A 144179-nucleotide genomic window follows, 5' to 3' on the forward strand; every position below is an offset into this window, starting at 1 on the left:
TTATTTTTTCTCTCCAGTGTCACCTCGGTGTGTTTTGCTGTTCAGTTTCTCCCTGTAACAACGTACCATAAATACAGACGCGTGTGATCACGTGCGGTGTGTGATGATAGCCAAAGTTGAGTCTAATGTAAGAATACCGTACGATCGACAAGTAGCTGAAAGGCTGCCGCTGAGCGGTGCGGGCAAATGTGCACTGCTATGATTTAAAAAGGACCATTGGGTCGGCTAGCTCAAACGTGCTAGGACGAGTTTGTTCGAATGCGTAGATTAGCCATTCTTGCTTTTCCAAAATGGCTGAATTGTGGAGGGGTGGATTTGCAATCATGAGAGCAACACGTTTGAAAAATCTGAAATTTAGCATTTAAGACAATTTTGGCCAATTTTCCTTAAAAAAATTCCCCCCAAAATCCTCAAGAAACTTTGGAGTAAGCTTGGTGAGTGTGTCGAGCTTACTCTGTCGAGGATTTATGTCTGACCATGACCTGCCTTCTGGGGGGCGCTATAGAGCCCTGGGGCTATAAACGGTTTCCTGTCCTATATGCCACTATCGCATTTTCTGCCTATCGGACCTCCGTGCAAAATTTCCAGAGTTTTCATGCACGTTAACCCCCGTCAAAAATGAGCGCAACGTCGGAGAAATGCTAAGGAGTCATTGGCGGAGATGACCTCAGGTCACGTGAAGTGGGTGGGGCTTAAAGACATGGAAACTCCGCCTTAAAACGTTAGTATTTCAATGACCTGGAAATGAGTGTTGTGATTGTGCTGCAGTGTTTTCTCAAACTCATTATTTATCCTTTTCCTGCTTGACCTGCTCACGATAACACATCACATGACCGAGTGAAAGTGCTGTGTGTGTTCATATTCACAATTTTCCCAGATACTATCATCATCATCATTAGCCTGCCGCTGTGTTTATGAGGGAGGAAAAAACAAGCTTTAGTGAGAGCAAGAAAGAGAAAGAGAGAGAGAGAGCGATAGATAGATGACCCAAATGAGACTCTATATTTCTGTGGTTATGAAGAGCGAAATGAATCATACATCAAACAGATATCAGCCTTCACCAGCTTGTCAGACAGAGAGAGTCGGCCTAATCGTGCCTTGTTCGACTGTGGCGCAGCGCTCTTGCCACGAAATATCAGGATCACACACACGCACATACACACACACACACACACACACACACACACACAGTGCAGCGCTCCTTTATTCTTGGCAGAAAGTGTATTCCCTGAACAGGATATCATTACTTAACTCATCTCTCTCTCACACAAACACAGACTTCCACATTGGCTGCAGCTCTTGTTTTGATGTTTTGGAATCCACAGAAAACTGTGGCATGGAGCCAGCGCTGGATTCACAGCACAAACACAAAGTCATGTTTCATTACAGGGACGTGCGCCCGTTCCCTGACGACTCACTCGAACACAACTTCAACCTTTCAGTATTATCATTTCACCCCTTAAATGCAGTGTTTTCATGTCGTTCTGCCCCCCCCCCCCGCCCCCCGTGTTATATATATAGGAATATTAACGCTGAGCTATTTCACTGCAGAGTCAGAGGCGCACAGAGCTGTTTCAGGTAAGCTAAGGTGAGCTAACGTCTGCGACTTGTCTGCCTCTGTTATTAATAGCCATTGCAGTACAAGTGCATTGTTGAACCTCTGTAATGGTTAAAGTCAAGGCAATAAAGAACAGATTATAAAGCCACCATGAGACAAAGAAACCCGCCATTAGACTCCGACAGACCTGTGTCAATGATATAGGTCAGGTTGATTTGGAAATGACTCATTTATCTCCAGCTCCACGGCTCCATTACAGCCTCTCATATGAACTCAACCCGATTGCATTTCAGCTTCACAGTTGTCCCAAAATCAAGGCTAAAGCCTACGTAGAGTTGGCCGAGCCTAAATCAGGCAGACCTCACACTTCATCTTGTGGAGCTGTTTCTCGTGTGTTTTAGCTGATTTTCTTAGTTAGGGTTCGTAACTAGCGTTAGTAACTAGGGTTTCTTAAGGTTAGCAACTAGGGTTAGTTAGGTTTTGTAACTAGGATTAGTAACTGTGGATTGTAACTTGAGTTAGTAACTAGGGTTTGTAAATAGTGTTAGCAAGGGTTAGTAACTAGGGTTAGTCAGGGTTACTAACTCGGGTTGGCTAGGGTTAGTAACGGGTTCGTAACTAGGGTTAGTTATAGCAACTAGAGTTCATAACTCGGGTTAGTAACGGGTTTATAACTGGGGTTACTCACTAGGGTTAGTTTTCTTATGTATTATTGTTTTAAAATGCTTCTTTTATTTGTGTATTTTAGCCCTCATTAGCCACACGTTGATCCACCCTGTGGTTTTATATCAATATGCTTCATAACCCTAACCCTAAAATGGATGGAAAACCACCGACTAAAAAAACGAAATCTGAAACTGCGGCAGCCAAAAGAGACGGTCAATCTTTATTACTATTATACTAAAAAAATATGGTTTATCAACTTCCTTGTGAGACGTGTTCACAAAGGTAAGAGGGCCGATCTGTTCCCATCCAAAACAACAAGCACTTGTGAGCGCCCATGTCGGTGTTAAAATAAGGATGTGTCCAGGTGCACTGTGAGCACACTGATATTTCAACAGAGCAGAAAAAAAAAACTGTCCAAGTAAGCAACAAAAACCCGGGGAGGCAGTGGTAAATAAATAGTTTGCTTTGCTGTTATTGCAACATTACATACATGGGTACACATTACTCTCACAGGGACACTCAGCAATAATGATAGATTTAAAAAGAAAAAAAATGGCAAACGATATGAACAGTTGTGGGGATACACACACACACACACACACACACACACAAAATAAACATAATCCCTTCCCTCTGCAGAGATTTGGCCTCCTCTCAAAACTCCTGCCTTTTGATACCAATCCTCCAAAGTGCAAGATTGGTTTAAGACTGTAATTGGTCTTTTACATGTTGTGCTTTGAATGGTTAAGGTAACAAAATAAAACGGACTACTTTCTAATATCACACACACACACACACACACCAAAGGGTATACTGATCTCCCATCATCATCATCATCACCATCCTCATGCTTGTACTGTACTTATTCTTTATCATCCATATTATTCCAATCATACCCTCTTGGACCAGATTATCTGGAGTCTTTAAAGTAGGGAATAATTGCTCAGGAATGGTCAGTTTTGTGATGAAATGACTTGCAGCATAAACAAAGATGACCATATATGACAATTTTGCTTGTTAAATGGTGTCAATTGAAAACCAAAAATCCAAATCAATCCAAAAAAAAGTGTCAGTATTGGATCCATGGAGATGTTATGTCGTCCTTGCGAACTTGCGATCTCTCACTCATCGCGTTTTGTTTTGGAATTATTTCACTAAAACACCGGCGAATATTAATTTATAGAGCAATTCTCATGTCTTCTCCCCAACGACTTGTTAAATGTAATCAATTGGTGGAGCTTGTCTGCCTGAAACTGGCAGATTTTTAATCACAGGTATGTATCTCTTAAGTTGAAATCATGTAAATGCTAACGTGACATACTTTACATTAAAGCAGAGAACTTGCCCTGAGGCTGAGGAATAAATAGCAATTCTGTAAAATTCTGGAGTGACGTTTGTACGTAATCTACATCCCCCCAACCCCCCTACAGTAGCTTCCCTTCGCTTCAGGCTCGGGAAGCTACTGTATTTCCTTCTTTTGTGCACTTTGATAGCATTTTTAATGATTCACCTGTGGGAAGCAAGAAAAAAATAAATACATCTCGAAGGAAATATATGCCCGACCTCATATCAGAAATACATGTTTTCATACTTCATATTCATCAAATAGGGTATTTTTTGTTGTGTAAGCAGTGCCCACATGTCATAACATTGGCTTCCTGCCTTGCTGTATTTTATGGCAGGTAAGCATTTTTTTTTTTTTTTTTTTTTACTGCAGCCGATCATCTGTTCACTGGCAGGAAGAGGCCGGGTTTAAAGGAATAATGACAATAAAGTCAAGGGTCAGGAAAAACACATAAACATACCTATATGGAAAGTAAACTGTGGGCTATATAAATAAAGATTGATTGATTGATTGATTGAAAGTAGCTCTATACTGAACAGAGTTTTTTACTTTTGTGATAATAATAATAATAAAAAATAAAAAAATACAACCAGGAGTACATTTTAATGCATTACATTCACTTTATTTTGAAAAGTGCTTGTTAGGCATTTCTCGCTTCATTCTAATTGGCTGTTGTACTTACAGAGCGGTGGATATAATAAGTCTCTTTGCTTTGCTCACTGTACATTTGGGAGTGGATTTCAAAGTTGTACAGATGTAGTCTGTGTACATCTGCACATAGATTTTTCCGACTGTGATTTGTGAATTTTGCCTTTTTTTGGTATGAGCAAAGCCTCAAAAAAATCGAAATATTGAAATATTATCTGCTGTACTCTGATGCAGACAGATGATATGAATTATTTCCTACATTATTTGGCAGTCTCGGTTTCGCCGCAGCATCAAACAGCACAACAGACTCCGAAAAAGCAGGATTGTGACACATTAATGTTTGACATTACAAATCCACGCTGACATTCACAAAGTGAGTCAGAGTGCTGCGGAGAAAGGAAGCGAGAGGGAGGAGGAGGACGGCGAGCATTCAGCGCTGAATATGGAGTCTTTTAATTCTTTGACAGCCTAATGGCTGAGGATAGCTCCTGACTGATGTTTGCCACGGGCCGACACGCACTCACTCACAACACCACGGTTACGCCACTGAAAAGCAGCGGAGACAACAATGAGGAGGAGAGTGGTGTTTTTGCTCAAGATAAAGACGCAGCCATGTGAGGGATCGAAGGAGGTAGTCTCTGAAAGGCAAGGGGCGAAAGCTTATTTAGACATGGGGATGAATAACCAACACAGAACACGCTCACTGTTCTGACCCCCTCTCACTCACTCCATCACTGTTATTTAATGACAAAACAACCTTTTTTTTTCTGTTAAAAATGACTTCAAAAGTCAACTTTTGCTGGACGTGCCGCATCAAGCGACTCCTGCATTAAATCTACAAGGACTCTTAGGTCCAGTTTGTAACCCTAACACTAAAATGGATGGAAAACCACCGACTGAAGAAGGGAAATCTGAAACAGTGGCAGCACAAAGAGACAGTAAATCCACTTCACTTTATTACTATTATACTATACTTACTACAAAATATGGTTTGTCAACTTCTTTATGAGGCGTGTTCACAAAGGTACGAGGGCTGATCTGTTCCCATCCAAAACAACAAACACTTGCATATGCGCCCATGTAGGCACAGCATCTTTGGTGTTAGAATACACTCACTATTCTGACCCCCTCACTCACTCACTGTCATTTAATGACAAAACAACCTATTTTTTGTCTGGACGTGCCAAAGCTGCACCAAACAACTTGTGCATTAAAGCAGACCTAGACCGGAAGTTCCAATTAACGCTGTTTTTTAGTGTCTATCTGCGTCATTACCTTGAATCCATGAAGGTTCAAAACAAACAGTTCAGCCACTGCTGAGAACGCTGTGTTTTTAATTGTAATCTCGGGCTCAACCTGGTAAGGTTACGTAAACAGTTGTTCTCCGGAACAGCAGATCGTCCTGCTTCGGGCACTAGTCCGGGCACATCGGGTTGCGTACAACCCGATGTGCAGAAGAAGAATAACGTCCGTTGTGGAGGTGTTTCATGAGCGACAGTGTCTTCTGACTCTGGGTCTGAATCCGGGTCAAAGTCATAAAAGGGACTGTGGCGGGTAGTCGTGATGAAGCTATTTTTAAACATTGTTAAAACAATGTTTTGATAATGAGTAGCAGTGCATCCACCGTTCCAGAGGGGGGAGCTGCACTTCTGAGAGCGGGTGTGCTGAATATGTCACTTCCGGGTACTGGCCAATCACAAGACTGTCTTCTGGGTGTGAGAGTTGAGTCTGAAATATCGCGGCTGAGCAACAGAGTCAGAAAAGAGGATTTCTATCGGCTTGTTTACAGCAACTAGGAGGTTTTTGAGCATAAAAACAACTTAATGTATGTAAGTAGACCTCCATAACTAACATATATGTGCAACAGGAGCACTCTATGTGAGCTTTAAAAACTTTTCAAAGAGCTCCGACAGGCTTGCCAAACTTCTAAAAGGACAGTTTCAGATCAGACAGTTTCACAACTACTGTTGGAGTTTTCTTCAAGGGCCGCTCTATTTGTACATTTACTTCATTCCTAAACCCGTCGCTCCCTGACCTGGAGGATCACACGCAATTTAATCGATCGACCGCGAAGGCCTGATTTAACAAAGCGCAACCGCGACCCTGACCTTCTTGCCCAATTCTGCTGGATGAATCTGAACCGATGGCCTCGCCCTCATCAGTCTTTTACTGTTCGATCACCGAGGTGAACGGACAACAAAGATTGGGCCAGAAATCATCTGTACATCTCACTTACACACACATGGTGAGCAGCTTCAAACTGCAGCAGGAGTTTAAGCAGAACTCATGGAGACAGTTCAGTATGAAAACATCAATATTTAGATGATACCCACCATGACTTACACACATCCAATGATGCTATATCCGACGTGAATGCGCTCCTTTGAGCTGCACCACCTGCCACGATTTAATTGGAGGCAGTAAGGATTCTTTTTTTTTTTTTTTACTTTTAAATGAACACAGTGACAGTTTCTGTCTACATCAATGGGAACATTGCAAACGTCAATCGGTGAGCGGCGAATACAGCAAAACGTTTACTGGTGCCACTTTGTCAAAGCAGCACAAAGGACAGACTGTGTTCTTTTCTAAAGTGGTTCAATTATAATGCATTCCTGTATATATATATATATATATATATATATACACACAGTATATACAAATGGTGGTATACTGTACACTTACACCACTGCCATTATTTTATTTTAGATATAGTTAGTTGTACCTGTGGTTACACCATGATTGATGCTGGATTGATTTTTATTTTTATTCTGTTATCCTGGTATAGCGCTAATAAAACTCCATTTGAAGGGCCAGTTAAACCATACACTTCACACTTATCTTAAAATTTGTTATTTTCATCTAGACATACACTATCGTTCAAAAGTTTGGGGTAACTTAGAAATATCCTTATGTTTGAAGGAAAATCACATTTTTTCCCCAATGAATACATTAAATGAATCATAAATACACTCTATACATTGTTAATGTGGTAAACGACTATTCTAGCTGCAAACGTCTTGTTTTTAATGGAATATGTACATAGGTGTATAGAGGCCCATTTCCAGTGTTCTAATGGTACATTGTGTTTGCTAATGGTGTAAGAAGGCTATTGGATGATTAGAAAACCCTTGTGCAATGACGTTAGCACAGCTGAAAACAGTTTTATTTAATCTTGTCAATGTCTTGAATATATTTTCTATTTATTTTGCAACTCTTTTGATGAATAAAAGTGTGACTTTTAATGGAAAACACAAACAAAAATTGTACAGGTGAGCCCAAACTTTTGAATGGTAGGGTATACAGAGTCAGCGAGTTCCTCAAACCAGGGTTTTCTTTAAGCCTTAGTTTGAATCTGCTACTGACTTTTTTTGGCCTCATCCTTCCCATTTTTGTTTTGCTGTTGTTGTATGTGGAATGAGCAAAAATAAATGCTTTCAAAGAAAGGCCATTTCCCAATATCACCCCCTCCCCCTCCATAACACTTCTCTATGCAGGAGTGTTACTCCATGTGTAGTCACGCTCTCGACTCACAAGGGCTCTCAGTATACAGACAGTGAGGGGAGGGGAAGTAACATGTCCAATGGACACGCTCGACCAGAAGCTGCCATCACCATGGATACTAAACAGACCTGCTTGGCTCTTGATACATGATAGAAAAATAAATGATCGCCACCACCGCGTAGATCCTTACTTTCTTAGACCTTTCTTTATCAACTCTACAGTTGTATCTAGAACACCTCCGTGTCATCACTGTGGTAAAGCAGAGCAGCTCGACAAGTATGGACAGTCAACAATCAGCTCAGTATTAATCCCTGAAAATCAACGACAAAAAAATTTGTAAAATGCGAATTGATGCAACAACAACAACAGAGTTTGGGGTAATCAGAAAGAAACTGTTGATGTCGGTGCTAATTGGATGGCTTTATATCGGTGAAAAAAGAAGTGGGATGATGTTATTAAAACCATGCCAGTGAAACATCAAATGGCGGTCGACCTTTTTCACATGTGCACAATCTAGACTATAGAGTTGGTCATTAATTGGTATGGGTATTAGCTAAATGGCTGAATGACACCAGAGCTTTGAGGACAAGTCTGTGTCCTTTTACTTTCCCTGTACTCTGTTGTTGTAAAAAAAGGCCTAAGATGTCTTAAAGCTGCATTATGTAATAAATCTAAAGCAAATATTTTGTAAATAATCCTCCTATGTCACAGAGACTCAGGAATAATGTTCATATAACAAACTGAACTCACCAACAACAACAGTACAGACAAAATATTCACGTTAAAAAAAATATTTTGCAGACTGCAAATCATGTTTATGTTTTGAAATCATGTTTTGGCGTTATGTGGCGCCACCTACCGCCATCTACCAATCATTGCAGTCAGTAGAGTCTCAGCTGCTGTGCAACCACAGGTTGCCAGTTACAGTACGTCTGAGCCACAATGGCAGAGAAAACGAAACCGAAAAGACCTCGCTATTTTGAATTTGAGTGTAGTAACCGTTTTTGGCCACATTCTTACATATGGTGCCTTTAAACCTTTTCTAGCAAAGCACATATAACTCAAAACAAATCTGCATTAGTCCCTTTTCAACCAACATTTCCAGCAACTTTGATGACCAAGAACTTATTTACTTATAAACCTGCTCCTCCTCCTCCTCCTTTTATTGTGTTCTTCAGGACACAGCCCCGCCCCTCGAGAGTTTCCCTGTAATCCCTCATCATGAGTACGTACTTCTTCGGGTGAAAGTTTTGGGTCGAGGGAATTGCAGTGAAAAGGTCGACATCTTGGGTAAATGAGAAAAGTTCCTGTGGTGGATTTGGGGCATTAGATCTAAAAGTGAGTGCAACACTAGACCTGTAAAATACCAATACACTCATGCAGGATTCATTTCCAGAAAATTCCAGTATATCAACGTTTCTTAATCCCACACACACAATTAATCAGTATGTGTCGTCTGACAAGTGCATTTTTCTTTGTTCCGTCTCCGACTATCGTTCTACTGAGGGCAACGATGTCAGACCAAATTTGTGAAATACAAAAGTGTGGCCTAATTAAAAAGAGCCCGGTGACTCTGCTCAACTTAACAGCTCAAGTTCATTAACTGAGCTTTGTTCACCACTCTTCCGAAAAGAAAAGACGAGAGAGAAAGCAAGGCTTTGACACAGTTACTGAGTATGACTGAAGACTTTTCTTTATTGGAAATTAGAAAAATGCCAACCCGGAACCAATGATATGTAATTATGTTGGTCCTGCACACAAGAAAGTGAGAAGTTTCTCTATGCTACAGGTCTCCATTGGAAGCAGTGATGGCGAGATTCCAACTGACAGCTGTGGCTTATATGGAAAGTTTTCCTAACGTTAGCTTTTGGTTGCACATTCAGTTCCTAGAGCTTTGCCTGTACAACGCTCTTTTAGTTGTAAAAAAACCCCAAACATATATAATCAGAAAACAACCAAGTGGGAACGTTGTGTGGAGACCATGGTGGAGAACGTTTCAGTTTTCGGTTATCTCAACATTTAGGGAACGTTAACGTTTTCTCAACGTTCTCACAAACGTTTTGGGTTGGTTGTAACTAACCACAGGAGAACCTTAGGGGGTGTGGGGATGAAGCTTCTTGAAGCTTCTCCGCTATCTCGAGCACTCTCAAACACTTTTTACACTTGAGGGAGGTTGTGTCTTTAAAAAGGTAGATGTGAATTAAGAGCAATGAAACCAAATTAAGAGGACGTTGAGAAATCACGTGACTCTAATGTCGATTGTTTACGTATGCATTACACTGGATAAGCATTTTACAGACAAATGGCGCAGTGACACTTTGGAAAAAATGCAGATTTGCAAAGGATAATCTGTCAATCTACGCGTGTGTCTGCACTTTGACCTTTGTGCATGAAGGAATGAGGATATTTTGTTTTATTGCAGAATAATTCCAAAGAACTTGACACCCGAGACAAAAAACCCATCAAATTGCATGAGATCATCTGATAAACAATAATATCCAGTATTATAGTGATTAATATTTATTACACCCTACTCCTGGCACATTATGTGTAGTGTAATGCTGGGCATGTTAACAGCATGGACGCACATTAACACATGACACGTTTCCATGACGACTGACCGGAAAAAAGACGTGCGTGACTCCCGATGGTTAAAATGAGTCTCTAAAGTAACGCTACACTTTAAAAACGTACGCAGTACACAGGTAGGCTGGTTATTTGTATGCACTGCTCTTTTCCTTTAATAAAGAGACCGCTCTAGTTCGACTGTAAGCGCGCTAACGCAGCTAAAGGAGCTAACGCAGCTAACTGGTAAACGGTGTCAGGACTGCAGTGCCGCGGCACGTAAACATGACGTAAACATGATGTTTTTTCCCAGTCAGTCGTCATGGATGCGATAATGATTTTAACGTACCCAGCACTAGTTAAAATCACTTCAATATTTATCATTCACATCTGCGCCCCCAAAACTAGAGAGACTGTCACTTAACAATGACCGGAGTGAAACTAAAGCGACTCCTCCGACAGTCCTCTAGCTGGATGAGACATTGTCGTTATTACAAATACAACATCCTTGGGCATTTCAATGTAAAAGGTCAGCATTTATCAGGGTGTTTAAATCTGTTGCTGTGAATGCCCGCTGCTGACATAAACTCACAGAAACGACAGCATCTGTCTCATTGGCCCTAAAAAAATAAAACAGAAACTGAAAAATCCCCAGCTCTGCCTCAGGTGCTATAGCAGCAGTAATGAAATCAAGAAAACTCAGTGGAGGGGAAAAAGAAAAGAAAAAAACGACAAACGTCGGTACGAACGGTGTTATCAAGGAGACCTGCTTGGATTTGAAGGTGCTGTAATTCAGTATCCGCGTCTCCCTGCACGCCAACAGAAATGTGAGCAGATGGCGGCTCTGAAGACTCGCCCAATAAATCTTTTTCTTCTTAGAGGACGAGCGGCGCTTAATCAGGCGTGACGGCTAAAAAAGGCGGGAAATTTGATCAACGGGACATTAAGGGACAGCACAGGACGTCAACACAAACTTCTCTCGGTACGTGTTGCCGTCACTTCAGATTCAGGGGGAAGATAAAATGGAGACGCAGCAGATCTGGAGTCTGAAGGTAAGGACTAGGAGACTCCAGGTGTCAGGATTTGGAAACTACTTCCACTGCCCGGAAGGAATCTTTACACACATCATTCCTGCAAGTTCTGCACTTTCCTCTACCCTCGCCTCCTCCTCCTCCCCCTCTCTTGCCACACTTCATCTACTCTCCACTCTTTCATCATCCCTTCCCCCTCACCTCGCCTCTCTTTACCTGGCTTCACCTTCACGCCTCTCTCCTTCCTTTGCTTTTGATCTTTTCGGTCCCTCATTTTCAATCTTGCTGATTTTTCAGCAACTCATCACAAGACCCAACATCTTCTTTACTGGTTTCCTCTCACTTTGGCCTTTGCACATTAAAAAATGACAGTGTTGGAGAAAGATAAAGGGTCCAAAAGAGACAATTAAAAACAGTACAACAGAACAACTACAAGTGCTTTTGACAAAACCATTAGCAACCAGAGAATCCTGCACAAGGTTGACCGTTTTTAGAGCCTCAAAATGATGAAAAATTACCATTTCTGACCATGTATTAATTCAATCGTCAGGTGCTAAGAACAACATTTAAAGCGGACCTAGACCAGAAGTTCCAGTTAACGCTGTTTTTTAGTGTGTATCTGCGTCATTACCTTGTTTACGAAGACCTGAAGGTTCAAAATGAACAGTTCAGCCACTGCTGAGAACGCTGTGTTTTATTGTAATCTCGGGCTCAGCGAGATCTCTGAAAAAACCTGGTCCGGTTACGTAAACACCGGTTCTCCGGAACAGCAGATGGTCCTGCTCCGGGCACTAGTCCGGGTACATCCGGTTGCGTACATTGAACTGCAGAAGAAGAATAACGTCCGTTGTGGAGGTGTTTCATGAGCGACAGTGTCTACTGACTCTGGGTCTGACTCCGGGTCAAAAGTCATAAAATCGACTGCGGCGACTACAAAGTTTCTTGAGGATTTTTTGACACTAGAGAAAGTGGCCAAAATGCAAAATATTTGATTTTGTCCGCACATAGTTGTTCCAATATTAACCAATATTGGTACATTTGTTGCTCTCATGATACCAAACACATTTGAAATGTACTTTCATTAGCTCCCCCCACCCAGAAGTCGGCCATTTTGGAAAAACAACAACGGTTGGTCTATGCATTTGAACAAACTCGTCCTAGCACGTTTGAGCTAGCCACATCAAACTCGCTCCATATGTTCTGCACACGTTAGTGATTAAAAGTTGTTAAAGGACTTTGTCTATATCAAAATATGTGGCATCAGCGCTCTGTTAAAGTGGCAGGAAAACTACTTAAAAATCCCACTTTTTGAAAGCTTTGACGTAAACACAATGACGTGAAATTTCTCACAGTGAGGAAAAAAAACATAGAGCTCAGCTCTCGCAGCAACAAAAACAATGACTCAGCATGGCCCGAGGAACACTCCGAGTGTGTGAGTGTGTGTGTGTGAGTGTGTGTGCGTGTCTGCACATTTATCCACTCCTTTCAGTGAGCCAGTCACCATCGCATGCTGCGAGACAAACACACAAAGACTCACATACACAGAAAGTCCCGCGGGGTCTCAGTCCAACATCCAGCTCAAGTCCTCACCTTTGAGGAGAGTGCAGCATCAACTGTCAGAGCAGATTAGATCAGGCTCAGTGCACACACACACACACACACACACACACACGCACGCACTGTGACCTGTCCTGTGGCCATGTCAGCCATTTATGATGATTTGAAATAAAACATTTATTCACAGGCATATATCTATGCATTTTTTTTTTTAGTTTGACTGCATTTATTAAACAAATACAAAACGCAGGCACACACAGAGTAATATTAAGTGCATTAGTAGCGGCATTACAATAATTCTCTTGCTTCTGGTGTGACCTTCCGTCCAGACACTCGTCTAAATGTTACTTCCTGTGAGCGGCTGCATAATCGTCTGCCCAAGGTTCCGTACCTCCATGATCTCTGCGAAACGTCGGCACTGTTTTTCCTCGTCGAACACGCCCGCAAATCGGTGACCCATACAAAGTGTTTTCAAAGCTGCGAAGGTTAAAAGAACAAGTGCAAGGTGTCGCCTTAAAGCAAGAATTTATTTTGTTTACCATTTACATTGAATTTGTATTTTTGGAATTAGGTTTTATGTCCTTGCAAAATGTGCTTTAAGCTTCTACTCAGTCTGCACGGAATCCACTAAAGCACAACTCTGTACTTTAGGAGTTTTAAACATTCACGAGAAAACAAGCTTGAGCTCACATTCATTTGCCAACAGCCAAAGGGGCAAATGGACATTAAAAAATGGACAAGGCCTTGAGCTTCGTAAAAAGGAAATACACTTTTCCTCAGAGTGAGAGTTTTGATGAGTGTGAGGAGAGCATTAGCTTCACACCTGTTCAGTTATGGTAAACCGTTAACCAGGACCTTACTTTGTCGTGTGGCCGTCCTTTTGTCCAGTTCTACACTCTTAGAAATAAGGGTTCCTAAAGGGTACTTCTACAAGGGCTGAGGTTCTACCTGGAACAATTTGCTTCTGAAAAACCCTTTCCTGAAGAAAGGATTCTTGGTAACACTAATGGTTCCAGTAAGAACCATTTTGATCCAGAGAACCCTTTAAAACCCCATTCCTGAATAAAGGGATTTAAAAGGGTTCTCGGTGGAACCAAAAAGGGTTCTTCTATGAGGACAAGCACTTTTATTTATAATAAGAGTATATAATAAGACTGGAAGTTTTCTCTTGATATCCGAAAATGTTTCAAACTTTATCCAGAGAAAAATGACTAAATTTAGGTGACATTGATGATACATTAATCTTTACTCACTGAATAAAGTCTGGCTCATGACTGGAGAAACTGACAAGATTCAAGATGCTTTATTTATCCCGAGGGAAATTATTGAAAATCACTGGTCACTTCATAAACTACGCAGTTTACTCGTATTGGCTTAAGCTGATTCATGTACTTGTCTCCACTTGCATTTAAAGGTGCCATATGCCATATGTAAATATGTAAGAATGTGGCCAAAAACCTTTTCGTTTTCTGACATAACTGGCAACCCGTGGTTGCTCGGCAGCGGAGACTCTACTAACTGCAATGATTAGTAGATGGCGGTAGGTAGCACCACATGCAAAAAAATGATTTCAAAACATAAACGTGCAAAATATTTTTGTACTGTTGTTGTTGGTGAGTTCAGTTTGTTATATGAACATTATTCCTGAGTCTCTGTGACATATTAGGAGGATTTTATGGCCAGTTGCTTTAGATTTATTACATAATGCACCTTTAACGTCATCAAACGCTTGGTTCGTTCGGGTAACATTCTCTGTAACTGCAGTTACTGTTCCTGCAGTTTTCCTCTCAGAAGGAAGAAGATCATTCAGCTCTGTGGAATCTGCACTGCAGCAAACAGCTCCACCAACATTTTACTCACCATCTTCCCTTAGAAAAAAACAAATATTCAATTGGCAGAACTCTGCCCTACTGGATCACAGTAACTGTTTTTTTTTTTGGACTCCATTCTCTCTAATGCGTGACTCACTGGTACACAGAGAGGGCAGGTGTTGTCGGTGTCTGCTGAGGATTACGTGCCTGCCACAGGATCACAGCTTCAACTGGAGCCACTGGTTTTATAACAAGGTCTGAAAAGACCTTAAACAAATCTACAGAAGTCAGTGCGTTTCCATGCACATGTTAGAAATCTGATTTTTGTTGGACTAAGACAATCATTCTGTTAGGCTATAGTCATAGTCGGACTAACATACCTGTACAATGTGATTCATAGTCTGATTACTCAGACTGGAGGAGATGTAAAGGTCAACAGGAAACTGATTCAATACACACTAGCTTATAGTATAAGTTGTCCAATTGCCTGTCTTAGTCAGACTACGGCCTTTTACAATTAACTGTACGTGGCATTATAAAAAAAAAAAAAGAATAATTATTGGGTTTGTCACACTATAGCAGACTCTTTTAAGATACATGAAACATGTAGAGTGAGTCAATAACAATGACAAAATGACAAAAACCACATTAAATTCAAGGCCAGTAAACTGAGACTGTCTACTGTCGACTAACTACTCGCCAAAAGGGGGTGTATGGCCACCTGCTGGAGCGGAGGTGGACTCATGTCAGTCATTAAATTGATTCCATGGCCAACAACAATAAGAGCCCCCCCCCCCCCCGTCTGATTATTAGCAGAGGTTTTATTTAAACAAAAACATTTTTTGGGGGGGGGGTTATTTTGGAGACAAATAAAGCCACCGTTCATTATTTTAAAAAGAGCCCTGAAATCTGAAACATATTCAGCCATTTTAACAAAAGTGATTATCACATTCATCCTGAGGTTGTTCTTTCATAGCTGTTGTACAATGCATCAACATGTTCATATCATTCAGATTTTTAACGGCCCTAACGTACTCCTGTATGGACTCTTATTTAAAAACAGCCACATCTGGCACATAAAATAGGCTTTTATTTTCAAAACACTCCATTTTCTCCAGTTGTTCCTGACTTCAAAGCTGCAGATGAACACGTGAGCCAATTACTATGCAAATATGCAGGAGAAGTTGTATTTATTTTTTGCTTCTTCTGGATTCCGTTCAAGGTTTCACTGCATCTTTGTTGTTTGTGTTGTTCTATATAGAAAATAGACCACCTAAAAGATGTGGTTTTTTTTGTGTTGATACAACACAATACAACACAAGCAGAATGCAAACACTTCTTTGTATGAATAAATAACATTTTCGGTGAATGCATTCGCTCACACAAAACCAACATAAGACATTCCCCTCTTTGGGTGAACAACAGTATTGTGTGTAAAGATGTGTATTACCGATGGGCTTTTTAAATTCCACATTTATATGCAGAGATGTCTTATTAGATAGGAGGCAAATATTTGCCAGGTGTGGAACAACATCCAGATGCAGACTTCTCTCAACTGCATCTCTGCTCGATTATTATAACTGAGATTATGAAAATTACACCTGTTTTTCCACACAGTATAAACCATAAGAATGTGCAATAGAGAGTGTCTTATATCCTTAATTTCAGCACAATCGAGGCAAAAAGTACTCAAAATGTTTAAAATCAGATGGAATTTGTGATTTTACTGTAACATATAAATTTGGAAATATGTTACAGTAAAAAGTTCACTTGGCTCGTTTTTATGAACAAAAATGAAAGAAAAACGGTCTCAGTTTGTGACTTCTGTAACAATTATTGCTACTTTATATCACGGCTAAAAATCGTAAAATTAATCGTAACTTTGACGCAACAACACATAGGAAGACGAAAAAGAGTTGTGTATTATTCCCACAGCAAATTATCAAGGGTGGGTTAAGAAAAATATCAGTATCACATTTAATAGCAATTAAACCATTTTCAAGGCGCCATATATAAGAATGTGGCCAAAAACGGTTTCTACATTCAAATTCAAAATACCGAGGTCTTTTAGGTTTCGTTTTCTGACGTAACGGCAGCTGAGACTCTGTAGTGGTAGACGGCGGTAGGTGGCGCCACATGCGAAAAAACATGATTTCGAAACAAACATGATTTGCAGTCTGCAAAATATTTGTTTTAATGTAAATATTTTGGTTGTACTGTTGTTGTTGGTGAGTTCAGTTTGTTATATGAACATTATTCCTGAGTTTCTGTGACATATTAGGAGGATTTTATGGCCAGTTGCTTTAGATTTATTACATAATGCACCTTTAAACATATACGCTCACAGCACTAGGACGTGGTCTGATTTAAGAGATGATAAAAAAAGTTGACGTTTGTTTCAATCCACCTCAGAAACAAACCCCCCCCCCCCACAGCTTTCATTAAAACCCCAAATCTCCTGTTCTCTGGTGATACCGTCTTGTACTTGTACTTGTATGTATAAACCCATCCTCATCCCCCATCTCAGTGTTAGGTAGTGTTGCCGTTTCCCTGTTAGACAACATCTGTGAAACACAATCGTATTCATGTATTTTGCGTAATCAGTAACGACATTCATAAACACGCTCATCAGTTGCGTAACCTTTGGCTAATTTAGCCTGCTCATAATGTCTGTGAACACACGGCCCACAGGACGCAGGATTCATCCTGCAGATCTGTCTGGAGTTAATCCGACCTTGTTTCTCACAGAGAAACATCGGGATCAAACAGGAGGGAGCGGCGAGCGACGATGTTCACCTTCACGTGAAACAGGAATGCTTCACTCCGAGCCCGCAGGTTCGTTCAGGGGCAGACGTGGAGCTTTTTGAAATACTAACAGCTGCGGCAGTGGCAGCCGGCGGTGACAGAACTTTCATGTGACGTTCATTACAACCTTTATTTCTCACCGTGTGAAGCAGATAGAAACAATTAAAGAGTGTTATCCCTTTGGGTTTTTATTGTCACTGTCGCCTTGGCGTTAGAAAAATATATGACTGGAAACAAAATTCAGCTCAGGAGTTCAGTGTTTTTTGGGTGTTTTATTGTGTATTGATCTTTTAAAAAAAGTGTTAAAGGACATTCCGTCAAAGGCAGTGACTTAATAATAAAAGCTGCAAAGATTCTCACTCAGTTTGTATTCCTTCGTTTCTTTCTTTAGCATCGCATCAGGTCTTTTACCTCATCGCTTGTGGCGATACTGGATTTTTATTCACAAAAATATGTCATCGTCAATGAACAATGTCATTCTTCTTTGCCCAAGTAACTGCTGCACTGCAGGAACTCCTCTGGAATGGTGTTTGAACTGTAAATTTAAGTAGGATCATTCTTGTGCCGTCCATAACTTAGCACCTTCATGTCTCACTGACCTCCTCCACAAAGCCGTCGTACCCCCCCAACTCTAGAAAATAACTCTCACATCACATCCAAACAATATAATCACGTCTAACAATACTTTTTCAGATCATCTTACCCATCACGACCACCTCTCCAATCACCTCAGCAATCTTTTTCCATTTTCTGCATTTTAAATTCTTGTATCCATTTTTAAACCTCCATCTACTGTGTTGATCTAGTCCATTTTATTCGTATCTTAAAGCGGACCTAGACAGGAAGTTCCAATTAACATTGTTTTTAGTGTGTATCTGCGTCATTACCTTGTTTAAGAAGCCCTGGTGGGTTCTAAACAAACATTTCAGCCACTGCTGAGAACGATGTGTTTCATTGTAATCTCGGGCTCAGCGAGATCTCTGAAAAAACCCAGTCTGGTTACGTAAACACCAGTTCTCCGGAACAGCAGATCCTCCTGCTCCGGGCACTAGTCCGGGCACATCCGGTTGCGTACATTGAACCGCAGAAGAAGAATAACGTCCGTTGTGGAGGTGTTTCACGAGCGACAGTGTCTTCTGACTCTGGGTCTGACTCCGGGTCAAAGTCATAAAAGGGACTGCGGCGAGGAGTCGTGAAGAAGCTATTTTTAAACATTGTTAAAACAATGTTTTGATAATGAGTAGCAGTGCATCCACCGTTCCAGTGGGGGGAGCTACGCTTCTGAGAGCTGGTGCTGAATATGTCACTTCCGGGTACTGGCCAATCACATGACTCTTGGTGAGAGAGTTGAGTCTCAAATCTCAGAAAAGAGGATTTCTATCGGCTCGTTTCCAGCAACTAGGAGGTTTTTGACCATAAAAACAAGTTAATGTATGTAAGTAGACCTCCATAACTAACATATATGTGCAACAGAACCACTCTATGTGAGCTTTAACGTTTGCGTGTTTGATTTATCTTCTTATTTAATATGTAAAGCGACCTTGAGTGATAGAAAGACGTCTCCTCAGGAAACTCCCATTGTGTCTAATTAGCCCTGTAGACAAGACAGACATGGCTAGCTTCATAGATAGTCTTGGCTAGCTTGATAGCTAGACAGCTAGCGAGATAGATAGACACAAACTTGGCTAGCATAGATAGACTTGGCTAGCTTGAGAGCTAGATATATAGACACAGACTTGGCTAGCTACAGAGATAGACATGGCTAGCTTGAAAGCTAGATAGATTGTTTGCTAGCAGACAGACAGACAGATGGAGTTTACTGTATGAACTGAATTTTCTTTCTGGCCCACTGTGCCGGAACTACTATGCAACTTGAAGCTAACTTGCAAGCAAATCTAATTTTAATCCTTTAAGCCCATTGAGATTTTGTGTTTGCCTCAGTTTGAAAGTGTGAAATCTTTGACACACCCTGCTGTTTAGGAAAGCTGTTGGCGTACGGAAACACCACCTGCGGTAAGCACATTGCGTTTCCAGCACACACAGATACTGCACGTTCAAATGTCCTCAGCCTGCTCCGCTCAGCGAACAGCAGTGGGTATAGACTTTAAGCAGCTGCAAAGGATTGATTGTAAAATCCCTGAAAATAAAATCTTTGATGAGTTGGCACCTTATCGCCAGAAAGGGAACGACTCTGGAAATGTGCATTGTAAAAGGATTGCATAAATCTCTGAGTAAAAGCCTGTTTCCTCCTATGAAATGCTTTCCCCATAAAACATTACAAAAGATGCTTCTGCAGCAGGTGGCTTTTGTGTTTAACTGGATTACCAGCAATTTAGGTGCTTTGCAAAACTAAATAATATACTACTTTACTGTAGAAAACACACTGGACAATGTACACGTGGTCCAATGTAGCTTTGAGACGTTGACATTTGCATTAAATAGAAAGGTATAAGCTATATATGCACCTTTTTATTTATTGTTCCTTACATTCATAGTCCCATCACACTGTATAAGCAGAATATAATCTCTACTACAGAGAGAGACTGGATAAGGCATTTTTTTTTGTTATTTTATTGTTCCCTTCTATGTTTTCTCCTGATGAATGTTTGCACATAACTGTACAACTGGATGGTTTGTGCTAACTCCAAGGATTTTCTTTAGCTTTATTGGCCTGTTTTTGGACATTGAGAACTCAAACAAATGTCATTTTAAACACGTGTTGTACTGTACAGATTTACTACAGTGTTTTTTTTTCATTTTGGATCAGTAATACACTACTTTAACATGCAGGATATTGAAAGTTATTCTGGAAAACAATGAGCTAAAGCACATTTTCTGGCACTTTTATGGTTAAAATGAGCACAAAAAAAGCAAAAGCACCATTATCAAAATTATAATTGTAAAAAAAAAAAAAAAAAGGACAGTAATGTCTACCTTGCCTTTTACACAATGGCATAACTGCATACCCCCTGTAACCCTTGGATGGATGGATCTTCAAAAGTGTACAAACAGGCAACAGTTGCCTGATCTGGATGAATGGCAACCTTGACAGACTCAGCTCAGTTTTCCTCTGAATGTAACCACTTCAGATCATCTCAAATCAACACTTCCACACTTGAGCCATCACAGGAACATTAACATATTCTATCTGAAGAACTGGTGGTTCAGGTCGCCATGGCAAAGCATACTCTTTCAATGCTCAGATATAAAAACGGGCAGAAAGTACCACCCCATTTTTCAGAGTCTGAATAGTCTTTTGTGTCTGTAGACCTAAAATGACCCCAATCTTGAATGAGAGATATCACCAGAACATTTACATGCTCCCAAATTGTTCGTATCAAAAACCTTCGTATTGCACTTTCATCCAAACGACTTCCTCTTCTTTATACATTCCCACATCACAAGTATCACACCACCGACCTTTTGTTCCTACAGTACATACGGAGGCCAAGCTGCTTTTCACCACGTTGCATAATTTCCGACTATATTTAACGGTTACTTTAATCTAATGTTTTTGGAAATATTTTTGCCTTTTCCTGTAGCAGCCCACTGTGCATGCTGCGCTTGGGTCCTCGCATCAATTACTCAATTGTTACATTTGCAAAGCAACAGCAATTAAAAAAAAATATCACTGAGGTGAAAACAATGAATTGTGCACATTCTAAAGTTTGCCCACTTATGTAGAAAATAACCGTTTGGCTGGGAGGATTTTAAATTGGCAAACTGGTGGCCATGATAGTAGTAGTAACAGTGATGGTTGCCTCATGCTGCTCCTCACTGCAACATCAGAATAAAAGAAAATAATTGATTCCACTAATGGGGACATCAAAATGAATGTTCTAACAATAACTGCAATCAAAGCACTGGATCATATTCAGCAGTGTTTGAGCTGAGCACAAGAAGCAGCCGAGTCTTAATGTGTTTCCAAAATAATACGATGTTCAACAAGACATCGCCAAATAAATGTTATGGATCAAAGTAATGGCTTCATTAAATTAGGACGAATGAAAAAAGGGAATTGTTCCACTTCCATTTGTACAAGAAAGAAGATTTCTTACCTTTCCGACGTACTGAGACTCAGGTCCGATGTGTTCTTCCAGAACAAAGAGCTGGTTCCAGATCCAGCCTCGCTTAGGTCGTTGCTGAGAATCCCTGTCCACGTCCAACAGCTTGGTCTGGTTTCTCTGTGCTCTGACCGAGGTCCTGGGGCTCAAGTCTGAGATCTTTGAATCCAATTTGGCGTTTGTGTTTGTTTGTGAAGAAGGACGGAGTTTGGGATGGGATTTGGGATTGGAGAGGGACGCTGGGCTGGCACTGTGGTAGGTGCTAGGGTTCATGTTAGCAGATGTGTTATACCTTTGATCGGGTGTGGACTGGGAATATGATTTACTGTTGTGGCTCGACTCAGAATTAATCTTGGATGCCCTCACCACTTTGGAGTTTGGAGCTGCCTTGGGCTGCAGCAGAGATCCGAGCCTTGGTCTTGGACTGGCGTTGAGGGTGACCTTTGCGGCTTGCTTGGGATTGTTGTGAGAAGGCATGTATGAATTGTAGCTCTTAAGTCTTGAGTTTGAGCTCAATTGAGCCTGGGAGTTGGCCGGTGGAAGGTCCGGTGTGTTGGCCATGGGGTTGTCTGTGAGATAGACCGAATCAAGCCTGGGCTTTATCTGAAACTTGCTCCACATGCTTTGACTGGAGCTGGAAAGTTGGCTGGGCTTCAGGGCAGTTTTGTGTTTTTCAGGACTCTTGCTGGGAATTGATGTCGGTTCGGGTAGAGGCTTGAGCCTTGGGTTTGGGTAAGGGCTGGGCTTATTGACCCAGGTCCCATAACAACTCTGGGAGAGGACACATAGGAAGACCACCAGAGGACAAAGACAGGAAACTGCAGCCACACTGGCTGGAACTGTCATTGTAAATAAAAAAAATGTGTCTGGAAATATCTTCCCCTCTCACGTCCACTGTGTCATTCCACCATGAGTGCACACGAACTCCCCCGCGGATACACTCAAACAGACACGTTTGCAGTCTGCTTCACAGTGCAGTGCAGCCAGGAGCGTCAGCATGTTGCAGTCCAAACCAAATTGTTTCATAGAAGTCCCTCAAAAAATAAAAATATCAGATGTTCCTTAATATGTGGCCGGTTTCTTCCCGCCAACATAGTCTCCACGCGCGGGGGTCCGACTGGATTGTTAATATTCAGACTCCACGACAGTGGTGGTTAAAATCTCAAGACCTGTGTCTTCATCCTGAAAGGAGTGAGACACGGGTGGTCGGTTGTTTTCTTCTGCAAGAAAAAAACAAGACAAAACCTATGATCAAAAAGTATGAAATGGGTATAAAAATGTGAAATATGATTATGCTACAAAGATCCTATGTCTTGTATTTTTAAAACTTTGTCTATCTTATCAGTTTGAGGTCAAAATGGATTGAATATTCACATCTAACAAAAGGTTTTGACATATTCTCTTTGCATCCGATAGATGTTTTATCAGCGACGGCTCTGTTGAATATTGATTTCTGTGTGTATGAAATGAGTATAAGAGTAGTGTGACGACACATTAACTTGAACTGAGGGCCCTAATATGTGCCAGACACTTAAATACTGATAGGCAATACCTGACATTAATGGAGGGTTGACTTGCGTGGAAGAAAATTGTTTTTAAAATAATTGGATTCATGCTGCTAACTCGTCTCTCCTCTCCACGTTAATACACGGTCCTACATTTACACTTTCAATTGGTAATGAATTGCTGTTTGTTTGGAGATAATTGGCTAATTATTTAGCTTTTTTGTTTATCATGCACTAATAATTATGCCTCAAGGCCCATGAAATAATAATAATAAAAAAAACAGTCCTTAATAAACATGAAACATTTCCACTGATGCAGAAATTGACACAAAAAACTGTTAAAATGGCAACAAACAGTTTAGAAGTTTGAGCACATGAATAAGTTAGGACACATTAAATATTAAAAACGTTATCTCTCAACAATAAATAACTTTGCCATAATGGCAGCTATTCTATGGGAGCTTATTAAGTTCATATTATGAATCTACAGGACTGCCATACAGTTGCAGTTACATGCAATGAATGTGACAGTTAGAAAGCCATACTGCATTATCCGGTCATAAGGTTAACTGTGAACTGTGAAGACTGTACTCTGCGTCCATGGATAATTACTTTAAAAAGGAGAACAGACTATCTAAGAAATTAGAAAGCCGGCCTTATGTAACACAGGACTGGGAATAGGTTGGAGCCTTTAAAAGGAGGTTCTGCAGTATTCCATCTATTCAGCACCTCGTGATTTATGAGGTATCAGCTTCGCTGCCGATTGCAAGAAGCAGCGGTGCTCCTTGAAGAACACGATGCCTCAAGGCCTTTACACGAGTGACTGTACACTTCCCTTATCAGTGACATCAGAGTAACATCAGACCAGACTTGAGGCACTTTAAATGAGGAGAGAGGAACTTCTAGAACTTCAGAGATGTCTCTTTAAGACTCGACATGTCAGACAGACATGTTGTCTTATAGGCCAAATTCACACACGATGACTTTCAGAGTCAAGCTATGAAGTCCACAGATGATTATGTTAATTCATCATAATTTAGGCCCATTCAGGCAGCGTATTCTTCAAAAACACGGCATATCCTCTTCCTGTTTCAAAGTAAAAGTACTCTAGCATCTCCATACCCAGATTCCATTCGCTCTATTCCGACAAAGTTTTACTGTGACATATGTGCAGCTTCAGACTGAGGAGTCCTGACATTCAGGTGATTACAGAAGATGATTTAAACCAACTAAAAGTATATAATTCTATGTATAAAGAAAAAAAAAAGCACTGTGAAACAGATGTGCCTGAGACACTAAAATTGCCAACATTTATTTCACTGGGAGCTTTCTGCTCTATCTTAAAAGACCGACAACGGGAGTCCATTGAACAGTGCCTATGGCCTTAAATTGTTACTGGAACCATAACTCTGTTTATTTACTTGCACTTTTATATTTCAGTCTTGGTTTTATACCTGTTATCTCCCTGTTTTTGATTAACTATGACGTGTGCTGCTGCCTTTCTTGGCCAGTTCACCCCGTTGTGAAAGAGGTCTTGATCTAAATGGGTCTTTTGTCTGGTTAAATACAAGTGAAATAAATAAAAATACAGCACATAAACCGTTACACCACAGCACATGCTTCCTCCTGCTACCTCAATATTATCAAATATTACACTAAATATTACACTAAAGTTGATAATAAAAACACAACAAGACTATTTATGTTGCTAGCATGACCTTATCACAGTTATCCAGTGCAAGTAGTCCCAAACTTCACAACAAATAAACTACACTACCAGTGGAACAAAGTTCAAAGTTGGTTCTATTGGCAGGTTAGGACAGATCATTTAGATTTCAGTGGTTCCAATTAGCTCCCGACCCCCAAGCTTTGGACTTCTTCCAACAGCTTCAAAACAAAACTGAACAGAAATGATGAATTGCAAGTACAACACAGCGCGACTCAGATTACACAAAAACGATAATGGAACCATGTCAATTAAGTATACGCACTGCTTTGTTGTCAAACCAGAGTGCTTGTCAGGTAAGACATGGATAGGTTTGTATGGTTTTTTTAAACGATGAATCTGCATTACATATGAAAACTAAAAAAAAAAGAAGCAAAAGCAACACTATTACAGAAAGGGTGGTTGAGGGCAACGACAAAATACCTGAGAAACAGCACAAACACAGATTCAGGAAACACAGGTTCAAGTAGCTGAGAACCAATCAAACAAACGAACGAACTGGAACAGGGTTCAGCGGAACAGGGTTCAGCAGAACAGGGTTCAGCAGAACAGGGTTCAGCGTAACAGGACTTACCCCCAAACTGAACAGATGAATCAACAGTGAGACTCAGGAGCACAGAGATTAAATACACTGTCGAGACCGGGATAATTGAACACAAGTGAAAACTAATGGCACACAGGTGGAACACAGCAGAGTGGAGCAGACCATCACAGTGGGGGCGGGGGGGGGGGGGGGAGTAGAACAAACACAGGATGTAAACAGGTGATGATACAAAATAAAACAGGAAGTCAAGGAAGCCCACGGGGGGGGGGGGGGGGGACTACAAAATAAGAGACCCATAAATGCAAGACAACATAGCAACGTATATATGTGTATATATATATATATATATATATATATATATATATATATAATATATATATTCACTTTTCTGTGGAGGAAGTTCTGACAAGTTTACTTTGCATGGGGAAAGTTATTTGACTTCCACTTCCAGGAACTGCTGCTGCATCACCTCCCTCTGAACTAAACTATTCTACAGCCTTCTGGAGTGGAAACAATTTACTGGTGGAAGCACCGTGACCTACAGTACTGTCTGTAGATGTGGAAAGGCCAAGTGAGACACTGTTTGTGTGTGTGTGTTTTGTACAGTGTAACAATCTCAGTAACATTCTGTACTTTGATCCACGTTTTTTTTTAAATGTATCGACTGTTTTAAAGGGAAACGTTGTGAGTGGAGGTGATTTATCCCCCGTAATGAGTTCAATCAGACAGACAGTGATACACATAACCACCCTTCTGGTGCGATCCAAGGGCAGAGGCTGTGCTCCCGTTTCCTTTTTCGGTTTCTGGATATCTATCAAAAGTAATTAACCGTGGATTAGCATCCACTGTTGCTAATTATGATGCTAATTGCGGGGGAATACACAGTGGACCTGTGGAGGAAGGCTGAGGTTGTGACTTGAATCCTGACAGTGATTCTATCAGCCTACGCACAACAGTGGTGTTAATAATCATTTAAATTTATTTGTTGATCTTCTTCTGGGGTATAAGATAGACTATAAACTAAATAAAATTGTTGCACAAATGAATGATGACGAAAGCTTTGTTTTAAATAAGCACAAATGACAAAGTCGATGAAGAGAATAGCATTCAGCTGTTATCGACCATGACGGTTCTCAGTTGCCCTTTGATTTTACACCCACCAAACAACACAACTACAGGACATTTGAACCCAAACTATCAGTGGTGACGCAGAAGCTGTTTCCAGACCGACCATCTTAACCCTCCCAGCACAAATAATACATCCAGCCTTTTTTTCGGACTGATGTATAATGCAATAATATTACAATGCGGATCCCTGAATCACAAGGCACCTGGAATGATTCAGCAGTGGAGGCTCACACTGCGTGCCTGCAATGCTGCTCTCACAGCGTGCACTCCCAGCAACATCAGAAAAATAAGGATATAGAAAGTGCACAGACACCTACAGGTTAAATAGCGTATCTTCTAAATACAGCAGCAGAGTGTGGAGACTGCTGAAAAGTCAACATTTACCCGTGCTTTTGTATTTGATTGAGGGGTGTATTAATGCAACACTCTTGAAGACGATAGGCCATACATAATTTATTTCAGCCAGAGTATGAGTTGAGAAATTCTGCTTAAATGTAAAAACTTCTCTGGCAGAGTTTTGACGCAGACATGCTGTGAATGTATAACACGTAAATATTTGCATTCTATTGGGGGAGCGCGATTGTGAGAAGCCAAAAATCTTGATTGTAATCACGAGAGTCGGCCTCTGAGATTTTCTGTGGCTGGGCTTGTTAGCATCGTCAGCCGTAGTCAAACTGTATGCATGCAGCTGTCTCGCTTTACTAGCGCCATGTGCTTCCGTCTTGCCTCCATCTGTCATGGCTTAAAGGGACACTGCATAGTATTTATGGGTTTATATGACCCAAAATCCACCTGTTTATACATATTATGTGCTCCTGCATTGTCTAGTCGCTGTATAATAGTTTTTGTTAAATTTTCGTAGTGTTTCAAAAAGTCATGTAAAATAACATGGTCACGGCAGCGAGACGCCATGTTTCTACGGGAGCCTGTAAGGACAAACCCGAGAGAACAAATCGAGCACTGAGACAAGGCTGAGAGCGGATCATTTTACACGTTTAGAATGGAGGACCACACGTATTTTACAGCGGATAAAGGAACACCAGTACCTGACCGTACGCCCGCACCACGGAGAAAGACGACAAGGACGACTTTTGACCAGCTGAGGATACCGTAGCGCTCAGGGAAGGGAGGGGGTGAGCAGAGGAGCAGTTCGTTGTTGTAAATTTTGGCCTCTCCTCTAGATGTCACTATAAACTACTTACTTCACCTTTAAAATGAACGTGACAAAACACTGCTGCACTGAAAGAGAGAGAGTAGCACCAAGACAGTTGAGTAGATCAGCCGATCAGCGTTGTGCAAACTAATTTGACACTGGTATATATATATAGAGTAACAAGAGAACATCTCAGTTTTGTGGATATATTTGGGGGCATATGGAAAGCGGTGTGCTACACGCCGCGTGAAAACTAAATTTAACATCAAAGGCCAAAAGGGTAACGTCTTTGAACCACATCAGGGGTGACGACGTAATTTCACCTCAGATTATCAAGTCGGTTGCTTCGAGCGCTCAGCTTTGAGTGTGTATGACTTTCTCCTCTTAATGTAAACGCCTCTGCTCTCTCGCAGTGTTCAGAATAACAAATACAAAGCCGCTGGAAGAATAATTATCATCCAGTGTAACAAACTATTCCCTGGTTGCGGCTGTGCACTTAACAGCACTTTTGCCAAGTTCTTACATACTTGAATAATTTTTTTTTCTAATCGAACAGTCGTTGGTTGTGCACAATGACTCCCGTGACTGTTACGATGTATGCTGAGGTTTTGTGGCAGTATCCTGTACATCGGATATATTTAGTATGAATGGATGGATGAAGTGAATGTATCCTACAGTGCCGCTCTATCAGGATTCAAGGCCTTCCACAAAGAGACACTGATTGATGGAGATGCACGGTTAGATAGATGGATGGATAAACGGTGAGGTTACAGTGAACCGAAGCACATTCCCGGTCGCTTGTACTCTCTATACGTGAGTGGCGTGTAAAAATAGACTGCCTAAACTTGTTGTAGTTCCTAACAGCTCTTCAAGGTCTCGATATCCTTTGTCCCAAAAGACAAGATATTGTCTTCCTACTTTCTTTGATAGCTTGCAGCACTAGAGTGGGAACATGTGGTGGGTTTGTCAGGACATATACAGTATAGTATACATTAAGTATAGTAGGAATTCTATAATCCGAGGCTGCTCACCGTTGCAATAACAACAAGCAGAACAGCAGCTTACACAGTCAAACGAGTGGTCCTTGGTGCCAGAGTGGTATGAGTAAGCGTCCAGGGTGGATCATACCGAGGCAGAAAGGGTAACACACACTCAAGAGTTAAGTTCAAGGACAAAACACAGTGGGTCTTTTTCACTCAACGTAAAGGACCTGATCTGCTGTCGTCGTCAGAGACTCAGAAACACAGAGGTCACTAATGGAGTACTTCTGCAGTTGGAGCGAGTGAACAAGTACACCATGCAGTTCCACTGGCTTTTAAGCATATTCATTTCATACATAAAATGTGAGGATACATCACCTTCATATATATAACCTCGGTGGACAAACCTGACTCTTACAAATCCATTCACCAAATGAAGGTTAACTGTCAAATAAATAGAAAAAAAAAAAAGCAGCCCGAAGTTGTATTTTTATATATCGCACAACTACATGACCACTTTCTGATGTAACGCGAGACTTACACCTTTTTTTTTTTCTGTGATTGGATTTCAGTCGATTCGATTCTGGTCCAAACCAAACCGCTTCATCAGGAGGTGGTCAGAGACTCAGTGTGACCACACTGAACAGAAGTGTAAATGCAAAGAGAGTCCGCGCAATAGTGCGACTTCACGCGCAGCTCACACTGTGATTGGATAGCAATCCGATGTTGATATGGACACCGGAGATGTTGTATATCTGCTCCTGGTCTCGACGTCACCTCCCCCTTAAACCCCTCTGTACAACAAGCACTGCTCTCAGTAGACGACACATAACCAGGCTCCTCATCCCATGTGGAATATACTGTTATTTTACATGAGTGCAATATACTGTTATTTTACACAAGTGCAATATACTGTTATTTTACACAAGTGCAATATACTGTTATTTTACACAAGTGCAATGTACTGTTATTTTACAAGAGTGCAATATACTGTTATTTTACATAAGTGCAATATACTGTTATTTTACACGAGTGCAATATACTGTTATTTTTACAAGAGTGCAATATACTGTCATTTTACACGAGTGCAATATACTGTTATTTTTACAAGAGTGCAATATACTGTCATTTTACACAAGTGCAATATACTGTTATTTTACACAAGTGCAATATACTGTTATTTTACACAAGTGCAATATACTGTTATTTTACACAAGTACAATATACTGCCTATAATGTAAATATCTAGTCCATACTGCATATATTCTTGAAAGTGTCTATTATGTACACTATACATTCTACTCTATTTAAATGTTTTATTTAGTCTTAGTGTTAATATCTTTTTATATTGTACTTTTCTTGTTAATGCATGTTTATTATTTATTATCCTTATCTTTACTATCCTTGCAGTTTTCCTTTCACCTCAACCTGTCTAGGCAGATTCTTGAGTCTGGTTCTGTCAGAGATTTAGTCATGATGTTGTCTATGTACAGTGCGTTGAGATAAAGTATGTTGTGATTTGTCACATTTGTTGAATAAATTTGAATTGAATTGAATAGATGTGTGTTAATACCAGGTGTAAATCAGGTGTGGTAAAGCGCTATAGCATCACACATTATGATGTCAGGTGTAGGGGCCCTAAATGTGTGTGTATATATATTATATAGTGTTTAAATTGCATCATAGCATATTTGAACATAAAGCAAACGGTGGTGGTTGCTGGTCTTTGAAAACAGTGGAAGCTCATTTCCGACCCAGTTATTTACACATAAATGATGCCCTCCGCTCAAGGGCAACATTTGGAAGTGAGGGTTTAAGCGTGGATTCCCTGATGTGTCATGATTGGCTAAATCATGTGTATAGTCCTACTCACCACTAAAAACAACCTCTTTTTTTTACAAATTGCTATCTTATGTGGCTGTTTTACACAAAGACACCAACATCCCTGGTCAACTGAAACAGGAAATGATAACTTCTACCAATGCCCACCTTATCAACACCTCAGCAGAACTCCTGCTGAAACGAGAGATTTGCTGTCACGCTGGAACACAGCGACCCTGCACAAACTGCTTACCCACAGCTGGAATGAACATTGTCGTCTCAATAATAATTGTGTGGCTGCATAATTAACATTTTTCCTCAAAGGAACAGAGCAGTGTATTCATGGTCGTGTCCACACACTATTTTATTTTATTTTTTTTACAATAAAATGCACAAAAACATTTCACACAGAAGATTTGAAAAGCTGTTGATATCGTACAAATGAATGCTGAAGGACGGCTAAATGAAACGAATAACTCAAACAAAATGCATTGAACGCTGAAAAGTTCAAAATCCGTGACAGCGTTCAAGGTGAGAGACGTATTTGTGTTTAATTCATGAACAGTTTTACCCTCAGAGGGACATTGACTTCACTTTATCACAGCGTTGACTTGGCCATATTTGACAAAAAACATTTGACAACCCGACCATCTGTTACAGTAACACATTACAGTTTGAACTGTAAACAGAAAGACACCTCATTATACTGCCCGTCGCTCCTGTCGCGACTGTGTTTGCTGTTATTAAAGCGAATGGTAAAAAAAAAAACAACAAACAAGCGTGCTTCATTATAACAATTCATGAAAAAATAGAAAATCTCAAGCTGCTCCTCACTCCCCGTACTTGCACTAATGAGGTCTGAGTGAACACTGGCGCAGTGACCTGTGACAAATCATTGTGTGACAACAGTTTACACCATTATTAGTTCGTTTGGTAGGTAGGAAGGTAGGCTGTTGTTTAGGATGTATTAATAGAAATGAAAAGTGGCTCGACACAGTGTGTCAGCCACCTCCACATTCAGGATGAAAACAGTGTGTACTACGTACTGTATTGATGCGTGTGTCTGTAAGGATGTGCATGCTTAGCGATTACCACGTAAACCGCAAATGTCTCGTGAACTGCCGATGTTTCCGAGCCCAGTTGACTCTGATCTCCTCTCAGCTTTCGCTGCTCTACGTCAACATTTCATTGTGTTTACGTGACACAAATGCATCGCTTGTGTTTTCATGTCGACGTTGTGTTGAGTGTTTTCCCACATTGACCGGAAAAGGACATCGTGTTTTTTAAGTGACTCCCGATTGTTTAAATGAGTCTCTAAAGTAACGCTAAACTTTAAAAACAGAGGTACACATACGCAGTACACAGGTGCGCTGGTTATTTGTAGCGCTGCTCTTTTCCTTTAATAAACAGACCGCTCCAGTTCCACTGCAGGCACGCTAATGGTGCTAAAGGAGCTAACGGAGCTAACTGGTAAACGGTGCCTGGTCTCCGGTGCCGTGGCACGTTAAACACGTTTCCGGTCAGTCGTCATGGAAACGTGTATATACAGTATTATACTGTACATGCTATACTCGATGTGTTATTTAAAGCAGGCAGGCTTTCATTTGCATACTTCCCCATACACAACCCCCGGTGAAGCTGTCATTATGAATTCGCACCAACTGCAAAGCAAGTATTCATGTCACAGATTTTGCTGTAGGGCATTTTGTGTTGACTTATATATATATATATATTTGTTGTGCATGGAAAATTCACTACTGCATATTATCTAACTTAGAAGAAACCACTCCAAACCCACATCAGCTCTTCTGCCAAGATGGTGTTTTTACTCTCTCAAGGATCCACAGTGTCCATTATTTCCATTATCCACGACAAACATTCCAGCCTTTACCATTTGTCTCATCGAGACTCGATTAACGGAAGTTTTTCCTCCTCCGGTCGACCTCAGTCGTCCATTAACGGCTTGCTGCTGCAAGAATAGAGACCACATTCAGGAAAAAAGTCCCTCTTACATATGAGATCTCTGGTGTGTTGATGCTTTACCATGCTGTAGCGTCTCTAGCATACATCATATTTTACCTGTCAATGCATTCCAAGGAAACCGATAAGGACGGAAGGCTCAGAACGTGCCTGAATTCTTTCTCACGCTATGTGCAGTATGAGTAACCGACACAAGTTTTGCTGTTGCCTTTCATGTCTTTCATCAACATATGTACAGTATATCGTATATCTATTGATTAGCTCATTGGCTGCCAATGATGTCTACACACACAAGAAGAGAGTCTCCTCTTTCTTTTGGTAGTTTACGTGTTTACATAGTCATAGAACACACTTGTTTTGTGGGTCAAAATGCTGTGAAACACTTGGCGGTATAGGGGCTGAAAATGGCTGGCAACCAATGAGTTAATATAAATTATATATTACACACACACACACACACATAAAAGTGCAGATGTGCTGTATGTCAGGAAATAGTAGAAAAACAGGTTTCCTTTCTTTCTTAACCCTTTAACACCCAGCGTATAGCTCGTAATCAAGAAACGGTGGTTTGTGCTATCAGAAACATTGAAGTTGCACGTCAAATCCAACGTGTGGTTACTACGGTAATTTCATTCACGCTGTTGCAGGAAGCCGGCGAATCAGCGTCTTTGTTGCCAGAAAGGGAGAAATCGCCTGACCGTTTTTTTAGGCCTGGTTTTGGACATTGAGACAAAAACTAAATGTTGTACAACGATATAACTTCTTTGTTTATCTTCTATTTTAACAAACAGAAAAATTGTAAATTGACAGATTTTGAAATTCTGGAAAAATGTGCAAAAGCACTGACTCACAGAATCATTTCTGGCCCATTTTATGGTTAAAATAAGCAAAACGAAGCTCTTTATCTGCACAATTATTTTCTGTAATGTCTGAGCTCCACTCCAAACCAACAGTGCCATATTATTCCCAAACAGTTCTCAGAGATTCTCAGATTAGAATACGAGGCAGAGTCAACAGTTACTAAGCTTCTCTGCTGTGGAAGCGACTCACAGTTGTTTGAGAGGTGGACGCTCTTTCTACATTTTAGGCTAAATGTAAACTTAAACTCCTCTATGTCAAGACACACACACACAATCCTTTCCCATGTATGTACAGTACGACAAACTGATAAATACCGTCATTTTTCGGTCCCTGTCCTTGTTTTTTGCAGACCTCTATCCCTGATTCAGGAACTGCCGACACTGCTGCCATTTGTAATCAGAAAATGCTCATAAAAATCATGCTAACAACACAGTCTGGCTCCGTTTCTCTGATTTAAAAGGGAAATAATGAGGTTTAGATGAAAGTTGTAAGCTCACGAGCTGTGACTTGACGTGTTGTGTTGGTCAGATGATGTAAACAGACGGGTCCATCAGCTACATCTCAGTCTGCTTTTAGAAATATGTGCTACTTCGTCTCATTTATTATTAAAAATAACCGTGGCTGTTGTGTCTCTCGAAGTAATGTCAATGCTGAGAGAGCTGTCAGTTAAATACCCAGTCTCTTATTGTACTTTATTTATATCACAGGAACAATTCAGCAACAGGATTTGATATTTTAGTCCTATCTGGTGTGTTGTTTTTATGAAAAAGAACACTCACAGTTTGTACAACACAACCCTCTGTATCTTTTTATAGCTTCATAGACACGGGGAGAGAGACAGGATGAGAGATGCACGACGATGCACACTTTCAGACTCTCTCCTGGAATCCACGCTGCGATGGGTTGTGCGCGTTAGAAGCGACAACAATTGTGAGTCAAAACCCCCCCTGGCTTTAAAACGTAACGCAATGTCACAGTTCAGAAGTCTGGAGATTAGCTCAACTGTATGTTAACTTTTGGTTGACTTTCTGAAGGTCACTTTTGTTTATAAACTGTGCCAGTATTCATTCATTCATTCATTCATTCTAAGTTGGTTAGATGTGTACTTCTAATGTATTAAATACACCTGAGTGGTAACTAGAGAAAGGGCGCTTTCACACCTACAGCATTCGGTGCGCACCAAAACGCGTTTGTTCCCTCGGTTCGGTTCGTTTGCGTAGGTGTGAAAGTAATCTCCGTACTTTGGTGCGCACCAAATAAACCGGCTTTATCTGCTCTACTTCGGCACGGTTCCTCTGGCGTGAAAGCAACCAAACCAATTGGGACGAAACGATGAGATGAGATACGGGATTAGAATTTCTACTGCGGTTTTGCGCCGTCCTCTGCCCAGCGTCAATCCCCACCGGCCGATTATGGCGGCCATGAGCACCGCATTGCTAGCCAGCCGTATTCAGCGAGCCAGCGATCAGCTCCGGTGACCGCGACGCTTACCGTTCCGCGGCGGTGACGCTCCCGGTGGAAATCAGGGGTTAGCCTGGTTCCGGTGCCGATGGTCTTCGTGGTCTATTTTGGTTTGTTTAGAACTCTGCATATGTGAAAGCAAACTGTAGCCTGAAGGGGTTTTCTCTGAGCACTTTATCTGCCCTACTTTGGTACGGTTCCTTTGGTGTGAAAGCAACCGAGCCAAATGGGACGAAAAGGTATAGTTTAATGCATTATGGGTATGAGATGAGATACGGGATTAGAATTTCCACTGGGCACGTCAGCGGTTTTGCGCCGTCCTCTGCCCAGCGTCAATCCCCACCCGGGCGATTATGGCGGCCACGAGTGCTGCATTGCTAGCCAGCCGTATTCAGCGAGCCAGCGATCAGCTCCGGTGACCGCGACGCTTACCGTTTTCCGCGGCGGTGACGCACCCGATGGAAATCAGGGGTTAGCCTGGTTCCGGTGCCGTTGGTCTTCGTGGTCTAGGAAATGGATGGACGGATAATCAGACTACAAACACATTATTCAAAACTAAAAGATTACATCCTTCGTGCTGAAATTTGAAAGCACTGGCAGCATAGAAACCACAGTGAGGACCGCCGTGTGCAACGCTGTTAAAAAATGCTAATTGCTATATCTGTTTTAACCATAGATGATAGAGTTTCAATTAATATAATTTTAACATTTTCCATTTCATTGAATAAGTGAACGCTTATTTCCTGCTGCTGGTTATACAGGAAAGAGAGTCACATTTATTTTATTCATGACATTAGGGTTTCTCTAATTCTACACCAATCCGTCCAATATGTGTCCATCAAGTCAAAGATGCCAAGCAGCTGTTTGATGATGTTTAACTACCATCATACAGGAAGTTCCTTGTCACCGGTGGGAACCAACACTGGTAAAAAAAAAATAAGTAAATAACTGAAGTAATAGAGGACATGACTCACATGGCAAACTTTAAAAAAGTCTCACAGGGAAAGGCTTCTGCAAAAAAATGACTGACACCGGTGCCAGTTTCAAGCTGTCAGAGTTCACTGCACACTTTAAATCCACAGAGATTGAGAAATACAGAACAGAACTGGACACAGGAGATGTCTGACCCTCACAATAACCTCCAAACGGAAACACTGTTTTAAGACCTGCAGACATTTTTTTTTTACGACGTCTTCAAAGTTCGGATAAACTTTCCTCTCATCGAACTCCAGAGAACACTTACAAGTCGAAATAAACGCACCTAAAATCAAACAAACAAGACATTAAAGTTAGCTAGCATCAGATTCTGTGCCTGGTATGAAGTGGTCACTGAATAGAAGCGAGAAAACTGCTCTCTCCTTTGAGGACTTATGCAAAATACATAATTGACGTGTTGAAAAAAAAGACTTTCAGAGACACATTGTTTGAAGCTAAATGCTAATGTTAGCATAATTGGACTAGCATGTGAGGATGAGGAATAATCATCAATAAACACAAATTAAGTTGATATTTGCCACAAACTGAAGAGAAACTCAGGTAATTGTGGTTAATCATGAAGGTGACATGAATATAAAAGAATATTTGTAATTTAGGAAAATGCAAGAAAACAGCACCACCTACAGGGAAAGTGTATCAACCCTACAGTAACACACACACAATACAAGAAGCGGGAAAACTGCTCTCTCCTTTGAGGATTTATGCAAAATATATAATTGACGTGTTGAAAAAGAAGACTTTCAGAGACACATTGTTTGAAGCTAAATGCTAACAATAGCATAACTGGACTAGCATGTGAGGATGAGGAATAATCATCACTAAACACACCTTAAGTTGATATTTGCCACGAACTGAAGAGAAACTCAGGTAATTGTGGTTAATCCTGACGGTGACATGAATATAAAAGAATATTTGTAATTTAGGAAAATGCAAGAAAACAACACCACCTATAGGGAAAGTGTAGCAACCCTACAGTAACACACACACACAATACAAGTGGAAATGGAACTTTGCATATTGATTTCTGGGGGAACAATGACACACACACAAAAAAAACACACCACACATCAAAAGCTCAAGTAAAAAAAAAAGGGGAAACTTTTCACTGAGGGCATTTTTAAGAACATCACTCTGTCAGCGGCTCGGACAAATCCACAACAAATGGATGCTTATGGACCACAGTCCACTGTGCCAATGATTTCCTTTAGGCTCTACCTAACAATACACTGTGTGTGTGTGTGTGTGTGTGTGTGTGTGTGTGTGTGTGTGTGTGTGTGTGGGTGTTTTGACGTATGTGCAGGAAAATTAAAAAAAGAAGAAGAATATTCTCTGTGGCCAAAACACCCAGCAGCTGCATAATATGAAGGGTGTGACGATCCTGGCCAAATTTTCCTTCATCTACACACACACACACACACACACACACACACACACACACACACACACACACACACACACACACACACACACACACACACACACACACACACACACAGTGTATTGTATATACTTTCACAGAATAGACATTCTCTCTCTCCCTCCCTCTCCCTGGTCACCTTATTGGACCAACTGGACCAACACTTTTTTCTATTACACACACACATCTACACACACACACACACACACACACACACACACACAGAAAACAGCTGCAGCAGTTTGAACATTTTCTCTGTGGTGAAGCATTAGCCAAAGAATGATAGGGATGTAGAGGAAGAATGGGATGAGGGGAACACACACACACACACACACACACACACACACACACACACACACACACACACACACACACACACACACACACACACACACAGAGAGAGAAAGCGTGGCGGTGTTGAATGGACTGATGGTCTTTACCTTGTGCAGACAGATGTGTTTAGACTCCAGTTCGCCCCTCGCTGCTCCGCTCTGTCTCTCGATGCCGCTTCCTCTTCCTCTACATCTGCTTGCTAATGTGGACAAGAAAGTGTGTATCCCTCTCTCTCCCTCTGGCTCTCTCTCTCTCTCTCTCTCACACACACACACACACACTCCCTCTCTCCCTGTGTGGCTGTAGCAGAGATGAATAAAAAAAGAAAATGCTTCTGCCCCACCTCTCTTCCTCTGAACTCGCTTGCCTCTTTCTCTCAGTTCCTGTCAGCTCTTTGGTTTAATCTCCCCTTTCTGTCTCCACACACACACACGCACACGCACACATATGTGTGTCACAGTCTGTCCTACACACGCACATAAATAAAGAAAGGGGTTGCAACAACAAAAAAATCTGTCTCAATGCTCACAATAGCACACGTTGTTGAGTTTAACAGAAGGATCCATGGAGATGTTTCAACAGACAATGACAAGGTTCCAGAGGTCTTTTTTTTAGCTCCTTCTTATTGAAAAATGTCTCTTTTAGTCACAGTTCATGTGAAGGACCTTGAAGAGTTTGAACTGGATTAGTCGTGAGATGTTTGGGTTCTTTTGGGACTTCTTTGAAGGTTCTACTTGTGGGAACTTGTAGTTGTAGTCATGTGTCAGGGGTTCCTTTAAAGGTTTCGGTCATCCACAGAGAGCTCCTATAGTCGTCCATCAGACGTTTCTCTTTTCCAGTGCATCTTCTTTCTTAGAAGACTTTGGGCCAATTCCAATTCCTATCTTAACCCTCAATCTTAACCCTCAATCTCAAAAATGTGCTTCCTCTAGTGCAAGTGCTGTCCCGATTCTCAGAAAAATTAATCTCCCATTTCGAAGTGACAAAATAACCCTCAACACTTGGTTTTGAGGGCCAGTTAAGATTAAGGGTTGAGCTTGAGGGTTAAGATAGGAATTGGAATTGGCCTTTTGTGTTATCAAGAACAATGGCCACACTTATCGTAAAGCAGCTTTAAAATATGCTTAAATCATGACCTTGATGGATCAACCATCACGTCATCAAAGCTCAAAGATCAGCGACATACCCTAACCTTCACCCAAAACACACGATATGTCATGGACCTTTAGAATGTTCTTGTTGCATCTGAGACCAAGTGAAAAAAAGGAAAACATGTCATTCTAACTGAGTCTATTGATAATTCATGAAGGCTTCCTTTCCTTCCTGCCCTGGTGGCTTTTATATTATTAAGCATCGCAGTAATGACACTCAGTTTATTTCAGGGTGAGTCCGTGGTCTTCTCTCCATCTTGTTTTTTGTATCAAACTAAATTATGTGCAGCATTTCACAGCAGAGAAGGAAGAAGAAAAAGAAATAAAAGGATGTATTTCAGCTCCTTTCCACCCACAGTGAGGGCTGACACGAGGCAGCGGGGTTGATGACCACCAGGCAGAAGTGGAATCTGCAGTGCTCGAGCTGTGCTGAAGCCACACGTTATTAGATAAAGGGCATCCATATCTAATGTGAACGGCAGGTATTCATTAAGTTCTTGAATCTTTAACGAGTGATGTTGCAAATACGTGTAAAATCCAAGAGAAAATGATGAAAAACAGATGGGAAGACGGTTTCTATTTTAGTGCTATTTTTGTCACACTCACAGGTGGTTTATTTGAATACTTCAATGTAATTCAAAAAGGTTTCACAGGCAAACTTTGTGTCCGATCAAATGTGACACGAGCAGCTTTCTAACGCTGTGTTAAGGTTTGTAAAACGCATCGAGGTTTTTATGTGATTCCACTCTGTGAGACTAAAAATAGCAGCAAAACCAACACAATCCTCTCGTGTGTTTCACGTTAATAGTCGCAGTAATCGTCAAGGTGATTGATGACACATTCTTAACTTGTTTATAAAACAGCTTTGTGTGTGTGACAAACCGACTGTAGCCTGGGCTATTTGGCATATTTTATTCAAGATTCAAGATTCAAGATGCTTTATTTATCCCGAGGGAAATTATTGTGCAACAATTGGGAGTTAAAAGTGGAGATGTACAAGAGTTAAAAGATACATAAAATAGAATAAAATTAAATAAAACAAAAATAAAAGTATATATTTTTATATATATATATATATAGTATAATTATAGGTTTGTCGCCCTGGCTGCTTATAATTACCATCATTTGCACATTACTGACAAATCTGACCTGTGCTTAGTGGAGTTACTAAACATGACGTTAAAACTGGAATCCACATTATTAATATAGCAGTACCTGATTCAGCCATAAGTGTATTCATGTATTCATATTTGGGGAGGGGTGGTGCGAGTTGTCTTTCAACTTGAAGGTTCTGCGTCCGATTCCCTTTCCGGGCGAGTTTGCACACCGGTTAGTTTATTATACTTAATTCATAATAATAATAATAATAATAATTCAGAATAATGCCAGTGAGTGAATGGTCTAAAGCAGGTCATCGAGCCTAGAAAAGTGCTTTATATAAATGCAGATCATTAACATAATGCACAGGGTTCTGTACAAATGTAGAGCACAAGCAACGATGGATTAAAATCAGAAACACACAACTGGGGACATAACTCCAGAAAGTAAATATAAAGTGGACGTCCTCTAGGTATGTCACGAAGCCAAATAGGCAGGCTTGCAAAAAGAACATTAGCCTACTTCTCACTTGATTTAGAAGTCTGGAGGAGTTCATGGTCTTGACTGCCAGTTTCAGAGATTCTTCAATGGACCTTAACCCTTAGCCATTTAGAAAAAAAAAAACACAATAAAGAGTTTCCGGTGCAAAGCGACAACATGGCGTCAGAAAATATTTACTTTTAAGAAGCTGAAAATGACAGAAAGTAGAAAATATTCACATTTAAGAAGCTAAAAATGGCAGAAACTAGAAAATATTCACATTGAAGAAGCTAAAAATGACAGAAACATGAAAATATTCACATTGAAGAAGCTAAAAATGACAAACATGAAAATATCATGTTTGTCATTTCAAAATAAGATAATAATTTCAATATCAAAATAAGATGAATCCGATTCTAATGGGTGACGTCATTACTCCAGGTGCCACTTGAGTACAAAATGTGCAACAGAGCTTCAGCCGAAAGAAGGTGGAGGTTCATTTATCAGCACTTAAACATACCAATTATACATTATAAATACAGTATATGTAAATATACACACTCGTATTAGGATGGGGGCCTTGAACACTGTGACCCCCGTGTGACACTAAAGGATAAACAAAGACCACGTCGAGTGTCTGTGGTGTTAATGATGATGCATAGCTGTAATTAACAAATTAATCGTGTCGTTTTTTTGTTTTTTTTTAATCCACCTAAACTCACAACACTTGCTGAATAAATCATGTGCTAAATGATCAATGGAAAATAAACACCATGAGTGGTGTGTTATGACACCGTCAGCGGGATTTGGGGAAAACGCTTGTGATATGTGGTGTGATTATTCTCTCCGTCTCTGTGGACTGTAGCTCACCTGTCTCAAAGAAAGCCTCATCATTAGCGTCTATGTTGATAGTTGTTTTCTCTGCATATTAGAGGGTGACACAAGACAGACGCGTATCTAATTCACAGTATATATATATATTTGCATTAGTTTGAGCCGTTTGCTGCACAGCTGGAAGGATTCACAGTTTTTCAATCGCTGGTCAAAAGCAGAGATTATACAAGGTTCTCAAACCGCGATCAGTAAAACGCCTGATGAGAGAGTGCTGTTCATTCCTCCAGTGCAGATCAATACACTTCAAGAATTAATGACACGGAGCACTGGAGATGCTGCGGAGGCTCGAGGTGGGGGGAAAAAAAATCACATTACTAACAGAGTTTGTACTTACTTTACCTTCGCTTTCTTTCCACCACACTATTCTACATATGTACGTGAATTGAAAATGGTAAATCTGTGGTGGAGCTGTGGGGAAGGCAGGAGCACAGGTGATCCTCTCATATTTTTGATGGATCTTGAAGGGTTTTTGTTTTTGCACAAATAGAAAAGACAGAGTGCTTTAATAAAATCAAAATGTGCTTCAACAACATATTCTCCATGCGTGTGCACACTTACGTTTGACAGACACACAGGAAATATGTAAATATGATGATTATATTTCTGTACATACAAAATTAAACCATATATGGTTCTTCGGCTTGTCCCCATAGGAGAACCCTTTTGGAGGGTTCCACCAAGAACCCTTTGAAAACCCTTTATTCAGGAAAGGGGTTATAAAGGGTTCTCTGGATCAAAATGGTTCTTACTGGAACCATTAATGTTACCATGAACCCTTGAAAAACCCTTTCTTCAGGAAAGGGTTTTTCAGAAGCAAATGGTTCCAGCTAGAACCTCAGCCCTTGTTGAAGGATGCTTTTGGAACCCTTATTTCTAAGAGTGTACCACTCGGGGGTTAAGACTCCAACCATTAACCACAATGATCTGAGTCTGATTCTAAAATGATGTCCTACCAGAGGATCAGGTTGACGGATGTCAAGATATCCAGGCGCTTTGGTCCGCTTACAAAAGTGAAGTGTGAAAGTGAACCAAACCAAATGAAGGTGTGATATTCACTGCCCAATCAAACCCTAATCCCTGTAATCCCCTGGACTATCCAACAAGAGATTGACAACAGCAACACCATCAACACAACACACTAGACAGAGAAACACATAGGAATCCTGGGAAACCAGACAAAGACAGGACGCGCTGGTAAGAAAGCAGACAACAAGACAAGGACATACATTACGAAGTGAATCAGCTGTGGTGTCAACAGTGACGGAGTCCAAGGGAACAATAGAGAAAGTGCAAACAATAAAAGTCTCAAAAATCCGACAACTATTATTATTCCAAACACACAAAAAGCAGCTCAAACACAAATGTACACAATAAAAGCACTGAAAGTGATGCTCTCAGTAAACATACTTTAAATAATTTAAAAAGCACTGATGAATGCGGCTTCATTACCAAAATAATTGACTATTCCATGTGCGTGTGTCAACATCTCTCGGATTTGAAACCGAGAGAACTCCAGTGGTGAGAACAGCCTGACGGGAAGCAAAACTGCAAAATGTGTCATATATTTAATTCCAGAGATTCCAGCACTGACTACATTATCATATGCATGGTGATGTGTGTGTGCACACAAGCTCTCTGAAGTATACTCTGACACAGAGGTGTAGACAAGTCACACTCCCAGTTTACGCAATCATCGTATCATTTTTGTGTTGTTTCATTCAAAATAAATCAAAATCTGATATGTATTATAAATACTAGGACTCACAGTCATTGAAAGGGCCCTTGCCCCACCCAACTTGTCATGCCCGACAACTGTGAGAAATATCATGTCGTGCTGTTTTCGTTAAATTAGTTTTCCTGCCATTTTACGTCAATTTGTCGGAGTGATGAGGCCACGCCTTTGGACGTAGAGAAAATCCCTTGACAACTTTTAATCAAAAACTTGTCTAGGACACATGGACTTGACATGGAGTTTGACGCGGCTAGCTCAAACGTGCTAGGGCGAGTGTGTTCAAATGCGCAGACTAGCCATTTTGTTTTTTCCAAAATGGCCGACTTGTGGGTGGGCGGAGCTAATGGAAGTACATTAGAAATGTGTTTGGAATAATGAGAGCAACAAGTGTACCAAGTTTGGTTAAAATCGAAACAACTATGTGCGACTTAGACACAATAAAAGAAAAATATATATTTGTTTAGCATTTAACGCAATTTTGGCCACTTTCTCTCGTGTCAAAAATTCCCCCAAAAAATCACCAAGAAACTTTGGAGTAAGCCCAACACACTCATCATGACCTGACTTTTGGGGCGCTATAGAGCCCTGAGCCTACGAATGGGTTCGTGTCCTATGCCACTATCACATCTTTTGCCGACCTGACCTCCATGCCAAATTTCAAGAGTTTCTATGAAAGTTAACCCGCTCAAAAATCTTAAATCATCCTATTGATTCACAACAATCCTGTACGCTTTAACAGTCTCTCCCATTCATGATGTTTGCATGAGCAACCGTTTCTTTAATCACGTTCACAAGAGTGATTCTATTGTAGTAAAATACAATTTCCCATCCTTACAGTTTAGAGCATTATCTGCAGGTGCTGCATAATGGGAGAGACCATTTTAAGGGAAAATTGCCCAATTTCATCATCCAATTTGATGTCAATGTTTGCTGACGCACGAGAGCTCAATTTTTAATAGTGGGCCTACAATGCAAGTATAATATACTCGAGCACAAAAGCACACACACAAACAGAGGCTAAAACGGATAAAAACAGTATCTTCTCCATGAATCTATTATTCAGCAGTTACGATTTGAGTCTGTGAACGACGTTTTTGTCACTTTTTGTCCCCCTGTTTTCCATAACAGGAAACCATTCATGTGAAAACTCATCTCCTTTAGCGCCGTGTACACCTGATATTTCACTCCTTGTGTTGAGTTGTTAAAAGGTTAAGAAATACAGGTTATAGAGTTAAAATATAAGGTTCAAGAGTCTGTTTTGCATCTCTACGGAGCCCTGGGACATGAGAAAAAAAAAAAAGACAAAAAAAAAACTTGAAATCTAAAGTTTCAAAGTCGAGATCTTGAGTTTTCAAAAAATTATGTTTTTTTTTCGTTTTTTTTTTTTTTTTAAATCTGGAGTTTCAAAGTCGAGATCTGGAGTTTCAAAGTCGAGATCTGGAGTTTCAAAGTCGAGATCTCCAGCTTCCAAAGAATTATGAAAAAGAAATTGAATTTTTTTGAAATCTCGAGTTTCAAAGTCGAGTTTCCAAAAAAATGTATGGAAAACAAAAAAAACTTGATCTCGATTTTGAAACTTGAGATTAAAAAAGAAATAAAAAATGAACAAAAAAATTGACGAAAATTATTATTTTATTATTTTTTCATAATTTTTTGGAAACTCCAGATCTCGTCTTTGAAACACAAGATTTAATTTTTTTGGTTTTCATTCATTTTTTTTTTTTTTTCTCATGTCACTTATCATCTCCTTGAGAAGTGTGTCTGCCAATTTAAATCTAAATCAGAGTACAAATCATGTTTCTAATTATCTATTTTGTAAAATAAAACAAACTTACTGGGTCACAAATCCAAACAGTTCCATGTTTGTTTTAAATGTGCATTTGTGTGGAATGATTCCATATTTCCGCCCTCAGCCTCATCAGCCTCTCGTCTGTCGGCTCATCGTCACTCACTGAGCTGAACATCTTGCAGATCACCTGTCACTCAGACTCTGTGTGTTTCCTGTGACTCTGACAGATGTGGCTGTTGTTATTTCTCTTCTTTCCTTTCTCCCCGGAGGCATTTGAATTGCAGACATTTTCCTGCGAGATTTCGTCAGTTAACATGTGAACAATATTTTCTTCCTCAAGTTAATACATAACAAAGCAATAGCAATGATTCGATGGATCTTATAGGTATAACCCCGTATATGAATAACCCATAGTGACTGCTTATAAAGTGACACGAACAAGGCTTCAGTTCTTATTTATCTTAATCTTCTTCTGAGTTTGTTTACCTCAAACGAAGCATCAAAACTCTCTTGATAGAATTTCCTCCCGCCGAGTGCAATGGATCTGTCACATTAGCCAATTTATTCCTCCGTTAATTCGATTACACTAATCGAAAAATTACTCTTTTTTTTTTTTTTTTTCACAAAATAATGAAAATGTATTCATTGTTATATAAGCACAGTCACAGAAAAAAAAAGATATCACAGTCTTTTATTTTTATTTGACAAGGTGTAATTTTACATTTCTTCAGCGCAGCAATGAAACAATAAAATATAATAAAACAGACGAGGATAAACCAGACAAAGTCAAATCTTAAAATCACCTTCAAATCTGACTGGTGACTAAGACGTGGACGACAGTTCTAGTTTTATTTATTAAAACATAGAGAACTTGAGCTCTGCTACTCTTATGAGGACAATGCTTTGACTTCCATTAGTTTGGACAGCTTAAACAAACCTTTATACCTAATCTTTTTGTTTGTTTAGGAATCACCAAGAATCGTCCAAAAGAGGCAACAAATACAAGTGTATCTACACACACAGAGGCATATTGCAATCTCTAGCCCCTTACCCTTACCTTAACCATCCCAACTAAACGCCTTACGCTAACATAAACCCAATTCTAACACAATAGGCCACATTTTACTTCTACAACTGCACAATACGTTACCCAACTGCGTAACCACGGAGACCCCTCGAGCCTTCATAGTCCTCCGTTGTGGTGCCGGATACGCATTGCAATTTCCCGCCCGATCAGTAGGGGTCGCTACCCAAGGTTGTTTCTTGCTTCTGGCTACAGTGAGCAATGGCGTCTGAGAGAGAACGACTGCTGTTGTTGCGGCTGAATAACATTGAAACACGGATAAATGGACGACTACTAAATGTACCGAGAATGATGGCAGGCCAATTTAACAGTATGTATGTATGTTTAATTGTTGGTCCTCACTCGGCCACAGATACCCAGAAGAACCCACCCACACACACACCTGAAGGATGCAGGGTAATTTATCTTTATCTAAACATAGACCTGCTGGAAACGACGCGTTCAAGGTTCCGTTACATAACCGAGCACCTGTGTGAAGGAGGTCGCCTGCTAAATTACAGCGCTCTCATCCAGCGGACTGTTTTGCATTTGTTAGCACATTGCTGCAATAATTAACACGTGTGCAGTTGTTCACAAACAAATGCAGCGTTAACACCTGTCTCCTGAGGTCAAAGAAAATAAAACAAAACAACAACAACAGCGGCAAAAAGTAAGTGCAAGTATTTCTTTCATGAGAACGAGCTGTAAGTTTTCACAGCGCCTTTCATCCGCGGATGAGCTGTTTTTCGCCGACGATGTTGCCACAGACACGAAAACAAAACTGCAGCCGTCGTGTGAACTCGCTTGAAATTGGTTTGAATGAAACAGTAGGATGGAGGACGTAGCTTCAAGCGTCAGCACTGCTTGCTGCCTTTTTGAGTTTTGGATATCATGCACTTTCAATTTAGGCCAAATCAGAAGATGGAGGATATATATGACCATGGACAACAGAGGAAAAGAGTAAGGGTGAATTCCAATTCCTTGCTTAACCCTCAATCTTAACCCTCAATCTCAAAAATGTGCGCTCCCTCTAGTGCAAGTGCTGTCCCGATTCTTAGAAAAATTAAGTTGAGGGGCAAGTTTAAGGGCTGTATCGCCCTCAATATTGAGATTTTTCGAGACCACCCTTGGAAGCAAGGGCTACCCAGAATGCATTGCTTGTTTTCACATAAGAAAGATGGCGTCGAAAGCAGCGAAGCGAGTGCGATACAAATTAAGTATTTTCTTTGTTAATAGAGATATAAAAATGATGAAAACCATTGTATTATCTTAGTTTAGGCCCATATTATGGATTACTGACATAATTGTTGCGTAACATTTATTTTTATTTTACGATCTTTTGTCAATAGCCGTCCGGTGCGGACACGCGATCGTTTGCTATGGTTTACTTTTCAATAAGCCGTGGTGTGTGGTAACTGTCAGCTGAATATGTCCGTGGTTGTGGTATTTGTATGAGTATCATCTTATGACTAACTGACAACCTAATAACTTGACTGAAATAAAATAATAAATAAATAATTGTGACGTAAATGTGTTCTTCTTCTTCTTCATTTTTGGAGTTGACAGACTGGAAGTAGCTTTCGCGTTATTCTGCCCCCCGCAGTCTAAAGACGTATCTGCATTTAAGGGGTGTCCCATTTCTAAGTGACAAAATAACCCTCAACACTTGGTTTTGAGGGCCAGTTAAGATTAAGGGTTGAGCTTGAGGGTTAAGATTGAGGGTTAAGATAGGAATTGGAATTGGCCCTAACTATATAAAATATTATTTGTTAGGGTTACAGTGGGTACACTCTTAGAAATAAGGGTTCCAAAAGGCTTCTTCTACAAGGGCTGAGGTTCTACCTGGAACCATTTGCTTCTGAAAAACCCTTTCCCTGAAGAAAGGGTTTTAAAGGGGGTTCTTGGTGGAACCCTCCAAAAGGTTCTACCTGGAGCGAAAAAGGGTTCTCCTATGAGAACAAGCCGAAGAACCTTATACGGTTTACATCACCCTGAAAATTGATTTTTGCCACTAATTAACGAACGACAGTGACATTTAGGTATCGTCTCGTCTGACTTTGTGTATATGTTCTTGTTTGGGTAACCGTGATTGGCATGGATATGTTTAGGCCCTCAGGTGGAGAGAGAGATTTATAATGTCTGCGTTCAATGAAGGAGTGAATGACAGCTCTCCGCTAACACTGTGGTAATATGACATGCCTCCCTCTGAGTTCTGTGCGTTCGACTTTAATCCTGATGCCGTGGCGTCAGGACATATTAGACAATGATTGATGGCGTCTTCCAAAAAAAACTGATTGTTGCACTTTACTTTCCCATTCTCTGGGCTTGTACCTGTCAATCCAGATTGTTATTACTGTTTTCTAAAAAAAAAAGTCTTATCATCTGTCTGTCTTTTATCGGAAAACTACTGCTGTGCTTTTCCATGAAATGTTGTAGGAATGGGTCAAAGAAGAAGCCACACAGAGGACGAATGGAATGGACACAGGGTTTGTCTTTTTCACCTTCCTTTAAACCTCCAGTGTATAATTCCCCTAAAATCATTAATAGGATGTCATAAGTGACAAATGGAGTGGGTTAGTACGTTGGTACGCTCTCCCTTTGAGCCCGGACAGCCGCTCTGGAAGAAGCAGATCCAACGATGACAATAATATAACGAGACAATAAGCGAGAATTCAAACTTCTTAGACATTGCAGGAGCCTCATGCCAGCTTTTTATGGCCTCATAAATACCAGCCCTTTAACAAAGCGCGGCGCTGTGCAACACACACATATATATATAAGCACAACGGCACATTAGACGCGAGTAACAACTTCCAGCGCTGCAAAGTCAAACGAAAGGAACCATTAAATAAGAGAACAGTGCTTTCTTTAATTAGGAGTGTGTTGTTGGTGTAAGGCTGGAGGCTCTGCTTGCTGCTGGTGGAGAGAGATAATTGGGGGGGGGGGGGCTCAAATATGTAGAAAATGTAGGAAGAAGAAGAAGAAGGGAGGTTACGATGGGGGGGCTGTGAGGTTTTGGGTAGAAGAAGCCTGTAAAAAGGTGCACAGAGAAATGACCACTGATGCAAATAAACAGTATTTAACAGTCATTATTAGCGATTGGTAAATAGGCAGGAATACATTAAACTCACGCCAAATTGATGAAGTATGCATTTAGTGGCCATGTCTTCCACTTCCTGATGTAGTCCAACTGTTTCATGGAGAACGTCTCTATCGGGGATGTGAATCTTTGGCTGTCTCACGATTCAATTCGATTTCGGATTCTAAGGGTTACGAGTCGATTCAAAATCAATTCTCGATTCAAAAATTGATGCAATGCATAGTGTGTTAAGGCAAATTGTGGCATCAAAACGATCCAGTTATATTAGATAATGTAATTTTTAAATGAACTGACTCCAATGATGTAATCACACAATGGCAAAGTTAACATTAAGTCATTCAAAACAAATAAACCCCTCGTCTCTATCATCTCAAATCAGTCTGGATGTTCTCCCCCAACCGTCTGCTCGCACTCACTTTTCTCTTTAAAGCGGACCTAGACCGGAAGTTCCAATTAACGCTGTTTTTTTAGTGTGTATCTGCGTCATTACCTTGTTTAAGAAGCCCTGAAGGTTCTAAACAAACAGTTCAGCCACTGCTGAGAACGCTGTGTTTTATTGTAATCTCGGGCTCAGCGAGATCTCTGAAAAAACCCGGTCCGGTTATGTAAACAGCGGTTCTCCTGAACAGCAGATCGTCCTGCTCCGGTCACTAGTCTGGGCACATCCGGTTGCGTACATTGAACCGCAGAAGAAGAATAACGTCCGTTGTGGAGGGTCTGCGTCTGACTCTGGGTCAAAGGTCGTCAAAGGGACTGCGGTGGGGAGTCGTGAAGAACTATTTTTAAACACTGTTAAAACAATGTTTTGATAATGAGGAGCAGTGCATCCACCGTTCCAGAGGGGGGAGCTGTGCTTCTGAGAGCGGGTGTGCTGATTATATCTTCTGAAGAAGTCTTCTGGGTGAGAGAGTTGAGTCTGAAATTTCGCGGCTGGGCGACAGTGTCAGAAAAGAGGATTTCTATCGGCTTGTTTACAGCAACTAGGAGGTTTTTGACCATAAAAACAAGTTAATGTATGTAAGTAGACCTCCATAACTAACATATATGTGCAACAGGACCACTCTATGTGAGCTTTAAAACCATCTAAAGTGAGTATTGTGCGTGAAAAGCTCCTGTAACACTCAGGCAAACAATCACACCACACTCAAAGTCACTTTATTCATTCCATTCTTTCCCATTCTGATGCTTGGTTTGGTGCTGATTCCATATTTGCCACAGTATATATAGTTACCGTGGGTTATTTATTTTGACTCACGGAGCTGTTTGCACCAAACTTACAATCATCTTACAATACATCATGGAGCGCATATATCGACAGACGTTTCCTGAATCTCTACCACAGTGGCCTCTGATAACATGTAGTAAAACCACACTATGTAATTGAACAGACAGAGATGCTCTCTGTGCGAACATCTTTATGAACAAATAACGTTGATCATCTTCGTGCATCCGTTTTTAATAACCGACGTCTCCCGCCGCCTCGTTAATTTCCTGCACATCAATAAATCTATTAAAAGCTATAGCGTTGTGACTTTGATGTGATTAACTATTTATTTCTATTTCAATTCCAATAACAGGTCTGTAGTAAGTAGCCGTGTATACGTAAGCAAGATAATGTGTTTGTGTGCAAGTCATTACACTCAAAGAAGTGCTCAAAAATAATCTTTAAAAATCTACAGCCGCAGAAACAACAACAACACTTTGGAGCAAAAAAATAAAGTTCTACAAGTTTTACACAGAAAAATAATCTTATCTGCACTTTTCTGTGCGGCTATAACCACAAGGAAGGAGTTGAGACTCAAGTGACGCATTACGCAGAGACCAGTGAAGCAGTGAGGTTGAAACACTGAAGCGAGCGACTCAGAGGCCATCAGGAAACGCTCAGAACAGAATAGAGAAGGTAAGAATACAGCGGGGGATCATAATCCTGTTGTTTGTCACAGACGAAGAAACTTCGAATCCTAATCCCAGTGAGGAAAAAGAACTGACGGCTCCATGTATGTACAGATACTGAGAGATTGACAATGCTTCCTTGACTTTGGGGCAATTAATATATATGTTTTTTCCCCGTTTTCCTGCTAAATCAGCTCCCGTTGACGCAAGATTAAATGAGCTGAAACATTGGGTCGATATATCTGCAAATGAAGTGTGACACGATCGAGACGCATTTTCAAAATTAAAGCAGCAATCTCAATCTTGGAATATGGAATATATATGTAGCACGTTCATTTTCTGTCCGAGCGCAAGAGAGTTCGGGATGTGAGGATCTAAATGTCATACAACTCAGTTTTTTTTGTTACTTCATGACCTGCAGGTCCGCAAGCTCTCTTTCGGCATGCTAGCCAAGATGCACCATTTGACATCCCGTATATAGTCTACATCCTGGGTGGGTTTTGTCCAAAAATAAACGTGAGTAGCAAAGCAGTTGCTGATATTTAAAGAATTTGTGTTTTGTGTTGTCAAAATTGCAAAGATTAACCCAATTTAATCTAGTGAAGTGTATTAGACACTTTAACACAGCAAAAATGTTACTATAATTCCGTGGGTTCACATGCTCTGTGAACTGGGGTTTACAATGCCCTACAATTAAGTTTTACGACAGATGTCTGTAGATTTTGTCTGAGCAGGTACTGTTCAGATGGATCATCGGTTGACCATAAAGTGGAGGTCTAGGTTAGGCATTGGTCCTGGCATTAGTCCTTTGATGTGCTCCCTTAGAAGAGACTGGAGGTCGAATGGCTAACCAAGGGCATAGGAAGATGTAGGAGGAGCAGGTAACCTTTATTAAGTGTGGCCTTGCTCAGGAGAAGTTAGTGCTTCTTAGGATTTTGGCTGAGGCACTCCCGAGCAACTGCAGAGCTTGGAATTGACACTTGACTTGTTACAGAATAAAGATTTCTTTGTTTGGTAAAATGTCTTGTGTCACGGAGTCTCATTCTACATCATCATCTCATCACCTGGTGTTCTGAACAAGAAGGAAGCCTGACAAAAACGACACTAGCTAGCTTGCTAACTTTGGCTGTGGCTAGCTAGAAAATCCTTTGGACCAAGGCAAAGAGTTAAGGTTGAGTCAAGTGCAGTATTATTGTTTCATTTATCATAAGACGTAACTCAATTTAGATTCTGTGAAGTCAAATATTTTCGATGTGATATCTGGACATCTTTTTTTTTTTTTTTTTTGAGCAACGTTATACTTTCTTCAAGCTGGCTAGTTAGCTAGCGTTGGTGGTGGCTAGCTAGAAAATCATTTGGACCAAGGAAAAGAGTTAAGGTTGAGTCAAGTGCAGTATTATTGTTTCATTTATCATAAGAAGTAACTCAATTTAGATTCTGTGAAGTCAAATATTCATCTTTTTTTTTAAATTTGATCAAGGTTATTCGTTTTCCAGTGCAGTTGTGAGTAGAAAATGTACTTTCCTCTAAAACAATGGGACGCGAGATTATCTCATCAAACCTGACAGGTCCAAAAAAAGCTTATAAGACCATAATCAGTGTATTATATAACCACCATCAAAGTGGCCTTCAATTAATTTCATGTCTTTTTCCAGGCATAATAATGTCTTATAGTACTGAATTCTCAGTGTGCCTTTGCTTATACACAGAATCCTCTAGATTCTGTGAAGCCCATGCAGGCAAAACCTGGAGACAATTTAAAAAAGAACAAAAAAAAAACAGATCCACGGTTCACTAAAGCCTGCTTTGTATTTGTTGTTGTGTGTCAGGCAAAGAGGGTGGAGAGAGACGAGCAGAAAGGATGGGAAAAGTTGCCACAGTGACTGGCTGCAGACCTTATATATCACACAGGAAAGGATTCAAATACAAGCTTTATCTGAGACACAGACACCTATACATTTGACTACTTGCACATACCCTGTTCTGTGTGTGACTTGTCTGTAATGAAACTATAAACTGTGTTTTTTTATATATGGAAACAATATTTGGAGGAAAATAACTGGTCCACTTATCTCTCTGAAGCAGCAGTGAATGAAATTCTTCACATTTTTTATCTATCCAAAGTGCTGTTAAACATCCTCCTACATCATCCCCATTGCACTGCAATATTATTTTCTTTATTTTCAGCTGTTGCTTAAGCCAGCAGAGCACACACACACTGTCACGGTGACTGGACCGAGGGAGAGAGACAGTCCCAAGACGGCACAGAGAGGCTCGCACATAAATAAATAAACAAAAGCGCGACACATAAATAAATAAGTAAAAAATGCCAACAGCGGTGTCAGGACATGCTCTGAGAGACAGCAGCAGCAGCAGCAGCAGCAGCAGCAACACAATCTAATTTCCGATAAACACACAGATTAGGTGGTGGAGACACAGACTCTGTAAATACTCCACACGCCCTTTTCCATGTGGAATAAAGAATAACTTTCACATATCCCGTAATTACGGAGCCCCCGAAGTGACATGAGAAAAAAAAAAATGACGAAAAAAAAAGAAATTGAAATCTCGAGTTTCCAAAAAAAAACAGATTTTTTTTTTTTCATCATTTTTTGGAAACTCGAGATCTTGACTTTTCGAACTCGAAATCTCGAGTTTCCAAAAAAATGTGAGAAATTTTTTTTTTTTTTCATTGTTTTTTTTTCTTCATATTATGGAAACTCCAGATCTCGACTTTCTGAAAAAAAACAAAAAACTTATTTTTTTGGAAACTCGAGATCTTGACTTTGAAACTCACAATCTCGAGTTTCAATCGGATGATTCCGCCAGTCTGAAGGTTTTTTTTCAAACCTTCAGACTTTGAAACTCGCGATCTCGAGTTTCAAAGTCAAGATCTCGAGTTTCCAAAAAAATGTGAAAAAAAAGAAAATGTCAAAAGTTTTTTTCGTAATTTTTTTTTTCCTCATGTCACTTCGGGGGCTCCGTACGTAATAATGAACATGTATATAATTTTTTTGTTTTTGTTTTTTTTAAAATTGTCATATGGTTTGTTATGTCCACAGTAGATGCATATTTAAATGTATTTACACCAGTTTCGGGACCAGAACTATTAAATACACACATACGTGCTGGTTTTGCATTCTTTGTGTGGACAATCAGACATAATGCATCATAATTAATGCCTAAATTTACCCCTGACCCTAAAGTCTGTTAAAGTTGTATGGGGAAGCCAAAATGTGCTCACAAAGATAGGTTTGATAGGACTAATCCTAACCCTGACGTCAACCCTAACTTTATGGGACCTCGATGTTTGTCCCCATAATGTGGTCCCCGCAGTACAGGGAATACAAGTACACACAAAACACACACAAAAGCAAAATATGCTAGAGATGCATTTTTAATGCTCAAGATGTACTAAAAGTAATATTAATTCTAAGATTGTGCAGTAATGAATCATGAGCACAATGAAAGAGGCAAAAATGATGATGTTAAGAGAAAATCACCAGTTGACACATTTTCTTTTGTTGTAATGTGAACATGAGCTTTAGCCTCTCAGTCGTTTTAATGCATTGTAAATGAACAAAAATGTATATCTTCTTCTTCTTCTCGGTCAGAATAACCCAGATTCTGACAGGATCAATTCAAAATGAAGGTGAGAATCTCAACTGCGTCCCCCTCCTCCTCCTCCTCCTCCACCCCCCCCCAAAAAAAGAGGATAAAAGATGGAGGATGAGTGGGAGAGCAGAGGCAGGAGAGACGAGTGGAAGAAGGAAGGACACCTGAGAGAGAGAGCAGTGGCTGGTGAAGGTGTGAAAAATGAGTGAGATATGAGAGATAAGGAGCGATGGGAGTGGGTGAGATTACGGGCAAATGGACAGAGGTGTGTGTGTGTGATGGTGAGGCGACTGCATCTCGACGACAGTCTGAAGAAATCACACTGAATTCATCACTGAAAAAGGTGATTAATCCCAATCCCATTTCCAGTGGTTACTCCGCCCCCTGGAGTTTTCGCGTCTGCTTCACAAAATGCGTTGAAAGGACGAAGAAGAAACGAAGAAAGCTCAGCGTCTATTTTTAAATATTCCACTCTGGTCCTTTGATCAACCTCAACGGTTAAGTGCTTGTTAAAGCAGAACGAGATGCAGAGTAAAGACTGGAATATGAACAAGCACAACAAATGTAAAATGAAGCAGGCAAAGAAGAGGTCTTGGTCTTGGTTTTTCACAAATGTCGATAAAATGTTGTCATGTTTAAATGACCCAAATGTTGTTGGGTCATTTAAACCTGAGAGTCAATGCTTATTATACATAAATGCTCTGCTTTGTGAACACCCAGTTCCACATAATAGTATTTACAGTTTTTAAAAGAAGGTATTCAAAATTGATAACTACAAAAAAAATGAAAATAAAACTGAAATTAGGAAACCCCGAAGTGACATGAGGAAAAAAAGGACACTTTTTTTTTTTTTTTTTAATCTCGAATTTCAAAGTCGAGATCTCGAGTTTCCAAAAAAATATGACATTTTTTTTTTGGGGAAAAAAATATTTTTTTCCATATTTTTTTGGAAGCTCAAGATGTTGGCTTTCCAATAAAACATTTTTTTTAAATGGGTTAGCCCTAACCCTTTGAGGCTTTCAGGGGGCCTCCTTCTAAAATGCCTTCTGTCCCTTTTATAAAGACAGAAGACGCCGTGGTCCAATATTTAAATGAAATAAACTGGCAATCGAGTCTAAAATGGGTGGAATCGCTCGCCGTTCCAGATGCTGGGTTGTTGTTTTTGTGCAATACAATAATTATTAACCATTATACAAAAGGTATAAAGAGAAACTCTTATTGTGAACTCAGATTTGGTGCCAGATTTTACAGCATCCCGTAAGGTAAAGTTGAAGGTAAGTTGAAAATCTAACTTTTTTTAGACGAAAATTCTCCCACAAAACAAAGCAAAACATGAAACTGTAACTGATTTTGTAAAAACTGCAGCTATCCGACCGTTAACTCTCCACATAAATGCACGGTGACACAGGATACGAGTCATTTCCCACACATTTCCCCTCATTTTCACCGCCATAATTACCAGAATGACGTGGTTATTTCACACGAATTCATTCAGAGAAGCGACAGAAGGCATTTTAGAAGGAGGTCACTTCCAGATATTTACGACTTCTGCGCTGTTATTTTACACCAAACCATTGGTGAATGATTACTCCCATTATTCAGCCTGAGATTCATTTAAAATCAGTTTCTTCGTTCGCGTTTTGACACATTACACACGACACCTGAGCAACTTCTCTGCCTCTGGGTGTCAATTAATATTGCAATATATATAATTCATCCATAAATGCAGTCACAATTAAAAATTAACACAATTGTGCTAATTGTGTTAATTTTAATTAACTGTTGTGCTAACAGTTAATTAAAAAATGTGTGTGTCTGACTTTCGGAAGGGACTAGAAAATAAAACAATTATGCAGTGAAAATGTATTTATTGGAGATATAATTGCTGATGACAGCGTTAACTGGTCGTGCCGTCTGCTACAAAAGTCATCAGACTCTCAATAGCTAAAAAATGGCTCTAAAACATCACAACTCATGCTTCCTCCCACGTCGCTGCCTTCTCTTTCTCCCTCTGGCATTATCGTCTTTGTATGGATGTCCTACATTTGCTTCTTCCATTGTTCATCGGCCCATATTCACTCATGGTCTTATACCTCTTACACTTTAAAAAGCTCTCACACACAGTGACCGACTTGCTTCTTTTTCACCTACAAACACACGTGTCAGGCGTCTGCTCCTCTACTTCGTGTCCACGTGCGAGTGTAAAGAGTGAGTGAAGACAGCGTGAAAAGAGAGGAGGTGAAGGGATGAAGATGCAGCACGGAGCGCAGCTGGTTACGCAGTCATGCTCTCCAGTAAAGAGCGTGTACCCAGGAACAGCAGCGGTGTTCGCGAGGCCCTTCAGTCGCCCAGGCATCAAGCGGTCCTAATTTGAAAGGAAACTCATGTTTCAGGACACTGTGCTAAATACAGGGGGGTCTGGGGGGGGTTAGACCCACCCTGATTAACACTCAAGACCCCCTGAAAGCCTCAAAGGCAAAATTTGAGGGGGGTCTAAACTAGGGCTTGGCGATTAATTGAATTTTATTCATGATTTTGATTTTGGCTTCTCACAATCATAAAAACATTATAATGGAAGAAAAACAATTAATGTGCCACATGGCGCGGCATGTATGTAAATTCCTATGCCTAACACCTTGAATGCACCCATGTTGCGTGCATCTGCAGCAAGCATGTAACGTGTGTGATTTTTTTTTTTTTTTAATCTTTTTTTTTTTTCTCAAGTTTCCAAAAAATATGAAAAAAAAATGTTCATATTTTTTTGGAAACTCGAGATCTCGACTTAGAAACTCGAGATCTCGACTTAGAAACTCGAGATTAAAAATAAAAAAAAAAATTGTGTTTTTTTTCCTCATGTCACTTCAGGGGTTCCGTAATTTATTTTGAATTTTATTTAAAGTTGAGTTTTGGTGGTTCAATAAAATAAGATTTGAAATCAATGAATATCGTGTCTATTACACATGATTTCAATCAGTCAAAAATAATTGTGACTAATATTTTTGCCATAAACGTCCAGCCCTAGTTTAAACATGTTACAGTGTAATTGAAATTATCTATATCTTTTTTAATTTCAGTTTTACATATATGATCTACATACATAATACACCTTGCATGCTTTCTTATCCTTTATAACCAAACAAAATATAAATTATTTTTTTAATTATTATTTTGTATTTTTAATGTTTTAATGAATTGTTTTCCAAATGGCGCTGTGGAAAAGGCCCACACGAGCCCACAGCTGACAGGGAAGATAGCCAATACTGCAGCGTGGCACCTGGGGAGGTGAAACAGTATTGTGCAACAAATGGGAGATGGGAACCCCCCGATTATTAATGGGTATTTTGCACACTGTTTCAGGACTCCCGTGACCTTCTTCGTGCCACCACGTGGAAGACCTAAAACTGAGCAAACCAACAACTGAGAGATGAGAAAGAGACAAGAACAGGATGAAAAACAAACCTGGAGTAAAATGTACTGAGACAAAGTGAGCAGAGAGAGTAATCACATCAGGGGAGGAACTGAGGTGAGTGTCTGTGGGCAGGGAGGACAATCATAGAGGACAGCATGGACAGCGAGTCAAGAAATAAGAACACACACTATGAAATAAACTGTAAAATAAAGCAATAACAAAAAAAAATAAATCTATATATTTAGTCCAATTCTAGCCCAACTGTAACTAAAGCGTCCAAAAGCTGTGTTACTTGAGCTGGTTGAGTAAATTCAAAGCTTCAAATTGAATCCAATCCAACCCAACTTTATTTATAAAGCACTAACAACAACAGCTGAGACAAAGTGCTGTGCATCGGAGAACGTGTGACCTAATAGACCTAAGAACAAACAATAAAACATACAACAAAATAATAAAATACTGTAGAAAATATTTAAAAGAAAACACAAATAAACAGGTCATACAATAAAACTATAAAAAAGATAAAAACCAACGTCTCATACACTCTTAGAAATAAGGGTTCCAAAAGGGTGGTTCTACAAAGGCTGAGGTTCTACCTGGAACCATTTTCTTCTGAAAAACCCTTTCCCGAAAAAGGGTTGGTTCTTGGTAACACTAATGGTTCCAGTAAGAACCATTTTGATCCAGAGAACCCTTTAAAACCCCTTTCCTGAGTAAAAGGTTTTACAAGGGGTCCTGGTGGAACCCTCCAAAAGGGTTCTAGGTGGAACCTTTATAAAAAGGTTCTACCTGTAGCCAAAAAAGGTTCTCCTATGAGGACAAGCTGAAGAACCGTATATGGTTCTACTTAGCACTTTTATTTCTAAGTGTATTGGGTTGAAATCCAAAGGGTAAACATTGATTTTAAGATGCGTTTTGTAAAATCATAGCTGAGAATACACGAGTTACAGCTTTAATTAATTTCCCCCATTTTTACTAACTCATTCAGAAATTGCAGTCTGGTGGAACTTCTGTGGTGTGGTGGGAAAAGCCATCGACTCCTCTGAGAACAAACTTTTTAGATCTGTTAACTGAGAAGCTTTTGGACCCTCATCAACCTTTTGAAGAAAGTGACAGACATCACAGAGAAATATGGAGAACTGGGGAAATTAAATGGTGGGCGAAGCAGAGACTCACTGCGGGGAAACAGCAGGGAACATAGTGCTGTCCATGGTGCTGAAAGCTTGATAGGTCACAGACACTGGATAAATGAACATGACTCATGACAGCTGTTACACTCAAATCATAAGAAGCTGGTGTCAGAGAGGAAATGAAGTTTCTTCCATTAATCAAGTGTGAATATTTCTGTTCTTCCTGTTAAAATGGTGTTTGTTTTTTAAAGCGCTCAAGAGATTGGCATCGTCTTGACTGAAACTCAGCTAAAAGCCTGGGCCCCAAGCAGGTAGGTTGACATGGCGGCCTCTTGTGTGTTTGCCCACGTCCGGGGCCCATGTTACTGAAACCATATGGGATAACATTCCCACTTAGTACCTCAGTATAGCCTGGAGAGTGGGCGTGATCTTAAAGTGGGCAAACACATTTGGGACCACCATGGAACCCATGGATAAACCCATGTGTGACCCTTACTGTCAGGCCAAATATAACCCGTATGGGGCCTACATTGACAGGCCAAGGTGTGTGTGACTGAAGAGATGAGAAAGAATTGTTTAGGAGTTTTTCTCATTCCAGAAGATGCCATTAAAGCTCATTGAAGAAGAAGAAGAAGAAGAAACATATTAGAGATTAAAAGAGGATTCAATACAAATAAAGCTAAGGGGAAAACAGTATAATATGTTTAAAAATTAAAATAATGATGATAAATAAAAAAAAAACCAACAACACTAGACTTTTTAAAATGCTTATAATAAATGTCATTGTGATAAGTGAGTGTAAACAAAGACGTTGCTAAAGTTCTTTTTGCCTTTTGCACATGCATCTGTTTCCTCACCAGAGGGATTCATTATTATTTATAAATAGTGTGATGTAATTAAAGGCATTTTTCATTTGACCCTTTTGTCTTTGCTGTGTGCATTTTGACCTCACCTCCTCCTCAGAGAATCACTGTTGCTGCTCTGTATTATTCTCTCTGACTATTAATGCTGTTTTTGTGCAGCAGTATAATCAGCCCACAAATGAACTCTGCTCAATAAGCTAAGTACAAAACACTTGGGGAAAAAGTCAAATACCTTTTTTTTCGGAAAAAATCCGATACACCTGATGTGCCAGTTTCTCATTGAACTCATTCGACTCCATCCGACTTCCACGCGTTGGCGACGCTGCAGTGGTTTCGCTCCCCACCGTCCACCTTTTTCACCAAACCCTAGTCGAGTGCTCCATCTACTCCTCAATTAAGTCAGCTGGGAAATGGAGCTCAGCCGTTTTTCAATATCAATCCCGAGGTATTTCACCATCCCATATATCAATCCTTCCCCCCCCCAGACGCAGGCATGTTCTGATTGGAATAATCATACTGTGCCCATAATTTACCTTACAAATCAAAATGAGCTCAGGAGTGCGTTGACGCCGCGCTGCCAAAGCCCACTGTTATCCATTGTCACAGCTGAGATCAAGGCTTGATAAAGTGAAGGTCATCCCGACTGTCTGGGGCTATCAGTTACGCCGTAGCAATCAACAAAATCTATTTTCCATCACAGTGGCTGCAGGAGGGAAGATGGATTCTATGCACATAGACAGATATTGATTTGGCAATTTCCAAGGGACAAACAAAATGGTCTCTCAACTGTTTAAATGTTTTTACTTTGCCTCAGAGTGATTCCCGGGCCCCAGTGGGAGTTTCATACAATCTTTAATCAGGAGAAAAACTCTGTGAGACGGGGGCTTCTTCTTCTGTGCGTTTGTTTGTTTGTTTGTTTGTTTGTTTGTTTTTAGAGCGATCCCAGCATCACAGCGCGAAAGGTGAAGAATTCATGTGACAACAAAATGTATTTCTGGAATAACATTTGTGAGGTTTCAAAAGTTTGGCGTCACCTATACAATTTTTTTTTCTGTCTTTTCTATTAAAAGTCACACTTTTATTCATCAAATCAGTGGCAAAATGAATAGAAAATATAGTCAAGGCATTGACAAGACTAGAAATAATGTTTTTTTATTCACTTTGCTTTGGGGAAAGAACCAGCAAAACTGTTTTCAGCTGTGCTAACATCATTGCACAAGGGTTTTCTAATCATCCAATAGCCTTCTAATGCCGTTAGCAAACACAATGTACCATTAGAACACTGGAAATGGGCCTCTATACACCTATATACATATTACATTACAAATCAGACGTTTTCAGCTAGAATAGACGTTTACCACATTAACAATGTATAGAGTGTATTTATGATTCATTTAATGTTAGATTTAGTGCTTTTCCTTCAAAAATAAGGACATTTCTAGGTGAGCCCAAACTTTTGAACGGCAGTGTACATGGATCATTTTCAATAAAAAGCAGCATTGGGATACTGAGCTCACTTCCTGATGATCTACACTAACTTCTAAAAAGTGCGTTTGTTTTCTCGAGGCGGCAAGAACAAGAAGATAGTCAGTTCCGGCCAGGAAGTTTCATACTTCACGAGAAACTAGGGAAACGAGGTTGACGTTTGAGGTTGAATGAGGTCAGGGAATGACTTTTATACTAATTATTGACCAATCACACAATAGTTCGGACACCACAGGAGATGAGAGTTCTGCCCAGATGATGTTTTCAAGAATAAACTGAGGAAAAATACCAAAGCAGGGCTTTAAATGCATCTGTTCTTGGACTTCTTCTTGGAGTTGCTTTTTGGAGTTTGGTTTTTAAAGGTTCTGTTTCCGCCCATTTTACTTCACTCTTTTTACTCATAAAACGTGTTACAATTGACGGAAACACGTGAGCACAAGAGCAGCGCCGGGCTTTTATTTCCTTTGAAAGAGGTGACTTTGACGTCCAAACTTTTGCCAGTTTCATTTCATGTTATAAATGACGACAAAGGTCACCAACTCTGTTTTTATCCTTAGCTGAAATCACAGTGTTTAAAACACGGTGTACTGGAGAAAAGTGAGCAATTCCCTTTGAGAATGGAAGCCCTAAGAGGTGGCAAGTAGAGCGTAAGTAGTTTTTTTCCCTCTTTTGTGTACTGTGTGCAGCAGACATTTGAACCAACAAGTACAGCACGTAGTTTAGGTCCAACAAAACCTTCTCTCATTAGTTCTTTCTTGTTTATTGTATCTCAGATCCACCATCTAATGATCAGTGGACACAGACCCAGCTCCTCTCTCTCTCTCCACCTCACTGCAAATGCATCAACGCCTCTCAAACACCAGCTAAGGGAATTTAGAAACAGGAGCAGGAGTTTTCATTTTAGCAGTGGTCAAAGTGAATAAATCAATCATATTTAACAACAGCTCCCGTGCTGTTAGATTTAAGAACGATTTTAGAGCTCCAAAACACAAAAGTCAAGTATAATCAACACGAGGAGGAGAGAGGTGACTGTCGCAGTTCCTCTGTGAGGGTTGAACATCAAACTAGCGAAAGAGTGGAGAGGAAGACGCAGTCGTTTAAGTGAGCAAGCAATCAGTGGTGATCGGGAACAGGTGTGAACACGAAGAGCCATTACCAGGACGTGAATCAAAGATGTTGTAAACTGGAAAATGGACCGAGCTTCAGTGTTAATGGGGAAAAGTCTTTATGATAATGGCTCCGTTCACTTTCCACCTTTAATGCGACACAGTGAGTGGTCCGCCATATGATATGTGAGTTGTTGTATTTGTGGCTTTGTGACAGTCCCCACAGGGTTTTTTTTTTTCGGGGGGGGGGGGGGGTTGAGACCTGGTTTTAGGGTGAGAATTAGGCTTAGAATGGGGTTTAGGTTTCAGGAGACCACTTATGCAAAGCTGTTTGCGATCCTTTCCACCTTGTTATCATTTTGTCAACCCCGTACAGAGCCCTGTGTTTATATATTGGTCTGTAAGTGCACGTCTTTGAACAAAGTTCTCTCAGGCAGTTCACATGGTAACCGTGACACAGGAATTTCATTTGCTGCTCTATTTTTTTTTTTTGTTAAAGTTCATTCCATTCTGCTTCCCCTGCCATTAGTGACCTCACATCACTATCACTACATTGACTACATTTGAAATTAAACCCAGTAGAAATAGCGAACAATATTGCATTTGTTTGGCTGTAGCTACTCTCTGTGATTATTTCTAAATAATGACATTCCCATAGACCACATCAAAGTCTACCTCGTCTAAAATCCTTGTCCAAAACTGGTGGAACAACTGGTGTATAGTTAACGCATCAACGTCAATGCACGACAATGTGTGACAGCGCTACAATTCTCCTCTCACTCAAACTCAAGTCATTTCCTCAGCACATATATTTAGGGGGCTTTTAATGGCTGTTACAAAAAAATGTTGTAATAGCCATTCTGTGTTTGTGTAGCTTTGACATTTCAAAAGTGTTCTCTCGATTTTTAAAAGTGAAGAAAGCAAAGTATCGAAAAAATTGACGGATTTGATTTTGAAATCAAAGCATCAGATCACGATGTTGATTTTTAATATATATTTTTTTTATTAAGTATCATGAATCAAAAGACGATGTAAACATACAGAACCTCAGGCACTTTTGAGGAGCTATCAAGTTTACCATGTCATGCAGCTGTCGCTAGATTCTCCGCTCTCTAGCCCGACTGGCACTGCCGTCAACAACTACCTCACATGGACTGTTTTCAAAAATAAAAAACGTCCGAACCTGTCGTTCTAGTCGGTGCCTGTCACAGTAAAAAAAAAACAAGAACACGTCTAAAAAAAAAAGTATTTACCGCTCTTCAAAGTCAGCTCTCTTTCGACAGAGGAGACGGCTGTCTGTCCAGGATGCCAGCTAACGTTTTAAACGGCTGTCCCCAGTCACGGAGGGACGGCAAATCCCCCGAACTGTCAACCACCAACGTTTCCTCTATGGAGCTGAGCGAGCCGGCCACGGAGCCGTCGCCCTCGTAGGCATAGGTCACGAGCGAGTCAAAGGGCGCGGCGGAGGCGTATCCTTTCTGGCTCTCCTCCAGCCGGTGCTCGATGAACTCCTTGATCATTTCGGCGTCGCCGTCGCTCACTCTGCCGCGGGAGGAAGCGAGCGAGGCCTTTTTCTTCACGGCGACAACAACGCTGGCCGTTTGACGGTGGATGTCCGGCGACCTGACGTCGTCGCGGCGGCCTCCGGTGAGATGCAGCAAAACACCGTCGCCATAGCTGCCAGCGTCCTTTTTTTTGTTGCCGGTACTGCTGCTGCGGGCGCCGGCGTGCTGCGTGTGCGTGCTGCGCAGCGTGCCCATGTCGAAGGCGTGCGTGTCCGCCTCGCCGCCGCCCTCGTCGTCGTAGTGGATCACGTTGTCGCGTATGTCCTCCTTGGACGTCATCAGGGTGTCCTTCTCTTTGCGGCGCCGCTGGCTCATGTACAAACCCGCCATGACTGCACAAACAAAGACAAAGACAATGAAGCGATCCAGTTAGTCGAGGTTCAAACACTTTTTCCACAACTTTCCTAAAACTGCTTCTCCGCCACGTATTTCACGAGGTGATGGATCGCAGCGAAAGTTTCCCGATGGCAGCATCTAATGGGGTTACGCTTCACTCCCAGGTCAGACCCAGAGTAATTTGCTCTGCTCTCAGCTGGGAGTCGACATGTGAGAAGGGATACAAACTGCCAAAAACTGAGCACGAGTCGCTTTGAAGATAACGAGAAGAAGGAAGCCCCCGCTGCTCCCCCCAAATCTCGCATCGCGTCTTACGGGCACAAAACCTTGATTTCGCGTCCTTGATTTCGCGTCCTTGACTTCTCTCTAAACTTCTAACCGTGTTTGTGTATCCGTCAAAGCAAAGCTCCTCCTACTTTCTGACACTGACACACTGCCCTACAAATAATGTAAATGGCTGCTTTGTGATTGTTGTTGTTATTTTATCTATTGAATTTTCAAGGGGTCCTTGAACATTGAATGCGATGCTTGTGCGATGGTGACTCAGGGTTAGCAACGTAACGAGTATATTTTCTCTCCATCTCTGTACCTTCTTATGCAATTTAGACCAATTTTATTTTCTACCTTCATGTCAATAAAATGACGAGAAAAGGTCACACGCACTCAGTTTTTATCCTGAGCTGAAATCACAAGTGACTAAAACGTGGTCTACAGGAGTGAAAAAGTGGGCTCCTCTCTGTGAGAATGGAAGCCCTCAGAGGTGGTAAATAGACCTTACGGGCACAAGACATTGATTGCGCTCGCGTCCTTGACTTCGCTCTAGACTTCTAACCGTGTTTGTTTATGTTTATCCGTCAAAGCAAAGCTCCTCCTACTTCCTGACACTGACACACTGCCCTACAAATAATGTAAATAGCTGCTTTGCGGGATGCAGAACGTATCGATTACCTGACGCCTCAGCAATCCGTGTAGTTGTTCTCTCTCTCCACGGAGCAACAACACGCTTGCCAAATGATAGATTGTTGTTGTTATTGTATGTATTGGTTTAAACCTTAGTTTTCAAGGTGGTCCATGAACATTGAATGTGACGCCTGTGCTATGGTGACTCAGGGTTAGCAGTGTAACGAGTATGTTTTCTCTCCATCTCTATACCTTCTTATATAATTTCAACCAATTTTTTGTTCTACCTTTGTGTCAATAAAATGACGAGAAAAGGTCACACACACTCAGTTTTTTTATCCTGAGCTGAAAAGTGACTAAAACGCGGTCTACAGGAGAAAAGTGGGCTCCTCTCTGTGAGAGGTGGTAAGTAGACCTTAAGTTGTTGGTTTTATTCTCTCTTTTGTGTACTGTGTGCAGCAGGCATTTGAATCAACAAGTACAGCAAGTAGTTAAGGTCCAACAAAACCTTCAACTTAAGCGACCACATACAGTCGGTCATTCAGATCCACTCATTTCAGTGCATCTAGGGAAAAATGGCTGACTGAAATACAGGCGTGAACAAAGTAATTAAGGAAATGCTCCAACACGCTATGAAAAGTGTAAAACAATTGTAGATCATAATAAACTAAGTTTGTTCTTCTCTGTTTCAACGCTGTAATCTCTTCACTTTGCAGGTAATAGATGGTTAACAAGCGCCGGCTGTGAAATCTCTACTGCACACAACAGTGTGACGCTCGAGCGATGTCTCGAATGCATCCACAACAATGTTTGACATCAGCAGAGCAGATGAAATGATCATAATAATTAGAATAATAGCAGATTCAATCAAGGCACTGCTGCTTTTCTTCAGTGCAAATGAAGCCCTGCTCCTCCAGTTTTGATCGGCAAATGTTTTTTGTCTTTGCGTTCTGCGATGGAATCAATGGAAGCAGGGAAACAAACGAGCAAAGCTGTGAACAGTGAGTTTAAACCGAGGCTTCCTCTGTCTGCACGGCTAATGTCAGCACTGCTGCTGCTGCTGCTGCTGCTGTTAGAGCCGTCGAAAACGCAGATGTGACATAAATCTTCATTACATTTTGTCTCGATTTCTGCTTCACAACTTCACTGACATTATGTGAGGATGAGGAGTTGAGACTAGAAGAGCCTCAGCTGGTCAAACGCGGTGCTTTTACCCTTATAGTATAGCCATATGACGACATTCACAAGACTAAATATAAGGGCCCCCATGACCCTTTAACACCAAATGTAGCGTAACTGTATTATTACGCAACGGTTTGTGCTATCGGAAATTTATTTTAAAAGTTGGTTATTACAGTAATTTCACTTGCGCTGTTGAGGAAAGCCGGCGAATCAGCATCTCTGTCGCCAGAAATTCAACACGCCAAATCTGGTGTTCATGTACAACGACAACTTTTTGTTTTTCTTCTATTTCAACATACAGTAAAAATTGTAAAAAGCCATATTTTGGCCCCTTTTATGGTTAAAATAACCACACAAACATTGAGGCTTAGGTGTTAAAGGAGTCATGGTTGTGGTATTAAAAAGCTTTGGCGCCAACAAAAGATGTTACAGGACATAGTTTGATCATAGTTGATATTTTGAGCCACTCACCACTACAAATAAAGACCCTTTTTTTATTTAATTGTGGCATCTCAGATCCTGACAGAGTGTGACCTTGCTCAGCACTGATCCCATCACAGACTAAAAATGATCCCAGTGTCATCATCTGGCAACGATATTACACATTTTTTGCTCAGCAAATCTGTTTCACACTACAGTAATTATATCAGAGTGTTAACACAGTGCTGCTTTCCATGCAAGCATATAGGACTGTTAGCATGAATTTAAAAGAAACAACAGTCAAATATCTTAATTTTGTGAGTTTTTATATATATATATATATATCCATATATATCCATATATTATCCATCGCCTCACACCAGATGCTTTTTATTGGAAAGCCAAATGAGGCAACATCAGTGTCCAGAGAAAGAAAAACAACAACCTCCCCGGGGAAACTTAACAAGGTCATAGGGCTGGGCTAATGGGGGCTGCTGATATGCACATGGAGTATATTGATATTTCAGCATGCATGTTCAGCTCTTTGAGAGACTAAATAGGAGGTGGGGACGTGGTGTCTGCTGCTGCAGGAAGTCGAAGTGTAGGGCACAAGAGTCACCAGGAGTGATAGCAGAGGCATTGCAGTCAGAGTCAGAGTCAGGGGGGGATTTTAAATGCAAAGTCCTCGCATTTAAAATCCGCCCCTGACTCTGACTCTGATAGTCTGCAATTTGTCGGTGGAAATAGCCGTCCTCCGTTAAGCCGCGTGTTGTTTATCGGCTTCCCGTTCTGAATCAGGTGAAAGCCAGTGTTCTGACTGTTAGTTAGTTAGTTTCACGAGACGCGTGAAATGAACACCGAATTTACAACACAGGGACAAAACAAAACAATCAAATAAACGCTGTGGTGCGGTTGCGTATTGTGTCGAAACTGGACATGGATGAATTAAGTTTGGTGAGAAGAGAAGCGCAGACGACAGGATTTGGAAATCTTTGCAGGGCTGTTTTGAAACTAAAAGCCACTTTCTGACAAACAAAAAAGGCAAAAAAATATAGCAACATCTGAACCAAAAGAGAGATTTTATTCTCCCTTTTTATCTCTTTATTCTATCTCCGCCTTAACTCTGCCAACACATATGAGCTCCCAGTAAATAGGAGAAGGATGGCGGTAATGAGTATACATTGAGGATACTGTGTCTCTTAAGGGAGGTGCAGTACACAAGTGTCCACACGCTGTATCATCGCTGTTATTTTGCACAAAAGTAAAACCACTCTCTGGTGTATTAGAGAGGGACATAGTGTATTCCCACTGCGTCTGGGAGCACAGGCCAATTTCAAGATTCTGGGCCAAAATTGCACGGGAAATTATATTTTTTAAAACAAAAGCTTCTTTCTAAAGATCCTCGGCTACTGCCGGCCGAGATCTGCTTACAGACTTTGCATTTTACTGTAAATTGGATCATTAAAGAGTTTCCCCCAAGTATTAATACAGTATGTGATATTTACCACCCTATAAGTCATAAAACTAAGCGTGTAACGGTTCTGAACCAAAACCAAAAACCTCGCTTCAAAGGACTTCGGTTCAGAAACTCATTCTATCGGTTTGCTCAGAATAACTTTCCGAACCTCGGTTGCGCTCGTCGTCTTGTGTCTCACGGGAAGCCAATGTGTGCTTCTTTTGCATTACTTCTCCAAACAATGTCAAACTCGCACTGCACTTACTCATGTCTGTAAAATTTTCACTAAGTACTGGAGCTCCACACCCAGGCTTCCACAGACACTTACCCGCCCCGGGGGGGCCCCAGACCAGCCACAGACACCGCCACACACCGCTCCTAAACCCTGGAAGTCAACCCTAACCCTATTTCTTTTACAATTTTATGCCATTTTCCAGCTTTTTCACAAAGGCCTCCACCCAGCCCTTACCCTGACTCTGCCTCTCCGATAACTCTGGGCCCTCCCTCAAACTCACTGTTAAGCCCACCCTCGACTATCTTTACCCTAACCCTGCCCTGGATCCACCTCCGTGCCGCTGGTAATGCTGAGAAGACCCAGGCCTAAGCCTACCCCTAACCCTGCCCACTGCAGCCCCCAATGTTCAAGATCTGGTCACCTTTTCTAGATAGAACTTCCTACTCCTTCCTACCTTTTACTGAATGGAAGAACCCTCTTAGAACGTTCAGGGATGAAATTACCAAATCCTTTCACATGCTTAATCAAAACATGGCATGAACAATCTTCATGCCTCAATAAAATCATCCACTTAATAAAAGCTCACAATCTATTTTATTTCAGTCTCTTTCAGAACAGTTTTATGTCCTCATCCGTCACAATAAACAACGCTGACATACGTTTCATGATATTTTTTTAAAGCAGAAGATGGAGATGGAGAGTATATAATTGTCAGCCATCTGGATTCTGTGATATGAGATTAACAAGCTGTTTAACATTACGACAGCTTGGCTCCTCAGCCCCTCAGAGACGTCCTGTGTTCCTACCTAACTGTATACGGAAGAAACTGACGCTGCTTTATCCAGGGTTTTTACGAGATTTAATCAGTCGCTGTGTTTGTTTTGTGGGGAGGAGGAGCAGGAGGAGGAAACGGCTGCTGGGGGGTAATTCAGGAATCCTGAACAGGAGAAGCTGTCAACAGCGATCCCGACAAGCCCCAAGATCCCACACAACAGCAATACCATCGTAATATTTGATCCAATATTGCTGATTATATATAATGTCTGGCCCCGTCCTTGTGTGGCCTCACAGCTTCTCATGAAAGAGTCAAATATGACATGTGCTCTATACATTTATCCAAGCCTACATCATCTATCAAGCTCCTGTATTGCTGATGGAGGAATTTGCTGCTGCAGCTGCTTTCTTCCCCATTCAGAGCCCAGTGGAAGGAAACAGGGAGGGCTAACATGCTCAGGAAATGGTGTGGAAAATACAGCGTCCAGGCGTGTGTGGTCTTACTACAGCTCAGCCAACAGGTCAACCAGTGGTTTTTAATTAACACGCAAACAGGCCAAAAAGGCCTGGCTCTGTGTTTGCACCAAACTGGATTCAAATGTTTAGTTTTTATCATTAAATTGCTTACAAAGTCAATGCAAAGTGATGGTGAAACAAAAGTAGCTGCCCACTCAAGAGTAGTACTAAGTTAACGAGACTTTGGGTGAATTCCAATTCCTATCTTAACCCTCAATCTCAAAAATGCGCGCTCCCTCTAGTGCAAGTGCTGTCCCGATTTTCAGAAAAAACCCTTTCCAGAAGAAAGGATTTTACAAGGGTTCTTGATAACACTAAGGGTTCCAGGTGGGAGCTTTCTAAAAAGGTTCTACCTGTAGCCAAAGAAGGGTTCTCCTATGATGACAAGCCGAAGAACCTTATATGGTTCTACTTAGCACTTTTATTTTTAAGAGTGTAGGTCTAGTTGTCTAATTACGCGTACACATCCCTTACTAACCCACATTAAAAGCATGGTACAGAAGTATAACCCATAGGAAGCCAATCCTTTCCTCCACTCTCTGCTTCACCTGTCCATCACAGCGTTGACGCGTTGTCATTTCTGTTCAAACAAAGTCAGAACTGAAGAAAGCTCAAGCAAGGTCGGACAACTTCGAAACGACTGAGCGACTCCACAGACACGTTGTTCTGTGATATATAACAACCACTAACACAGCTTCCCCCCCCCCACCAATCTCAAAAAGCCCATGTGTGTCACTGTTCTTTATCCTTGGACCGTTACATAACTCCAATATCTGCCACTGAAAAGCTGCAGCTGCTTTAGAGGAGACCGCTAAAAGGCAGACGCTACCGAGAAATAAAGACGATCCGTGAGGATTTATTTCTTAAAGTTCTGACACAAAACCAAAAAAAGGTGAATATATCTGATGTTTTCAGAGCTGCCTGTCAAATTATTGTCGGTCATACTTAGTTTTACTCGGAGCGTGGGGAGAAAAATGATGTGTAATTGCTTTAGTCATATATATATACAGGAATAATGGGCAGCTTTACCATCTGAGAAGATAAAGAGCCTCATCCACAACTACCACAAAAGCCCTCAAGATGTCATTGGTGTTAAAGGGGGAAATGCATGGTATGCAAACTTTCAAACAGGGTCATTTGGGTAGTTTAAGTTGTCATTGTGATTTAAAAAGAGTAAACACAGTTGTTTGACAATAAATGGCTCGAGCCAACCACTAACCATGGGTGAAAGAAGAGTCATTCAAATTCTCTATCTCTAAGAAATCATAAATTCTGTGAGGGTATGTAAACGTATGAGCACAACACTAACCACACTCTTAGAAATGAAAGTGCTGAGTAGAACCATATAAGGTTCTTTAGCTAGTCCTCATAGAAGGGTTCCACCAAGAACCCTTTTAAAACCCTTTATTCAGGAAAGGGGTTTTAAAAGGTTCTCTGGATCAAAATGGTTCTTACTGGAACCATTAGTGTTACCAAGAACCCTTGAAAAAACTATTTTTTCGGGAAAGCGTTTTTCAGAAGCAAATGGTTCCAGGTAGATCCTCAGCCCTTGTAGAATAACCCTTTTGGAACCCTTATTTCTAAGAGTGTAGGTGATGTTTTCCTTTATTGGACAGGACGGTGAAGTGTGGAATGGGTCTGAGACACAGCAAAGGACTTCAGGTGGTGGACTCCTGGAAACCTGGGTCAATTTGCAATCTTAACCGTAACCAGTTCACCAAATCTTAACCCTACACTGATGCACTTCCTCAGAAATGAGCCTCTTTGTCATTAGAACCAGGTTCTGGTCCTCAGGGACTCCTGTCCTGCACGTTATAGGTGTTTTCTTATTCACCTGATTCAAACGAAGGGCTCGTTATCAGGCTTTGGCAGAGTTCGATGACGACCTGAATCAGGTGTCTCAAAGTCCCTGAGGACCAGCATTTGGTGAAACACTGTTCCCGCCATTTTCTGACGATGTCGAAATGACTGTTTGTGGACCGTTTCCAGTTTGCTCTTCATACAAAACCAGCAGCAGGAAAAATTGCTTTTTTTTAATTCCCAGTAGGGACAGTGAGGCATTTCCACTCCTCAATATTCCACTGATAAACACTTAATCGGGTCAATTTTGTTGTGAAACAAATCACTGCTGCACTCGCTGCATCCACACACTTGCTGGCTTTTGTTGTGTCTGTGTATCTCTACCCAGTTGCTTGTTAATGTTATTTCTGGCATCATTTCTTCAGCAGCTCACGCGCTCGTTGCTGTGCTGTTTTCTGCCCTCAAGGTAGCAGCAGCTAAAAGGAAGTTAATAAAACAGTAGGGGATGCCAAGTCAAAGACTGTTCCCCAGAGAGTTCCCCACAGAGCTCCACCATTGTTCGGGGCTTTTTCACCAGCACACATAGCTGCAACTGCCTTTTCTATCTAGATATCCAGATAGTAACACTTATTAAATTAACATGAAGGCAGGTTTTTTTTTTTTATGTCCCTGGTCTTTTTCAAAAGGGTCGTTTTTTTCGCCACCGCCGTCGTGATTTATGTGGAAACAAAAATGTCTCTCTCTGTCGAGCAGGAGGAAGGAGTAGATGTTATGTGTGCTAGCAGCGATTAGCCGGCCCTGCCCGTCCCCTTTCTTTATGTCCTCTTTCAGTTTCCCTTCCTCTCCACAGAGGACACCAATAAAGAAGGCACAAAGCCCCGAGGAGGCGACGGTTCTTCACTGACATGACATCAGTCAGTCCACACACACACACACACACACACACACACACACACACACACACACACACACACACACACACACACACACACACACACACACACACACACACATGGATAAGGAGAGATGTGGGACCAGGATAAAGAGCTGCTTTCACACTTGCACTCTTTCATTTCTGCTTCCTGTGCAATGCAGCACTCTCTCTCTCTCACACACACACACACACACACACACACACACACACACACACACACACACACACACACACACACACACACACAAACACATACATATGCACAGGTGCATGTGGGTTAACTCCCTGCAACAGAGTCAGAAATGAAATGACACAATGGAAGGAGGTGCAATTTAAGTACATGAGTAGTCAGACTCAGAGTGAGCTCTTGTAGGATAATTATTAGAAGTGTGTCACTGGCTGATGGCTCCCTCTAGTGTTACGACATATGCATACACATATTCCAGTCAGCAGCTCTAGGCCACATAAAAATAAGAATTCAGATCGTGCTGTGTCTGAACTCTAGAAACTATAAACCCTATTAATCATAGCGTAATTAAAAGAAAGAGGTGGAGACAATGCCAGAAGACTTCACACATTAGTTGTTTTGTGGTTAAATAAAATAAAATAAAATAAAACAAAATACAAAGTGGACTTATGTGAGGGTCGATATGTTTGTTAAATTTTAGCAGACATTATTCATTTTTGGACACACATCTTCACCATTAACTAGGTGCTTACTAACATATATAAGTAGCATACTAGCCCTTTATTACTAATCATTAAGCACATATTAACACCTTATTCTACATAACCTTATTCTAACCTCTATTACGACATGAAGGTGTTAATACATGCTCAATACTTCACCCTTACCCTATTTTTTAATCCACATGTAATCGATTTGGTTGATCTGATTCTTGCAGATGCATCTCAGTCAACTCGTTGTCTTTCAAATCCCTAAACTAATGAGACACCAGCACAACAACACTGCAATAATACAGAGAACCTGCACCAGTCTCCTCCTGTTATTGTTTTTCCCTGATGCCACAAAGGAGTTCTGCAACCTTCAACCTGACAGGGTGATGTTCAAGCCACCATTTTCTCCTACAAACACACTGGGTACAGACACACTGATACCAACGTGTGTGGGTTTGGTCTGGAGCTTACCGATGAGCAGAACCACACACAGCAGAATGGCCATCAGAGCTCCGGTGCTGAGGCCCACGGGCAGAAAGATGGCCTCCGCCGAGCAGGTGAGCAGCGAGCCCCTCGTTGCGCACGAGCACACGCGGATTGTGAGCGTGGCTGTGCTGCTCTGAGCCGGGTAACCGCTGTCCTCCACCACGACGGGGAGAGCGTAGACGTCCTGCAGGCGGCGCTTGAAGCCCGAGCGCCTCGTCACGATGCCGGCGGTATTGTCTGGAAGCAACAGAGGAGGAGGTTGAGTTACATATATATATATATATACAGTATTGTGGGTCCTAAAACCATAAACTTTGTGTTTGAATGAAGGTTGTTCGATCGCTGTGAATCATTCCTAGTTTGGGTGTGGTGATCTGCACATTCTAGAGCTTTTGTTGTTTTTTCGGCCAATCAGCTGACGGAGAATACACATGGCTACTTAATATGCACGCACAGAGAGAGAGAGGGAGGGGGGGAGAGAGAGTGTGTGGAACTTTCCAGCAGTTATTGAGCGTGTGCGGTGTGAAAGCTGATTGTCATCAAATCAGTCGTCACCAAAGCTTTGTTGAACAAAGGAAGGCAAAGAAAACATTCATATATATTATATATTATACATATATGTGTATATATATAAATACCTCAAAGTCATATTATGTGTTATAATTAGAATATGTTATGATTATCATATTTATGTCTCTGTAAATTTTTTCTTCTTCTTCTTCTTCCAGACAATAAAAGTAGCTTTAAACCTAAAGGTCAACATTTCCCCAAAGTCTCCCACACTTTCTTTCTTTCTGTGTTACTTCAGTGTCAGACTCCCAGCAGGCATCACAACCTCGTTTTCTGTTCTCTGTCTTTTTTTTTTTGTAAGGTTATTTCGATTTCAAGGTGTGTGCTGTTAACAGATTCTATTTACAAGGTTTGGAAGGTATTTGTTTTAAAATGACATTATACTCACACGGCGGATAAGCGTGGCACGCACGTGTGATTATGATACATTCAACTGTTCAATGAAAAGCGTATTCTATAAAGGCAGGGGAATCGAAGGTGAGGAAATGCCCTTGGTAATCATTTCCAATGAATATGACAAAAACGGTGCTTTCATGCTAATGTCTGTGAGAGATTGAAAAAGAAACATGAGTCGGATCAGAGCTGATTTAATATAGATATATATGTTTAACTGATGGCTGCATCACCCGTGCTTCAGTGACATAGACATCCAGCAAGAACATGCAAGTTCAGGGTGAGTTTTGGTTTGAAAATCTCTCTCTTTGTGAGTGTGTATGTGTGTGTGTGTGTGTTTGTGAATGAACTCTCCAGGACCTCGTCTTGCATAATCACCTACAGAGTGAGGACCAGGAGTCCTCGCGAGGACGCAAACCTGGTTCCAAAGAGGCGCAACCTAATTTCTAAGGAACTGGCTCAATTTATGGCTAAGATTTGAATCAGGCTTAGATTGAGGTTAGGATTAAGCATTAACTGGGGGTTAGGTTATGATTTAGGGTCAGTGCAGAGGCCTTAAAAGGATAGCTGTGCAAACCTGCGTGTGTGTGTGTCAGAAAAAAGATATGTTCTCCCATTGCTCGACAGTGATGGAGCTTGACAAGGTAGAGACCATTAAGGCACCTTGTCCCCCCCCCCCCACACTCTAGTTCCCTGTGTGGCTGCAGGTCCTCGTGTCTGACTCGATCAGACGTGATGTTGATCATATACAGGTGCAAATATATACCAGCACAAAACGGTGAGGTGTTGCGTTGGGAGAGCAGTAAGTAAAGGACTTACTGTACTGTCTGTCACACGGTTACATGTCGCCCCCTACTGGTGGAGATGCAAACTAATCTCCTAATGCACCATGTCCTGCCTGATGGACAAGATACTGTTTTTTTTAAAAAAAGGGACCAGAGTCTGTGTTACTATTTCATTTATTTTCATTTATTATTTGTGTTGTTCTGACTCCAAATTTGGGGGCTTTATTTCTGTTATTTACCCACACAATGAACACGTGCACATTTATATCGGGAGCCAGGTCATGTTTACCGACGCCAGCCTTTTGAACTCACTGTTTTTACAGTATAGCCCGTGATGGTCAAACTAATCATCTTTGGAGGTTTGATGCAAACTGAAGGCTACTATGGTGATACAGTTGTGTCTTGTCACTCACACAAAATAGATTTGAGAGCAAAAGAGAATCGGTTGCAAGCTTGCAAGTTCAAACGTTTTGCTTGCAAATTCAAAAAAATTAGCTTGTGACGAGGTGTGTGCTCGCAACTCCAAATGGGCGGGGCCTACACTGATCGATGAGAGAAGAGTTTCTATTGGTAAACTTGAAGTCGCGAGCAAAACTTTTGAACTCGCAAGCTTGCAACTTATTCTCTTTTGCTCTCAAAATGTATTTATGTATTGCTTGCAAATCTGTCTTTTTTTGCTCTCAAATCTCTTTTTTTGGGTGCAAATCTATTTTGTGTGAGTGTATAATAAAGACACAAGTCTATCTCCAGTACACTTGGAAGGAGGTTCAGAGAAACATCATCAGGTTTCCTCCCACAATCTAAAGAGGTGACACCGGTCGTGTGAAACTGTAACGTGGACTCCAAACTTTATAAAACTATAGAGCAAAAATATCATAGAATCAAACCCAAACAGCAGCAGCAGAGCCAATGCTCCAATGCTCTGCAGGAATCACGGTCAGAGCTTTTAAATGTGCAATTACTAACTTTGGCATCTTGGGGGCAGTGCAAAACCAGTTTTGAAAACAAGACGTGATGTCAAACCTGGAAGAGAAGTGTTGCTCATTTATATATGACGCTGTAAATGTTCCTTCCCCACTCCAAAGGGAAATATGTACCTAATATACACTACAGCAGTCTTATTGTTTGGTGTTCAATAGAGCTGCAACTAACGATTAATAATCGATTACTCGTGTTCAAAGCTATGAGAAACAAACTAAGACAGAGAGGTTTTGGGGAAAAGAATGAGCTTGAAACACTGACAGTTTAAACCCCAATCTTCCCCCTTTTTTTTAAACGTACTTCCAAAATCTCGAACGGTGAAGTTTCGGTTGCGCAGCTCCCTCGGGACCTTGAAGAAGAACCTCTGACCAACAGGAGGAAGATCCCTGTCTACGGCGCTCACCATCTGGATCACCTGGTCAGGGAAGGAGCCAGCCAAGAGAGAACAATTAATCGGGGGGGGGGGGACGGTAACTCCAGCCTGGAGGTGCATGTTTTTAATAGTGATGTGTGCCAAACCACTAGATTCAAGATTCAAGATGCTTTATTTATCCCGAGGGAAAAATAAATCCACTGTATTTCCCAGTAAATATGGAACACAATAAGATGTTTAAACCGAGTTTACCTGTCCGACCTTGGAGTTCTCACACACGAATGACTCTGAAGGAACAGCCAACTCTGGAGGGAACTCGTTCACGTCCAGGATGTTGACGGTCACCGACACTTTGTTGGAAAGCAGCGGGTTGCCTGTGTTGAAAATCCATGGTTAAGGATGTGAGGTGGAACCATTCATAGGAAGACTGAAGAAGCATCATTTATTTTTGATAACACTAGTGCAGTGCCTGTAGGAAGTATGTATTCCTGTAGTGGGAGCTGAAGAAGATTTTTCAGTTATGGTAATGCATGATAAGGAAGGTAAAGGCTAACATAATACAAACACTGTGCAACCTCATTGTGCAACCTCGCAATGGAAATATTAAAATTTTCGGTTAGCATTAGCCAGCTAGATGTTGTGACTGTCAGCCATGCCACAGGTTGCACAGTGTTTGTATTATGTTATCCCTATAGCTAATGCTAATCGTAGCCTCGCTAGATTACCTTTGGAAACAATTTTGCCAAGTGAGCTGCAAAGTAGTAGCATGCTAATGCTAAATAAATATGTGCTCGCGTATTGGTGAATGGACACCGACCTCGTCATTTCAGTATGACACCATGTTCTGCGGTGAACCGTGTGAAAATGTCAACATCTTCACTCCCACCTCCCCGCGCCAGACAGCGCAGCCACTGCTGATGAACCGCTGCCTGCCTGGTGTAGTGTGATCAGTAAATCAGTAAATCTTAGGGCGATCTGACCAACAGTCAGCGAGATAAGCCTGTCACAACTTGCTTTATAGATAGATGTCTGATGTCTCTCTTATTTTACACATATTTCCATTTAAATGTAAAAGTCAACTGCAGTGCAGAGACAAATACTTGAAAGTGTTATTTCAATAATGTTGATTACAGTTAAGCCATTCTGTGTACTACCATTTGTTCTGATGAAAGTGATTTATTTTAACTTTTTTGGGGTGGGAGTAGTCAAGCTCTATCAGACATAATCTGATTCATGAACGTGGGCCAACAAAAATGGAATTAAATTTGACGGAGCAACTATGCTACACAGGTTTCTGGGTTTGAATGGAGGCAGATGGTCCCGACCTGTGCATGTGTGTGTGTGTGTGTGTGTGTGTGTGTGTGTGTGTGTGTGTGTGTGTGTGTGTGTGTGTGCGCACACTGGTATTTGTTTTCTGGAGCTTTTTTCTCTGGCATAAACAATGACCTTGTCAGTACCGGTTGTCCTCATGGAGACCAAAACCTGGCCCCAATGAGACATAACCTCATTTCTAAAGGAACTGGTTGAGTTTTTGCTCCAACATTTAAACTGCGGTTACAGGTTAAGGTTGAAGTTATAAACTTAAAGTTCGAAATGAGGCTTTGTTTAGTTTATCTGCTGTTTCCGATCATCCTTCTGTTTGATTTGATAACAACTCTTGTTGTTTGAGGATTTCTATAGTTCCTCTGTGTAATGGGAAGAAGTTGGCAGAGTCCACTCGCGGCCTCCGCAAGGAGATCATGTGGTTACGCGGTTGCCACAGCTGCACCTGCACTTTTAGCAAATCTGCAGAAAACAGAACATCTCTTAAGAATTGTCTGTGCCATAACTGCATTATCCAACACTAAAGAGCACGTCGGATAAGTGTTGTTGCACGTGTTCACCCATTCCATATGGAAACACTACATCTTCATCTGCTACTAAAGTCAGTTTGGATCACTGTGCCTTTAACCCATGATCGATGAGTGTCAGCATTAATAATCAGTCTGTGCCTGGATATTTAATCCACAGAAAATGCATTTTGGCACAAAGCTGAGGTGTGAATGTGAGTGTGTGAATTGTGCGTGTTTGCCTTTAACAGCTTTTTAAATCAGCATAACACACTAAAGACATGTAAAGCTAATTGGCTCTAGTTGAGTGAAAAATGTAAAAGTGTCAAGTCACTGTAGCAGCCTCGCAGGAAGACGCTGACTCAGTCCTTTAAATTTGTATGAAATCATCCGGTACAGTACTCATTTTTTAATTTCTGATTTCTGTCTTTGGATGAAATTCACAATAAACTTGAAACTAAATAAACTTGTATTTCTGTTCAGACTTCTCTGGCTCTGCGGGGGCTGCACTTTAGTTTTGTTCATCCATTTCATTTTCTTTTGTTGTAGAAGCCACCAGAAATTTCAGAAAGGAAATATGAACCGCACAAACACAGCTATGCATTGCACGTAAGATTTTTCCGATCTGTTTCATGTTTCAGTATCAGGATCAGAAGAGAAATGGACTTTCATTTTTGTTCGCCTGCGCAATCCATTATCCTGCATGTGTTGTTTCCTTTCACTGTGCACAATCGTAGCCTCAATGGCGATGTTTTTCACCACATCGGCAGATTCACCGGTCAAAGGTTTTCTGAGTGCAACGGCCAAATATAATTTGGTGGAACAAGTTGGTGAGAATGTCACTTCGCTGCACTCAGAAATAGAATATTGGACCTTTTTGTTTGGAAATACTTACTGACTTTGGTCGCCACCACCGTGATCTTGTGCTGCATAGCCGTCTCTCTGTCCAGGTAGTCGTTAGAGGAGATGGTCCCCTCGACGGTGTCGATGTCAAAACAGCTGTCAGACTCCGCGTCCCACAGCAGAGAATACCTGCAGTGATGAGAGCGGTCGACATAAGAGGGTGGAACAGGTTCAAGCGGTGAGATGAGTGCTCTGTCGTCAACTTCTGTCACAGAAACAAAGAGAGCTTTTGTGTGACAGAATAACGCGGAAAAAAGTCCCGTCCGTTTTTTGTATTTATTAATAGTGACAGGAAAGGACAACCATGAAATGAGGTTGGGTGAGGTAATGAAATAAAGTTAATGGCGTGGCCTCGCAGGAGTCTAACCTAACACCTGCTGCCCAACGCATGTGCACTCTGTATAAATAAACACCCTTTACTTTCCCGTGTTTGCTCTCTTGAAGACAAACAAAACTACAAAGTCACTCACTGACTTCAGGCCAGTGGCACTCATGAAAAGGAAGATAGATAGATGTGTTTTCTTGTCATTTAAAATGCTAGCTTGATAGCCAGCTAGATGGTTGCACACCTATGTTCTGAAATCCCTATGTTCTGAAAGCCCTATGTCCCTATGTAAAATGTTCTGACACAAGCACAAGTATTAAATGTCATGCCCGCAGGCTCATTCCAAGTACATGGAGCTCCAGGGTGTGGGGCAGAAGGTGGTAGTTGTCCCCATTCTGGGGCTCCAGGGAGGCTGTTAGGTGGTAGTCAGTGTCTCTGCTCTAGGGCTCCAGGGAGGCGGGTAGGTGGTGGTCAGTATCCCCGATGTGGCGCTCCATGGTGTGGGACGGGAGGTGGTGGTAGTTGTCCCCGTTCTGGGGCTCCAGGGCAGCGGGTAGGTGGTAGTCAGTGTCTCTGCTCTGGGGCTCCAGGGAGGCGGGTAGGTGGTGGTCTCTGTTGTCCCCCCTCTGGGGCTCTAGGGCAGCGGGTAGGTGGTGGTCAGTGTCTCTGCTCTGGGGCTCCAGGGCAGCGGGTAGGTGGTGGTCTCTGTTGTCCCCCCTCTGGGGCTCCAGGGCAGCGGGTAGGTGGTGGTCAGTGTCACCGCTCTGGGGCTCCAGGGCAGCGGGTAGGTGGTGGTCAGTGTCCCCGCTCTGGGGCTCCAGGGATGTGGGACGGGAGGTGGTGGTAGTTGTCCCCCCTCTGGGGCTCCAGGGCAGCGGGTAGGTGGTGGTCAGTGTCCCCGCTCTGGGGCTCCAGGGCAGCGGGTAGGTGGTGGTCAGTGTCCCCGCTCTGGGGCTCCAGGGATGTGGGACGGGAGGTGGTGGTAGTTGTCCCCGCTCTGGGGCTCCAGGGCAGCGGGTATATGGTGGTCAGTGTCCAGTAGACAACGGTCACCACCTTTTAGTACTTTCGGGAACATAGGGCTTCCAGAACATAGAGATTTCAGGACATAAGGCTGATAGATAGTTGGGGAATAATATGACAAGTTAAAAACTCACCCTGTCCATCTATACTGATAAGGATAAGGAGTAGAAATGACCAAATATAAATACCAAAACAAACATTGTTATATATAGCACAAGTTGCTCTTGCGATGTCCCCTCAAGCAATGACGAGTCTGTTACCTGACAGCGCTGCTGCTGACATCCAGGTCGTGGGCAGTCACGGAGCCAATGATGGTCCCCGGAGGAGTGTCCTCGTACACGTCCATGGAGTACGTCGGCTTGGTGAAGACCGGAGGCTCCTCCATGTCCAGGACACTCACCTTCACTGTGGCCGAGTCTTTGAAAGGCCCCAGGTGGAGGAAACGAGGGTCCAGCTGAGCGTTGGAAGCCTCCACCTTGAATGTGTAAGACTTTTTGGTTTCATAGTCAAGGGTCTGTGGAGGAGAGGTGAGGAGAGGAGGGACACTGGATTTGCAAAGAGGCAACAGACAACACACAGGCAATACAATGAACTGGACAAATGCCAATATCTGTATTTTGGACAAAAGAATATCACAGTTCTTTCACTTTAAACCCAGATCATGATGAACCCATGAAAACAGGTATGAGCAAAAAAAAAATCCTCTTAATCCTCTTAAAGATGTTGCCTGAGGCTGAGGTTAATAATTATCAAGGCTGATCGACACAGAAAGACTAAAACCTTTCATGATGCAATTGTACAATACGTGTCGGTGTAATCTCCACATAATTAAAAATCACTTTTGTGAATGCTGTGTACTTACACATGTAACACACTAATAAAAAAAATTACAATTACACTTTACCATAATGTATAATTCAAAGAAAAAACATTTTCTACACTTTTCCATCACTGGTCAAACAGCCTCACTCATTATTTCTATTTTACCGGTCTCTATATCAGGTTTACGTGGGCAGACTTGTTCTTCTTTGTTAGTGTAAAAATAAAGAAGACTTAAGTACACATGAAAACGTTATATTCCAAAGATGAAAAACAACCCCTTTGTGGCCATTTTTCGGTTGTTAGTTATTCAGTAGAGTTGAAGTACATTATTATGATATTATTTAAAATGGTGGCTGTTTTGTGATGAGGTGCTAATGGCTCCATTACACCTTTAATAGATCTATCTTTTGGGAGATGCTGGGCCATGAAGGAGCCACCAGTTGGATGTTGGATGGAAAGAGTCTTTAAAAAATACAACCTCTGTAGGCGGCCACTGAACTGAAACACGGTAAATAATGTTCCGTTCTGCGTTCTCGGAACGGTACCGAGGTGACCCTGCCTTATCGTTGCATAGCAACCGTGACTGCATCCTGATCAATTAATTCCTCACAGTAGATACTTCAAAGGATAGGATTCGCCCTACGTCTAATCACCGGCAACAAATGCGCTGATTGATTTAGACGTAGAGAAAGGTCGATTTCCACCCCCCCCCCCCCCCCCCACACACACACACATATACTCGTCTGTTTGTGAAAGCACGGGAGCGACGGATGCAGGAGACGGACACTTTGATATGGAAATCTAGCCACAAACTGTACCAAGACACATTTGTATACACATCAAAGTGAGTTTGTATAATGACGCTGTAGCCATTTCACATTCCCAGGCTTGACTGTTGCTCTCTCTCTCGTCGTATGTCAGAATCAAACCATGCGAGTGCTTCTGGTTTTTGCTCCACAATTCTTCAAGTGGAGGCTTGAAAAATGAGCGACTGTCCACTGCATCACAACAACAAACATAATGCCGCTGAGGAGGCAGTTCAAAGCTACATCTATCAACACAAAGAGAGAGCCTGAACACGTCTAAATCTCTTCACAACCTACACAAACACACATTTTGACTCTTTAGCTTTCATCTTCTCATTCCCACAGATCTCGTGGGAAAGAAAGACACTGTCGTTTCCCACTAAAGAGCCCCATGCCAGTCACTTCCACTGAAGGAAACCGTCATGTGTGGATGTGCCTCGGCTCCCAAGCCTATACACATATGTGGAAAACAATAATAAGTCCAACGAGGAAAGAAATGGACATAAATGTTTGCGGTCACACAGAGTGTACCAATGTGCTTTACTTCAACTGCAGTTATGTTTCCTGGTCCTGGTTTCAAAATGGAAACTGATATACGATTCAAAACATGTGGACTGCAGTGACAACACAGCGTTCTCTCAGAAATGAACCTCAACACTCGCAGTCTCTGAGGATGCACAAAACATTAGCCGCGAGAAAGTTTTATGCACAGAACGTTATGATGCAAATGTCAAAGCAACAGCACTTAGGTTGGACTCCTGTGGCAAACTGTGGAAAAGCTGTTCACTCATATGGATTTCGGGGTTTGGGAGGATGCTTGGCAAATTCTTTCTCCACCTTTCCCTTTTAGGCCCCATTAATACCTGGTTTTGACATCCATTCTGAATGATCCAATCACATGATGCACTGGGCTTTCAACTGACTAATGTTTAGGGCCAAGACAAGGACTGAGGTTAGAGTTTGGGGCCAAGACAAGGACTGAGGTTAGGGACCAGGACAAGGACTGATAGGGGCCAAAACAAGGACTGAGGTTAGGATTAGGGACCAAGACAAGGACCGACGTTAGGGGCCAAGACAAGGACTGAAGTTAGGGGCCAAAACAAAGACTGAGGTTAGGGGCCAAGACAAGGACTGAAGTTAGGGGCCAAAACAAGGACTGAGGTTAGGGGCCAAGACAAGGACTGAAGTTAGGGGCCAAAACAAGGACTGAGGTTAGGGGCTAAGACAAGGACTGAGGTTAGGGGCCAAGACAAGGACTGAGATTAGAGGCCAAGACAAGGACTGAGGTTAGGGGCCAAGACAAGGGACTGGCGTTAGGATTAGGGACCAAGACAAGGACTGAAGTTAGGGGCCAAGATAAGGACTGAGGTTAGGGGCCAAGAAAAGGACTGAGGTTAGGGGCCAAAACAAGGACTGAGGTCAAGGGCCAAAACAAGGACTGAGGTTAGGATTAGGGACCAAAACAAGGACTGAGTTTAGGATTAGGGACCAAGACAAGGACTGAGGTTAGGGGCCAAGACAAGGATTGAGATTAGAGGCCAAGACAAGGACTGAGGTTAGGGGCCAAGACAAGGACTGGCGTTAGGATAAGGGACCAAGACAAGGACTGAAGTTAGGGGCCAAGATAAGGACTGAGGTTAGGGGCCAAGACAAGGACTGAGGTTAAGGGCCAAGACAAGGACTGAGGTTAAGGTTAGGATAAATATCCAGGTTTGGCTTAGTGGATATCCACCATTGACTTCCCTTTACAGGAGAAAATGATCCACACTGGCATCTGTGTTTTAGTTTCGGTAAAACATAAAGCATTTCCAACGTGGAGCAACCTGGGTGTTATGAGCTGCGAGTTCATGCAATAGGTGGTTTAACAGGTCAAGTATTTCAGTCTAACCTCTCTCATGGTTTAGAGTTTGGTGTTATGGTTGTTTCATAACAGTGAGTGCAGTTTAACAATGAGCTGGCGCAAAGCAGTGAAAGCCACAGATTTTATTTAATTTTCTGTAACAAGAGGCTTTAGCTCTCATGTCGTCTGCCCTGGTTTAGAAATCAGTCGGATATAAAAAGCCTCTGCAGTCGTCTGATGTGATATGACTTGGCTGCTCTGTGTGTGTGTGATGTGAGGTGCTATAAAATTCCAGATGGAGCATTTAACAGGTTGTGTCATATGTTGAAGTCACATACACACACACACACACGCCCGCACACCTTTACCTTCCTTTCTTACGCACACTCGCTTCTCGCTGATTCTCCATCAGGCTTGGCTGACGCTGCAAACGTGAAGACTGTTTTGTGTGCATCAGAGTGTGCCGTCCTGCCTGTGTGTGTGTGTGTGTGTGTGTGTGTGTGTGTGTGTGTGTGTGTGTGTGTGTGTGTGTGTGTGTGTGTGTGTGTGTGTGTGTGTGTGTGTGTAAAAGGCATTATCTAGCCTAATAAGTTGGTTCAATGGAAGGTTAAGAGGCAGATTGATTGGGTTCACAGCCAGATCAGCACATTCCTCCCTCTCTCTTAGATCACTGACAGCACATCACAGGGGGAAATGCTGATGACTGCAAATTTTGCCTTCACTTGTGAAATTATATTTTTACATATATAATGAGTTGATAGCCTCAGAAACAGAATCTGACATGTTTTAGGCTAAAAATTGAAATATATTTCCAATGAATTGCCATATTTTGTCGTTAAAGCTAAGGATTAGATCCACACGACCACTACTTTTTCGTATTGATGTACTCCAGTGTTAATATTGAGTGATTGGTCCTCTAATTAAAAGGTTAGGGTTTCCATCTCCTACTTTTTTCCATTCCACATATTGAAGTGTCCTTGAGCAAGGCACAGGGTGTAATGGGTATCACTGATAGACACAGAAGTGCCTCATGAGTATTGTGTACTGTGATATGAAAGGCGTTGAGTGCATGATAAGACTAGAACAGTAGATTGTTCCCCACTGTAGCTTGTTCCCCACTGTTTTGATGCCGGCCTCCCCTTGTTACAGTTGTGGCTCTGCTGTTTCCACTAACACGGACATTTCACTCTGCTGCTCTATAATAACGCCGTACATAGGGAAACTGCTGTATTTGTATCATCAATAAACAAAACAACGGGAATGGAAAAGGTCAGCCATTCTATTATGTCACCAATCAAAAATAAAAAAAGTGAGCGGTGAGATCCATATCGACTGGATTGAGTTCAACTCAACCTGAGTTAGATGTTTGATCAAGAATCAACAATTAATTTTTAGCATTATTTGTTATTTCACTGATTAAAAAACTCATAATACAATTATAGTGAGGAAAAAAAAAATCATAGTCCAGATAGCAATACTGATGCCATAGGACAAACAATCAAATACTTCCATGTGTATATTGGTGCTAATAAGTGTATGCACCTGTTTTAAGACGATGGTGCCCTCTTGACTGTGTGGATCTGAGATGATGTCAAACATGTTGCCCTCGTCCCCTGGAACGATGGCGTAGTCCACCTCCGCGTTGCTGCCGGCGTCCAAATCGTGGGCCCGAATGCGACCGACTGGTGAAGCAAGCGGTGCAGACTCTGGCACCCGCAGGTGAAATACACCTGAGAGACAGACAGACGTGTTATTCGTACGGTACAATCGGTAGCAAACAAAGCCAACCTTTTTTAAAAGACAATAATCAAACCTCACGAAAGTCGAGACTTTCTTACTCTTTGCAAAGCGCGGTGGGTTGTCGTTGACGTCGCTGAGCGTGATGTTGATGGAGGTGGTGGACGCCAGCCCCCCCAGCTGACCCCCCATGTCTTTGGCCTGCAGAATAACCTGGTACTCTTCTTTCACCTCTCGGTCCATGTTGGCCAGCGCGGTTCTGATCACGCCTGGAGGAGGGGAGAAGTCACCTTGTTATTGTTATTTCCATCACTCTTGTATACAGGTCACACTTTACTACTATTTAATACTACTTGGGATTACGCTTCAGACAGTTAAAGTTAAAGGAGGACTGTCTTAGATTAGACTGTAATGGTTACACTCTGATCCGATGTTGCCTATTCAGAAACAAATTTTGTCTGATCCATGTCATGAAGAGAAGCGTCTTCTTCTACTTCCAGAGAATTAGATAACACACTGTGTGTGTCAAAATAGTCCATTCCAACACTCCAAACCCACAAGTTCCAATCTGAACCAATCCTTTCAGAATGAAGACATTTTGCACATGTAAATATAGCTATTGTTTGACGGCTCCCGTCCTTCCTTTGACCAGACAGCATCATCAGTGCTGCAAGTTCACATTAAGAAAGAGAATAGTTAAGTGCGCTGTTCCTCAGGTGGGAAATGAAACGTGACATTTGAAGTTCACAACGATTACAGCTCAGCTGTATGATGTACGCTGAAGAACTGACAATCTCCTCCGCCTATGTTTTTCAGCACCTGTTTGAAGAACCGTGGAGCAGGACTGAGGAGAAAGTCGCTCTGGAGGGACTGCTCGCTGTGTCATGACCGGTTCAATTTCATGCTTGCAAAAGGGAGCGAATGCAGCTGAGAGTGTGAGCTGGAGGTTCACAGAAAAGTCACAGAATCTCTAATAACAACTGTTGAGGAGCTGCTGATTTCCTTTATCATGGAAGCTGCGATGGAAAACTTCGGACATAATCTCCTCACCTGTCTTGGGGTCCACAGAGAAGTAGGGCTGTCCGTGAATGATGCTGTACACGATGCGCGCACTGTTGCCGTATGTGGGGTCATCTGCGTCTGTGGCTGTCACCTGTGTCACATACGTTCCTGAACAAAACCACACACACACATTATTTGGGCCTTTGGAGACTTACAAGTATAGACTTATCTTTTCAGATTGGGTTGGGCCTTAAGGTTATGGAGATGAACGGATGAAACCTTGTCTGTTGGTAGAGTGTCTGATTCTTAATGGCCACACCAACTTCCGTTCAAATCCACTGATTTTTGACAGATATGTTATTTTTTTATATTTTTGCCCATAATAAGAGATGGGGATTTCTTGAAAATGTGATACTTGTTGTGATATAATCAGTGGGTGAATTCAAAATTCACTGAGAACATAGTTGGGTGATAACCTGGATTACCTCAGATTGATCCCTTAAATAGTGTAGAAAGGAAGTTCCTAACAGAGGGCCAAACGTATAAGATTAGGGTTAGGGTTATGGAGCTAGGGTTAGGGTTATGGTTATAGAGAAAATGTGTGATATAATCAGTGGGTCGATTGAAAATACACTGAGAACATAGTTGGGTGATTAACTCCCCATCCTGAAAAACATCCAGACTTAGGGTTAGGGTTGTGGACATGGTAGGATGGGGCAGAGTGAAACTTGGTCTGTTGGAAGACGGTTTGACCCAACATACAACCCCCCAAAAAGTGCTTTACCCATTATAAGAGATATGGATTTCTTGAAAAATTCATTATTTTTTGTGTGACATCATCATTGGTGGGTAGATTTTTAACAACACTGAAAAAACAAACTGTGGGGCAAAGGCTAAATACTTACAGAGATACTCTGTACACGACAGTGTATATAATAACAATAAAGGTAAAGTGCATGGTGTTGTTCAACTAATCCTAAAACATGATCCGAACAAAACCACTGCATTCTTATCAGCGGACTTCTCACAGAAGGGATCATGTTTTTGTTATGTGGAGGCTTGTGTTGTTTGCTACCATAGCTAATCCACTCCACTGTTTGTTGCTGTATTTGAGTGTAATAGAGACACAGCGAGGTCAAGCTTCTCTCGGAGCACTTTAGTCCTTAGCTGAAGCATTAACAGCTTAAGGCCTAAAGACCTTGACTGTTAAATTACGTCCCAGTAATGTGTTTAGCAGACAGATGGGCAACTACTGTTAAGTCGGGCTTTGTTTGTGTATGTGTGTGTGTGTCAGTGCTCGTCACAAGCATGTTGCAAGGTGAACAAAAATACCTTAGTTAACCAATGAACATGCAAAGTACGTCGGCAAAAACTGTAAAGTTTCAAAAATGAAAAAGGCCAGTTTTCCAAATTGCTATTGGTTGATCAGAATTTCTATTTCATAAATGATTTTGCATTGGATTCATCTCGTCTCATTACCAGTGCTAATGATGCTGCAGCCCCTGCATCCACCACCGGTCACTAAACTTGTGCCACCTACCTCCAAACATTTTTCTTTCACCTCCTGAGTTTGCCATACTTGCAGCCGCCATTCCATGTGACTTACCCAATCATGAAATGTTAACTGCCTATATGCTTTAGTAGAGCCCGGGCGGAATGGGATCAGATCTGGTTCAAAACATCCTTCATGAGTGATCCTAGTGATCTACTTAGCTGATGTCCTCTGACCTAATGCAGTTTTATAGTGAAGTATTTTTTACACAGTTTGATTTGAATTTGGACCGATTGCACGTGCTTCCTATAACACAAAAACACTTTCCAGTCAAGTTGGTAGTTTATATTAGACTGCATGAACAGCTCAGTGCTCGTAGGCTACAAGGAAACAGAAATATGGGCAACTACAATAAAGTTTGAGATCGAGTATGCATGTGAGGAACCATCCAAAGCATTGGGTGATGGATGTTTCCATCTTGAAATAAGGTGTGGTCAGACTTCTGGCAGTCAAGGGTGTAGAATTCAGTGTTATTTCATGCCACGTTAGTAACATATTCAGATGAATGCACAGAAATATACACTCTGCAAATGAGCAGGTCATTTATGTTTAACAAGCCGGGTTTCCTCTATCCCCTGCCTGTCAAATTGGCCGCTTTAATAGCAATCAGCTTGATCCAGTGTCGTCCATATCAGTTTGGATCGTGGTTGAATACCCACAGGACAATTATAAAGCAAAGTTGCAGTTTACACTGCAGCATTTACACATTCTAATTGTCAAAAGACACCATCCAATTTGTCCTGGAGTAGGAACTATTCTTTCTCCGGGACCTCATTGTTCCCCTTTTTTGGGGAGGGGGGGAACTTATTAACTATGTAGTCAAATATGTAGAATATATTTTTTTCTTTGTCTGAGATTTCACAGCTCTATTTTTTGTCGTTTGCCTCGGTGTCCGTACCTGTTGGAGACATCTCCGGCACGCTGCCGATGTACGGTCCGTTGGGGAATCGCGGCTCGTTGTCGTTAATGTCCTGCACCTTGATGATGAACTCGGACTCTGGCTCCAGAGGGAGGCCCGTGTGGATGTCAACAGCCTGAGCTCTCAGTGTGTAGTAGGACCTCTCCTCCCTGAACATGAAACATGAAGGGTAACACACCTGCAGTTATTCCCAATTAAGCGATAAAAGCGCGCGCGCGCGCGGGGGGGGGGGGGGGGTAGAGGAGTAGTCGCGCTGTAGCTTTTACATGGTTCTACGTGATGTATGGGTTTTCAGTGAATCCAGGTTGAAGGTGTCAAGGTCAGCTCGACACTGAGAGCTGTGATAGAATCGTATTGTCATGGCAACAACTCATCATCTTAGCCCACTTCTCTTGTACCTTTGATTCCCTGGTTTGTGCAGCTTCGACGAGATCCTCCAGTATGTAATCTTGAATTCCTATTTATATACTGTAACATCTTGGGTGAGAGGTGAAGCCTTGAGCAAATCCAGTTCTTTATGATATAGGCATCTGCAGTAAACCCTCCTAATAGGCAATATTACTATTTATTCTCTAGATGAGAATAATCTAGATGAAAGAACTAATTTTAGAGAATGTTAAAAAAACAACAGGAATTGAGTCAAAGTATTTTACAGAAGCGCAGGGTTACACGGGGCAAATAAGACAGAATAACAGCATCGGAATAAAAAGTAGAAGGTGTGAACGTGTAGGTGCCCTTAGAGGCTGTCGGCTCACAGTGTCTAAAAACATGTGGAAAAAAGCTAGAAGTGTTTTTCTCCAAGGCGCTTGAGGGGTTGCATATGTAGAGCCGAGAGGTAGTGAATCTGCTGCCGTCTCATTGAATTAATTAACACATTAAAATAAGTATAAAATTAAAACAAAGAATGAATTATCAGCGCCATATTTTCTTAAAAAAAGCTTTGCTGCTCAATGCCTCTGTGCGTATGCCATCCTTCACCATGATATCTATACTTGGACCAACGTCTTTGCTCCAAGTATTACAAGGCACATGCTGCTTTCAAAAACAGTAGAGATTTGTTTTTGTTTTTATTTCAGTGACTTTGAGACGGGTGCAACAAATGCAAGAAATGCGATTCAGCGTTCAGTGTCACTTCTTCTTTGTGGAAAAACCGCATTTGTGTGCACATAAGACACTACATGAGTGTCCGTGTTTTAGGGCGCTTTCACACCAACAGTAGTTGGTGTGCACCAAACGATCCATTCGAACCAAAAACTCTAGTTTGTTTCATTTTTGTTGGTGTGAAAGTATCAATCGCACTCGGGTCCGCACTAAATCAAGCGGACCAAGACCGCCAAAAAGAGGTGGTCTCGGTCCGCTTGACTCCCCACCAAATGTCAGACTCTGGTGCGGTCCCTCTGGTGAGAACGCGAACTCAGGTCCAAACCATATTCTGCAGTAAATGCCATGGACATAGCCAACCTTGTAGGTCTTTGGAGCAATCTTCGTCTCATAGTTAGCACGACCACATTCATGAAAATAGCGTGTCTCCTCTGCCTGAAATGACGCGCTATACGTCTTCGCCGACTCCAGCGCATCAGCAGATTGTTCTCCAGACGCAGCCGCGACTCGTTCTCAATATTTGGATATTTTGCCAAAAATGGCCAATACAGAGAATGTAATAAACGAAGATCAGATCAAATAGCAATGTGCAAACGTGTTGCTCCATAGTGAGTCAAAATTGGCGCTTTTCTACCGGAAGATATATACACATTGATGAAACGTCAATCGGGCCAATTTTGGTTCGTTTGCTGGTGTGAGAGCGGACCACACTGGAGTCATATGTTACATAATAACAATTGTATTGCCTGGTGCGGATCAAATAATCGAACTAGTGGTGTGAAAGTGCCCTTAGCCTCACTAACTGCCAAATAAGCTTGTTTCAGTTCAATAAGTTTCAGATGCTTCAAAAATGGATTGTTATGTAGCAGAGCAATTGTTGGGGAGTTGGTGATCTGACCCCTTTGTTGTTGATGCTTAGAGCTCCCTGGCAAACAGTGGAATTAAAATATCTAAAGAAATGAGAGGCAAAAGAGGCATAAAAAGTCTAAACTATGAGATAAAAAACTCATAACTATGAGATAAAATGTTGAAATCATGAGATAAAAAGTTGAAATTATGAGATAAAAAGTCGAAATTATGAGATAAAAAGTCTAAATTATGAGTTAAAAAGTTGAAATTATGAGATTAAAAAAACCTTGTAATTATGAGTTAAAAAGTTGAATTTATAAGATAAAAAGTTTTAATTATGAGATAAAAAAGTCTAAATTATGAGATAAAAAGTCTAAATTATCAGATTAAAAAGTTGAAATGATGATATCAAAAGTCATAATTATGAGATAAAAAGGTCTAAATTATGAGATAAAAAAGTCTAAATTATGAGATAAAAAGTCTATATTATCAGATTAAAAAGTTGAAATGATGATATCAAAAAAGTCATAATTATGAGATAAAAAAGTCTAAATGATGAGATAAAGTCATAATTATGAGATAAAAAAGTTGCCATCATGAGATAGAAAGTCGATCATAATTAGTAGCAAAAAACGTGGAAGAAAATAGTTTTAGTAATCATCCTAAAAAAAGACACCAAACATGAACAATCCATTAAAAGATCTTTCCGACGTGCATTGGTCTGTTTGTGTGATCTGTGAGACTCCCCACAGGTCAGATCACATTGTCGCTGAGCATTCATCCATCCATTCATTATCCATACAGCTTTATCCTTTTACGGTCACACGGGAGCCACAGCCGATCATCGCTGACATTAGTTAACGGACAGAATTTGCATGGGTGACTCCCTGGGGTTTTTTCCAACTTTTAGTTGTACAGACTATATATAATTATGACCTATACAAATATATCTGACTGATCAAATACAAAATAAAATCCTCTTTGTATTGGTTTCCAAAACAAACCCATTACTTCGAAGTTAACGTTGTATTTCCCTAGACTTAACCAAACCTTACAAACTCAGGACGTATAAAACAATTGTGTGACTTTGTCTCTTTTGATGAACATGCCCCCCCCCCCCCCCCCCATCTGTTTCTCAGAGGTAACAGACTGCCACATAACCTGCTTTCACCTTTTCCCCATTAGTCAATGTTTTGGCGTATTAGCTCGTCAATCTGCAGAATTAAGCAGCATCTGTCAGCGGGGAGTCACGTCACATCACATCATACACCCTTAACATGGATAAGTAACTTACTTTAGCTTCGCCATGCTGTGTTTTTGAAAACTTTTTCCATGTCTGGACTCTTTTTTTTACTGCCTAACAAACATTATTGTGGGATATATTATGTTTACATGTTTAATATTTGGGACCCAATCTCTGGAAACGACTGTTTTATTATACATATACTGCAAGTTCAATGTACCATTTTTAACAATGGGGTTTATTCTTGCGATCCTTTCTGTTCTCTGTTTTCACTGCACTTTATGTTCGTCTGGTGCCTTAAATTGGATAGATTTCCAGTTAGAGCTGAAATCCCCTCTTCTTATCAGATCGGAACATTCACAGAATTGTATAATATATAAACAGCGAACTATCAAGGCCTTCCTGTTGATCTTGTTTATAGTTATTGTTGTTGATAGTTATTGTTGATCAGCACAGCGTTGCGACGACTCTAAGCACTTGGAAAGTGAATTTTACAGGTCATTATCACTCAAAGTTCCCCAAACTTGGTGGGAAGATGTCATAGACCAAGACGAACAATAAAGTTGACTGTAACCATGGCCTCAACTCAACAGGAAGCCGGGCATGAATTTTGTAAATGAGCAAACTTTTTGCTAGATTTGTTGTACCGCACCAATTTGTACGAGTTTATCGGTGATGTTCATTGAGCAGAATTATTCCGTGTGAAGTCATAATTTAGATCCAGCTGTGTTGGAATATACATGAGAAGCAGACAGTCTTATCATTATTGTTGTTAACATTCATGAGCGCTGACCTGTCGAGCCCCACCAGAGCGTGGATGTCTCCCGTGATTTGATCGATGTTGAAGATGGACCCGGCTCCCTCTCCTGAAAGCGTGTACTTCACTGCGTTCTCGCCGTGGTCCATGTCTGTGTGGAGCTGCAGAGGGAACAAAAAGCAAACATATGGCTCCGCCTGTAGTGGCAATCAGTCATAATAAAACGTATTGTATCGCCAAGGTCAGTGGCGCAGGTAATGCCGTGTAAAACAGAGCACGCGCTGCTTACAAAAAAGGTAAAATATGCACATTTAATGTGCATGTTATACATTGTATACATTATTAAACACAGATTTGCACTGGAAATACAAACAGAAATCATTGTTGAATGAAGAGAAAGGGTGTACTCTTTCAGTAGTAGTAGTCATTACATATTATCTGTATTTTATTAACTCCACAGTCCTCTTCTTGATTAGCTTCTTAGCATTTTTTCTGCAATAAAGAAAGTGCATCATCATGGAGTTTGCATGTTCTCCCCCGTGTGTGCGCAGGTTTTCTCCGGGTTTTCTCCAGGTTTTTCTCCCACAGTCCATAAACATGCAGTATTACGGGATTAGGTAAAATTGGACACTCTAAATTTACTGTGAGAGCTAGAGTGAATGGTTGATTGGTTGTTTTGTCCCTATATGTGTGGCCCTGCGATGGACTGGCGAACTGTCCGTGGTGTGACCCCGGCCTATCGCCCTATGCCGGATGCGATTGGCACCGCTCCCCTCCTGTGGAGGATAAAGCGGTAGATAATGGATGGATGGATGGATGTAGGATCAAAGATATATGGACTAACGCACAGTTCTATCATTGCAGATTAAACACAGACACCTCCATATCAGTGGCTAATGAAAATGCCATTATGCAGCCCTTATGACGGCCAATGCATCAAACCTGACCCACTTTGGGAAACCTGTTGTGATTGGACTGACCTGTCTCAGGATGGAGGGGGAATTGGTCTGAGGGGGAAGACCTGTTTGTGAGAACCAATAAATATGAGCTCACTGATTGGTGCCCACTTGCTACTAAGGACGGCTAATGATACTGTTACATGTGTGCAACCATTGAGAAACCAATTGCATTAATAACAACATGGGTCTTTAATAAACATACTAACAAAATGGCAAAAACAACGCCTTGAAACACAGGGAGCAGAAACATGGAGAACAGGACCAGTCCGTCCTCTCGGTCAAGCAAATGTTTGGGATAATTAGGGTTTTTTGGATTCTGTCAGATGTTATGATCTCCATTTTCTAATATCCAACAGTGAGTGGCAGCTGAATGTAGTACCTGATTCATTCTATGACAAAAACACACGGAACACAAAAGGCTGCTTTTATAGTGTTACCAAATATCACCCAGTCTCAGTATGGAAAAACAAATCAAATAAAGTTCCTACTTCCTGTTTTACAATGTGTCCAATCTCCAAGATGAAATAACCCAGATGAAATACTATTATTAAGGTTATTTTCTTCAACCTCCTTCAGCGTAAAAATAAGACGTACATCATACAACTGTTAAACTGACTGATATGCAAAAGTTTTTTTTTTCTGAAAGCCTGCTGGGCTTTGAAATAAGATAAGTAAGAACACACATCGCTGATAGATGATTTAATAAATGCAGGGCACCCACATTTACGACTGCAACTTCCCTAGTTAGCTGTGAAATGAAACTGCATAATAAAGACACGGTTCTGTCTCGCACAGCCTCGCTCTTTAATACGAGCCCATTACATTACATTCTAGAAATGATAATAAATCAGCGCAGTGCTCGTCCCCGCGATGTCTACCCAGGAGCCAAATCCTCAAGAATAATCAGCAGGACAGCGCTCCAATTACATGATTTATTAATGCAACATTGCAGCGAGACACCATTTCCCAGCATGCAAAACCAGACTGTGTTAATAAATGTGAACCCTGTCCTGCTGGTAGTTATTTAACACCGCTATCACAGACCTCAAACAACACATTTTGTGTTAATTATAGTTGGTAAATCTTCACATCCACAAAAAGAAGAAACTTTACCAGAAGCAATAATTTTATTCTCAACAGCAAATTCATCATATTTCTCCAGAAGCGATCCGAACATTGTTGCGCAAGTTAACAGCTAAACACCCAGTGGGGCTCCGAATACCAACGTGAGAGGATCAGAAAACTGATGAATTTTATTTATCATCCAGTTGGAGCTGAAATGTCGACGCGTTCGCTCGCCCACAAGACCCCACAGTGGGACGGACACACAACGCCGCAACGAGTCAACGCACAACATCAGCTCTCAGAGCTGCTGTGAAATCAAAGCAATGTGTTCTCCGAACATTAGCCGAGTGCAATATTGATGCTTAAATACATATTTGAAATGGGAACGCACACAGATGTCTGGAGCATGGAGCGGCCGAGGGCGGAGAGCAGCCATGTGCAACATGTTTTATACATGTATAAAAAGTATGGTAACACTTTAGATGAGGGAATACATATTCCCCATTAACTAGGTGCTTACTAACATGCATAAAAGTAGCATAAGCAAAAGTATAAATAAAACCATGCATTTTCCAGGTTCATAAAGACCAGGTGACGGACCACAATGATATAAATCATTATTTTTATATAATATAATTGCAAGATATACCCCCCGCGACCCTCATAGAAGACGAATGGATGGATGGATATTGCAAGATTCCACAGATGCTAAAAACACTCTCAGGGTGTAACTCTTTGGCGCATACAGTGCCTGGTAAAATGATATCGCTATCACTAGAGCCAGGTTTTCAATATTTTGATGAAGCCATCTGCACACACGAACCCCCCTGCTGTGCTGCCAGACTGGCCTCGTCCAAATGAACGAGGAGGCTGTTACTAGTGTTGCTGTAAACATCATATTCAAACATCCAGAGTTGAGATTTTATGCAAAAGTAGCAACACAAGGATCCTGTGGACCATCATGCGAGAAGAAAGCCACCGCCAATGTGGACGCCAATTAAAAACACTTGAAAAACCTTGATTAAAGCGGACCTAGACCGGAAGTTCCAATTAACGCTGTTTTTTAGTGTGTATCTGCATCATTACCTTGTTTAAGAAGCCCTGAAGGTTCTAAACAAACATTTCAGCCACTGCTGAGAACGCTGTGTTTTATTGTAATCTCGGGCTCAGCGAGATCTCTGAAAAAACCCGGTCCGGTTACGTAAGCATGGGTTCTCCGGAGCAGCAGATCGTCCTGCTCCGGGCACTAGTCCGGGCACATCCGGTTGCGTACATTGAACCGCAGAAGAAGAATAACGTCCGTTGTGGAGGTGTTTCACGAGCGACAGTGTCTTCTGACTCTGGGTCTGACTCCGGGTCAAAGTCATAAAAGGGACTGCGGCGGGGAGTTCTCATCAATCAATCAATCAATCTTTATTTGTATAGCCCACAGTTTACAAAACATAGTTTGTCTCACGGGACTTCACAGGGTTGGTAACATCCTCTGTCCTTAGACCTTCGGCCAGGGTAAGGAAAAACTACCAGGGAAAAAACCCTTGTAACAGGGAAAAGGGTAGGAACCTTAGGGAGAACCACAGGTGAGGGATCCACTCCCTGGACGGACAGACATGCAGTAGATGTTACCCAAAAACATACAATACACAATGACAAATACTAAGCTTTTTTTAAACACTGTTAAAACAATGTTTTGATAATGAGTAGCAGTGCATCCACCGTTCCAGAGGGGGGAGCTGTGCTTCTGAGAGCGGGTGTGCTGAATATACTGGCCAATCACAAGACTCTGTCTTCTGGGTGAGAGAGTTGAGTCGCAAATCTCGCGGCTGGGAAAACACTGTCAGAATAGAGGCTCGTTTATAGCAACTAGGAGGTTTTTGACCATAAAACAAGTTAATGTATGTAAGTAGACCTCCATAACTAACATATATGTGCAACAGGACCACTCTAGACCCACTTTAAATGAGTTTTTGACCAATAGGAAAAGGCTATACGTTTGACAAATTGCGGTGCCTCATCCAGAACCCTGGGTCCTTGCATCAGTCATACCGTGGCAGTGTGATTTTGGATAATTTCAAACACTGTCAGAATTGTGACACATCCTGTATTTGAACGAGCACAGGAAAATCCGAGCTCCTCTGCCCTCTTCTGTCACCAGCATAGTCTTGTAGTTTCGTCTGACAGTAAAATACCTGTGCCGACAATTATAGTTAGCAGCTAAAGACCCGTATTTGTCATGAGTTGGTGGCTTCACGTTAGACCCAAATGTCCATGTTGTCGCACACCTGCAAATAAACACTTCCAATATCCTAATCCTCGCTGGATTGCTGGAACATGGCATTAATAAACCACAACTTCAGCGCTACATGTTAGCACAGATGGCAGCTCTAATTAGGGAGCCCATCAAGGCAGAATCACCCTTTCACAAACTTACATCACTTCACTCGACTCACTTTAATCTTCGGTCGCTCTGTAATTAACAGTCAGACATTAATTTTGCAGGTGACACCAGTCACTATCAGGCTCCCGGGGATTTATTTAGTCTCCATGTTCAGACGTACTTAACCGCTTTGTACTTGATTTTTGGCATAATGCAGTACCGTATGTTATTAGCGGCTCATCCATTCGTTCATTAACAACTACTTGAAGGGTCCCAGCTGAAGTTTCTCACCCAAATACTGCAAACTTCACTTTAAGGGTCTGGCATTGGGTACGTCTGGCATTTTGAAGACCTCACTATATTATGGTCCATATGCTCCAGAGAGGTCATCTTGCTAAGCACTTGTGCCTATACAGTGACAGATGGAGGTGCCAGCGCAAAGGTCAGGCAGACATACTGTATGTAATGAGGGCAATGAGGTGATATATCTTCCCGCCCCACCCCACCCAAAAGGCCATAAGAGATGCACGTAGGAAGTTCTGTAGTGACTGCAGCAAAACAGCCAGCTCTGCTCTGTTGTCAGGGTGAGAATTCAATATTGAGGTATACTCTCTATACCTTGTTAATGTGGTAAACGACTATTCTAGCTGCAAACGTCTGGTTTTTAATGGAATATGTACAAAGGTGTATAGAGGCCCATTTTCAGTGTCCTAATGGTACATTGTGTTTGCTAATGGCGTTAGAAGGCTATTGGATGATTAGAAAACCCTTGTGCAATGATGTTAGCGCAGCTGAAAACAGGTTTGCTTATTGCTTATTTCTAATTTGTCAATGTCTTGACTATATTTTCTATTCATTTTGCAACTCTTTTGATGAATAAAAGTGTGATGAAAAAGTTTTGAGTCTCTTCTCTTGGATTGAATAGTGGCATGCACTTTTGTTGGGTCCGATTTGTGGTTTTGTCCATCTTACTTGTGTGAGACAAAATTGTGTTTCTGTAATTTGTTCTAACCAATGGGGGAACAAACCTAGCAGCCTTTTATGAGTTCATTCCAGTTTGTGCATACATTAAAATGGCCACATATGGCCACATACTTTCAGAATCTGTATATAACTCAAAATGCCCGTCAGGGAGACTTGGGGTGAATTCCAATTCCTTGCTTAACCCTCAATCTCAAAAATGCGCTCCCGCTAGTGCAAGTGCTGTCCTGATTCTCAGAAAAATTAAGTAGAGGGGCAAGTTTAAGGGCTGTATCGCCCTCAATATTGAGATTTTCCGAGACCACCCTTGGGAGCAAGGGCTACCCAGAATGCATTGCTTGTTTTCACATAACAAAGATGGCAGCGAAAGCAGCAAAAAGAGTATGCTACAAATTATGTATTTTCTTTGTTAATAGAGATATAAAAATGATGAAAACCATTGTATTATCTTAGTTTAGGCCCATATTATAGATTACTGACGTCATTGGTGCGTATCATTTATTTTTTATTTTACGATCTTTTGTCAATAGCCGGCCGGTGCGGACAGGCGATGGTTTGCTATGGTTTACTTTTCAATAAGCCATGGTGTGTGGTAACTGTCAGCTGAATATGTCCGTGGTTGTGGTATTTGTATGAGTATCATCTTATAACTAACTGACAACATAATAACTTGACTGACAAACGGATCGTAATAAATAATCCTGACGTAAATGTCTTCTTCTTATCCTTCTTTTTTGGAGTTGACAGACTGGACGCAGCTTTCCCGTTATTCTGCCCCCTACAGTCTGAAGACATATCTGCATTTAAGGGGTGTCCCATTTCTAAGTGACAAAATAACCCTCAACACTTTGAGGGCCAGTTAAGATGAAGGGTTGAGCTTGAGGGTTAAGATAGGAATTGGAATTGGCCCTTGTTCCTGGTTTTTCCATGGCTGTGCACATAATGGTAGTGTTTGGAAAACCTTTATGGAGTTAATTTGATGAACCAAATGACGAAAGGCAAATAGGGAAACTATGACATGTTTGTGAGCAGTTTTGGTGGAGTTCTCTGGTCCACAGTCCAAGTTCAACTGACAATTAACGACCAGACGCTCTATGGCTATTTTAGATGTCAACAAACAAAGTAGATGTGAAAGCACAAACATTGTGGGACTGGGATGAATCGATATCCCCCGGTTGTCTGCCATGTTCTGGCAATCTTAAAAACAAGAAATTGTTTACTTTGCCTGCCGTCAGTGGATTAGACACACAAATTAAGATCCAAACCTACTAAATCTTGATCGGTTGTTCCTGAAGCATAGATGTTAAGTTTAAGCCACAGAATATAGGGAAGGATCAAGGTTATTAGAAGTGGACACACAAGACGAGGGTCTTAAATGTCCTCGCTGTCCACCGTCCAGAAGACAGCGTTCGAATGTCCATTTGAACTTAAGGATTGAAACGATTAGGAGCGAGCGACTTAAAACACAATGTGTCCAGGAATAAATAATTCATGAGCTAATTATGAAAAAAACGTTGAACGCAAATGTCTAATTTGATAAATGAATGAGATTATGACATTTTTCATTTAAAGGTCAACTGCACTTTGATAGCAACACTTCCATATGTGACACTGTTGTGGCTCAGAAACACAAAAGGAAGACTGTGGCCATAATTCATGTAACTTTGCAATCAGGAGGAGGTTATTCTTCTTTTTAAAGAAAGGTCACCACTCCCACTTTTAAGAAAAAGCTTTGACGTATGCAGCAACACACACACACATTGAAACACTTGTGCTAGTTCTACAATATTACATTTTCAGTATGTAGTCGTAAGACTTTTGGAGCTTCAGATTTGGTGCTGGAATTTGGATGCATCTTAATTTAAAGCTTTCCAACGTGGTCAAAAACTCTGATAAAGAACATTACCTTCTTCTTCTTCTCCAAACAATCTACCAAACCTTCAAGTTAATCTAGAACCACAATTACGCCCAAATTTAAGAGAATCCCAATTTGACGCAGTTGGTCCCCAGGACCCTGCATATTTTAGAAGTTGCTTGCACAGAAACATGCCAATTCAAAAAAAGGGGTCATTATCAGGCTTCTGCAGAGCTCGCTGATGAGTTTGAATCAGGTGCCTTGGAGCTGAGAAACATCTAAAACACGCAGGTGCAATGCAGATTCCCAGCACCAGGATTGAGAATCACCCTGATTTACCCTTGCTTTTTGTCCACAACAAAAAAAGTCACACCGTATTAAGGTCCACACAACATGTAGAGCACACACAGACACACACACCCACACGCACAGTTCTGCTGATGTTGCACTATGGGAAATACAACCTTATTTGTCACAAGTGACCAGTGGAGTGAAAAATGCAGGGAGGTTCCACCTCAACCTATACTGTATACCCACAAAGTGTCGTCAGCCACATGCCAATGTGTGCGAGCACTGCACACGACTACTCCTGCTCTAAAGCGTGAATTTGTCTCAGGAGAAGAACTCTCTTCAGACCAGGGGTAAAGAATTATTTACTCTGGAGGCGTTTTTTTTTTTTGCCTATGATTCCGACTTCCTCCTCTCCTCCATCCTGCAAGACTCCACGTGCCTGCAATCCAAATGTAGCTCATTGCTTTAAAAAATGAATGATATTCTGAAACATTTCACTATCGGTTCGGTTTTCGAAAAAAGATAATATACACTCACAAAGCACTTTGCTTGTGCTGCGTATGAAGCCCCACGCAGATGATGAGCTTCAGTTAATATTACATCAAGCAGCAGATGGATGAAGAACAAAAAAAAAAATGTAATATCAGTGACTTTGACTACAAGGTGATTTTTTGTGTCAGACAGTCTGGTTTCAGGGGACTCGTTCACTACAGATGCTCTAGATTTCCTTTCTCAGAATGAAGCCAAACCCCCACAAAAAAATGATTCCATTGAGCAGCAGCAGTTTTGTGTTGTGCTGTGAACGGTCAGAGGGAAAAATGGTCCAAACCTACAACCTCAGAGGCCGCATCGTTGATCCACTCCTGCCAAGGAAAGATGACGTGAGGCTGTAGTGTACACAATAATCGCCTCAACTGAAACAGCTACTGTGCAGAATCATCTTTAGTAATCAATGACAACACAGCCGTTTTGACAGTGTTTCCCAGTATTAGTATGGCTGATACGGTGTCTTCTCTGTATGTGACGAATGTGCCAAACCACTGTAAACTAAAGGCACTGGGTTTTCCCAATTCTTCACAGCACTGACGTCAAGACAGTTTCTCCCAGTTTGCTTGACGCGGAAGACACGAGACAGGCTGACCCAAGTACTGCAGAGGTTTTGTTGCACGCTTATTTCAGACCATTTACACCATGTTAGCTAATTCCATCCATCCATTATTTACCGCTTTATCCTCCACCAGAGGGTCGCGGGGGGTGCTTTGCCTATCTCAGCTGACCATTGGTCCATTGGATCATGGACATTGGAGCTGACACACTCTCACTCTCACACCAATTCACCAAATCCCCATATCGCATGTTTTTGGACTGTGGGAGGAAGCCGGAGAAAACTCACACACACGGGGAGAACATGCAAACTTCCAAAAAGTTCCAAATGGGGCTCGAACCCAGGAACCCGGGTCTTCTTGCTGCAAAGGCAAGAGTGCTAACCACTACCCCAACCATGGGCCTGTTAGCTAATTAAATTGTTTAATTCTGTGAGCCATTTTCTTTTCTAAATTCAAGTTCTTCAAGTCAAACTCAATGGCAAAATCCCCCAATCTTATTTAAATGTTGCTGATGCATTCCAGATTTCCATCCTATCACAAAAAGTAGTTGGAATTCTGCAACGACTGCAGCCGTCCGGCCGATCAGAGACCGAGTCAGTGAGCAGGAAGCGTTGCTATTCCAGGCTCCTAATGGTGACGCTGATCATGTTGTGTGAATTTACAATCGCTAGACTCAAGATCTTACTCCGACGAACCTTTGGGCTTGTGCCTAATACGTCAGTGTTTACAGGGCAGTTTGTGTGCAACACCTCAAACACTGTACACGTGGGGAACGAGCAGACATTATAATATGCAGCATATATAAATATATATAACACATCAGTGTCTTGAAGTGCTTGTGATGAATTTGCCGTTTGGACGATGCAGCTGTGGCGTCGGGGAATAAGCCACGAACAAACAGAAAGAGACGGCGTCTTAAAACTGTAATTTGCCTCCAAATCCCATGCAGTATTTTTCATTCTGTTTTCATTACTCAATTTGTAAACATCTATAGTCTCCATTCCCGCCCCCACCCGTCACAGGGAGTCGTTGGCCTTGCTTGCAGCTCTCACACAAGCAGTATACATTATTATTATTATTTATTTTATGTGAGATCTCTATAGCTGCATTGAGGATGGCAGGTGTGCAATGACCCTGCACTGTTGCACCAGATATTTAATTGAGTTTAAAATTCTGAGTCATGTCTCAGAAGCACCTTGGTTAATATTAGGAGGAGGAAAATGGTTTTGAACAGCTTGTGTAAACAGAGCCATGCATCGGTTTTGTCACAGTGGAGTGGCAACTTATGGTTTCCTATTAAATGTGAGAGTGATATGAAACAGGATGGTCTGCATACTGAAATGTCATATAAACTATATATATATATATGAATGGCATAATAGCCAGCCATCTTCTGTACCAAATTTAGCTTTGCTTTGGATTTGAAAAAAATGTGAAAAACCAAAAGTGGAAACCTCAGCAGGCAACTGAAATACAAAAAAAATGTGAAAAACAAAGGTGTGGTAGCTGATCCGAAAGGAGGGAAACTGGACACAATTAAACAGGCAAAACTAACAAATGTAACAAAAAGTTTGAAACTCAAGAAAAATCCACAACAGTAAAACATTACCAAATTCATAAAACAGAATTCCAAAGTCTGAAACTAAAACATAAGTCCCACCAGAAAAGCAAAAAATGTTCAAAAGAGTCAGTAAGTAACAGCAGAACCTTGCAACTTCAGTAGAATCCAAATGTTTTATTCTTATTTTCTTGTACTTTATAACATTTATTACCAATGCGAGCGTGTGTGACAGTGTGATATATCGTATTCCTCTGCGCCACAAGGCCCCATTGTTTCCAAAGACTTAAATAAAAGCCACACTGTTGCACTGGGAGACAACAAAGTAGTGGTTGACAAAAAATAATACAATAAAGCCTCCAGCTTTATCCTCGAACTTCCATTCCCATGACCATTGCATTTTTGTTCTAAGAGATACATCTGATTCAGCTGCTTTTCCGCACCAAAATAATGGGGAAAAACTTGCGTCCGGTGTGACGTTAATTTTGTCAAAGCGTTGACTTTTTATTAGAAAAAAATAAAGTTTCATCTGCAAAGCAGTGATTATAAAGTGGGACAAACACATAATACAGTTTACAGTGAGTCTGCTTCAACCTGTTAAGCCCTGACTGTACGAAAATGAATAATTAATTCATAGGCATGTTCTTGATGTCTAAGGACATCTAGGGACCTCAGAGAATGTATAACCAGTGACAGAAATATCATGTCTGTTGAGTAAAGTTGACTAAACCAAAGGAAAAAAGTGAAACTTCTATGCTAATAACATGCTAACAATGATTCCACAAACACAGACGGCCTTCATTGATACGCTTCAGCAACTTCGCTTCTCGCCTTACAAAGGACGACAAAAATGGCTGGTCCGGTCCGACATTCGAAATGAGCCCAATAAAGATTAAAAGCCATTTCTAAACGTTCATTTTTGTACTTGTTTTTGTTTTGTGCATATTAAGTTATTCAGTTTTGTTAAAAAAGTTAAAAAAGGAAATATTTTTTTTTATTGCTGGGCGACTGACCAGAAAAAGACGCGTGACGTCATGTTTTCGTGGCTCCCGATTGTTAAAATGAGTCTCTAAAGTAACGCTATCGCTTTTTTTTATTTATAGCGGATTAAGACAACTACGGAGCCCCTGAGGTGACATGAGGAGAAAAAAAAAATCTCTCAACAAAACAAGATTTTTCATAATTTTTTGGGAAACTCAAGATATTGACTTTCCAAAAAATTTGAAAACAAATTGTTTTTGAAAAACTATTTTTTTTAATCATTTTTTGGAAACTCGAGATCTCGAGTTTCAAAGTCTAAAAAAAAATGTTCTTCTTTTTTTTTTCTCATGTCACTTCGCTAGACACTTCCGTAGACAACTGTAGTTTTCGGGGCAACAAAAAATGCATCCAAATCTACTCTGTTTCTGTTTCTGTTTCTGGCTGAACTTTTGCTCTGTGCCTGAAGCATCCAAACCTGCACAGACTCAATCTGGCTTTTTTTGCACTAATGGCTCTGACACTAAGTGGTAAAGGTCATCAGATTCCTTCTGCTCAACAACCCCCCCCACTGCCCACCCGCCTCCTTTCACCAAGTGCTGCCTTCTCCTGTGATAATAAAGTCGTAACACTGCTATTAGCACCAACAGCATTAATTAGGAGCCCCTGGGCACAAGTCCTCTCTGGCTGAGCATGATTAGAGCCATTCAGCCTGACTAACTCTTTAGCCCTGTGCATGTGTTCTCTAGCCCCCCCTCCCCACCTCAGCCTGTTGCTGAGCCAACAACCGAAAAGCAGAGCTTAGAGAAGTTTAAAATGCACTCAGTTGCCAACCTGATTTTCTTTTGTCACGCATGTAGGCGCTGGCTGATCTCAGGTCATGGTGCCAAGACTATTTCTTTGGCTGAATCATGCAAAGCGAGGCGTCTTCGACAAGGCCCTTTATCACACACCTCATTGTGTGTGAGTACATGCAGTATTTTTTTATTTTATGCTAGGGTATTGTGTACATTGTGTCTTGCAGATATCTCTATTTTCCGTGTTTGCGTTCGTTCTTTGTCTGTTTACAGAGAAGAGGCAGAAACAAATCATAGAAGTGACATTGACCTCGAGACTCCAGCGCTGATAAGAACAGTAAATGTTCATCAGATAACCTCCGTTTGTTTATCTTTGCCGAACGACAGAGGCAGACAGTGGCTCATTACAACTTAAACGGTGTAAATGTGCCATAATAATAACCTCATGCTCCCTGAAGGAAATGCTGAATATAGCAGTGATGGCAACAAGGAAAAAAATAAGGTGTCTGATAAATAAGTAGTTATTGATGGACTTGGGTGTTAATAATGTTTTCATTTATCTTTTTTCTTGTTCTCTGACTTCAACTTTATCCATATTGCTAATCTTTTTGGTAAAACTTTATATTAAGGAACACATATTCACCATTAACGAGGTGCTTACTCACATTTATAAGTAGCATACTACAATGGACCATTTCCTGATTTTCAAAAATTCATCAAAATTTTTCAGTAAGAGATACGGATCCTTGTTCAGGGCGATACCGACTATTATGAGTGTAAATTTCAAGTCATTCCGAGATACTTTTTGTTTTTTTGAAAAAAGTCAGCTCACTGTCAAAGTGTATCAGGGCAAATGGATAATTTCATGATTTTGAAAATATCATCAAAATTATTCCTTAAAGGCACAATATGTAGTATTTATGGGTTTATATTACACAAAATCCACTTTTGTATACATATTATGTGCTCCTGCATTGTCTAATGTGTGTTGTCACTGTATAATATTCTTTGTTTCATTTTCGTAGTGTTTCAAAAAGTCATTTAAAATAACATGGTCGCAGGCCGCGGTCGCATAGCCACCGTTAGCAGCGAGACGCCATGTTTCTGCCGGAGCCTGTAAGGACAAACGCGAGAGAACAAATCAAGCGTCGCTTTACTTGTAGCGGAAGTCCCGCCTCCTCTCTCTCCGCTTCGTCTGCTACGGCCGCGGTAGCTCGCCCTCTCCCTCGCCTCACGAACCTCATCTGCTGACAGGGAGAAAGACGACGAGGACGACATTTGACCAGCTGCAGATACCGTAGCGCTCAGGGAAGGGAGGGGGTGAGCAGAGCAGCAGGTCTTTGTTGTAAATTTCAGCCTCTCCTCTAGATGTCACTATAAACTACTTACTTCCCCTTTAACCCTGTAAGACCCACGGTTGTAAATTTACAACGTTAACTTTAGCCATCCCAAAAAACTGTCTGTTATATTTTATCTGGTTTTTTACCACATGTACATAGTCATTGGGTCTTATTGTTCAGTCTAACAATGTTAGTGGATGTTACATTTGTATATAAGTCCCACTTTATGGCCATGAACGAACACAACTTTTCAAGATTTCCTCCGAACAAAATCTCTTAGTTTCATTGGACTGGATTCATCAGATTAAAGTAAGTAAAATGTCTTTTATATTTTTTTTTGTACATATGTACATATTTGGTTATTGTGAAATAGATGCATCAAATTTCATTTAGAGCTTGTTACATAATTGTTGTAATTTTACAACACTGGGTCTTGGTGGTAGCAAAAATAGCAGGCTTGTTACAGTGGACACAGACAGGTTGTATTCCCTCCACAACACCACTGCCTGAAACAGAGTATTTTCTTTATACATGAACAGTATACATTACATACATTATACCCTTGTGTTGTGTCCTGGTCAAATTTGACTGTTTTTAAAGTTTTATGTCTAAAAAAATACATAGTTAATTTGATCAGATTGAGCTAAAATCCCATGTATTTGTCCACAAAGAGGATATCAACAGACAATTCAGTTCTGGGAAAGGTGTAAATGTTCCTGAATGTGGGGTGTGGATGTAAGTGGGGGTTTGCATGTTTTTCTTTTAGTATGATAAGTAGAGACCATAGGCTCAGACAATTACATTTACATTTAGGGCATTTAGCAGATGCTTTAGTCTAAAGCGACTTACAATCAGCAGACAGTATTGTCTGCCTTGAAAACATTTCTACCCAGAGAACTTGGTCCACCACCCTATCTATTCCTTCAGGTTATGTACTACTATATACAAAGCATATTTATATATGTTAATTCATTGTTTTTTTTTCCAGAATGCCACCAGCAAGGAGAGAGAGCCGTGATACAGTGTACAGGATGTGATTGATATCATCCAAACTGGATGAGAGTGAAGTTGAAAATGGAACTCAATGACACTGATGAAGACTCAGATGAAGATGTTTGTCAACAAGTGGACAAAGAAAACCAACCACCCATGGACTGTCTAGCTGATAATTACATGGACTTTGAGCCAAAAACACACAAACACATCATGCACTGTGACAGGTGTCGCTGGCCGAAAAAATATTTCATCAGTCCCAACACAGATTTTTCTGGTCTGGATATGATCTTAAGGCAAAGAGAGTCCAGCAACACAGACAGTGACATCATGAAGCCTCTGAATGCTCAGAAGAGACCATCCAAGAGATGTGCACACCTGTTGTTGGATGTACGTAAAGACATGAAGACAGGGAGAGGATGCTGCAATAAAGGATTCACCAACACACAATGCAGCAAGTGTGATGTTCACCTTTGCTTTTCAGAGGACAAGAACTGTTTTTAGGACTTTCACTAACAATGAAAGTTTGTCATGAAAAGAAAAAAGGAATGAAGAAGTTGCAAGAAAAAGCTAGAGTTTTATCCTGTTTATTGATTTATGTATTTTCATTTATTAAATGATTTCATAAACATATGACTAATGTGTGATTATTTTTAAATGTTATATACATTTATGGAGCTAAGTAAGCAATCAAACTTGCAAATAAACCCTTAGTTGTTGTGAATTTTTGTTCAGACAAAGTGAGTAAAAACACAGAAATTCTGCTACTACCAAAGCCCAATGTTGTAAAATTACAACGTTTCTCTAAAAACGTACATAAACATTTTTTTTCCAAAAACTCTTTGATTTCTGCATCAAAGGCCTCCTACAACAACATCTGAATGGTCAAATAATTTTTTTTTTAGGTTTTTCTTAATTTGGGTCTTACAGGGTTAAGAGATATGCCAACATTTCCAACGGATCCTTGTTCAGGGCGACGCTAACTAATACTGTGTAACATTTCCAAGTCATTCCGAGATACTTTTTGTTTTTTTTAAAAAGTCAGCTCACTGTCAAAGTGTATCAGGGCAAATGGATCATTTCATGATTTTCAAAAATTCATTAAAATTATTCCTTAAGAGGTTTGCAAATATTTTCAACGGATCCTTGTTCAGGGCGATACCGACTATAATGATGGTAAATTTGAAGTCATTCCAAGATACTTTTTGTTTTTTTGACAAAAGTCAGCTCACTGTCAAAGTGTATCAGGGTAAATGGATAATTTCATGATTTTCAAAAATTCATTAAAATAATTCCTTAAGAGATATGCTAATATTTCCAACGCATCCTTGTTCAGGGCGATGCTGACTAATACTCTGTAACATTTCCAAGTCATTCTGAGATACTTTTTGTTTTTGAGACTAAACTCAGCTCACTGTCAAAGTGTATCAGGGCATACATAACCTTATTTTAACTCTATTATGACATGAATTAACATGAATTAACTGTTTACACTACCCTTCAAAAGTTACCCTTCTTTTCCAGTGTTCGAGTGGCACATTGTGTTTGCTAACGGCTTTAGAAGGCTATTGGATAATTGTAAAACCCTTGTGCAATGATATTAGCACAGCTGAAAACAGTTGTTTTGAATAAAAGTCATTATTTCTAATCTTGTCAATGTCTTGACTATATTTTCTATTAATTTTGCCACTCTTTTGATGAATAAAAGTGTGACTTTTAATGGAAAACACAAAACAAATTGTCTAGGTGACCCCAAACTTTTGAACGGTATTTTATGTATAATGAATTCTGACAACTGACAAGTCTCAGAAACGGGTGTGCTCCTCTCGTAAGCCATTTGAACTGTTTCCTTCAGATGTCCAGTAGGGGGCAGAATAAACAGCTGGACATAATGAAACACAACACTATACACTCTGTGTTCCGTGTACACCAGACGCTCACTGAACATAAATAAAGACAGCTGAGAAGTCTTGGTTCTTATGTCTTGGGTCACCTGCGTCTGAAGTGGACGTTCCGAACCGTTTTACGCTGATCCGACCGCACACAGCTGCTGATCAAAGTCGATACCGACAGCAAGCAAACACACACTGAGGCTTGATTTCCACGCGTTGATTGCTGATTGTGCATTCGATCATTATGTGGTGATTGACCTCTAAACTGCCAATTACTGCCCAACGCTGCTATTTGCCTGATTGTAAGTGCACATCAGAAAGTGACCTGTTGCCGGGCGATCGTAAATAAATCACAGACGTGTATGGATTTCTCAGCCGAAGCAGGGTTATTTTTTGTTCTAATGAGTTTGTCTCCAAAGTAAGAAGTGTGTAATAAACAAGCTTCCTTCACGACATTCAATAATGTGGGGTCACCTATTCAATTTTGTTGTGTTTTCCCATTAAAAGTCAGACTTTTATTCATCAAAAGAGTTGCAAAATGAATAGAAAATATAGTCAAGACATTGACAAGATTACAAATAATGACTTTTATTCAAAGTAAAACTGTTTTCAGCTGTGCTAACATCATTGCACAAGGGTTTTCAAGGGTTTTCTAATCATCCAATAGCCTTCTAACGCCATTAGCAAACACAATGTACCATTAGAACACTGGAAATGGAGCTCTATACACCTATGTACATATTCCATTAAAAACCAAACCGACGTTTGCAGCTAGAATAGTCATTTACCACATTAACAATGTATAGAACAGTGTTTCCCAACCCTGGTCCTCAGAGAACACTGCCCTGCAATGTTTTAGATGTTGCCCTGCTCCAAAAACAAAAACAAAAAAATCACAAAAGTTGAAACATGATTTTTTTTTTAGTGAGTATTTAAAACATGTTTCAAAAGTTGAAACAAAATAGTTTGATTTGAACAAAAATGTGTGGGTTTTCCCCCCAAAAAATGTTATAATTCAACTTTTGTCCATTTTCTTCAAAAGGGGCAGTGTTCCCTGAGGACCAGGGTTGGGAAACACTGGTATAGAGTGGATTTCTGATTCATTTAATGTTATATTCATTGAAAAAAAAGTGATTTTGCTTAAAAAATAAGGAAATTTCTAAGTGAGCCAAAATTTTTGTATTTCACTTCCCTGCACACACACTGTAAAAACAATAGCAGAAGGACCTTCATCAGTGCAAGTCATTAATAGAAGGGACTCTCATGAGCTTATAATGGCATTATGTAAGTGTGCTGGTGCTTTATCACGCACATACACACGCGACATCAAGTTCACAGCTTGAAGTTCAAATACACTCTGGACGGAGAGACAGTGGGACAGAATAAACACAAGCCTGAAGTGTTTAGAGTACAACTAATACTGTTTTTACAGACACTGGACACCATCTATCGCAGGTCCACACAGACACTAACAACCATTCACACCTACGGTCAAATTTGGATCGTCAAAACTAAGCTTGACTTGTTTTTGGACTGCGGGAAGAAGCCGGAGAAACGTACGCCTAGAGAACACGTCGAGAGCATGCAAACCCGCGAGGGCGCGCGAGGGTCATTTGTATCCGACAATGGGCTCATGCTAACTGAATAAGTCTGCACAGTTGCTGGTTCTTGGAAAAAACAACAGCTGGCAGAGTTGTTTTTTACTTCCTATTCAAGAATCGGGTAGAAGAAGAAAAAGCTTCTTCTATTAAATGATAAACAATGACATCACGGTAACTCGGTTATCCGCTCACAACAAACCAGAGAGCAGGTCTCTCCTGCATCGTGGGATTAGGTTATGCTGCGTTCCTTGTTTTTCTTTTGCAACGTCTGACGTGGACTCGATTTGACATAACTCCGGGAGATTTGATTTGCCAACAGGTGTTCTGTTTTTTTTCCAGACTCTCGCATGCTCCTTACCACCTACACCCTCTGTGTGTGTGTGTGTTTGCCAGCTACAGGTCTCAGGCTTCCTGCAGAGGAAAAAGCTGCTGCCGTTCAACAGTGGTAGGGCGGCCGGGCCGGCTGGTGGAGAGCTGCTGGCAAGACGGACTGCCAGAGTGATTCACATCCCGAGCTCCGTCATGTGGAGCCTGTGTGGATAAGTGATTTTCTCTGTGGTGAGATGATTAGAGAAGACGCCTGCAGTCGCTGCTGCTGCTGTGCATACAGTGCATTAGCAACTGTAGACGCGATGCATATGAGTCACGAAATAGGGTGATTATTGCAAATCGTTTCATCGGTGGGAACAGAACGCCAAGCATTGTCGTCACTACTGTCATATAAGTCGATTTCTCTGAGATACGTGACGTGATTGCATGACGATAACGCAAAGATTGAGACCAAGTTGAGTGTTTTTAAGGTTTGTTTTGTCCGATCCATGGAACACAATCCAAAACATTACATTTATATGCACAGGAGACTCAGGGATGCACTTTTGCTTCGAGAAAACACACACACTGTTGAGAACGCAGTACAGTTTTGGGAAGCACAATGAGGAGACTTGAGGTTGTGTTACGATTCCATCTGCACCTTCTTGTCAGGTTGGGTGGAAAAAACTATTACACAGGTCTGAAAACTAGCAGCAAGTCATTTTTTTCTTACAAAGCCAGTAAAAGGGTGTTGTCTAACTGGAGTCTTTGCCTATTGGTCAAGCAGATTAGCAAAACAATCATTCACAAGTGGAAAGAAGCACCAACATTTGACTGAATGCACCTCTTGGGTCATTTTTTTGAAAAGTCCCATTAGCCATGCTAATTTCCAACCGTCTTTTACGTCAGAATTTCATTTCCTGGACCATTTCTCAGTGATTTTGGTGTCAAATTGTAAATAATTCTAATTAATAAACCAGAAATACTTTTTATATCTCTCTCTCTCCCATTTATTGAGAATATTTTCTAAAATAATGAACAAAAGGTTTATTCGCATTACAGATGTTCTGATGTTCAGGTTATAATTGGTTATTTTACATTTTGTTTGTTGTATGCCATGATTGTACAAATGACCATTTTTGTACATTTGTAATCAACGTTTTGCTGGAATAATGTTGTGTTTGTGCCTATTTGTGTTCATTATTTGAGAAAATGTTTGGAAAAGAATTTTACCTATCATTTGACACCAAAATCACTGAAATCAGCCCAGTAAATGATATTCTGGTGTAAAAAACGATTGGAAATGAACGTGGCTAATGGGATCTTTCAAAATAATTCAGTCAAATGTTGGTGCTTCTTTCCACTTCCCAAAAAATCCAATAATTTACTCTACTATATGAAACACAGCACATGAGGAAAAGAAGATTTTGGTCTGAATGACCAGCAATGTGTACGATGTGTGGCGCTCGTCAAGTTTAAGGGCGATGGTCTATTCAAATATCACAGTAAAGACTGTCCTCCTCATCATCATAATAATAAGGGAGAGTTTAATATAAATATCAGTCCAAAGAGAAAAGGGTTTCCGAGGCACTCGATGTAGAGTAAGTATTATGTACATATTTCAAGTTAAAATCCAATGATTTTCAAGTCAACAGTGCTCTAATGCTCTGCCTGAATGGACACTGTGGGGGAGTTCTAAAGCCTTTTCACTACATTCATTCAACCATGGTGAGTGCACCTGAGATGTCCTCTGTGCTTAATAATATCATGTTATTGACCAATGTCTCGTCAGCAGGTAAATCCAGCATATTGTAATTCAGAGAAAAAAAAAATTAAGATTCACAAAAACAAACTTGTCTTACCTTTCCAACATACTGCGGTTCGGTTCCCATGTATTCCTCCAAAACAAAGAACTGGTTCCACACCCATCCTCTCTTAATGCGATGCATCCTCGACCTCTCGCGTTTCCTCGGCCTCGTCGGGCCCTCTAGCGACGCCGCTCGCCCAGCGGACGACACCCTTGCGCCCCTCGCTCCGGTCGCCCGTCGACCCGACATCGCGGCGCCCTTAGTCCTGCTCCACAGCTGAGGATGCTGGGAGCTGTAGTCCAACAGGAAACAAGAGCCCACCAGGAATAGAGTGACATATTTCCTTGTGATCATCAGGGAGTGTTGTCGTCGAGATAAAGAAACAAATTAAAAAAAAGGTCGGAAGTGGCGGGAAAGTTGGGTACTTCCAGGTTGGATATCTGAGCGCGATCCAAGACATGCAGTCTGTTAATGTAATGTCCTTGCGGGAGCGTTGGCGTCACTAAAGGTCATTATGTCATAATGACCAGGGAGACTCTGATCACTTTGGTTTGATCTGGCTGTGATTCTATCTAAGGGTTTTTGTGCCGTAGAGTTTGGGTTCTGGCTTTGTGATGACCTGATGATGATGATGTTTGAAGTGCTCTCGTGAACGCTTTGATGTGTCAGTCTTCGCCTTCACCACCTGGAGGGGGAAAGAAATGAGATCATGACGCGGTACGTCCATTCTTGAGCTTGGAGATAATAATTTAGCCAAAGCACAACAGGGGAGTTAACTCTCTAATAATTGATGATATGCCATACATACATAAAGCCAGATTTAAATTCTTATTTATAGATAAGATATAGCATTACTGCATATGGAAATTAAACATAGTCACCTAATGGATGATACTTGCTGTCAATCACACAGGTCTTCACTTTTCAAACCCAAAAACTACATCCATTTTCAGATCAGGTCCATGGTATAAACCAGTGTTTCTCAACTGCCCTGTGTGTTGTAGATGTTTCCCTGCTGCAACACACCTGATTCAACAAATGGCTCATTACCAGCTGTGTGGACCAGCAATCAGGTGTGTTGGAGTAGGGAAACATCTAAAACATGGACCAGGATTGAGAAACACTGGTGGATCTGTGGGCCATCATGGGCAATACCTTAGGCTAAACATCCATCCATCTATCCTTGAGCTGACATTGTGTCAGAGGCACAGTATACACTACAGACAAGGAGACAAACAATCATTCACACTGGCATTTACACCGACGGTCAGAGTCTCCAATAAACCTAAGCCCGGTACATCTTTGGACTGTAGGAGTGGAAAAACCCATCGAGACACATCTGAAAACCCCCGCACAGAAAGGTCCCCTTGGAAATGGCCGCTCATTATTACACAGATTATTGTCCCGTACACAAGACATCTGAGGAGGTGACTGAAGTGTTTATTCAGTCCGAGTCTATCACTGTTGCCAATGTCTCTCACGGATCAGGCCCAAGGATCTGGGATTGGATCTCAAATCAGATCAAAGGGCTCTAATTAGAAAAAGGCTTTAGAATGCAGGGTCGGCGGTCTCGTTTGGATTAGCCCGACAGCTGATGCGTGGCACTTGTACGTGCAGAGAAGGGGAGGGGGAGGCTGTTTACTTATGCATTACACTGTTGGAAAGTCTTATTAGTTGTGTAATAGGAAAAGAACGCCCAGTCTTGTGTTGCATTCCGACAACCCTCTGGAACCCGTTAGCAAACAAACTGGGAGACCTGCACTGGAAAGTAAAGAAAATGAAAACACCTCATTTAAGGCACCTGATGCTGATGAGTGGAATGTAGGGTGCGACATGGTGAGGTGTCAGGGACCGTGGAAAGGTTAAAGATGAACGGCTGAGGATGAGGTGTTGGTCGCCAAGGCAACTGGTTTAAAAAAAAAAAAAAAAATAGTACAATCAGCACCACACACGCACTCGATATAGATGGAACAACAATTAACGGGGCTGTCAAGTTCATTTAATTGTTGATCACATAAAATCAGGGCAAAATGAGGTAAATAATAGTTCATTATTAAATGAAGTATCACAAATAATTAGAGCCCATAACTTTGGATCAGTCAGTTACTCATTTAACGATAAAGTAAAATGAAAGGCAATGAAAAAAACAGCATAATAAACACAAGTAAACACTGTATATATATAAATATATGCATTGTTTTATGAGTCTAAACAGGGTCAGATATTGGATATTACACAAAATGATAAATGTGTAGGAGACAATTATGCATAATGCAATTAAAAACAATGTTTTATGACCCACAGTTTAACACCAATAGCCAAATCAGCCCTATAAAACGGTTATAATGTTGTGCAAGCTAAAGAAAATAATTTGGGAGTGAACAGTAACTGTATAGCGTAAACTTTAAATATAAAATATAAACGATTGTGTACATCAGCCACAATATGAAAAACAGTTAATGTTGAGGCCATTTTGGTGTTGTCTTTAGGACAAAGTAATTAAAGATTATGTGAAGGGAGGGGTACAATTTTTCGTAAGACCCCAGTGTGATTTTGCTGTTTCTAGACGTCGGGAGCCTGTGTATACACAGCAACCTCTGCTGTTTGCAAACCTAATTACTCTACTTTCTCCACTTGTATTTGTTTCCTGAAATAATTTACCCAAAATCTCCAATCAGCCATAGTGCCACAGTGAAAGCGGGTTCTTGGATATATACGTTTTAATTAAACATTGAAAAACTGAAGTTTGTAATTGCCCTCCGAAATTGTGATCAGGTGCATCCCATTTGCAAAGTCTTTTGAAATGCATGAAACCTCAGCGGAGTGCATCTGCGGCAAATTTAATTTATCAGACACAATTTAGAAAGGTACACACCTGTGTGTTATTATTATGCTCCCACAAAGCTGTGACCCCCCCAAAAAGCCCTCTCTGTAGACGTCTACAGTTAAAATCTCTAAAGCTTTACGTTGGTGGTGGTTTGGTCAGTGGTCAGGTGACCAAAAAGCCCAGCGGTCATTCTGAGAGAGGGAGAGTAATCATGTGTCTCAGCAGCACTTTATCACATCATCGGCCTTTAGGGTACAGTTATTGGTTCGCTGTACAGCATTAGAAATAAGGGTTCCAAAGCGGTCCTTCTACAAAAGGTAAAAGTTGTATGACAGCAACCTCTTGATTTGTTTGCCAAACACTACACATTGTTACTAACGCCGTTAACGCAGGATCATTTATCTTTATTTAAAATACTTTATTAATCCGCTCGGGGTAATTCTTTATCTGCATTTAACCCATCTTCTACACTCTTAGAAATAAGGGTTCCTAACGGGTCCTTCTACAAGGGCCGAGGTTCTACCATTTGCTCCTGAAAAACCCTTTCCTGAAGAAAGGGTTTTTCAAGGGTTCTTGGTAACACTAATGGTTCCAGTAAGAACCATTTCGATCCAGAGAACCCTTTAAAGCCCTTTCCTGAATAAAGGGTTTTAAAAGGGTTCTCGTGGAACCTTTATAGAAAGGTTCTCCCTGGAGTCAAAATGGGTTCTCCTATGAGGACAAGCCGAAGAACCTTACATGGTTCTACTTAGCACTTTTATTTCTTAAGCCCAATTTATACTCCTGCGTAAAGTGCTCTGCGTAGGTTACGCATTTTTTAAGTGTCCGTCACTCCGTCAAGGGACAACGGAGACGGTAAGGGCTGCAATTGGTCCTCAGGACAGGCCGAGCTATCGCTGCTCTGTGCCGGCTCACAGTGGGCACCGAGCGTCCACAGAGGCAGAGCCGATCACCACCGACAACGTCGCTGCCAAACTATAAATACGTCATATCTTAATACACACAGCACATGTTTAGACTCTAAATGGCCAATTTCTCACCTAAAATTATCTTAAAACTGTGTTCAGTGACACAGAAAAGTGAGAAACGGCCACTGTTTCAATGTTATTCAGCTGCAGCAACAACAACAGTCTTTCTCTCTCGGACGCCATTGCGTAAAACAACCTTGCGCAGCGACCCCTACTGATCGGGCGGGAAATTGCAGTGAGTATCCGTCACCGCGATGCAGAAGTATGAAGGCTCGAGGGGTCTCCGTGGTTACACATCGGATAACGCATTACGCAGTCGGAGAAGTATAATGTGGCCTTAAGAGTGTAGTTTGCGAGTTTGCCTGTGCAGCAAGAACACAAAGCCCACAAGGGCCTTTCTGCATGGAGTTTTGCACGTTCTCCCCTTGTGTGCGTGGGTTTTCTCCGGGTTGTCCTGCTTCCTCCCACAGCACCCCCCTCTGTGGAGGATAAAGAGGTAGAAATTGGATGGATGGATGGATGGATGGAATAATAACAATCTGGATCATAAATCACCGTGTTCTCCACAAGATTGGCACCAGCCATTAAAAGAAAACAAACATACAAGTGAACCTCTAATGATGCGAGTGTGAGACACGTTAACGCCAGCCTCGTCTCCACCACTGCAGGACACAGGATAACTGTCGTCTGCTCGGCTACAGAGATGCTCTTTGTTGCGCAGTACATTTTGGAGGAGGAGGTGTGTGTGGGAGAGCGCCGCTTCTGTGTGAGCCTCTATTTGAATAACCCTACACTGGAATCAGTGTTGCGGACTCACGTGAACGTGAAAGGACAAAGTAAATAGAATTGTCATGCAGAACAACGCCGTTTTACTCCCGGAAAAATCCCACCTTATGCTTTAGGTCAGAGGAAAAGAGTTTGTCTGCCCTGCTGCCCCTTTCACCATCACACGACCAGACTGTTATGGATCAGTGCTCCCTGAAATAAAAGATGGTGGAAATGCGTCGCTCTCTCTCTCTGTATGTTTTTCGCATTCTCCAGAGAGAGTTGTTAGCCCAGTCAGGCAAAGAGCATTGAAAAAAAAATTTTAAAAGGAAAAAATGAAAATGTAGTGGTGCTTCAGAGTACATTACATAATTGTAGCTAAGTGACCAGGAATGTTCAGGCACGTTACACAACTGGCTCCAACGCAATCGCTGACTTTTACAGTAAATATTGTCTTTTCTACCTTGTACGCTACCCTTCAAAAGTTTGGGCTCACTTAGAAATGTCCTTATTTTTGAAGGAAACTTTTTTTTATCAATGAATTTAACATTTAATGAATAATAAATACACTCTATATATTGTTAATGTGGTAAACGACTGTTCTAGCTGCAAACGTCTGGTTTTTAATGGAATATGTACATAGGTGTATAGAGGCCCATTTCCAGTGTTCCTATTGGATGATTTGAAAACCCTTTTGAAATGACGTTAGCGCAGCTGAAAACTGTTTTGCTGGTTCTTTGACAAAAGGGCAAAGTTATTATTTTGAATAAAAACCATTATTTCTAATCTTGTCAACGTCTTGATAATATTTTCTATTCATTTTGCAACTCTTTTGATGAATAAAAGTCTGACTTTTAATGGAAAACCCCAAACTTTTGTGTATTTATTTGTTTTTTTTAGACACTTTGTGAAGAAGGGTTGTTCTGCCAATCAACTGCGTAGATTTTAGAAGATGAACATGACAAATAAAGGAACAACTACTCCCTGTGGGGCTCTAATACAATATGCACTATACAGTAGAGTATATACATATAACAGTATAATGTGTATACCTGATGTAGTGGTTGATAGCTGATGGTAAGAATCAAGAATCCATAATATATTTGGTGTCATTAGTTTTTCACACATGGAATCAAAAATAGCTTCAATGATGCTGCACACTGCAGAGAGAAGGGGGAAAATAGCCTCACACAGTCTAAAAGAAGTGTCTTCAAGTGAATTCCCTCTGGCTTGGATTCTTCTTATTGTGTGGTGACTGTTATTCTAAACGTCTGTTTTACCCGTTTGACCGTTCTCAGACACCATGGATTTCCTCGGTCTGTGGCCTGAATGTTGAAATGCAGTCTTACACTGCTGCAATTTATTGTTCTATCTCCTCCAGAGGTGAGAATCTCACAAAGTCGCACAGCTGGAATAACAACCCCATTACTTTGTTTTTTTTTCTTTTTCTTCTGTGAGATACATTTGCAGTGTCAAGTCAACACAGAGCTATGAACAAAGTTCAATTTAAACCTAGAACAGAGCAATCCACTTGTGTCCTACTCCTTGTATGTGGTGGGAAAATGGTTTCTCAACCTTTTATGACAAGTTTAAATTACACTTATCTGTTATAGGACATCCTGGTCTTTCAAATATCTCTCTATATTTGGCCGATAAGAACTTTCTAAAATGGCAGACATGTTTACACGTTTTAAAGCTCACATAGAGTGGTCCTGTTGCACATATATGTTAGTTATGGAGGTCTACTTACATACATTAACTTGTTTTTATGGTCAAAAACCTCCTAGTTGCTGTAAACGAGCCGATAGAAATCCTCTTTTTCTGGACGATCTGCTGTTCAGGAGAACCGTTTTTTATGTAACCGGACCGGGTTTTTTCAGAGATCTCGCTGAGCCTGAGATTACAATAAAACACAGCGTTCTCAGCAGTGGCTGAACTGTTTGTTTAGAACCTTCAGGGCTTCTTAAACAAGGTAATGACGCAGATACACACTAAAAAACAGCGTTAATTGGAACTTCCGGTCTAGGTCCGCTTTAAGGAGTGAAGTTAGGACGCTGAATCGGCAATGCTTTGCACGTGTTAAGTTTCCGCCGTGCTTCAAACAATGGTGTTAACATGATATAAACCAGTCATGAATCCATGACTGTTGCTGTCCACATCAAGGCGAGATTTGCTCTTGATTACAAATGGCATTTTTGCTTGTGCAATTGGCAAAAACGACTTTGCCAAAACACACTTTTTAAATGTATAAAAATAAACACTACCATTCAAAAGTTTGGGGTCACCACCTACAATATTTGTTGTGTTTTCCATTAAAAGTCACAGTTTTATTCATCAAAAGATTTGCAAAATGAATAGAAAATATAGTCAAGACATTGACAAGTTTGGAAATAATGGATTTTATTCCAAATTAAACTGTTTTCAGCTGTGCTAACATCATTGCACAAGGGTTTTCAAATCATCCAATAGCCTTCTAAGCCATTAGCAAACACAATGTACCATTAGAACACTGGAAATGGGCCTCTATACACCTATGTACATATTCCATTAAAAACTAGACGTTTGCAGCTAGAATAGTCGTTTACCTCATCAACAATGAGTGGATTCAGTAATGTTGTATTCATTGAAAAAAAAAGTGCTTTTCCTTAAAAAATAAGGACATTTCTAAGTGACCCCAAACAAACGATAGTGCATATGATACAATACTTTGTCAAGTTTGTTAAATGTCCATGTCCATGTCAAATAAAAATAAAGATAATAAAGAAAATGTTTCACTCTATTCCGGTAAAAATACTTGGACTGGACTTTTACTGGACACAGCCAGACCATGAAATAGCCTACGTGAGAAACAGCACTTAGCATCAACCACTTTACTTTTCCTCTTTTTTTACTAATGGTTAAAAACTCCCTCAGCAAACAGACAGGTGTCTTTTGTAATATTCCACGGACCACTGAGCGCTAAGTAGCTAATTAACGACTGTGTCAATCACACACGTTCAAGGTGAAGCTCGTAAAGGAGCAGAGCAACTTTACTCTGTGACTCTGGAAACTTTCCTCCCCCACTTAGAGGAAGTTTAAACCGGGGAAAATGATCTTACAGGAGCAGCAGATGGGTGACGCTCATGTGGGTACAAATTTACCCTGAGTAATAAAATTATTATTTCTTAAATAACAAAGAATAGGCTCAGGATCGCCGGTTGGGGACCTTTCTGTGTGGAGTTTGCATGTTTTCAATTCCCTCCAGCTTCTTCCTATAGTCCAAAAACATGCAAATCGGGGATAAGGTTGATGTTCCCTTGCTGTGTCTTGCTCTAATGTCTATGGAATTAATTTATCTGACCCTTTATTTTGGGCAGTTTGTCTGATTTACTTCAAACCTCCAGTACCATAAATATTTGACTTTTTAAGTCATCTTCTTTGTCCGTGAAGGCACTCTATAAATTTGTCTTACTGTTCGCTGTTATTGTCTATATTATGGTAAAAGAAAAAGCCAATTATCAGAACAATAAAACATCTACTGCTAACTTAAAGAGCCCATATTATACCCTATTACCCCAAGTTAAACTACTTCCTGATGCCCTAATGAAAGTGTCTGTGTCATGCTTTAGTCAAAATATCATAAGGATGAAGCACAATAGCAGTTCAATAACTCTGCCAAAACAGCCTTTTTCAAAACGCTCGGTTTTGTGCCTGATCATTTACATGTGAATGAGACCCAGGTAAACACACATCCACTGCTTCCAGGGGAGTGTCGATCTAACTTACTATACACAGCCATACTGTCGCCACTTATCACCTATTGTCATGCAGCGTCGTCACAACCCCCGCTCCATATACCCCATAGTAATCTCCGTTTACCTGTTGTTACTGCGTTTTACCGTAATGCATAGAGTGACCACGATTTTGGCTTCTCGCGATCATAAAAACATTAGAATCGAAGAAAAACGATAATGCGCCGCGTGGCGTGTATTTAAATTCCTATGCTACAAAAACACCTTGAATGCACCTGCAAGCTGCAAGTGACGTGTGTGGATCAATAATGAGGAGAGAACGTGTAAACATGACAGAAAGGCAGCCTTTGGTTGGGAAGAAATGTAGGACAACATCTACATCTTTCTGCAGTGCTTTCAAACGCGTGCTCTTCATATTATTGATCCACACATGTCACTCGCTAACCGCAGGCACGTAACTGGTGCGTTCAAGGTGCTTCTCTAGCATTGGAATTTACATCCACGATCAACAACAAAGGGCTTGTGAAGCTTGTCAACATTTTTTTCATAAATAAAATATATCCACTGGACACACAAATCCTCTGAGGCTGGAAGTTTGTGTAAAACACTGTGCTCCGCTGTGCAGCCACTCTTCCTCCCTCGCCTGCACTCTCGTATTTCACAGGGACAAGGAGGAGCTACGGTGGAGCTGTGAAGTATTCTGCCTGGCGGGGTGCCAACATTCACGGTGAAATGCTCGCTATGTCGTAACTGCGCGGGAGGTTTAAACATTGCGTGTTTTATCGCCTATACTTACACTAAGTGGAACCACTAAAACATGACTGAGTCTTGTTTTTTCACATTTTGGGGACTAGTATGGCCCCCTAAGTCCCAAATATAAGTACTAAAATGATTAAAAAGTTGATTTTGCACAATATGGGCCCTTTAAATCCTCCCAGCGCAGTACAACACAGAGAGTAGAATCATTCTGCATCACCGCTCTTCTTCATTCCCCTTTCCCTCTGTGGCCTCATCACTGCAACGCAACTGGTCAATTTTGATAATCCACTTAACCCTAATCCCTGTTTGCGTGCCTGAAGACAGAGGAGAGTGGAGGAAAGTGCAGCACTTGCAGAATTTGTTGAGGATCCGAGATTGAATTTAACTAATCAATATTTTATGCTCAGGTGAATATTTAGGGCAGCAGGACAGTGTGTGTGTGTGTATGTGTGACCTATGTTTCCAGGACATATAGTTTTTTCTCGTCTTCATTAGATAGACACAATGACAGAGAGGGGGAAAAAAGAAGAAGATATGCTGTCAAAGCAAGGAGTGCAGCCTGTGACATACAGGCCAGCTATCGGTTATTTGTTTGGAATCATTTTGGACACAAATGAAGCTCAGTGGCCGGGAGATTGGCTCACTGCATGGTGGTACTGCTGTAATAAGCCACCGGTCAGCTGCTTCTTCTTCTAACTACACTACACTTCTTCTTCTTCTTCTTCTTCTGGACCTTGTTATTATTTCCACAGGTGCTCGAGCAGATGATGAGAAAATGTTGATGAAGAGATTTAATTGTGTACTTCGGCGCCTTCTAACTTTTGAGCGGTACGATAGCCGCGTGCGAATCATTTGTGCCCATATGTCGTTAGCTTAGCTCCACACACACACACACACACACACACACACACACACACACACACACACACACACACACACACACACACGTACTGTATCCACCAGCTGCAGCACATTTGTTTATTTCAACGTAAAGTGTGGATGGTGTTGAACACTGGAGCCTTGTTGTTGTAGCAGCTGTTGGGGGGGGGGGGAAACAACTTTACCCTTATAACACAGAGTATTTTTGAGTTCAAAGCTCGTTTTTATGAACAAAAAGAAAAATAACTATGTCTATTTTGTGATTTCTGCAGACTTATGCAGACGTACAATTGCAATAAAATGAATCATAACGTTCACTCAACAACACACGAAGGCGAAAATAACAACGCATTTAGGGCCTGATTTACTAAGATTCCAAATAGCGAGCGCTAAATTGCTTGCGCGAGCAGAAAGACTGCGCCCGCTACTGGGTTACGTTTTGCGGGTGAACTACTAAGATTGCGGCCGCAATTGACTACAGGCGCAGAAGTGGTTAAGACCGCCCTATTTAAATGAGGATTTTGCGCGAGTCAAGAGTCAACATGGAGAAAGAGCAGACGGAAGCGCTGAATTAAATTTGAAGCCACTGAACAGAAAGTGACGTTCTGCGATGAGCAGATAACTGGGATCGAGGCATATATGACATATTGTTCCCCGGGTCCATAGGACCTTTTTATATTATTATTATTATTATCCTGCAACGGTATTTTGGACAGCTCCATCATTGCCTGACGTATCAAACAAGGAAACTATGGACTATGGATGTTGCCGTAAAAAAAAAAAGGTGCTGCGCTCTCCTCCTGACTCACCTGCAGCTCACTGACAGCTGCCAGGGAGCGAGTTCTGCTGTTTCTATGGATCTAATGGATGAGTGACTTTCTTATCAATAAGTAAATAAATAAATGAAGCGGATCATCACAACGGCTTTTTAGTCCCAGTCCGTCCCTGGTTTCATCTGTGTTCATTCAGTCAGGCTGAGTTTCCATTACACTGTGCCACCTGCGCTTCGCCGTGCACCGAGAGTAGACCAGGTTAGAGCTGGACCCGTTAAGGTAAAGCGGGGTTCCCCTTTCCTCCGGTCTTAACTGGGGAACATAGGTACGACCCCTCCTTGAACCACAAACTGCAGACCAAGGTAAGCCCATACCAGTACAAACATACATTTCTCCTCTGGATATCTATGTTTAATTTATTCAGATATACCAAATAAGAAATGAATGTGCGTCATCTGTGAACGCGTAGTTGAACATGCTCTGGAAAAGCGTAATTTCCTGATTTACAAATATATATAACTATAAATAACCGCAGCCATGTGCGCGCCGCGCACCGCTGTGCCAGTTAAGACCTGCCTTTCAAACGTGCTAAATATAGACGCAAAAATAAACACCGCAATCAGTTTCAGGTTTGATAAATCACTTTGCGCGTGCTAAAATAACATATTTACATTTTCTCCTCCCATCACACGCAAAATAGCGTGTAAACGCCCCATATTGCATATGCATTAAGGCAAGAACGCTAAATGGGTTGCGGGTGCTATTTTGCCCGTCTGAGGGATGCGCTCCTCGTTGCGCCCTGTTAGTAGATCAGCATCAACGCTAATCTGCGTGTGCAATCCAGTTTGCACACGTTTTTGCACGCGCAAAGCTTTAGTAAATCAGGCCCTTACTGTATGTGACCTGTAAACGCACAAACCCCCACTATGTCCATATAAGGAGCTGTGTACGATCACTGAGGGTTAAATAATAAATAACTTATGTATGCTTTCAAAAACTCCTCTGTACATCAAATGTTAATCGTGTTTATTTTCATGTTCAAATTCTGTTTTATTCAACACCTCAAACACGACAGAAGCAGCCTGCGCTGTGACTGTGTGACCTTGTCCTCTCTCTTTATAAATGACGGTTTTGTTACGTACTTATTTTTAGTCAATGATGTTGTTTTGACAGCTTGAGCAGCTTTCTATTAGTGGCAGAGTGGTATCATCATTTTACATTTACAAGACGACCGAGACCTGGAGCTGCTCCAAATAGAACTGTTTTTATTATTATCCTTTTTGTGACCAATAAATATAGATAATGGAGTTGAAACTGCTCACAAGTAACTGGAAATGTTGTGATTTAGAAGCTTTAAAAACAGGATTAAGTTAAGTTTAGGGCTAAGATGTGAATTGTGGTTAAGGTTAGAGTGAGACATGAAGGGATTGTTAGGGGATCAAACAAAGACGAATATCTGTGCTCACCTCTGTGTGGATTTCAGCGTCATCACTATACTCTTTGAATGTGTTATACACTGGTAGAAGTTTGAGTTAACTTATAACTTAACTTATAATCCTCCTCCGTGTCTATGTGCATTATGTAAATGAATGCTGCGGCAACACGGCAATACGTTTGACTACGCAAGAACCCCTCTGAATAGATAATAAAGTAGCAGTTTCAAATATGATTATATTTAATGAAAAAAACGAATTAATTAGCTTCTTTTTTCATATTGTATTAGTGCACATCGTCATGCAAATATATGCAATATAATCAGCGCAGCAACTTTTGCAGCATTGGCTTCTTTCTTTTTTTTTTTCTCGCCGAAGACTTAAAAGCCCTAAAGATGTTGTCAGTGTATTTGCCCACGAAGCAACTTTCCTGGGAATGAATGAAGCCCCCGAAGACACAACTGGCACACAAAATAGGAGCAAGGCAGTTTGCACAATAAAAGCTATTTTAAAGCGACGACTAATTACTGCCACTGCAGTTTTCATATAAATAAAAAAAAAAAAACGACCTAAGACAAGACAGATTTAGGAGGCTCCGTACTGAGTGAAACGGTGTCAGCTCTGTGTGTCATGACAAAAAGATGCTTTTATTTAAAGTAGACATATTGTACCCTCTTTCTCCAAGTGAACCCAGTTCCCTGGTGTCCTAATGAACATGTCTGTGACATGCTTTGGTCAAAATACCAAAATAAGGATGACGCACCAGCGCAGTTCAGTCAAACCTGCCAAAACAGCCCTGTTCAGAACGCTCGCTTTTGAGTGCCTGTCTCTTTAAATGCAAATGAGACACAGGAAACTACGTCAGCGTCACTGAGGCTAACGGCAGCTAACAGCAGTTAGCACTTGGAAAAGCCGTCATTTGCCGTCATATGTAAAATGTAAATCCTCTGAGCTGGAAGTTTGTGTAGAACTCTGTGCTGCACTGTGCAACCAAGAATAGAACACTGCAGACTTCCGCTCTTCCGGATACTATTGCCCTCGCCTGCACTCTCGCGTTTTTTTAGGGACAAAGTAATTACTTACTTTGCCTACTCATAGGACCTCCCAAATATAAGTATTAAAATGATTAAAAAGACGTCCCCTTTAACACGTCACTGAACTCACTCCCATGTTCATGAGTCTTTTACTTTGGAACACGGAGTATTATCGTGCAGGCAAGTAGCTATTGGACGACACAGGAAACTGTGGTCCTGATGGCATGAACATAGCCAATAACAAGACTCTGTGAACAGAGTGTGACAGCCATGCTGTGACCGATTGGTAATAAGGCCCAAGGAAACATACATACACCGCACCATCACAGCAGCTGCAGCAGCAGCAGGCTGAGATGTTGAAACGAGGCAGGTCGACTCTATGGATGCTCTCGATGTCAGACCTGCAGCCTCAGCACAAATCCAAATAATCAGAGCAGGCTACCCCTTTGCAGTCATTAAGTGTCCAATGTTGGTGACTCTGTGTCCTCACACTTGACAGGAGTGAAACCTGACTTGTGCTGTTTGAAGATCATCCACCTGTAGTTTGGATTGTCCTGTCAGCTCCAGCAACTCTGGCCACATTCTCCTCACCCTCGATACGCTTCTCTCTTTAACAGAGAACTCACTTTCCGTCTATCCTGTCTACAACAAAGTTCTGCTGAATCGCTGCATTTCCTTTTTTGCAGGTTTTCCCTTCATTTCTGAACCTCTATTTGAGAAACCTCCACCACCAATCACGGCCCCTGTTGCCTTTTTTTATTCAGTTTAACCAAAGACAAAGAGTTCCCAGTGGCTTCAAAACTTATTCCATGTCACATCTTTCTATTTTTTTTAGGCCACTTTGCTCCAGGGAAAATTCATAGCTTTAGAAATGTTTTTTTATATCCTTGTCCTGATCTATTACTCACTACAGTTATATCCCAGAGGTCCACGGAGAGTTCCGGCGTGTTTTATTCATTCATGGTTTGAAACGTGGAACCTTAATTTACTACAGGAAGACTCTGCTCGTGTTATAACCACATCTCTTGTATAATTAAAGCAATAAAGTGGATTTAGGTGAATCCTAGCGGTGAATTATTGACAATGAGTCAATCAAATATCCTGAAAAATGCACATTCACGTCCCTCCCCGAGCATCTAATGAAACCCGAAAGTATTGACTCATCTTAACATGAATGTATGTCATTTTTTTTGTTTAATTCATTTGCATTTCATTATCATTAACTTGTCTAGAAGATATGGAGTTTGACGCGGCTAGCTCAAACGTGCTAGAACAAGTTTGTTGAAATGCACAGACTAGCCATTTATGTTTTTCCAAAATGGGTGAGCAGAGCTAATGGAAGTACATAAGAAATTTGTTTGGAATCATGAGAGCAACACGAGCACCAAGTTTGGTTAAAATTGAACCAACTATGTGTGACTTAGACACGAGTAAACCAGATACAATCACCAAATATCGTCCCAATCTGACGATGTTTGTCTGACCATGACCCGACTTTTGGGGGCCCTGGGGCTGCGAATGGGTTTGTGTACTATGCCACTATCGCAATTCTCACCAACTCGACCTCCACGCCAAATTTCCAGACTTTTAATGCTCGTTAACCCCCTCAAAAGTTAGCGCAATGTCGGAAGAAAGATGCTCTACTTCACTTGTGTTTGTGGACACAACTGCAAGATTAAGTGTGATCATTTGATGAAATCCCAGCAAAGACTCTTTGTGAGGTATCCCTCTATGCATGAGTGAATAACAATGCAGTGTGTGTGTGCAGTGGAGCTGCAATGCAGGAGTCAAGGACGTTAGTATTCAAAACAAAGAAAAACCTATAATGATTAGCATGATTATAGAGACTAGCATACGCATTTAAAATGATGAATGGTTTGTTTTAGCGGCGCGTAAAAAAAAGCAGCATCATTGTTTACTGTATTCTCTCGCATCCGTAAAGACTTTATTAAGTGATAAAAAATCTCTCCAATAGCGCATATTAGCACGCCACTGCTCTCTCTCTCCATCCACTTGTTGAGCTAAAGCTGCTGCTTATATTTATATGACATTTACTGCTTATGAATCCTGAATGAGGGGCTATGAATACGAATAAACCGTATGAATAAACCGCTGAGCAAATGTGTGTGTGTGTGTATGTGTGTGTTCTTGTACTTGCGGCATACTGAGGACCAGTGAGGATTTTTAAACAACAAAGTGAGGTCATTTTTACGAAGTGAGGTCATTTTGGCCGGTCCTTACTTTGTTTTCATTTAAATCACTTCCTTAGGTTGAAAACATGCTGTATACGTTTTTAACAGAGCTCCTCAATTTGGTACAAAAACCCGTTTTCCAGCCCTGGTGGATTCACATACTTTTTGCTCTGGGGCTCCACCTGCAGACATTTTATGGTACTGCACCCAGTAGTTCTTTATAGATGTCATTCATGAAGTAGATATTTGTTATTGTGTTGATTTATAAAGTGGAAATGCTGGTCCTCACTTTGTCAGCATTTTTTACCGCGTCCTCAGTATGCAGCAAGTACAAAAGTGTGTGTGTACTTGCAGCATACTGAGCACCAGTGAAGGTTTTTAACCAACAACTCACTTTGTTTTCATTGAAATCAATTCCTTAGATTGTAAACATGCTACACTCTGTTTTTAACAGAGCTCCTCACTTTGGTACAAAAACGGATTCACACACTTTTTGCTCTGGGGCACCACCTGCAGACATTTTATGGTACTGCGCCTGGTAGTTCTACATAGATGTCATTCATGAAGTAGATCTTTGTTGATTTATAAAGTGGAAATGCTGGTCCTCAGTATGCAGTAAGTACAAGAATGTGTGTGTGTGTGTGTGTGTGTTTGTGTCGTCTTTTAATACAAGTCAATATTGATGCATTACACGGCATGATTCCTCATAAACATTTAATAATGACAATAGAGTAGTGCAGCAGACGTGGAGAGAGGGGAGGTGGAGAAAGAGAGAGGGAGAGGGGGAGGACACAGCCGGGGAGCAGGAACAGGTGCAAATCCCAGAAAACCCAGAAGTCATCAATCTTCCACTGAGGTGGAACAGGCCTCGCTGCCCCAGTTGCAGCCACACAGAAACTCTCTACATATTACTCTCATTCATTTCCATCTATCAGCAAGTGCCGGCAATAACAATTTGACAGGAAATATATATGAGGAGAGGTTATTTTATTCAGGATTTGATTTGTTTTAAATTCATTTTTGTTGCAGTCAGATTCAGATACATATATCGTTCTTTTTTTTTTTGCACTCCAGCCGTGGAAGTTCATTACATCTCAAGGACAAACTATACTGCGGTTGAGACCCTGAAGGAAAAAGAAGAAGAAGAAGAAAAAAACAAAACTTTACATAGATTGAATGTATCGCCTTTGTGTCATCTGAAGAAGATTCACTTTCCTGTGCTGCAGAAGGTCAGCGAAGCACTCTGTTAAAAGACCTTGTTCAGATAATATCGCACAAAAAAAAAAATAGACATCAGGAGGCGACGCATAGGCAAGCTCTAATATGAGACAGCTTCAAATTCAACACACAAGCATCATCAGGAGAAAATATATCCTCCTAATATCCACACACACACAGGTCAATCAACAGCCAATCCCCAAAAAACCAAGAAGAGGCACCACTTCCCTTCACCGTGTGACGACAAACACAACGGTTTGGGAAAATCCACTTGGTTTCCAATGCTGCTCTGCTCTGGCACGGTTGCACTAATTGGACACACGATTATTCACTATATTTCAACTCATTCAACGATCTGTAACCTGGACCCATATCATCGACTTTTTAAAATGTCCTCACACATCGACCCCAATGATCACGGTTTTTAGCTTATCGATGAGTCGAGAGCTAGTTTTTTCAGGTTTTGAGAGAAAGCCTCGACTTGTAGACGCTGAAAAGGTTGAAAGAATGTGTGACACCAGACATGGATGATCAAATCCTTTCATTTCATTCTCTTTTAACCTGTTTTACATTAAAACTCACAAAATTAGAAATAATGATTTTTCTTATAAAAATAATTGTTTTGCCCTTTCGTCAAATCAGAAGCAAAACTGTTTTCAGCTGTGCTAACGTCATTGCACATGGGTTTTCAAGGGTTTTCTAATCATCAAATAGCCTTCTAACGCCATTAGCAAACACGATGTACCAATAGAACCAATAGTAGTCATGAGTGACAACAAATTGTTACACTACCGGTCAAAAGTTTGGGGTCACCTGTACAAATTTTCCAAGTTTTCCATTAAAAGTCAGACTTTTATTCATCAAAAGAGTTGCAAAATGAATAGAAAAAACAGTCAAGACATTGACAAGCATTGAAATAATGATTGTTATTCTAAAACATAATTTTGCCCTTTCGTCAAAGAACCAGCAAAACTGTTTTCAGCTGTGCTGACATCATTGCACAAGGGTTTTCTAATCATCCAATAGCCTTCTAACGCCATTAGCAAACACAATGTACCAATAGAACACTGGAAATGGGCCTCTAAACACCTATGTACATATTCCATTAAAAACCAGACGTTTGCAGTGAGAATAGTCGTTTACCACATTAAGAATATATAGAGTGTGTTTATGATTCATTTAATGTTATATTCATTGGAAAAAGTGATTTTCCTTAAAAAAACATAAGGGCATTTCTAAGTGAGCCCAAACTTTTGAACGGTAGTGTAGGGTTAACCTGAACTCTCAGTCTAAACTCACCCAAGCACATTAAGCAGAGCAGAAACACAAAAATGATGCCACAGCAAATAAAAAAACAAAGCATGCATCCCCACTGCAGAGCTCCGTTGAGAACGCAATCATTTGTTAATTCAGTCAACCTGGCTAAAAGGGCCAATTATGAGAACGAATGGCTCCTTTTAAACCCTGTGCTGCTCAGTGCTGCTAGTTTGAGTCACATCTTTAAACAAAATGGAATGGAAATCCATTTAAAATCTTAGCAATATCCACCCCTCCACTCCACAACGACTGGATGTATTGGAATGAAATTCAGAAGTGACATGTCTGTTTTCAGTCGATGAATTTTAATAACCTTTCATCTGGCGCCGGGATGGGAGTAAAATATTAATATGTCCCTTACTTTCGGGCTCTGTGACCAAATACCTGCAAATGCTATAACTCTGCAGTCAGCGTCAGCTGATGCCATTTTTTTTTTTCTCCACAGCTGAAGGATCAGTGTCAGTGTTTGATGTGGCCTGAGAGGATTTGAAGGATTTGAAGGTTGTTTCGTAGGAAGATTTTTTAGTTTTGCGCCTCACCTGCATCAAACCAGTCCTCCTGGCTGTAGAACCCTAAAAACTGAAGGTAGATTATTTGGTCACTGCTGTTTATGAACCTTATTTTCGGCAGAAACGAGAAAGTAGAAGTCCACCATTAAGGGTGAATTCCAATTCCTTGCTTAATCCTCAATCTCAAAAATGTGCGCTCCCTCTAGTGCAAGTGCTGTCCCGATTCTCAGAAAAATTAAGTTGAGGGGCAAGTTTAAGGGCTGTATCGCCCTCAATATTGAGATTTTCCGAGACCACCTTTGGGAGCAAGGGCTACCCAGAATGCATTGCGTGTTTTCACATAAGAAAATTGGCGTCGAAAGCAGCGAAGCAAGTGCGATACAAATTAAGTATTTTCTTTGTTAATAGAGATATAAAAATGATGAAAACCATTGTATTATCTTAGTTTAGGCCCATATTATGGATTACTGACGTCATTGTTGCGTAACATTTTATTTTTATATTACGATCTTTTGTCAATAGTCGGCCGGTGAGGACAATCGATCGTTTTACTTTTGGTTTATGGTTTACTTTTCAATAAGTGGTGTGTGGTAACTGTCAGCTGAATATGTCAGTGGTTGTGGTATTTGTATGAGTATCATCTTATAACTAACTGACAACCTAATAACTTGACTGACAAACGGATCGTAATAAATAATCGTGACGTAAATGTGTTCTTCTTCTTCTTTTTTGGAGTTGACAGACTGGACGCAGCTTTCGCGTTATTCTGCCCCCTACAGTCTGAAGACATATCTGCATTTAAGGGGTGTCCCATTTCTAAGTGACAAAATAACCCTCAACACTTGGTTTTGAGGGCCAGTTAAGATAAGGGTTAAGATTGAGGGTTAAGATAGGAATTGGAATTGGCCCTTAGACTATTAAGTAGTTGGATAGCTTTACACGTCAGGACAGGACAATAACTTTTAAAAGATAACATGACTAGCAAAAAAGGGTTTCATGTTTTTCGTAACAGTTGGTTTCAGCAAAAGTCTTTAATGAAACGGGAATTCCAAGGCAATGTCAGCAGCCACAGGTAAACCCAGAGGTAATTATGATTAACTATTGTTTGGGGATCCGAGTTGGTGTCCCAAGCAACAGTTGATAAAGTCGTGAAGGGCTAATTAAAACCAAGTTCTATTGCCGACACAGTTGTTCCCACGATGCTTCCAGTCCATGGCTGCGCAGAGGACAGATTACAAAACGAAATACTTTGTCTTGTTTTATCACCCTCGCGTCACGAATCATACTTCAACCCTTTTTAAACGCAGTAAAGGTTTCCTGAAATGCACAGCGAGGAATTCATCACATCTCTTCCGACTGTGAAGACACGATATGCATGAGAAACCCCATAATGACTATGCATGCAAGGAACGCTGGAATAAGGAGATGTCACGTTCAGATGCATGAGCAGGAATCCTGCAGCAGAATCACTCACTGAAGACGAGGAGTAAAAAAACACTGGCCTCAGCCGACGTCCAACACCAGTATCCAAATGAATATTAATAAGTTGCCACTTCTCGCTGGACCAACTGTCGGGAGGGCGATTCAAGTCGTATTCAATCAACATATGCAGCATTCTCATCGGAGCCTTTCATTACTCTGTTATAAATCATAGAATCCAGACAAGAATTTACTCAAATGTCAGGTTATGTGCAGCAAATGTATTATATCAAAGGGGACATATTATGCAAAATCAACTTTTTAATCATTTAAATCCTTACATTTGGGACTCTGGAGGCCCTATGAGTAGGCGAAGTGTGAAAAAATATGACTCAGTCATGTTTTTGTGGTCCTCCTCAGTCTAAGTACAGGAGATAAAACACGCCATGTTGACTCCGGTTACACACCTATGTCCCGAAAGCCCTACAGAATGCTAACCCTAACCCTAACAGACATCGACTGATGCCGGGACCGTCGGGAACATTACACTGGGGATTAATCCGCACTTCCCCCAACACGTATGGCTCGTTCCACCCTGCGAAAACTGTACAACGGGCTTGTCAGCCCTGCAGGCTTTCGGAACATATGGCTGTCCCCGTTAAGGTTAGCTCGCATTGCTACGTCACAATGAGACACTCCTGGAATTGTTGTCTCGCGGAGCTCCGCTTTGTCCCTAAAAAAACGCCAGAGGGCATTAGTATCCGGAAGAGCGGAGTCTTCTGCAAAGTGTGCTATTCTTGGCTGCACAGTGCAGCACAGAGTTCTACACAAACTTCCAGCCTCACAAGATTTACATTTTATATATGATGGCAATGTGCCGGCTAGAGTGGGCAAATGATGGCTTTTCCAAATGCTAACTGCTGTTAGCTGCCCGGAGCCTCAGTGACGCTGACATGGTTTCCTGTGTCTCATTTGCATATTTAAAGAGACAGGCACTCAAACGAGAGTGTTCTGAACGGGTGATTGAACTGCTATGGTGCTTCATCCTTAATTTGGTATTTTGACAAAAGCATGTCACAGAAATGTTCATTTGGACACCGGGGAACAAGATGTAAAATGATCAATCAGGAATTGAGGAGACCGTGTGAAACTGTAAATACTGAGCTTCACTAATAACAATGCTGCAGCCTCCGCCGCAGACTGTGTTTATGCTTTGGTTTGGTGTTTTAAAAGCCAGAAATCCCACAAAGAGGCAGCAGCAGCCCCCCTCTGCTCTTGAGATTAAGGCTGCTTGAAAGTGAACAAATGCCCCCACACGTTCCCGTCAGAAGGGAAGAGAGGGAGCCAATGCTAATGACAGCAAAGTGCTGACTTGCAAGAGTAAAAATCCAGATCTGAAACTTTTTCTGTAGGTGCTTTTTTGTGGATTCAGTCACACTCCAGCCGTCTCACTTTAATAATGGTGCAATGTCGCCTCTGTCTGTCTCGACATTAAACAACCTGCAGCGACGAGCGCCTGTGATAAAGGGTTACGATACTGTCAGGCGAAAGCATTAGTTTATCTGGCTGCTACAGGTGCTGATGGCCTCAAAGACGGGGTCAGTCAACATGTGGTGGCTTGGATTATTAAATGCCTTACACCCCGAGCCAAAATGAGATCATGCTAACTACTGTGGATTGATTGGATACGTTCTAAATTGGCATTAAAGTGGTATTTTAAGTGGTGGGAGTGTCCAGGCATCACCTGCCACTGTTCAAGAACTCAAGAAATAAATGAGATGAGTTTGTCTGAAAGCAAACGGAGTGTTTTCATTTACTTGGATCATGAGTGACTACAAATTGTTACACTAACGGTCAAAAGTTTGGGGTCACCTGTACGCATTTTCCAAGTTTTCCATTAAAAGTCAGACTTTTATTCATCACAAGAGTTGCAAAATGAATAGAAAACATAGTCAAGACATTGACAAGATTAGAAATAATGATTGTTATTCTAAAAAATAATTTTGCCCTTTCGTCAAAGAACCAGTAAAACTGTTTTCAGCTGTGCTGACATCATTGCGCAAGGGTTTTCTAATCATCCAATAGTCTTCTAACGCCATTAGCAAACACAATGTACCATTAGAACACTGGAAATGGGCCTCTATACACCTATGTACATATTAAAAAACAGACAGACTTTGCAGCTAGAATAGTCGTTCACCACATTAGCAATGTATAGAGTGTATTTCTGATTCATTTAATGTTGTATTCATTGAAAAAAAGTGCTTCTACTTCAAAAATAAGGATATTTCTAAGTGACCCCAAACTTTTGAACGGTAGTGTAACTACTAAAAGGGATTATATTCTCTGAAATAAAGAGAATACTGTAAAACTATAAATGAAATGCGAAAAGCAAAAACTTGCCGTCACCTTCTCCATAACCTAACTCTCGTCAACATAAAGCCAGGTTTATATGATGCATCTCACGCAGCGATATGCCTCCTATCATGTTACCAAACGTGAGCCTGTATCAGCTGCATTAGAGAGAGACAGCTGATGGATTGCAGCTCTGCTTTGGCTCTAATTACAGGTCAAGTGAGTGCAGTTTGTTTGCATTTTCATCATTATATCATTATACTGAGCAAGTGAGACCAAAAACAACCAGAATAACTCCTTTATTTCAGATAAGCTTAAATCCCTAGATCGTCCGTCGTCACTATCCGTGTCATTGTTGTTGTTGTCAGTTTCTTACAATAAATCTACATCTAATCTCAGTCTTTCTTTTCCCGACCACCAGAGTTGACAGTGTTGATGTGCAGTTATTGAGAAAAATGAAGAACAGACACAGAAGAGGAATACATATTTGGATATGTTGACAGCATCTCATCTGTGTTATTTTATTTTTTATTTCAGGGTTTGGTGTCTGTTTCACAGAAACAAAACGTGAACAGCATTGAGATGATTTTATTTAGATTTGGTTTGGATCACGCTGAATTTTATGTCGGGATCAAAATCAAAATGTAGCAACATAACAACTAAACAAAAACTAAACAAAACAAAATCAGCAAGATTGCAAAAGTATTATTTGCACGACAGGCACTTATCCCCCCCCCCCCCCCCCCCCCCTCAAAGTTTGTTCACATTAATTATACGTTCTAAATTTGCATCAAGTCAATGCAACTTTCACATCAGTGACGGAATTTCAATAAGCAATTTTGCAGCTTTTATTTTTTTTTCACTCAGGATCAATTTTTGGCCTCTGCCAAGAAGGTATATGTCTTCACCAGGGTTTGTTTGTTTGTCTGTCTGTTAGCAACATAACTCGAAAAATCACGGACAGATTTCGATGAAAATTTCAGGAAATGTCCGCAATGAGACCAGGAACAAGTGACTGGCGCGATACGTAGCCGCTGCGCACTGGTGGGGTGTATTTTGTAGGCCTTGGCGGAGGTCTGCGCTCTGTGGTGCTCCTGATGACTTGACGTTAAAAGAGTCAGAATTAGCGAATTAGCAAAGTCCATTGACAATTTAGAAACAAGCAAGACTGTTGCGGACTTTGAAGACGGCGTCATAGGCGGACAAGTTGGGGTAAAGCACTGGCTTCGTAAACAGTCTTCTATAGAAACTGTCTGGAGACTTTGGTTTAAAGGTCTGGAGGTTGTTTTGTCTCTTTTTGAGCCTTACAGTGGCTTTAGAAATAGCCAATAGCTTTTGAGTCGAAATCGCAAAGCACAAAATATGACCGAAAAATAGACCTATGGAATATATGATATGTAATAGTAATATGTAATATAATATATAATAGACCTGTAACTCCGGAATTTTCCCTTGAACTTCATCATGCCAGATGTGCACAGAAAATCCACCTCAGAATTATTTTCATTTCCGTATCTATCACGTATGTATGTATGTATGCATCAATTTTCCATATGGTACGTTGGTCTATGCCAGTCTAAGCCGTAACAGACTGCATGTTGCAGTATGCACACTGTGTGTGTGCTGTAGTGAACGGATGTTGTTTAGCCGAAGGAACAAAAACACACTCATGAAAAAAACATAGGTAAAATGCCTGTGAGATATGAGTAAGTGGAGCTGCTCTGGGGCTTTGAGACAGTGTACTTTGAGAGGATGTTAGCCCTCTCTCTTTGCCAGGCTTTACTATTTCCCCAAAGACGTCCCAGTCGTTCTCTGTAGCCACAGCTAAAGCTTCAGTCAAGCAGCAGAGCTCGAGGAGATTGAAAACTACTGGGCTTTGGTGACTTCACTGCCTCCTCAGACAGAGGACCATGCTCATGGGAGGCTGACGCTGCTGCTCGTGAAGGTAAAAAAAAAAAACAGAAATAACGTAGACTTTGTTTGGGCAAACACTGCTGAATGAGCTGCATGAATACGAATTGTCCTCTGCACCAAATAACCATGACCAGTGAAAAGTCTATAATCGGTGTCTGATATAATGGTTATAAACACTTAATAACCATGACATTGTGGGGTGAGCGGCATCTTATTATCATCTCACTGTTTGAAATCACTTCCAAATTCAAATGTATTTCAGGTTCAGGTCAGTGCTGAGGTATGTGGCGCGATGTGAAAAACACGGTCGCCCTTTTCTGCTCTTTGCTTTTTAAATGAAATATACCCAGTGCCTTGTTAGATATTGTTATTTATGCTTGCTATGCGTCCTTTGCAGATGACGACTTGCCTGTGTGGCCTGTGTGGGCTGTGCTGCTGATTCTCAGCACTTTTGTGTGCAAGGGAAAGAACGAGGAGAGAAGATGGAAAACAGGTCGGTTAAATGGACAAGAAATGTGACCTTTGTTGTATACGCACAGACTCAGATTTTGGAAGAACAAAGATCGTGTCTTGTCCCTCTTAAACACACTAATTATTCAAAACAATGATGTTCCAAATGTGGAATAACTTGACTGTCTCGCACACCTGCTTGTGATTGAGCTGCACCAACACAGTAAATCCCAACAATCCCAATCTACTTATGTCCTGTTGGCTTTGCAACAAACCAGATGTTACAGCTTCTCCTGACCTCTAATCCTCATTTTTTTCCTAATCCCATCTCTCACCTCAACAGGTGTACTTCATAGACAAACATGTCTGCTTTTAAAGCTGGAGTACAATATCAATAAATACTTTAAGTGACGTGTATGCACCGATATGATGAAAAAAAGCTTTGAATTCACTTTGATGGTCCATTAACTTGTAACTGGGAAGATGGTGCATCTTTCACCCCGCTCGTCATGAATTATTTAACCCAAAAAATGGGTTCAACAGATTTAGAATTTGGTGCATGTTTCTTTTCAGTGACAAACACCTCCTCCTGGTTTAGGATCGCCAGGAATCATTATGTATTCAAAGAGTACGGTGCAGGCCGCGTTCCAGTTCAGTGAGTATGACGAACGACGCAGATGGAAAGCCGGGGGTGAAGTGATCTCTTATGCAGTCCACTGCATGAACCCCCACAACCAATTACAGCCACTACATTACAGCCAACCGCCCATATTTGCAAACCTAGATGAATCCCAAGTCAAGGGCCTCCATGGCAACTGATAAAACTTCATTTTTATTGACATAGAAAGCTGTTGATACGCAAGTCCATGGACCACACAATGGATGTAGGTTTTTGATATATACTGTATATATATATAAAAGTGTGTGAGAATGGAGGCTGCTACAAAACACCTGTGCCCACTGCTGCTTTGGGGGTTGAAGGTTAAACCGACTCTCCATTGACTCCTCCACCACCTACAGACCCGAGCTCACACTACTGAATTACTGTGCATTAATCAAATTAGTTCCACGATTAAATAATTTCTACATATTTTATTTAACACTCTCTAAAAGGCTTTCACAGACAACAAAATCTCATCATATATATGATGGCAAAATGATCCCTGGTAAAGTTTTAAGTTGAAAAAAAAATACTAGTTAGGGGCACGCTAACGCCGTGAAGCGTTTCCATCTGTTTTGCGTAGACTAAGGGTCCATGGTGTGGATAAGTACATTATGTTGTTGTTTTATAGAGCTACTATTGAGTCCATAATACGCTATGGCATCACAACATGGTTCTGCAGACTGACCGTAAAAAGCCAAACACAACACACAGAACCTTGTTGAGAGGGCAGGGAAAATAATGGGGACTCCATCCTCCACTCCTTAAAGGAGATCTTTGTCGACACAGTTAGGAAGATAGGTTTTAAGACAGCCACAGACCCAACCCATGTCCTAAATATGGAGTATGAGCTGTTGCCTCGGGGCAAAAGATACAGACTCCCATTCTGTAGGCTAAACGGATTCAAGTTCTCCCTTGTACCATTATCAATTAAGCTTCTCAATGATGGGAGCTTTCCCTTTTTCCCTGATGCAATAGTGCAATAACTACTTGGGCAATAGTGCAATAATTAGTGGGGCAATAGTGCAATCACTAGTGGCAGTGTAATCATCCCCAGGGACTAATCTTCTTTTTATACTATTTACCTGATGAGCTGTGTGTGTGTGCGTAAAACGCGACAAAAGGTCATCTGATGAAAGCTGATTTTCTGTTTCGTAAGCCCCTCCCACGTCCAATTTTTTCCCGCACTTTTTCACCGAACTACCATGTTGTATGTATGTGTATGTAAAAATCTTTGTGTATCGCCGATGCTCCCTGTGTGCCCGAGACAATTAAAGACTTCCTTACTTACTTACTTACCATGACGAGTAACGCTAAACTTTAAAAACAGAGGCACACAAACAGCGCTTACAGCGCTAAAGGAGCTAACGCAGCTAACTGGTAAGCGGTGCCTGGACTCCGGTGCCGCGGCGCGTTAAAACATGACGTCACATGTCTATATCTCTGCATATGTGTCACCCATTTGTCATCAAAGCTTTAACACTTGCGGTGTCTGTGGTGAAACTTGGAGTTTTTGGCTGCGACTCTTCTGAGACTCTGATCATCTGCCACTGGTTACGCCTGCCAATAATTCCATATGCTCCCATGTATTTATCATATTTATATTTATTACTGTATATTATTATTGTGAGGAAGACACTGTCTTTTTTTTATTGACAGCTGTCACAGTGTGAAAACAGCCACATTCCTGATAATAAACCATGCATGTTTGTAGTACAGGATATACTCTCCTCTCTCCTTGATCATAGTAAAAAAACAAAAAAAACAATATTCCCATAGGGATGAGGCACAGTGACGGTAAATAAAGCTGAGACATGGGATTTCCCTCGAGGCAAAATAAAAACCAAGAATTGAGTCTATTAAGTCCACGTATCTGACTTCAGCAAGACATTTTCTTTCAGAGAGTGCAGAGGAGCATCAAAAGACTTATTCAGCAGTGAGGTAGCCCTATGCCACTCTCCTCTGCTTATAACTAATAATGACATGTTTTCATTCCACTCGCTTTGTACAGTAAATATGTGTTGTTGTTGTATTTTTTCCCCCTCTGCCTAATGTGTCACAGATTAATGCAAAGTGACATAAGTGGAGCGTAGACATGGACGAGCCTTTGTCTTTGTAGTGTGACATTTGAAGTTCTGAGGGAAATTTATAGTGGGTGTTTTTATATATATATAATAACATGCACATATTTGATGTAGTGCACTTTAAGTAGCCTATCAGTGGCTGTCAGCAGCTCCCTTTAGGATCACTGCTCATTGATTTTTGAGTCACAGCTTTTATCAGCCACTGTTTACCATCTGCCCACTGTTAAAGCTCAGGCAAACACTGATTTGCGACAAGACGTAGCCTGTAGGGGACTTTCTGCGCAACCGAGGCCACATTAAACACGTCTGCTCACACATTTCAGCATCAGGTCATGGGGTTGAGCACTGTTCTGGACGTGTTTCCATCACGGTCAGGGTTCAGTTTGGTCCGTAGATCAACACCGACTCTTGGGGTGAATTCCAATTCCTTGCTTAACCCTCAATCTCAAAAATGCGCACTCCCTCTAGTGCAAGTGCTGTCCCGATTCTCAGAAAAATTAAGTTGAGGGCCAAGTTTAAGGTCTATATCGCCCTCAATATTGAGATTTTCCGAGACCACCCTTGGGAGCAAGGGCTACCCAGAATGCATTGCGTGTTTTGACATAACAAAGATGGCGCCGAAAGCAGCGAAGCGAGTACGCTACAAATTAAGTATTTTCTTTGTTAATAGAGATATAAAAATGATGAAAACCATCGTATTATCTTAGTTTAGGCCCATATTATGGATTACTGACGTCATTGTTGCGTAACATTTATTTTTATTTTACGATCTTTTGTCAATAGCCGGCCGGTGCGGAAACGCGACCGTTCTTTTATAACTCGCTATCGTTTACCCTTCAATAAGTCGTGGTGTGTGTTAACTGTCAGCTGAATATTTGTATGAGTATCATCTTATAACTAACTGACAACCTAATAACTTGACTGACAAATGGATCGTAATAAATAATCCTGACGTAAATGTGTTCTTCTTCTCTTCTTTTTTGGAGTTGACAGACTTCGCGTTATTCTGCCCCCCGCAGTCTGAAGACGTAACTGCATTTAAGGAGTGTCCCATTTCTAAGGCCCTTGGAAACCCCTCATTATCTGAAAGATTCTAGCTCGGAAAACTTCCGGGTTGCACTTGCACAAATTTTGGACGGGCAGCAGCAGAGCGACCCTTTAACGTAACCCCCGGTGGCGTTCTCTTTGACTTCGTTTGTTCCTTTATCGCAGCTGGAGAGCAGTTACATGTTTTAACAAGACGAGATATGACCATTTATACGTCTCCGCCGTGGAGGGTTATGATTTCTGTGCCTTCGCTTGTTTGCAGGATTATGCAAAAAACGTCTGAATCTATTTCCTTGAAACGAGCAAGGTGTGGGTACCAGATTTCGCCCTCTCGTTCTCCAGCATCATCCAAGTACACAGCACAGATATTTATGTTTTCAAAGCACCGATTAGTTACATACATTTCAAGGGAAACGAGAATAATGAGCATTTCCAGTGTGTTTGGAGCCTTATCAGGTAAATAGTACTTAATGTATTCAAAAGACCATAAAGCAAAACGAAAACACAACCATTGAACATGTTCATACGTCGCAAAGTAAAGACAATTCTGAAGCACAGCGCTAATGTGTGTGAATCTTAGATGTGTAAAGTTAAAAACACCAGCCACCAACTTTTATTTTGTTCCGTGTCTTATTAACAAACTATAGTTGACATCCATTTTCTCCAAACTCCTCCTCTCCTCTCACCATTCTTTCCCCCGACTCTCCACTCACATCGAGTCACATCTAATAACTCAGTATGCAAAACAGCTGCATACATACACACATACAGTCGTTATATTGTAATAATCACAATCACTTGTTTGGTGCCTCATCATAAACATAATGATGATGATGATGTGATGCAGCATTAGACTTTGAATAAAAACATCTAAACGGACGTCACATCACTGGGAATCTGTTTTGTGATCGTCTAATATTGAATATCTGTTCAGGTTTGTGCATTTATATTGACACCTGTATACGTCGATGTGCTGACTGTAACTAAATGTGCTGTACGTTCTCCAGCAGGATCATTACGTGGCTGTCGAGCGTCGTATCAGAATGTAAAGCGATCGGTGCTGAATCGGGCCACTTGAGGAACGTGCGACGCGTCCTGAACGCAGCGTCTCTTTAGACAGCCGTCACTACTTTAATTGATTTAAGACAGCTTAGAGGTCCATCACCCCCCTACCCCACACACACACATACTGCCCTAACCCCTCACCCACAAGCTTATTTCTTCCCCATCTCTTGGAGGAAAAACAAACCACAAAGTGTCACAAAGTCAGGATTGACTGTGATGTGCAGTTTCTCATCAGTAAGCAGTAGTAAAGGCGAGCAGTTACCTCACACAAGCCTCTCAGTGTCTGTCTCCCCCCACCCTCTGATGCTGATGATGCTGAGCGGAGTAAGTCCAAATATCGCAGAACTGTTGTGATTCCTCTCCGTCAGTTCTTCACCCTATTGAACTAAAAACATGCTCCATCTGGCTTCCCCCTCTTCCCCTTCTCCTCGATGTATATCCTCTCTCTCTCTTTTTCCCTCTAAGTCCCTCCCTCCCTTACTCTGCCTCTTTCTCTCTCATACATCCCTTGGCCCCCTCCCTCCCTCTGTGTGTGTGTGCTTCACTCATTCACACACTCCCTTCCTTTATTTTTGTTTGATCCAGTCCTTGTTTTGGCTTTTCTCCTCAGAACCAAATTTCATAGAAAGAACTTAAAGGTGAAGTAAGTAGTTTATAGTGACATCTAGAGGAGAGGCTGAAATTTACAACAAAGAACTGCTCCTCTGCTCACCCCCTCCCTTCCCTGAGCGCTACGGTATCCTCAGCAGGTCAAATGTCGTCCTCGTCGTCTTTCTCCGTGTCAACAGATGAGGTTCGTGAGGCGAGGGAGAGGGCGAGCTACCGCGGCCGTAGCAGACGAAGCGGAGAGAGTGGAGGCGGGACTTCAGCTACAAGTAAAGAGACGATTGATTTGTTCTCTGGCGTTTGTCCTTACAGGCTCCGGTAGAAACATGGTGTCTCGTTGCTAACAGTGGCAATGCAACCGCGACCATATTATTTTACATGACTTTTTGAAACACTACGAAAATGAAACAAAAGCTATTATACAGCGACTAGACAATGCAGGAGCACATAATATGTATAAAAAAGTGGATTTTGGGTTATATAAACCCATAAATACTACACAGTGTCCCTTTAAGAATAAAGTAAAATCACTGTAAACACTATAAACGTTCTGATATCGCGTGTTAGTTTGGAAGTAACGCAGGAATCCATCATTCCGTCTTCAGTCCACAGTGTTTTCGTTGCCATCGACCTCAACACAAATAAGGTATTTGGATGCAAGACAGGTTTTTTTACCTAATGTGACAGACCTGCATACGCCTGCCAATGACCACAGCTGCTCGCCGAAGCTTGATCCCTTCATTGGTTCTGCTGCAGGTGTTTTTTTTGCCCTAACACCTGCATGTGCTTTTCCCTGCTGAACAAGACGCGCCCCCCTCCACGGCGCTTTAAGAAGAACATCCGTTAGCTAGCTCTGGCGTTAGCCCTGAGCGAATAGTCGCAGGTTGAGTTCATTCATTCGTGTAACGCA

At 41.2% G+C, this 144179-nt stretch overlaps 2 protein-coding genes across 2 annotated transcripts in view; both read right to left on the reverse strand.

Annotated features, from left to right (window-relative positions):
• The window catches only part of LOC310927584 (cadherin-18-like), a gene marked incomplete at both ends in the record, with an annotated part of 99019 nt that extends 76622 nt beyond the window's left edge, over positions 1–22397 (reverse strand). Inside the window, one exon of the mRNA XM_083889905.1 lies at positions 21546–22397. Coding sequence (XP_083746031.1) covers positions 21546–22397 — 852 coding nt within the window. The remainder of the gene's footprint in view (positions 1–21545) is intronic.
• Positions 22398–63529: 41132 nt separating this feature from the next.
• On the reverse strand, positions 63530–113617 carry LOC310927585 (cadherin-12-like; the record flags this gene model as incomplete). Its single annotated transcript, XM_083889906.1, has 12 exons — positions 63530–64161; positions 73532–73783; positions 76576–76690; positions 76901–77022; positions 79373–79509; positions 80989–81242; positions 85739–85926; positions 86035–86202; positions 86984–87103; positions 89386–89555; positions 93393–93517; positions 113318–113617. The coding sequence occupies 12 exons, from the start codon at positions 113615–113617 to the stop codon at positions 63530–63532; spliced, it is 2583 nt and encodes an 860-aa protein (XP_083746032.1).
• Between the last annotated feature and the right edge of the window lie 30562 nt (positions 113618–144179).

Source organism: Microchirus variegatus (genome assembly GCF_963457635.1).
Source record: "Microchirus variegatus genome assembly, chromosome: 5".
Classification (NCBI taxonomy): Eukaryota; Metazoa; Chordata; class Actinopteri; order Pleuronectiformes; family Soleidae; genus Microchirus; species Microchirus variegatus.